General features: G+C 35.7%; 7 protein-coding genes across 7 annotated transcripts; 4 read left to right on the top strand and 3 right to left on the bottom strand.

The window, feature by feature from the left end:
• The first annotated feature begins 24,668 nt into the window (after nt 1–24,668).
• Nucleotides 24,669–26,964, top strand: LOC146741806 (uncharacterized). Its single transcript, XM_085500579.1, has 3 exons — nt 24,669–24,741; nt 25,065–25,217; nt 26,654–26,964. Exons 1-3 carry the CDS (start codon nt 24,669–24,671, stop codon nt 26,962–26,964), a joined length of 537 nt encoding a protein of 178 aa, XP_085356705.1.
• Nucleotides 26,965–27,667: 703 nt separating this feature from the next.
• Nucleotides 27,668–29,725, top strand: LOC144363080 (equilibrative nucleobase transporter 1-like). Its single transcript, XM_085500746.1, has 4 exons — nt 27,668–27,842; nt 28,641–28,714; nt 28,816–28,939; nt 29,447–29,725. The coding sequence occupies exons 1-4, from the start codon at nt 27,729–27,731 to the stop codon at nt 29,570–29,572; spliced, it is 438 nt and encodes a 145-aa protein (XP_085356872.1). The 5' UTR covers nt 27,668–27,728; the 3' UTR covers nt 29,573–29,725.
• Nucleotides 29,726–39,514: 9,789 nt separating this feature from the next.
• LOC102804799 (equilibrative nucleobase transporter 1-like) lies at nt 39,515–68,929 on the top strand. The gene is made up of 10 exons (XM_085500747.1): nt 39,515–40,119; nt 41,013–41,059; nt 46,979–47,055; nt 54,195–54,287; nt 55,042–55,246; nt 56,730–56,963; nt 59,147–59,334; nt 66,833–66,906; nt 67,008–67,131; nt 67,741–68,929. The coding sequence occupies exons 1-10, from the start codon at nt 39,755–39,757 to the stop codon at nt 67,858–67,860; spliced, it is 1,527 nt and encodes a 508-aa protein (XP_085356873.1). The 5' UTR covers nt 39,515–39,754; the 3' UTR covers nt 67,861–68,929.
• A 6,230-nt stretch (nt 68,930–75,159) lies between these two features.
• On the bottom strand, nt 75,160–86,803 carry LOC100368692 (CKLF-like MARVEL transmembrane domain-containing protein 4). The gene is made up of 4 exons (XM_002740335.4): nt 86,401–86,803; nt 81,814–81,993; nt 80,413–80,511; nt 75,160–78,784 (listed from the first exon to the last, which is right to left on the bottom strand). Exons 1-4 carry the CDS (start codon nt 86,575–86,577, stop codon nt 78,605–78,607), a joined length of 636 nt encoding a protein of 211 aa, XP_002740381.1. The 5' UTR covers nt 86,578–86,803; the 3' UTR covers nt 75,160–78,604.
• A 5,866-nt stretch (nt 86,804–92,669) lies between these two features.
• LOC146741807 (uncharacterized) lies at nt 92,670–101,263 on the top strand. The gene is made up of 3 exons (XM_085500083.1): nt 92,670–92,807; nt 93,856–93,954; nt 99,196–101,263. The coding sequence occupies exons 1-3, from the start codon at nt 92,718–92,720 to the stop codon at nt 99,397–99,399; spliced, it is 393 nt and encodes a 130-aa protein (XP_085356209.1). The 5' UTR covers nt 92,670–92,717; the 3' UTR covers nt 99,400–101,263.
• An 8,348-nt stretch (nt 101,264–109,611) lies between these two features.
• LOC100369871 (bifunctional arginine demethylase and lysyl-hydroxylase JMJD6-like) lies at nt 109,612–125,997 on the bottom strand. Its single transcript, XM_002736152.4, has 4 exons — nt 125,332–125,997; nt 116,106–116,241; nt 115,801–115,933; nt 109,612–115,125 (listed from the first exon to the last, which is right to left on the bottom strand). Exons 1-4 carry the CDS (start codon nt 125,994–125,996, stop codon nt 115,040–115,042), a joined length of 1,020 nt encoding a protein of 339 aa, XP_002736198.1. The 5' UTR covers nt 125,997; the 3' UTR covers nt 109,612–115,039.
• Nucleotides 125,998–133,170: 7,173 nt separating this feature from the next.
• Nucleotides 133,171–141,231, bottom strand: LOC100369719 (transmembrane protein with metallophosphoesterase domain-like). The gene is made up of 5 exons (XM_002736151.3): nt 140,538–141,231; nt 140,145–140,255; nt 138,356–138,521; nt 137,177–137,316; nt 133,171–134,072 (listed from the first exon to the last, which is right to left on the bottom strand). The coding sequence occupies exons 1-5, from the start codon at nt 141,229–141,231 to the stop codon at nt 133,882–133,884; spliced, it is 1,302 nt and encodes a 433-aa protein (XP_002736197.1). The 3' UTR covers nt 133,171–133,881.
• Nucleotides 141,232–144,179: the final 2,948 nt, after the last annotated feature.

Genomic DNA, 144,179 nt, shown 5'->3' on the forward strand with positions numbered 1-144,179 from the left:
AACATTCAAAAACATGAAGTAGCTGCTAATTCTACTTTATTTCAAATAATTCATGCAGCTGTCTGGTCAGGTGACCGACAAATATTTAAAGTAAAGCACAATCGGGCGTGGGAGACTCCCTGAGTAAACGAGCTGTTGAATTTAATTTTTTTGTTTCGTCACACATATGGAAAAGATATAAGGCAACGTTCCTGCATTCTTTCTTACTGTGATGTCAATCATTTATAGTGGCAAATCGTGGAATATTTGTAACTTTTTGCAATTAATGGAAAGTTTTCAAATTCCTTCTAATTTTCTAGAACATGTTGTTGATGCTGTCGGCACGTAGTGGGTTTTAAGCTGTCAACACACCGTACAAAGTTGTTTAAAGTGATTGCAAAGTTGTGCAAAGCTATTTCAAAGTTGGTAGGTGTATTTGTATATATGACTAAAGTTATTGGCATACAGAAACGCGCAGTTGTAAAGTCGAAAACGTGAATAAAAGCCAATTGAAAGCAGCCTATATATGTTGATATGAGCTGACTGTAAAATGCTAGAAAACAGCGTGCAAAGTATAAAAACGATGGAAATGTTGGCGGAGTTGCTTGTATATTTAACCTAAGTCATTGTCATGACAACCCCGCAGTTGAATTTCGAAAATATTAAGTAAATGTTCCGAGAATGCCTCATATATAAGCAGATTATCATAACAGCCAACCGAAAAATCGACAACAAACTGCTTACAAAGTAGTGAAAAGCGATTGCAAAGTTGGTAGTTTCATTCCTAATGGTTACCTGTGATAACATATTAAAAGATGCCATAGTTACAATTTCGAAAATGTGAATAAATAGTTCGTGATTTGCAGTTAAATTACCGTAGTGTTCCTAAAGGTATTTAGAGGTCATAGGTCAAATATAGAAAGCACTTGTTCAGCAATATCGATTTTAGAACATTCAAAAACATGAGGTAGCCGCTAATTCTACTTAATTTCAAATAATTCATGCAGCCGTCTGGTCAGGTGAACGACAAATATTTAAAGTAAAGCAAAATCGGGCGTGGTTAGTACTTGCATGGGAGACTCCCTGAGTAAACGAGCCGTTTAATTAAATTTTTTTGTTTCGTCACACATATGGAAAAGATATAAGACAACGTTCCTGCATTCTTTCTTACTGTTGTATCAATCATTTATAGTGGCAAATCGTGGAATATTTGTAACTTTTTGCAATTAATGGAAAGTTTTCAAATTCCTTCTAATTTTCTAGAACATGTTGTTGGTGCTGTCGGCACGTAGTGGGTTTTAAGCTGTCAACACACCGTACAAAGTTGTTCAAAGTGATTGCAAAGTTGTGGAAAGCTATTTCAAAGTTGGTAGGTGTATTTGTATATATGACTAAAGTTATTGGCATACAGAAACGCGCAGTTGTAAAGTCGAAAACGTGAATAAAAGCCAGTTGAAAGCAGCCTATATATGTTGACATGAGCTGACTGTAAAATGCTAGAAAACAGCGTGCAAAGTATAAAAACGATGGAAATGTTGGCGGAGTTGCTTGTATATTTAACCTAAGTCATTGTCATGACAACCCCGCAGTTGAATTTCGAAAATATTAAGTAAATGTTCCGAGAATGCCTCATATATAAGCAGATTATCATAACAGCCAACAGAAAAATTGACAATAAACTGCTTACAAAGTAGTGAAAAGCGATTGCAAAGTTGGTAGTTTCATTCCTAATGGTTACCTGTGATAACATATTAAAAGATGCCATAGTTACAAATTCGAAAATGTGAATAAATAGTTCGTGAGTTGCAGTTAAATTACCGTAGTGTTCCTAAAGGTATTAAGAGGTCATAGGTCAAATATAGAAAGAACTTGTTCAGCAATATCGATTTTAGAACATTCAAAAACATGAAGTAGCCGCTAATTCTACTTAATTTCAAATAATTCATGCAGCTGTCTGGTCAGGTGACCGACAAATATTTAAAGTAAAGCACAATCGTGCGTTGTTAGTACTTGCATGGGAGACTCCCTGAGTAAATGAGCCGTTGAATTCAATTTTTTTGTTTCGTCACACATATGGAAAAGATATAAGGCAACGTTCCTGCATTCTTTCTTACTGTTGTATCAATCATTTATAGTGGCAAATCGTGGAATATTTGTAACTTTTTGCAATTAATGGAATGTTGTCAAATTCCTTCTAATTTTCTAGAACATGTTGTTGATGCTGTCGGCACGTAGTGGGTTTTAAGCTGTCAACACACCGTACAAAGTTGTTCAAAGTGATTGCAAAGTTGTGCAAAGCTATTTCAAAGTTGGTAGGTGTATTTGTATATATGACTAAAGTTATTGGCATACAGAAACGCGCAGTTGTAAAGTCGAAAACTGGAATAAAAGCCAGTTGAAAGCAGCCTATATATGTTGACATGAGCTGACTGTAAAATGCTAGAAAACAGCGTGCAAAGTATAAAAACGATGGAAATGTTGGCGGAGTTGCTTGTATATTTAACCTAAGTCATTGTCATGACAACCCCGCAGTTGAATTTCGAAAATATTAAGTAAATGTTCCGAGAATGTCTCATATATAAGCAGATTATCATAACAGCCAACCGAAAAATCGACAACAAACTGCTTACAAAGTAGTGAAAAGCGATTGCAAAGTTGGTAGTTTCATTCCTAATGGTTACCTGTGATAACATATTAAAAGATGCCATAGTTACAAATTCGAAAATGTGAATAAATAGTTCGTGATTTGCAGTTAAATTACCGGAGTATTCCTAAAGGTATTTAGAGGTTATAGGTCAAATATAGAAAGCACTTGTTCAGCAATATCGATTTTAGAACATTCAAAAACATGAAGTAGCCGCTAATTCCACTTTATTTCAAATAATTCATGCAGCTGTCTGGTCAGGTGACTGACAAATATTTAAAGTAAAGCACAATCGGGCGTCGTTTGTACTTGCATGGGAGACTCCCTGAGTAAACGAACCGTTGAATTCAATTTTTTTGTTTCGTCACAAATATGGAAAAGTTATAAGGCAACGTTCCTGCATTCTTCCTTACTGTTTTATCAATCATTTACAGTGGCAAATCGTGGAATATTTGTAACTTTTTGCAATTAATGGAAAGTTTTCAAATTCCTTCTAATTTTCTAGAACATGTTGTTGATGCTGTCGGCACGTAGTGGGTTTTAAGCTGTCAACACACCGTACAAAGTTGTTCAAAGTGATTGCAAAGTTGTGCAAAGCTATTTCAAAGTTGGTAGGTGTATTTGTATATATGACTAAAGTTATTGGCATACAGAAACGCGCAGTTGTAAAGTCGTAAACTTGAATAAAAGCCAGTTGAAAGCAGCCTATATATGTTGACATGAGCTGACTGTAAAATGCTTGAAAACAGCGTGCAAAGTATAAAAAACGATGGAAATGTTGGCGGAGTTGCTTGTATATTTAACCTAAGTCATTGTCATGACAACCCCGCAGTTAAATTTCGAAAATATTAAGTAAATGTTCCGAGAATGCCTCATATATAAGCAGATTATCATAACAGCCAACAGAAAAATCGACAACAAACTGCTTACAAAGTAGTGAAAAGCGATTGCAAAGTTGGTAGTTTCATTCCTAATGGTTACCTGTGATAACATATTAAAAGATGCCATAGTTACAATTTCGAAAATGTGAATAAATAGTTCGTGATTTGCAGTTAAATTACCATAGTGTTCCTAAAGGTATTTAGAGGTCATAGGTCAAATATAGAAAGCATTTGTTCAGCAATATCGATTTTAGAACATTCAAAAACATGAAGTAGCCGCTAATTCTACTTAATTTCTAATAATTCATGCAGCTGTCTGGTCAGGTGACTGACAAAGATTTAAAGTAAAGCACAATCGTTCATGGTTAGTACTTGCATGGGCAAACGAGAAAACGAGCCGTTGAATTCAATTTTTTTGTTTCGTCACACATATGGAAAAGATATAAGGCAACGTTCCTGCATTCTTTCTTACTGTTGTATCAATCATTTATAGTGGCAAATCGTGGAATATTTGTAACTTTTTGCAATTAATGGAATGTTGTCAAATTCCTTCTAATTTTCTAGAACATGTTGTTGATGCTGTCGGCACGTAGTGGGTTTTAAGCTGTCAACACACCGTACAAAGTTGTTCAAAGTGATTGCAAAGTTGTGCAAAGCTATTTCAAAGTTGGTAGGTGTATTTGTATATATGACTAAAGTTATTGGCATACAGAAACGCGCAGTTGTAAAGTCGAAAACTGGAATAAAAGCCAGTTGAAAGCAGCCTATATATGTTGACATGAGCTGACTGTAAAATGCTAGAAAACAGCGTGCAAAGTATAAAAACGATGGAAATGTTGGCGGAGTTGCTTGTATATTTAACCTAAGTCATTGTCATGACAACCCCGCAGTTGAATTTCGAAAATATTAAGTAAATGTTCCGAGAATGTCTCATATATAAGCAGATTATCATAACAGCCAACCGAAAAATCGACAACAAACTGCTTACAAAGTAGTGAAAAGCGATTGCAAAGTTGGTAGTTTCATTCCTAATGGTTATATGTGATAACATATTAAAAGATGACATAGTTACAAATTCGAAAATGTGAATAAATAGTTCGTGATTTGCAGTTAAATTACCGGAGTATTCCTAAAGGTATTTAGAGGTTATAGGTCAAATATAGAAAGCACTTGTTCAGCAATATCGATTTTAGAACATTCAAAAACATGAAGTAGCCGCTAATTCCACTTTATTTCAAATAATTCATGCAGCTGTCTGGTCAGGTGACTGACAAATATTTAAAGTAAAGCACAATCGGGCGTCGTTTGTACTTGCATGGGAGACTCCCTGAGTAAACGAACCGTTGAATTCAATTTTTTTGTTTCGTCACAAATATGGAAAAGTTATAAGGCAACGTTCCTGCATTCTTCCTTACTGTTTTATCAATCATTTATAGTGGCAAATCGTGGAATATTTGTAACTTTTTGAAATTAATGGAAAGTTTTCAAATTCCTTCTAATTTTCTAGAACATGTTGTTGATGCTGTCGGCACGTAGTGGGTTTTAAGCTGTCAACACACCGTACAAAGTTGTTCAAAGTGATTGCAAAGTTGTGCAAAGCTATTTCAAAGTTGGTAGGTGTATTTGTATATATGACTAAAGTTATTGGCATACAGAAACGCGCAGTTGTAAAGTCGTAAACTTGAATAAAAGCCAGTTGAAAGCAGCCTATATATGTTGACATGAGCTGACTGTAAAATGCTAGAAAACAGCGTGCAAAGTATAAAAAACGATGGAAATGTTGGCGGAGTTGCTTGTATATTTAACCTAAGTCATTGTCATGACAACCCCGCAGTTAAATTTCGAAAATATTAAGTAAATGTTCCGAGAATGCCTCATATATAAGCAGATTATCATAACAGCCAACAGAAAAATCGACAACAAACTGCTTACAAAGTAGTGAAAAGCGATTGCAAAGTTGGTAGTTTCATTCCTAATGGTTACCTGTGATAACATATTAAAAGATGCCATAGTTACAATTTCGAAAATGTGAATAAATAGTTCGTGATTTGCAGTTAAATTACCATAGTGTTCCTAAAGGTATTTAGAGGTCATAGGTCAAATATAGAAAGCATTTGTTCAGCAATATCGATTTTAGAACATTCAAAAACATGAAGTAGCCGCTAATTCTACTTAATTTCTAATAATTCATGCAGCTGTCTGGTCAGGTGACTGACAAATATTTAAAGTAAAGCACAATCGTTCATGGTTAGTACTTGCATGGGCAAACGAGAAAACGAGCCGTTGAATTCATTTTTTTTGTTTCGTCACACATATGGAAAAGATATAAGGCAACGTTCCTGCATTCTTTCTTACTGTTGTATCAATCATTTATAGTGGCAAATCGTGGAATATTTGTAACTTTTTGCAATTAATGAAAAGTTTTCAATTCCTTCTAATTTTCTAGAACATGTTGTTGATGCTGTCGGCACGTAGTGGGTTTTAAGATGTCAATACACAGTACAAAGTTGTTCAAAGTGATTGCAATGTTGTGCAAAGCTATTTCAAAGTTGGTAGGTGTATTTGTATATATGACTTAAGTTATTGTCACACAGAAACGCGCAGTTGTAACGTCGAAAACTTGAATAAAAACCAGTTGAAAGCAGCCAATATATGTTGACATGAGCTGACTCTAAAATGCTAGAAAACAGCGTGCAAAGTATAAAAACGATGGAAATGTTGGCGGAGTTGCTTGTATATTTAACCTAAGTCATTGTCATGACAACCCCGCAGTTAAATTTCGAAAATATTAAGTAAATGTTCCGAGAATGCCTCATATATAAGCAGATTATCATAACAGCCAACCGAAAAATCGACAACAAACTGCTTACAAAGTAGTGAAAAGCGATTGCAAAGTTGGTAGTTTCATTCCTAATGGTTACCTGTGATAACATATTAAAAGATTCCATTGTTACAAATTCGAAAATGTGAATAAATAGTTCGTGATTTGCAGTTAAATTACCGGAGTGTTCCTAAAGGTATTTAGAGGTCATAGGTCAAATATAGAAAGCACTTGTTCAGCAATATCGATTTTAGAACATTCAAAAACATGAAGTAGCCGCTAATTCTACTTTATTTCAAATAATTCATCCAGCTGTCTGGTCAGGTGACCGACAAATATTTAAAGTAAAGCACAATCGGGCGTTGTTAGTACTTGCATGGGAGACTCCCTGAGTAAACGAGCTGTTGAATTCAATTTGTTTGTTTCGTCACACATATGGAAAAGATATAAGGCAACGTTCCTGCATTCTTTCTTACTGTTGTATCAATCATTTATAGTGGCAAATCGTGGAATATTTGTAACATTTTGCTATTAATGGAAAGTTTTCAAATTCCTTCTAATTTTCTAGAACATGTTGTTGATGCTGTCGGCACGTAGTGGGTTTTAAGATGTCAACACACCGTACAAAGTTGTTCAAAGTGATTGCAAAGTTGTGCAAAGCTATTTCAAAGTTGGTAGGTGTATTTGTATATATGACTTAAGCTATTGGCATACAGAAACGCGCAGTTGTAACGTCGAAAACTTGAATAAAAGCCAGTTGAAAGCAGCCAATATATGTTGACATGAGCTGACTCGAAAATGCTAGAAAACAGCGTGCAAAGTATAAAAAACGATGGAAATGTTGGCGGAGTTGCTTGTATATTTAACCTAAGTCATTGTCATGACAACCCCGCAGTTAAATTTCGAAAATATTAAGTAAATGTTCCGAGAATGCCTCATATATAAGCAGATTATCATAACAGCCAACCGAAAAATCGACAACAAACTGCTTACAAAGTAGTGAAAAGCGATTGCAAAGTTGGTAGTTTCATTCCTAATGGTTACCTGTGATAACATATTAAAAGATGCCATAGTTACAAATTCGAAAATGTGAATAAATAGTTCGTGATTTGCAGTTAAATTACCGGAGTGTTCCTAAAGGTATTTAGAGGTCATAGGTCAAATATAGAAAGCACTTGTTCAGCAATATCGATTTTAGAACATTCAAAAACATGAAGTAGCTGCTAATTCTACTTTATTTCAAATAATTCATGCAGCTGTCTGGTCAGGTGACCGACAAATATTTAAAGTAAAGCACAATCGGGCGTGGGAGACTCCCTGAGTAAACGAGCTGTTGAATTTAATTTTTTTGTTTCGTCACACATGTGGAAAAGATATAAGGCAATGTTCCTGCATTCTTTCTTACTGTTGTGTCAATCATTTATAGTGGCAAATCGTGGAATATTTGTAACTTTTTTCAATTAATGGAAAGTTTTCAAATTCCTTCTAATTTTCAAGAACATGTTGTTGATGCTGTCGGCACGTAGTGGGTTTTAAGCTGTCAACACACCGTACAATGTTGTTCAAAGTGATTGCAAAGTTGTGCAAAGCTATTTCAAAGTTGGTAGGTGTATTTGTATATATGACTAAAGTTATTGGCATACAGAAACGCGCAGTTGTAAAGTCAAAAACTTGAATAAAAGCCAGTTGAAAGCAGCCTATATATGTTGACATGAGCTGACTGTAAAATGCTAGAAAACAGCGTGCAAAGTATAAAAAACGATGGAAATGTTGGCGGAGTTGCTTGTATATTTAACCTAAGTCATTGTCATGACAACCCCGCAGTTAAATTTCGAAAATATTAAGTAAATGTTCCGAGAATGCCTCATATATAAGCAGATTATCATAACAGCCAACCGAAAAATCGACAACAAACTGCTTACAAAGTAGTGAAAAGCGATTGCAAAGTTGGTAGTTTCATTCCTAATGGTTACCTGTGATAACATATTAAAAGATTCCATAGTTACAAATTCGAAAATGTGAATAAATAGTTCGTCATTTGCAGTTAAATTACCGGAGTGTTCCTAAAGGTATTTAGAGGTCATAGGTCAAATATAGAAAGCACTTGTTCAGCAATATCAATTTTAGAACATTCAAAAACATGAAGTAGCCGCTAATTCTACTTTATTTCAAATAATTCATCCAGCTGTCTGGTCAGGTGACCGACAAATATTTAAAGTAAAGCACAATTGGGCGTTGTTAGTACTTGCATGGGAGACTCCCTGAGTAAACGAGCTGTTGAATTCAATTTGTTTGTTTCGTCACACATATGGAAAAGATGTAAGGCAACGTTCCTGAATTCTTTCTTACTGTTGTATCAATCATTTATAGTGGCAAATCGTGGAATATTTGTAACTTTTTGCAATTAATGGAAAGTTTTCAAATTCCTTCTAATTTTCTAGAACATGTTGTTGATGCTGTCGGCACGTAGTGGGTTTTAAGATGTCAATACACCGTACAAAGTTGTTCAAAGTGATTGCAATGTTGTGCAAAGCTATTTCAAAGTTGGTAGGTGTATTTGTATATATGACTTAAGTTATTGTCACACAGAAACGCGCAGTTGTAACGTCGAAAACTTGAATAAAAACCAGTTGAAAGCAGCCAATATATGTTGACATGAGCTGACTCTAAAATGCTAGAAAACAGCGTGCAAAGTATAAAAACGATGGAAATGTTGGCGGAGTTGCTTGTATATTTAACCTAAGTCATTGTCATGACAACCCCGCAGTTAAATTTCGAAAATATTAAGTAAATGTTCCGAGAATGCCTCATATATAAGCAGATTATCATAACAGCCAACCGAAAAATCGACAACAAACTGCTTACAAAGTAGTGAAAAGCGATTGCAAAGTTGGTAGTTTCATTCCTAATGGTTACCTGTGATAACATATTAAAAGATTCCATAGTTACAAATTCGAAAATGTGAATAAATAGTTCGTCATTTGCAGTTAAATTACCGGAGTGTTCCTAAAGGTATTTAGAGGTCATAGGTCAAATATAGAAAGCACTTGTTCAGCAATATCGATTTTAGAACATTCAAAAACATGAAGTAGCCGCTAATTCTACTTTATTTCAAATAATTCATCCAGCTGTCTGGTCAGGTGACCGACAAATATTTAAAGTAAAGCACAATCGGGCGTTGTTAGTACTTGCATGGGAGACTCCCTGAGTAAACGAGCTGTTGAATTCAATTTGTTTGTTTCGTCACACATATGGAAAAGATATAAGGCAACGTTCCTGAATTCTTTCTTACTGTTGTATCAATCATTTATAGTGGCAAATCGTGGAATATTTGTAACATTTTGCTATTAATGGAAAGTTTTCAAATTCCTTCTAATTTTCTAGAACATGTTGTTGATGCTGTCGGCACGTAGTGGGTTTTAAGATGTCAACACACCGTACAAAGTTGTTCAAAGTGATTGCAAAGTTGTGCAAAGCTATTTCAAAGTTGGTAGGTGTATTTGTATATATGACTTAAGCTATTGGCATACAGAAACGCGCAGTTGTAACGTCGAAAACTTGAATAAAAGCCAGTTGAAAGCAGCCAATATATGTTGACATGAGCTGACTCGAAAATGCTAGAAAACAGCGTGCAAAGTATAAAAAACGATGGAAATGTTGGCGGAGTTGCTTGTATATTTAACCTAAGTCATTGTCATGACAACCCCGCAGTTAAATTTCGAAAATATTAAGTAAATGTTCCGAGAATGCCTCATATATAAGCAGATTATCATAACAGCCAACCGAAAAATCGACAACAAACTGCTTACAAAGTAGTGAAAATCGATTGCAAAGTTGGTAGTTTCATTCCTAATGGTTACCTGTGATAACATATTAAAAGATGCCATAGTTACAAATTCGAAAATGTGAATAAATAGTTCGTGATTTGCAGTTAAATTACCGGAGTGTTCCTAAAGGTATTTAGAGGTCATAGGTCAAATATAGAAAGCACTTGTTCAGCAATATCGATTTTAGAACATTCAAAAACATGAAGTAGCTGCTAATTCTACTTTATTTCAAATAATTCATGCAGCTGTCTGGTCAGGTGACCGACAAATATTTAAAGTAAAGCACAATCGGGCGTGGGAGACTCCCTGAGTAAACGAGCTGTTGAATTTAATTTTTTTGTTTCGTCACACATGTGGAAAAGATATAAGGCAATGTTCCTGCATTCTTTCTTACTGTTGTGTCAATCATTTATAGTGGCAAATCGTGGAATATTTGTAAATTTTTTCAATTAATGGAAAGTTTTCAAATTCCTTCTAATTTTCAAGAACATGTTGTTGATGCTGTCGGCACGTAGTGGGTTTTAAGCTGTCAACACACCGTACAATGTTGTTCAAAGTGATTGAAAAGTTGTGCAAAGCTATTTCAAAGTTGGTAGGTGTATTTGTATATATGACTAAAGTTATTGGCATACAGAAACGCGCAGTTGTAAAGTCAAAAACTTGAATAAAAGCCAGTTGAAAGCAGCCTATATATGTTGACGTGAGCTGACTTTAAAATGCTAGAAAACAGCGTGCAGAGTATAAAAAACGATGGAAATGTTGGCGGAGTTGCTTGTATATTTAACCTAAGTCATTGTCATGACAACCCCGCAGTTAAATTTCGAAAATATTAAGTAAATGTTCCGAGAATGCCTCATATATAAGCAGATTATCATAACAGCCAACCGAAAAATTGACAATAAACTGCTTACAAAGTAGTGAAAAGCGATTGCAAAGTTGGTAGTTTCATTCCTAATGGTTACCTGTGATAACATATTAAAAGATTCCATAGTTACAAATTCGAAAATGTGAATAAATAGTTCGTGATTTGCAGTTAAATTACCGGAGTGTTCCTAAAGGTATTTATAGGTCATAGGTCAAATATAGAAAGCACTTGTTCAGCAATATCGATTTTAGAACATTCAAAAACATGAAGTAGCCGCTAATTCTACTTTATTTCAAATAATTCATCCAGCTGTCTGGTCAGGTGATCGACAAATGTTTAAAGTAAAGCAAAATCTGGCGTGGTTAGTACTTGCATGGGAGACTCCCTGAGTAAACAAGCTGTTGAATTTAATTTGTTTGTTTCGTCACACACATGGAAAAGATATAAGGTAACGTTCCTGCATTCTTTCTTACTGTGATGTCAATCATTTATAGTGGCAAATCGAGGAATTTTTGTAACTTTTTTTAATTAATGGAAAGTTTTCAAATTCCTTCTAATTTTCTAGAACATGTTGTTGATGCTGCCGGCACGTAGTGGGTTTTTAGCTGTCAACACACCATAGAAAGTTGTTCAAAGTGATTGCAAAGTCGTGCTAAGCTATTTCAAAATTGGTAGGTGTATTTGTATATATGAGCTAAATTATTGTCACACAGAAACGCGCAGTTGTAACGTCGAAAATTTGAATAAAAACCAGTTGAAAGCAGCCAATATATGTTGACATGAGCTGACTGTAAAATGCTAGAAAACAGCGTGCAAAGTATAAAAAACGAAGGAAATGTTGGCGGAGTTGCTTGTATATTTAACCTAAGTCATTGTCATGACAACCCCGCAGTTAAATTTCGAAAATATTAAGTAAATGTTCCGAGAATACCTTATATATAAGCAGATTATCATAACAGCCAACCGAAACATTGACAACGAACTGCTTACAAAGTAGTGAAAAGCGATTGCAAAGTTGGTTGTTTCATTAGTAATGGTTACCTGTGATAACATATTAAAAGATGCCACAGTTACGAATTCGAAAATGTGAATAAATAGTTCGTGATTTGCATTTAAATTACCGCAGTGATACTAAATGTATTTAGAGGTCATAGGTCAAATATAGAAGGGACTTGTTCAGTAATATCGATTTTAAAACCTTCAAAAACAAGAAATAGCCGCTAATTCTACTTAATTTTAAATAATCCATGCAGTTGTCTGGTCAGGTGGCTGACACATATTTAGAGTAAAACACAGTCAGGCGTGGTTAGTACTTGCATGGGAGACTCCCTGAGTAAACGAGCTGTGAAATTATTTTTTTTGTTTCGTCACACATATGGAAAAGATATAAGGTAACGTTCCTGCCTTGTTTCTTACTGTGATGTCAATCATTTATAGTTGCAAATCGTGGAATTTTTGTAACTTTTTTCAATTAATGGACAGTTTTCAAATTCCTTCTAATTTTCTAGAACATGTTGTTGATGCTGTCGGCACGTAATGGGTTTTAAGCTGTCAACACACCGTACAAAGTTGTTCAAAGTGATTGCAAATTTGTGCAAAGCTATTTCAAAGTTGGTAGGTGTATTTGTATATATGACTTAAGTTATTGGCATACAGAAACGCGCAGTTGTAACGTCGAAAACTTGAATATAAACCAGTTGAAAGCAGCCAATATATGTTGACATGAGCTGACTGTAAAATGCTAGAAAACAGCGTGCAAAGTATAAAAACGATGGAAATGTTGGCAGAGTTGCTTGTATATTTAACCTAAGTCATTGTCATGACAACCCCGCAGTTGAATTTCGAAAATATTAAGTAAATGTTCCGCGAATGCCTCATATATAAGCAGATTATCATAACAGCCAACCGAAAAATCGACAACAAACTGCTTACAAAGTAGTGAAAAGCGATTGCAAAGTTGGTAGTTTCATTCCTAATGGTTACCTGTGATAACATATTAAAAGATGCCATAGTTACAAATTCGAAAATGTGAATAAATAGTTCGTGATTTGCAGTTAAATTACCGGAGTGTTCCTAAAGGTATTTAGAGGTCATAGGTCAAATATAGAAGGTACTTGTACAGCAATATCGATTTTAAAACATTCAAAAACATGAAATAGCCGCTAATTCTACTTAATTTCAAATAACCCATGCAGCTGTCTGCTCAGATGATCGACAAATGTTTAAAGTAAAGCAAAATCGGGCGTGGTTAGTACTTGCATGGGAGACTCCCTGAGTAAACGAGCCGTTGAATTTAATTTGTTTGTTTCGTCACACACATGGAAAAGATATAAGGTAACGTTCCTGCATTCTTTCTTACTGTGATGTCAATCATTTATAGTGGCAAATCGGGGAATTTTTGTAACTTTTTTTAATTAATGGAAAGTTTTCAAATTCCTTCTAATTTTCTAGAACATGTTGTTGATGCTGCCGGCACGTAGTGGGTTTTTAGCTGTCAACACACCATAGAAAGTTGTTCAAAGTGATTGCAAAGTCGTGCTAAGCTATTTCAAAGTTGGTAGGTGTATTTGTATATATGACCTAAATTATTGTCACACAGAAACGCGCAGTTGTAACGTCGAAAATTTGAATAAAAACCAGTTGAAAGCAGCCAATATATGTTGACATGAGCTGACTGTAAAATGCTAGAAAACAGCGTGCAAAGTATAAAAAACGAAGGAAATGTTGGCGGAGTTGCTTGTATATTTAACCTAAGTCATTGTCATGACAACCCCGCAGTTAAATTTCGAAAACATTAAGTAAATGTTCCGAGAATACCTTATATATAAGCAGATTATCATAACAGCCAACCGAAACATTGACAACGAACTGCTTACAAAGTAGTGAAAAGCGATTGCAAAGTTGGTTGTTTCATTAGTAATGGTTACCTGTGATAACATATTAAAAGATGCCACAGTTACGAATTCAAAAATGTGAATAAATAGTTCGTGATTTGCATTTAAATTACCGCAGTGATACTAAATGTATTTAGAGGTCATAGGTCAAATATAGAAGGGACTTGTTCAGCAATATCGATTTTAAAACCTTCAAAAACATAAAATAGCCGCTAATTCTACTTAATTTTAAATAATCCATGCAGCTGTCTGGTCAGGTGACTGACACATATTTAGAGTAAAGCACAGTCAGGCGTGGTTAGTACTTGCATGGGAAACTCCCTGAGTAAACGAGCTGTTGAATTTAATTTTTTTGTTTCGTCACACATATGGAAAAGATATAAGGCAACGTTCCTGCATTCTTTCTTACTGTTGTGTCAATAATTTATAGTGGCAAATCGTGGAATATTTGTAACTTTTTGCAATTAATGGAAAGTTTTCAAATTCCTTCTAATTTTCTAGAACATGTTGTTGATGCTGTCGGCACGTAGTGGGTTTTAAGCTGTCAACACACCGTACAAAGTTGTTCAAAATGATTGCAAAGTCGTGCAAATCTGTTTCAAAGTTGGTAGATGTATTTGTATATATGACCTAAGTTATTGGCATACAGAAACGCGCAGTTGTAAAGTCGAAGACTTGACTAAAAGCCAGTTGAAAGCAGCCTATATATGTTGATATGAGCTGACTGTAAAATGCTAGAAAACAGCGTGCAAAGTATAAAAAACGTAAGAAATGTTGGCGGAGTTGCTTGTATATTTAACCTTAGTCATTGTCATGACAACCCCGCAGTTAAATTTCGAAAACATTAAGTAAATGTTCCGAGAATACCTCATATATAAGCAGATTATCACAACATCCAACCGAAAAATTGACAACAAACTGCTTACAAAGTAGTGAAAAGCGATTGCAAAGTTGGTTGTTTCATTAGTTATGGTTACCTGTGATATCATATTTACAAGTGCAATAGTTACAAATTCGAAAATGTGTATAAATAGTTCGTGATTTGCAATTAAATTACCACAGTGATACTAAATGTATTTAGAGGTCATAGGTCAAATATAGAAGGTACTTGTTCAGCAATATCGATTTTAAAACATTCAAAAACATGAACTAGCCGCTAATTCTACTTAATTTCAAATAATTCATGCAGCTGTCTGGTCAGGTGACCGACAAATATTTAAAGTAAAGCACAATCGGGCGTGGTTAGTACTTGCATGGGAGACTCCGTGAGTCAACGAGCTGTTGAATTTAATTTGTTTGTTTCGTCACACACATGGAAAAGATATAAGGTAACGTTCCTGCATTCTTTCTTACTGTGATGTCAATCATTTATAGTGGCAAATCGGGGAATTTTTGTAACTTTTTTTAATTAATGGAAAGTTTTCAAATTCCTTCTAATTTTCTAGAACATGTTGTTGATGCCGCCGGCACGTAGTGGGTTTTTAGCTGTCAACACACCATAGAAAGTTGTTCAAAGTGATTGCAAAGTCGTGCTAAGCTATTTCAAAGTTGGTAGGTGTATTTGTATATATGACCTAAATTATTGTCACACAGAAACGCGCAGTTGTAACGTCGAAAATTTGAATAAAAACCAGTTGAAAGCAGCCAATATATGTTGACATGAGCTGACTGTAAAATGCTAGAAAACAGCGTGCAATGTATGAAAACGATGGAAATGTTGGCGGAGTTGCTTGTATATTTAACCTAAGTCATTGTCATGACAACCCCGCAGTTAAATTTCGAAAACATTAAGTAAATGTTCCGTGAATTACTTATATATAAGCAGATTATCATAACACCCAACCGAAAAATCGACAACAAACTGCTAACAAAGTAGTGAAAAGCGATTGCAAAGTTGGTAGTTTCATTAGTTATGGTTACCTGTGATATCATATTTACAAGTGCAATAGTTACAAATTCGAAAATGTGTATAAATAGTTCGTGATTTGCAATTAAATTACCACAGTGATACTAAATGTATTTAGAGGTCATAGGTCAAATATAGAAGGTACTTGTTCAGCAATATCGATTTTAAAACATTCAAAAACATGAACTAGCCGCTAATTCTACTTAATTTCAAATAATTCATGCAGCTGTCTGGTCAGGTGACCGACAAATATTTAAAGTAAAGCACAATTGGGCGTGGTTAGTACTTGCATGGGAGACTCCGTGAGTCAACGAGCTGTTGAATTTAATTTGATTGTTTAGTCACTCATATGGAAAAGATATAAGGCAACGTTCCTGCATTCTTTCTTACTGTTGTGTCAATCATTTTTAGTGGCAAATCGTGGAATATTTGTAACTTTTTTCAATTAATGGAAAGTTTTCAAATTCCTTCTAATTTTCTAGAACATGTTGTTGATTCTGCCGGCACGTAGTGGGATTTTACCTGTCAACACACCGTACAAAGTTGTTCAAAGTGATTGCAAAGTCGTGCAAAGCTATTTCAAAGTTGGTAGGTGTATTTGTATATATGACCTAAGTTATTGGCATACAGAAACGCGCAGTTGTAATGTCGAAGACTTGAATAAAAGCCAGTTGAAAGCAGCCTATATATGTTGACATGAGCTGACTGTAAAATGCTAGAAAACAGCGTGCAAAGTATAAAAAACGAAGGAAATGTTGGCGGAGTTGCTTGTATATTTAACCTAAGTCATTGTCATGACAACCCCGCAGTTAAATTTTGAAAACATCAAGTAAAAGTAAAAATTGCTTACAAAGTTGTGAAAAACGATTGCAAAGTTGATAGTGTCATTCGTAATGGTTACCTGTGATATCATATTAACAAGTGCCATAGTTAAAAAATCGAAAGTCGTCGTCGCCGCGACCTGTTCGATATGGGACTCATAGCGACATATGTAACGTGTGTAAAATACTTTGTTTATTTACATGAAATTCCAATACGCGTTGCACGACGACCTCCGCGCTTTAAACCACCAGTATAATTACAACAATAAATATATAAATAGATTAGATGTTCAAGCCGAGCTACCGTATGCTTGCATTCAAATTACTTAAAAGTTTTAGCAATTCTCGATATATAGTTCAATTATTTCATACCCTTAGTGCTTGATATGTAAATGCATGGCAAAAAGCAAGTATTTTAATTGATCCTTCAAACGTTCCATTCTGTCTGAGGGCGCTGCAAATACGTCATTCGCCTGATTGGAACTGTTCAGTGATCGCGGATAATTGTGTCCTTTTTAGGTCTTTTGGGTAAGAAATCAAAATGAATTGAATGAACTGAACCGTGACGTAGCCGCTTAAAACTCGTACAAAAACTGTCCAAAATCAATGTGAATGTACCAGGACTTACTATCACATTTCGAATATTTAGGTAAAGACGAATAAATATATATGCTACTATAAAACCGTAATGTCTATTTTTAAGAGACATACGAACAAATAAATTACAAGCACTGTTATTCGTGGTACATGTTTTTCCAAAATATAATGCAGAAATACCGCAACAATATACATGTAGTATAAAACTACCTTTATCTTTCTGTCAATGTATAACTTTTTCAGTTTGTTTTTTTGGCATAATTGTCTCTAATATTTTGCGATTTGTCTATAAGGCATAAGTTGTTCATGTTTGTACAATCTATGGTTAGCAATCAGGAAAATGTCGGCCTTATTCAACAACGATACGCAATAATCATTGCATTATATGCAGAACAGGATTCGACCCAAAAAGCTTTGCACAATGTATCTTATGATATAAAACCTGTAAAACCCATGGATAAACCAACTTGCTTTCAGATATGCCACGTTTTGTTGATTTTAAAAGTTAGCCGTTGTGTGGGTTGAAGTTGCAGTGACAGCAAGTACTCTGCCTGCTGCCTAACTGCAAATATTAACATCACGTATTTGAACAATGTTTATCAGTATTGTGTATCTTTATGGGTCACTGCGCCGATGGTGTAACTTCCGGATTACTTACGTAGGAAAATGCGTTGATACAAAAGACTGGACGTGGTCTATGGTTACGTGTTCATTACGATTTGCATGGGTTCGTTATGATCTTCTGCAAGAGTTCATGATTTAATTTAACTATTTATACAGGTCGCCGTGACTGACCTAGCCGGGGAGAGTCAACTTATGCACTGGTTACTGTCAGCTTACTCTAGCATTATGAAGCCTGAACCCGTGGAATGTTGCAGGCACGTGCGTTCGTCGATCAAGGGTGTAATTACAGTATTTCTGGCCTTCATAGAATGTTGTCTTTTCAGCGGTGTGGTGTACGGATGGGCGTCGTTGGTGGTTGTATACAAGGCAGAGGGGTTCTTCGCGAATTTGTGTCACAGCGAATCTATAAACCCGCCCAGCATACAAGAAAAATTGTACAACTCCACGAATGGAACGTCAGGCGATTATACCGGTTGTGTTGAGCAAGACAAACAACTCAATTTAATATGGACAGTGACTTCGTCGATATTACTGATATGGTGCTTTCCGGCTGGAATATTGTATGATTGTATTTCTTTATGGAAACTACGTTTAGGATCAAGGTAACGATTCTTTCAAATATACTCTGTGAGATGAGGAACCTACGATTCTTAGATATAAATGGCGGGATTCCGTTAATTTGGGATTCCCATTAATGTTACCTGTGGTGTTTGGATTGCTTTTTGAGGGGTCAACCAATTGAAATCACGTCGGTGGCTGGAAAAGTGTAACCAAAGCATTTTTTATGGTGTCTTGAATGAACATTTTTATTTTCGTTGAATGTATCACTTTAACCAGCAATTCCTTGCATGCATTTTTTTTTCAACAAATCTTCCAGCCACCCTATGATTTCAAATGGTCAACCCCTAACCACATGGGGTGATATTGCATCGTCATTGCGACGAACACCAATATTCCTACGTATCATTACATACCTACCGAGGTAGCGCATATATTGACAGCTATGCTGGTGACCTGTTTCTGGTCACTCAAATTTTCACTTCCGGGATCCATGTTTTTTTTTTCTCCATGTTTTGATAACTTGCATTGATTCATTTTTGTTACACCTGTTTGTGTCTGCATTTGCCCACTGTGAAAGTCTGTTTTAAAGGGCGGTGACCGCCGCGCAGCGCGTGTTCGGATCTCATTTCAACAAACGATGTATTTACACGCGTTGTGTACGTCGCTGTGAGTCCCATATCGAACAGGACGCGACGCGGTCGGTTTTGCTGGTTCGAGCTGTAGGGCTCCAATTAAATGCTGTCGTGTGAACTGAGCAAATATTTAGTTATTTTGTTTCTCTGTAAAATAAGATGCACTGTCAAACCCGTTCATTAGTCCATAATCATTACTCGTATAGGGATTTCTACAGAGTATATAACAATACACATGGGACAAAGTACATTCACATACACACATAGGTCAATGTTTAAAGTGATATACAAATTAATGTTGTACACGAGATGAAAATGAACAGTCTCGTAGCATTCACAGATGAAAACTAATGTACAAAAGAATGATATATATGTATGTACCTCAATGTCCCGATCAAAATGTAGTATCAGGTAAATGCCAAAAGGATGGGAATATCCTGCCCTACCTTTAGCAACCGCCACATATCAACCGGGGTAGTCAATTCATAAAATGACCTTTTATATAAGGCAAATGATGTCCCTGAAAATTTAGACTTAGCATCTTGGAAGGCAGGAGTCTATGAACTTTTCCAATCCCAAATTAAAACAAATAAAAATGTCATTGTAACTCGAAGATATCATTGAACACATTTATTTATTTATTTATTTATTTATTTATTTATTTATTTATTTATTTATTTATTTATTTATTTATTTATTTATTTATTTATTTATTTATTTATTTATTTATTTATTTATTTATTTATTTATTTATTTATTTCAGTATAATCTTCATTGTGTCTGTATTGATGCTCGTATTTATCACAAAAGGTACGTATTACTTGTTCTTTATTCAAGAAAGAAAGATATCACTGTCGTGTTTTTATGAACTCACTGTTTAAAGGAAAGACATTATATAAAACTCATTGTAAATCAGTGTCTTTAAAATAGAACGTTCAGCGATACACAAACGGAACGGAACACAACATGACAGAAAATTGTTATCATCCCTATCCGATAGAAAACAGCTGAATCTACAGAGCTTGGCTGCAAAGAGCGATGATCTGTGTTGTTCAAGCTACAAGTACGGGCTAAGATATAACTAAGCGCTCGTAGCACTGGAAAACGCTAAGTACGGATTAAATCTCGCCCGATTTAAAGACCCGGTCTAAATCCGATAGAAAACAGCTGAATCTACAGAGCTTGGCTGCAAAGAGCGATGATCTGTGTTGTTCAAGCTACAAGTACGGGCTAAGATATAACTAAGCGCTCGTAGCACTGGAAAACGCTAAGTACGGATTAAATCTCGCCCGATTTAAAGACCCGGTCTAAATCCTTAGCATGATCTAACCATGGGGCCTCCATAGTCTAACAAAGTTAGACTGGCAAAGTCGGGACTTCCTTAATTGTTTAAGTCCTTTCGTGTTTGCGGACGAAATCTTGACTGGACGCATCTGCAGGCATGAGGTTAACACATTTCTTCCCTATAGTTCTAGAAGATAATCGAAGTGTTGCACACCAAATGCTCCCAACTTCATTTCTCATCCGTTCCGTACAGCATTGTTTGGAAAACATTTCTTTTGATATATTTTCTATTTTCTTCCCGCAATGCTAAATTCAATGGGCATTGGTATCGTATGTGTTAGTTCTCCAAAATAATAAGATGGAAACACCATATGGTTTGGGTGGTGAATGTGAATTTATTGGAAATAATGTGACAATAGTCTTTGAAAATCGTAGAACACAAAACTAGAACGGTAATCTATTATCATATGAAGACACTTCATAATCGTATCACCCGGCTGCTTAATATCACATTGTCACATATGCACTTCGTTTCAGACCACTTTGTGCCACACTAACACTGCCCACCTGATACCATAAAGTAATTTTGTACCACAGTCAGCTGAAGTAGAAGCGATAATACATGCCACTAATTTACCAATATTTACTAAAATAGGGTCGACACCTAATCAAATAGAAAAAGTGTTTTCAGATTCCAACAAATCAGAGAACAAATGCCAAACTTCAACAATAAAGAGATTCATTGATTTTACCTTTAACCACAACCGTTTTACACATTCAACTCTTAGGAAATGCTGATTCCAGCAAACAAACTTCCTGTTTGTGAGATCCAAGTGTCTAGAAATTTATCCAAGCTGGGGACTCACTATCAGGAACAACAACAAGATCGTAAATCTCTATAAAAGAATTACGCAAATGTTACATTGATTTAACATGTCAAATAATTGGACACAGATCATATACATGTAGGATGCGAATTGAATCAAATCAAATCACTTAATTACTCATTGTATTACCTCCGTTGTGAAGGTCATTGGGAAGTAATGTATCCGTATGTCTTTTTGTCTGTCCGTGCACGAATTCCATTCCACTGGTATATAATGCAGGCACTGACAAAACGGAACAATTAATAACAATTATACATTAGTTATACCAGTTGAGTACTAATGCATTATTTTCATTTCATTATTGTAGAAACACCGTATTTATTGATACCTGCTATCAGCCTGGCTTCTTTATCTGGAGTTGAAATGATTTTCACTATATTTGAGGTCAGTATTTTTACTTGAACTACGAATCCACTTTCTTCAAACCACTATCACACTTGCACGATTTATCCAATTCTATAGCATATTAATCCTCTGACGGGCTTTCTTATTTCAGTTGAAATGTATATAGCGAACAGTCATAAACCTAAGAACCTGTGTTCTTATCACAAATTCATGAATGGAGTTGTATATTTCTAAGTCAACCTTCAATTTATCTATCTATTGCTGAATCAATCTCCAGTCTAGCCATCTATTGCTGAGTCAACCTCCAGTTTAGCCATCTATTGCTGAGTCAACCTCCAGTCTAGCCTTCCATTGCTGAGTCAGCCTCCAGTTTAGCCATCTATTGCTGAGTCAGCCTCCAGTCTAGCCATCCATTGCTGAGTCAGCCTCCAGTCTAGCCATCCATTGCTGAGTCAGCCTCCAGTCTAGCCATCCATTGCTGAGTCAGCCTCTAGTTTAGCCATATATTGCTGAGTCAACCTCCAGTCTAGCCATCCATTGCTGAATCAACCTCCAGTCTAGCCTTCTATTTCTGAGTCAGCCTCCAGTTTAGCCATCTATTGCTGAGTCAACCTCCAGTTTAGGCATCTATTGCTGAGTCAACCTCCAGTCTAGCCATCTATTGCTGAGTCAACCTCCAGTTTAGCCATATATTGCTAAGTAAACCTGCAGTATAGCTATCCATGTCTCAGCAAATCTCCAGATTATCCATCGCTCTGTCACCCCCAGTGTAGACACCTATAGCTGAGTAACTACAAGACAATAGTCATCATTGCTCAGTAAACCCTTTGCTTTCATTTCTCAGTTAACCTTCAATTTAACCACACAGTGTTACCCCTCAGACCAATTAACCACTACCATCAGTTAACCGCCAGCACCCAGACTAGCCATCCACCACACAATCACCACCCAGACTAGTCAACCACCCGAAGAGACATAATTCAGACTAGGCAGCCACCACCCAGACTAGTCCATCACAACACAACCGCCATCTAGACTAGTCAACAACCACACAGGCTAGTCAGCCACCACACAGGCACCATCTAGACTAGTCAACCACCATACAACTGCCATCTAGACTAGTCAGCCACCACACAGCCACCATCTGGACTAGTCAACAACCACACAACCGCCATCCAGTCTAGTCAACCACCACACAGGCAAGGCAACCACAACACTGTCACCACCCAGACAAGTCAACCACCACGCAGATTACTCAACCACCCCCAGAGGCACATCCAGACTAGTCAGCCACCACCCAGACTACTCAACCACCTCTCAATCCACATTAGTCAATCACCACACTATCACCACACAGACTAGTCAACCACCACCCAGACTACTCAACCACCTCTCAATCCACATTAGTCAATCGCCACACTGTCACCACCCAGACTCGTCAACCACCTCTCAGTCAACCACATTAGTCAATCACCACACTATCACCATCCAGACTCGTCACCCACCTCTCAGTCAACCACATTAGTCAATCACCACACAACCGCCATCCAGACTAGTCAACCACCACACAATCGCCATCCAGACTAGTCAACCACCACACAACCGCCATCTAGACTAGACAACCACCACACAACCGCCATCCAGACTAGTCAACCACCACACACTCGCCATCCAGACCAGTCAAGCACCACACAACCGCCATCCAGACTAGTCAACCACCACACAACCGCCATCCAGACTAGTCAACCACCACACAACCGCCATCCAGACTAGTCAACAACCACACAGTCTAGTCAACCACCAAACAACCGCCATCCAGACTAGTCAACCACCACACAGGCTAGTCAACCACCACACAGCCACCTTCCACACTAGTCAACCACCACACAACCGCCATCCGGACTAGTCAACCATCACACAGGCTAGACAACCACCACACAGCCATCATCTAGACTAGTCAACAACACAACCCAGACTACTCAACCACCTCTAAATCCACATTAGTCAATCACCACACTGTCACCACCCAGACTACTCAACTTTCTCTCAGTCAACCACATTAGTCAATCACCATACAACCGCCTTCCAGACTAGTCAACCACCACACAGGCTAGTCAACCACCACACAGCCACCACCCAGACTACCACACAACCGCCATCCAGTCAAGTCAACCACCACACTACCACCACCCAGACTAGTCAACCACCACACAACTGCCATCCAGTCAAATCAACCACCACACAGGCTAGTCAACCACTACACAGCCACCATCCAAACTAGTCAACAACACAACCCAGACTACTCAACTACCTCTCAATCCACATTAGTCAATCACCACACTGTCACCACCCAGACTCGTCAACCAGTTCTCAGTCAACCACATTAGTCAATCACCACACTGTCACCACCCAGACTAGTCAACCACCACACAACTGCCATCCAGACTAGTCAAAAACACAACCCAGACTACTCAACCACCTCTCAGCCAACCGCATTAGTCAATCACCACACAACTGTCATCCAGACTAGTCAACCAGCACACAGGCTAGTCAACCACCACACAGCCACCATCTATACTAGTCAACAACACAACCCAGACTACTCAACCACCTCTCAATCCACATTAGTCAATCACCACACTGTCACCACCCAGACTCGTCAACCACCTCTCAGTCAACCACATTAGTCAATCACCACACTGTCACCACCCAGACTAGTCAACCACCACACAACTGCCATCCAGACTAGTCAACCACAACACAACCGCCACTAGACTATTCAACCACCACACAACCACCATCCACACGTCTAATATGCGCACATACAACAACCAACACCAATCCAACAATCAAGGTAGCCAGTCACCACAATTCAACCATTCATTCAACACTCAATTTAACCACCCACTGTTCATTCGTCATCCACCCTTAATTTAGCAAGGCATCACACTGTCAACATTTGTTATTGCCACCCACATACACATACGTACACCAATACTCATATTAAATTTAGCCAGGCTTCACACTGGCAACATCACGTTTTAACAAACAACTATATTTGTTTTAATCACTTTTCACAGCTTGCTAATGTTTATCCTAAATGGAAACATACGATTATATCACTATTTATAAGCGGATATACCATATCACAGATAGTATGTGTCATTATTCAGGTATGTCAAGTATATTACATATATATGTAGTATGTCTCACAATAAATAACCACATGGACAAGATTACAGATGACACACCAGAAGCTGTGGGAAATAATACAGGTATTACAACTATATGCAAACGATACACGTGTTAAACTTTCCAACAGATAGTATTATCAAGTGTAATTATTAATTCAGTATTATGTTGCAATGCTTGTGTAAACAATTACAACATGCCAAGTACAAGTTTTAATGAATTATAGTGTTTCCAAACATTCGAATTTTTCAGCATCTCTATGCCCTAGGAGCTCCCGTAAAAATGATTTTTGTTGGCTACCTAGGGATTACGGGAATTATGCTTTTCAACACAGCGTTTGTTATTCCAAAACATAAATGTAATAAAACGACAAGAAAAAGACTTTCCATATATCCTGATGTCACTGATGCGTCAGTTCAAAGACTAGCGACATTTACAAATTTACCAGACATTGAAGGTTAGCATTTATGTATTCAATTATATGTGTTTGGTTACACAAGACTTTGTTGTGTTGTCCACAAAATGTTAATGGAACATTATAATAAGGCTGAATAAGTGTATGTGTGTTATAAACCGATAATTGTCCCAACCACACCATTCAATAACGGTTAACGGACGGTGATCGTCGCGCCATGCATGTGCGAGTTATAGGTCTCATATATAAGATGTCGATTTAACTGTTGGCGCACACCAACGAGTACAAACTGAGAGTTTTCCAAACGTTAATTGGAATATTTTTTGGTGACTCGAAGGTATAGAAGAAGTAGAAAAACGCACTTCATTGTGAGAAAATCAATGTATCAACAAAAATGTCGCACATGCGCGGCGCCACGACTACCGCCCTTTAATCTGTCGAATATCTGTCACCATATCATTCAGTACACCAAACCAGTCACTGTATCTTTCAGTACACCCAACTAGACATTGTATCCTTCAGTACACCAAACTAGACACCATATAATTCAGTACACCCAACAATTTCACTAAATTAAGAAAACATCCCTTCAATCTACACAACTACATTTCCACACAATATTCCTTCAGTCCATCCAACTAGAATAAATACCCTCACAGTTCAGCGAAATAGACACATTTTTTTCAGACTACCCAACTAGACACCATATCCCTCAGTACACCCAACTAGACACCATATCATTCAGACCACCCAACTAGACACAATATCCTTCAGTACACCAAACGTGACACCATATTCACCAGTACAACTAACTAGACACTATGTAATTCAGACCACCCAACTAGACACCATATCATTCAGTACACCTAACGTGACACCATATCCTCCAGTACAACCAACTAGACACCATATAATTCATTACACCAACTAGACACCATATCATTCAGACCACCCAACTAGACACAATATCCTTCAGTACACCAAACGTGACACCATATCCTCCAGTGCAACCAACTAGACACCATATCATTCAGACCACCCAACTAGACACAATATCTTTCAGTACACCCAACTAGACACCATATCTTTCAGTATACCCAACTAGACACAATATCCTTCAGTACACCCAACTAGACACCACATCTTTCAGTACACCCAACTAGACACCATATCTTTCAGTATACCCAACTAGACACAATATCCTTCAGTACACCCAACTAGACACCATATCTTTCAGTACACCCAACTAGACACCATATCTTTCAGTATACCCAACTAGACACCATATAATTCAGTACACCCAACTAAACACCATATCTTTCAGTACACCCAACTAGACACCATATCCTTCAGTATAACTATCTGGAAACCTGTACAACTTCTATTTCTACTTACATTCATTGTTAATGTGGTGATCATATGAGATACCCTTAACATGATATTAAACATTTTTATAAAACCGTTTCATTTTATTTCAGAAAAACTACGGGTACCACAGAAGTACGAATGGTTACAGAGTACTGAATTGTACCCTGTAAAAAGTGATACATACTCCTCAACATCAAAAACACAATCATTTCGCAAGACCATCGCATCATGTGAATGGATGTGGCATACAATATGGCTTACAGTACTGTCTATCCGATACACATATCTCATAGGAACGCTTAATCCGTTTTTGTTTTATATTGCCGTTGATGGACAAAAACAAGGTATGCAACAAACGAATAATTTATCTGTTATTATTATTATTGAAGGTTATACTAGATCATTCGTAATGTTAAACTGATTTAGATATTTATTTATGAACCAGTAATAAAAAGGGGTTCTTACATAAAAGTAATATAAATTAAAAAAATATACGACATTGTGAAAAAGAAGAAACAACAAAAGTCAGTAGCCAAAATGTGGCACACATAGGCATGTGACAGAGACTGACATGGCCACTCATTCTACATTAGCAGAAATATTAGATAATACAAAGTTGATTTAGTGTGGTTGAAATATGGATGACTAATTGGCATACAGTATAATGATAATTAAGGCACATTGCAGTCACAGCAGGTAAATGTAATGTAAATGGCCATAAGATATCCACACAGCAACGTATATATGAGGTTATTCCCAAAATACACGGCACAACAATGCTATACTCATGCTCAAATTTAATAAGAATCGTCGCTGAATAGGGAACTAAATAATTGCTTACTGTCTCAACCAACAAGTCGCAACAAAACTGTGACATTTTTTTGAAACCCCGTCAAGGTCTGTCAAAGCTCAAACAAAATATATTGACATTTATGTAAGAGATCGATTGGATTGCAGTCAGAGCATTAGGTAATAACTACATTTTTTTATCATAACCAGTAATATATTGTACCTGCCACGTAATTTAATAACATGATTTGATTTATTTACTCTTGTTATGATAACATTTTCAGTATACATGACATGTAACATTTCTTTTTTTTCCTTATAGTTGCGATGCTGACATATTTACTGGGGTTACTACAATTGGCGATATTTGTAATAGCTCCATTACCAGGACTTATTATGGATTCAAAATCCGATTCTCAGCTTTTTCAAGCAATTATTGCAACAACAATTCCTATAGTAGCATTAGTGTGTATGTCTCTCTTTGTACTGGTGCATATCCCAGAAATCCAGGTAAATACCCAATATCTAAGATGTCCAACTACTTTTATAATGTTCTTGTGTTCTCAGTTAAATCACACAAAAGTGAGCCCTCGTTTTACACATGGTAATCAAGACGATAATTATATTACAAATGTGATTACACATTGCATCAGTATGACGTATATGTCGTATGAAAAAAGGACGACGTGTAGATTGTTATAGTAACATGCTGAGTTTGAAGTATATCTGAATCACTGATCAAATTCTTATCCTTTTTCACTGTTCATATCTTATTTGCTGCCATCTTCAATAACCAAAACAACAAATTTAATCTAAATATTGACAAGAGCTTTATAGATTCTCTGGTGGCTATTTTAAAACGCATCCTGAATATAGAATTTATTTGTATGCGTGCATTCTGTAGTGGCTATTTTGAATGGTGTTCGACATATATAATTTAGTTTTAGGCATCTGCTGGTGGTTATTTTAAAAAAGAATTCTAATAATGGATTTTAATGGTATGCAATTATATTAAAAGAATTTTCATTATAGGCGTTGAAGAATGTCAATCATAAACATAAAAGCTAATTTTGGTAATGTTCATGTTTATTGCAGAGTTGCCATATAGTATACTAATAAACAATTTTAAAAAAAGTATGTGTATCAGCACTTCTCAGCATTCATTATTAATTATTCAAAACATATGCAAAATAGTGACTGAATGAAATATATAATAGTATATTTTCACAGCATAAGAACAGAATCTCTTTTTATTTAATCAAACACCCCCCAAAAATAGTCGTAGTTATCATATCTTCTTACCAACAGATATTTTCCTTCTTATGTTTCATCATTGGTAGAGTATTTGTAAGCTGTGTTCATGGTAGCATGATTACTTTATTGTGAGTATGTGTAGATTTCTTGTTTTGTACAGTAGTTTGTTTTATTGCTCGATCGTTTGGTGTAGTAGTATAATTTTGAGTTTCTGTTGTTTTTTTATCAGATTCCCACCCGAATATTATGGTCGGTTATTTGGTCTTGGTCACCTCATTGCTGGAATATGTTCTTTGTTGAATTACCCTTTGTTCAATTTAACTCAGATGCTACCAGATAGAAACCCAATTTACGTGAGTATAGAACACTACTTGGTTACTTTCATACAGAGAAGTTATTCCTTTTGTTATGCATTATTTGTTCATGAGGAAAAAGCCATTATAACACCTTTCCCTGAATCGCACTGCTCTTAAGCGATGAAGCATTCTTCTGACATAAAAACGTTGCATATTATAAGTGATGTCATTGAAATAGACAACTCTGTTGCGTAGGGTCGTACATCAAATTCGTCGTATAGCAAATCTTATTGACGACCAACCACAGATGAACTATTTACGTCACAGTAGCTTGTTGTCACTAGAGGGCGCCTCTAGAAATGTTGTAATGGAATTTTGTTGTATGTGTTTGCTGTTCATACCAAATTTGTTGAAGGCCATTCTTGCCTAAATATGAGAAAAGAAAAGACACATGTCATTTCACAGTGCGATGTGAATGAGATAGGAGAACATGGGGCTTTAGAGTTTATCTGACATACAGAACAGCACCAATTCATTGATTCATTATTTTTTTCTGATCTGTAGGTGGACTGTATATTATTATTGTTGGTTTTGATATCGCATGGATATCCTATTCTGCTGTGGAGAAAAATGAAAATCCAATGTAAAGAAGAATTCAGTCAACGATTCAGGAAATTCGATGACACGTAATCAACTTCACTGCTTGTGTGATGAGTTATTTTGTCACTATTAAATAATGTCAATATTGCCATGAGAAACAGATTGTCACCTGGTAATCATTAAACTTTTTGTCGATGAATGTATCAAGGTAAATGCTTGTTGAAAATAAACAGAAAAAAATTATGTTGATGGTAATAGACTCGATGGCTGATCTCTACCTTGTCGGACAATGACACTGATTTATCTGTCATGCATAGATATTCGGATGTCGTGCACAAGAAAGCGTCGTTATCAGCAATACAAGAAGTTTTGAACGTTGGTACTTTTTGCAGTTGAGCCACAAATCGTGAAATAGGTTTTGAAGCTATCCTGTCGGCAATAAGTGTCCCGGGGTGAGTGGTTCGTGCTAAACCATAAACACTAGTCTTTCTATATGTATAATTATAATATTGTACGTTGTTTGTGTTGTCCAAGACTCAGCTTGTGAATTTCCATATAGTCATTGTGGGGGCGTGTTTGCCAAAGGCCATTTTTGCTGATTGGGGGAGGGGTACAGTTAGTGGGGTTGAATGGTTGGCGTGTCTGCCTGTAGTTGCAAGACGCTTTGCCATGTGTGCGTGTGTGTGGGGGGGGGGGGGTTGTTTGGTGTGTTTGCTGGGGGGTGAGTTGAAATATCGTGCTGCCTTTAATTTCTATTGCCTGTAATTATTTCAATTGCTGTAATCACACAAGTACTACTTCCAAGATCCAGTGAAAGTTTTTCTGCGGATCATAATAAAAGAGAATGTAAATGTAATATATTATAACTCAGTAGATGTACAAAATGTACACGTCTTCTGTGAGATGAAAAATATGGAGATACCAGTACTATTTTAACATTGATAAAAAGAACAATCTTAGACATAATACCAACATAATTCATTGAATGCATATAATAAATCAGTTGACAGAAATCGAATGATTTTGCTAAATCAAGTGAACCTTTTCCTTTCAGTATACACATAACTTTCAATTATAGCCATTAACATTGATCGTATATATTTAGGGGTGGAGTGGTACAAATGATATATGTGCCGTGTGCGTCCGTGTATGAGTTTATGCAATGAATTTATAGTGAAATACGTGCTGCGAGTAAAGGTTGCTTCTGTACAGGTCAAATGGACATTTTCTTTTTTTGAAATCTATGACTAAAGCCAACCAGTCATGCGAGCAATGCAGAGTACAATACAACGTCCTGTTACAGAGCCCAACAATGAGTTGCAATTAGCTTCATGTCTGGTATGTCCTCCTGTAGTCTTAGAGACTATATTATATGTCACCTGCGCATGCGGAAAGAGGCCGTGGCGTGTTATTGCTTACAAATAAACGTCTACCCATTAGCCTTTGCGTATTTAGCCTTTATTGTTATCGTCGCTTCGGATTCAATTGAATATATTTATACCCTGGTTATAATTTTATACTAGTATTCATGGAAGTTGTATGGCTAACGATAAGGGCCGCTACGCCCCGCAGAGCATAAGAACGCACATTAGCGCCTCATGTAAACCGCGAAGTGAACGCAAATAATACTGATACTTTAACTGAATAATAATTGAATAAAGTATACCAACAATTGTTACCGCCGGTGGTGAACAGTTTTGGTCATCACAAGTCAACGAGTCGAAGTTAAAGCTATCACTATTTTTATTTGATTTAACTTTTTAAGGTAAATCTCCGTTTGAACCCTATTGTTTTTGTTCAAGTTATATTGTTCCTTCTTCTTAAACAGGGCGTGTTTATTTTTAACCCTTTCTGGGGTCTAGGCATTCTGAATTTCAGTAATAGCATTATTGATATATTGGTTACCTATTTCAGAAATAAAATCGTTAACAAAAGATGTCAAAAAAACGCTAGAAAACTTTTCAGAACTATTGAAATTTGTTTTAGCATCTATGTATAATGCGCAATGCAGTTTGCGAAGTTCTTTATGATGGGTCATGTGGTTTGGCTGCCATATTTGATTTCTTCTACACAGGAAGTATGTTATCACTGATGCCGCATTTATCATTTATATGACCGTACTACTATGTGGAACTTAACGCAATATACCACGTGAAAATCGTAATCACCAATGGATTACGTTACCTGAAGACACTAACAGGTCTGACGTGTTTTCTGGTATACATTTGGAAACTCTTAGAAAATATGTTTTCTTTTTGGCATTATTTTAAGCAATAATAATATTTATTCATAGTATTTTAGTAAGTACAGATATTAAAGTGATTAAATTAATATCTCGGTGTGCATCTTAAATGCATGCTGCACAACAATTGTGAAATTGTGTAAAATAAATGGACGAGTACAGTTCAGAAGTTCACAACATTTTAGATGTTGGCGATCTTTAACATAATATTCGCGGTTGTTTTTTTTCCCTCTAAGGTTTTCGAAAGCGGGAAAATAGACAGAAGTGATATTCAATTGCCAGGTCTCTGCGACACCCAGACCTCATCGAAACCATGGCAATAATTTTGTTTGTGCAGTACTGGAAAAACCATCAATTAACAGTTTATTTCCATTTTGAACAGTATTTTTCTAATTGATTAAATATCGAATCTGATGTTTTTTCAAAATCAACATACTCATAACAAGGACGACAATGTAATGACGATTCCTGGTTGTATCAATGATAAATAAGTTATCGATAGTCGTGTATTGTTTGTTCACTTACGATAGGTGAATTATTAATGAACCATTCGAATATCTGAAATACAACACCTTGATAGACATATTCCCCATAGTTATTACATCCTCCTTGCTACTCTTTTTTATGGGACAAACACGGCTTTTGGCAGTAATGTTAAAGAATTGCATTAAATAACCCAAGTGGCACCTGTTTCATTATATCTGGTAAGTGTTTTATTATATCAAGGCAAATTCCAGTTAGTTAGCGTCTCATCGGGATTAATTTGTCACTAGTTGCATTAGTTTCTTATTTTGTAATTTCTCTATCCAGTTTATATATAACTCAATTTGTATATCCTCATCATATTTCATTGTCTCCTTCTGAATAAAATTCTTTGAATTTATCAAAATCACTATAGTCATAAGAAAACAAACCAGTACAATAATCAAACCATCTGTCGAGTGGAATAAGGGACGGAGGGACACATTTTGCCTGAGTAATGACCAAAATAATTTTGCATCTTTGTTAGTAGTAGCGTCTGATAATTTACGACTTTAAATGCTTTTTAAGCTTTTTAAGAGTGAATATATAAACTCTCAGACGTTTATACTTGTTAAGACTTGTTATTCATTCAGAATTCCTCAAATGATTAAGAGCACGAACGACATTGATTTTTGTTTGGTGACATTTATTATCACAATAATTTGGGCCTGCTTATGATTGATTTTTGATCTGCAACGCTTCATTTTATTGGATGCAGAACATAAAAATTAACACAACATAATAAATAATAGTACAGTAACTACAGTAATCTTGCCATATCGATCACTGCACTTATATTTATAACATGTGTTGTTGCTGTATTTTTCAATATAAATTGATGGTGTCATCAGGTTCATTTTGCAAAAATGTCACGCCACCAACGACGAAAGATAAACAGGGTAGGACGGTTAGATGTATATCATGGCACAATCATTCTTGTAGTTCGATCATGACTGAGAATATATTACAGCAGTTTTGTATTCTTTTATTTTGAGAAATCTTCAAAAATCGGCACCCTGCATCTGTGTTTTTGATGTTGTTGTCGTAACTAAAATTTACACCTTCCTAATTACTATGCTAAGAATTCAAAGTTATAATGACTTGGGAGTTGTAGATACTTAGTAAGCTTAATCGTCTCTTAGTCCGGACTAAATATACAACCCACCTGGACATATCCCCGGGTCATTTTATTTATTACGCAGACCAATAGACCCAAATACAAATCTAGGACAGACATACCACAGTAATCCGATGCTAGTTGTGACGAGGATGCTGTAATCTTTTACGTGCACTGATGAGAAGAACAACTCACGGAACCTACAGCTTTACCTCTCCGCGGTCTACAGACAGAATTCTGCGCGATTGGTGGGTGGGCAGTATGTACTCTCTTTTTTCACTGTTCACTGTGCAGCCGCCCACGGGAGACGAATACGGGATTAGTCTTTTTAATTTCAGACCGTAGTCTGAACACAATTGCTGCATACTAGGTATGCATACTAGTATTTCTGTCTGTATTTGCGTATTTTTACATTTATTTATGTGGTTGTCGAGGCAAGCGATCATCAATACATGTGTGTATTTATGTTAACGTGTTTGAACAGCAGGTCTCGGAGTCTAACAATGCTATGTATTTTAGTTCATGAGTCTATCAATCCCTCACGGTTGAGGGACGGTGATGAGTCAGATGAAATAGTCGGTAATATCTCGGGTGGAAGCAATGCTACCAATGATTTTTTTGAAGCATTTTCTGTCTAGACTACCATTATGTACGTTGACAAGCTCATCTTGGCAGTGTTTCATGAGAACCTTATTATATGGTAAATTACACATTTTTTTTATTTTAGGTAAATTTATTTTTGACTAGCCCCTAGTACAAATTATAAAATTCGGTAATTAGCATAAATCCAAGATGGCCGTCTATGCACTAGGTATTAGATCTTGAAGTCTTTTCCCAGTCCTTGGTGGGTCAAGGCAGCATGACATATAGGTCTGATCCGTGAGCGCTTCTTACTCACATTGCGGGGAGCAAACAACTACATATCTCTTGCGCTGTTGAAATATGCTCACAATGTCCCAAGGCTGTTTTGTTTTGTTCCCAGGGCTTCGCTGCCCCAATGTGATATATGCTGTAGTTGGCCCAACTACGTTAGCTCTTCATCGGTCAGAAATCTTATGAAAATGATCCCCTCCCGTCGATTAATTTTCGAATTGGAGTGACAATCTACATGGCAATTGTATATGTCAAATGTATAAATTTGTGAAGATAACATTTATTATATATGACTTTCCTCAACTGCTACTAAAATCAGATGAGATAAAAATGGAGGCGTATATCAAGCAGATCATGGATGTCTAAAATAACACATTCAGTTGCCTTTATAGTTAGTACAGGATCTTATTCAAGATCAAAAAGTCAAATTATGAACTATTCAACAGCTATTTCTTTTAATCTTGGAGTCACTCTTGCGTTATTAATCGCTCAGGATTCCAATACAACATCTGTCCCATGACATGTCATCATACCCTGTTGGACGTTGTCTAGTTTTATATCACCAAAGCGATAAAAGGTAATTATGGTTTCCATTGTGTGACATATTACCATGAATCAGTTTACATTTTTGCCTTTGGATGAAAATTAATTACAATTGGATTATTTGGTTCTTAATGTGCTCCTAGTTTATCTATTTTTTTTATTGGTGATACAGTTAAAATCTAACTGAGGCAAAATATTTCTATCCGGATTGTTGACCTTATTATTAATTGTATTCTAATGAGGAAGATTTAATGTTTATAAAACGTAATGCTGGAGATGCTGAACTGTTCGAGTTAAGGACACTGAGTTACGAACATCGAGTTACGAAAACATCGAATTAAAGAAATTACTGTAATTCGAAGTTTTGTTAACTGGTAAGGGAACATTGAGTTACATTTTAGTAGTGGTTTTGCAAAAGTGGGCGTGGTTTCTAAAATATGGGAGTGGTCATTTTGTAACTCGATGTTCGTAACTCGATGTCCGTAACTCTAACAATTCAACATCTCAATACACTCTTGGTCAGTAAGTCAAATTATGAAATACGCAACGGCTCTTTTAATCCTAGAGCCACTCTTTCTCATTTGTCATTTGTTAAGTAAATTATTTTGAAGGGTTGTGTGCAGTGTTGAGCTCCATTTGTACAGCTAGTTGAAAAGACAGTGAATGACTTGTTTGTTTGCTCATGGTATCACAAGGCTGAAATATTTTTCTTGTACAATATATGTACACCTGAATATCTGTATTATATGGGGATTATATTCATGGGCGTCAAGTAGTAAAGCAAAATACGCAGAAATGATTGTTTCACCCAAAAAACGGTAATATAATATGCAAGGCATGCTGGGAAATGTCGTAGTCTCTAGATCTGTTGTCATGGAGCGTTTGTTAATGGAGAACTCACTATCAATATAAATAAAACTTCGAGACAATTGAATATTAGTTAACGCTTTGTAACCTTTTTAAAATAAACGAGAATGACAGGAACTTAGACGATAGATATATGGTTTGGGATCATTTGAGTGTATTCAAGGCTGGTAAGACTTGATACAAATATCGATTCCTCATTGCCGCAATATTGATTTAATTTGGAGCTCGTCGTCCGTCGCTAAAATTACCGAGTTTATAGCATTTCTCATTATTTGGAAAGTATTACTGGTTTTAATACTTAAATTGGGCGTATTGCGGACTACTAGTAGTCTGCTTATAAATATTCCCTGTTTGAATTATAGACGAGAGATGTCATATGATTGTCGATATGATATCCATAAAAGTGACTGTTTTGTGATAAAAATGCTCATGCATTTTTACGATATGACGTCTGATGTAATGCATGTAGCAAGTTTAAACCTAATCCGTCCATGCACAACTGAGATCCAGTTATGGATTTGTGAAAATGTATGATTAGGATACTTTTTGATTGCCACATGTTCGGCCATTTTGAACCGCATCATAAAACAAATGAATTTGCATAAGTCCTATTCATGTATGATGTTTGTGTGAAGTTTTATCGGTCCAGGCACGTCAGTCATTTTTAGCTCGATCCAAAAAATGAAATGACGTGTATCAAGGTCCTATTTTGTTTATTGTATAAACTAAGGTTAAACCAAATCCATGGCGCATCGATATGTCCGGAATGGTGAACAAAATATATTTTTAGTTTTGAATTGCCATTCGGTCAGTCATTCATACATTTTTTAATGAGATGCATCAAGGCTTATTACAATACGCGTGGATAATTGTATTACAAAACACGCCAAGGCTTGTAAAAAACGCGTCGTTATTATAAAACGCGCCTGTGCAGACACCGTGCCGGGAGATCCACATACTTTAATACCACCAGTATATTTTTGAAAACATAATATGGAAATAGATCAGATGAATTACTGTGCTTTTAATGAACTCTATTTAAATTGTTTAAATTCTCAATGCATCACGTGATTATTGTATACACCTGGTGCTTGATATGTGAATGAATGTAAAACAAAGGTATTCTAGGAGTATTCTAAATTAAGGCTGACCCAATTCAAATATGGGTAGAGAACTTTAATCAATTACATATTTTTTTACGTTACTGGGGCAGGGATTTTTGTTCCTGTGAGTCTGAACATTATATAAGAGAGAGAGCAATTATGTTCTATCTATTGCGTTTGTGGATTGTTTTCAATTACATCTGCTATCATCTGGAATTAAAATGTCGAGAATTGTAACATTTCATTCAAACTTTGTATCATGATTGTGTTACAGATAAGAAACAAAAATTGTCTGAAACCATAGCTTAAAAATGAACAGGGTGATATTATTCAAACTTTGTATCATCATTGTGTTACAGATGCATATGATATTTTTTTTAGATTCGAACAAAAATATCCAACTGGCGGCCATTTTGTTTTTACCCATGCTGATTTCTCATCTCACTAATATATTGCCTATATTAATTCTGTTGATGAAAGTTTTCACACAAGTTGTATAACCGCAGATAATAATGTGATGTAGTGTAATTTGTCGAATCGATGGCCATTTTGTCTAAAATTTCAGTCTGTAACTGTGTCTGAAATTATTTCTCGCAGATCAACATGGCTTTATTTTAGGAACATACATACTAGTCAAGTTAAAATTTAAATCATTCGATTTGGCGGCAGGCGTTCAATCCGTGCCTTTCACCGTGACGCAATATGCGAAATCTCGCAGTGAACGTAAACTGACCTATTATTGGCCGTCATTCCTCACGCATTCTACTGGTTGGCTTAAACGCGTCAATACTACGAAACTATTTTTAACTATATTTGTTATTTTCAAAGAGTACAAATGAAGCGCATTCGTGTTTGCATTGATACAATCCGCAATTCTCAAATGGATTAAAAGGTGTGTTATTCGATATGTAATATTGCCTATTCTCGAGGCGTGCACTATGCCGCTATTGGTCACGGATTGTTTCCTTTCTTTGCGTACTTTTTACGTACCTTCGTTGCAATCGTTTACCAATAGTTGATAAGTCTTGGTCGTTAAATGTCATAATAGTATACAGCTATACAGGGATTTGGTGATGAACGTCACAGGCGAATTGTTTAAAAAAATTCACGCGAAGTGCGCTTTCCTCACAAAATTACAAGAGAAATATTTCTACCCTCATGCAAATTAGTGAGTCTGTGAAAGCACTGGTTCGAGTTTATTTTGGACCTTTCTGATAAGTGTTCATGTTCATTCTCAATTATCCACGCACATCGAACATTTCCATTCACCCACTGCGTTCTGTGATCTATTAGTTCGAAATGCGTTATAAAAGTTATGTAACATACCTTATAAATCTTTGATATAAGTATATTTATATAAACGTTGTTAAACCGAGCAGCGGATGTCAGTTTAACAATAATACGCGCTTCTCTTTTTTCTTTCCATTTACCTTGCGTTTATTGAAACAATCACTGCTAATGGTTGGCAGTATGTTTTTTCTGTAGATTTTAATTTATAATTAATTGCAAAATACAGATTAAAGAGGTTGTCAGTTTTATGTGATCTGATATACTACTATTTCTATATAATATATTTATCGGTCGTATCAGCTTTCTCCAATTCGTTCAACTATATAGCATATATTCATACATCTAAGACATCTATAATGAACGCAACATGTATGTCGGGAAAGAAACACAAACTTTAATACCACCAGTATATTTTGGAAAAAATAATATGAAAATGATATCACCCGTATAGGTCATAGTTCACGGGGAAACAGCAGTAATCGCGTAGGCGTACCAGCTATTATAATGTCATGAGGTCAATTGTTGTTAACAACCCGCATGCATGTTTAGTAGGACATATTTTATGCTACATTGCGTAATCGTAAACCTCAGACAACTAATAAACTATCTGAGCGTTAAACACAGATTGTTTTCTCTCTGTATATTATATCGGGTGACGTAAACCACAACAATAGATTAAATGCGCCAATACATGTATCTAAATGTAATACATTGCATCTAAATTATTTTTTAAATATATTACCAATTCCCAATGCATCGCGAGATTTCTTCATCCTAATCTTAAAGCGGGGAGTCGTCACCAGCACATGCGTCAAATGGCCATAGCGTGTTATGGTTTACAAACAAGCGTCTACCCACTAGCTTTTGCGTTTTTAGCGTGTGTTGTTATCGTCGATTGAGACTCAATTCCCGCGCGTGCGCAGGTGACGACCCTCCCGCTTTAATGCATAGAACCGCTAAAATTAATTCAACTTAATTTCCAGATGAAGTTAAGTTTCATTGAGTTTAGGTTATTTTAACCAAATAGAGTTTTATAAAATTGTAATTATATAGGATTGTAATGTAATTAGGTTTAATTCAGTTACATTTCTATATAAGGATTCTGATTTAATTGCATGTAATTAAATTATTCGTAATTATGGCAATTGTATTCCTATATAGGATTCTGATTTAATTGAGCAGAATTAAATTAAATGTAGTTAATTCAATTTCTTTCCTATATGGAATTGTAATCTATTTACGTTTTTTCCACAGACTGCGATTCCGGTTTTAGTTCCGCATTTTAAAGACAACTAATATTCATTGTTAGTTTGAGATCGACAAACTCAAAATAGCATTTCATATACCTTTGTGTTTCTTTATTTTTAAAATGGCTGACGTCTCGTACGAACGAACACCGGTACTGAGCTATGTTGATTAATGATATGCAGGCCTACTTGTGGCTCCTTCCAACGGTGAATACGTTAACAGTTTACTTGTCCACTACAAGAGTTAGTACAATACTAAGAATGGATTTCGTTTTCCAGACCAGTGATAGTTGTCGTAGTTGCTTGGCTTTATAAGATATCTCATTAGCACCACTCACAACGTCATGTGTCATTCATTGTATTACCTGCGGGTGTATATAATTCAACTATTTATACAGGTCGCCGCGACTGACCTAGCCTGGCAAAGTCAACGTATGCACGGGTTACTGTCATGTCACCTCTAGCATTATGAAGCCTGGGCCCGTGGAATATTGCAGTCACGTACGTTCGTCGGTCAAGGGTGTAGTTACAGTATTTCTGGCCTTCATGGAATGTTGTCTCTTCAGCGGTGTTGTGTACGGATGGGCGTCGTTGGTGGTTGTATACAAGGCAGAGGGGTTCTTCGCGAATTTGTGTCACAGTGAATCTAACATACAAGAACAATTGTACAACTCCACGAATGGAACGTCAGGTGATTATACCGGTTGTGTTGAGCAAGACAAACAACTCAATTTAATATGGACAGTGACTTCGTCGATGATGCTGATATGGTGCTTTCCGGCTGGAATATTGTATGATTGTATTTCTTTATGGAAACTACGTTTAGGATCAAGGTAACGATTCTTTCAAATAAATATCTTGACATTCAGTGTCCCGACGCAAAACCATTGATTCTTTGTTGACAATTTACGGGTTAACGAAGGGTCACCATTCATGTTACCTACGTAGTACGAATGCGTTTAAATGTTGGCATTGTATCAAATTACAAAACTGTAGCCTGTACACTGCGAGAAAGACTAACTCCAAGGCACATTTCCACATATCATTACACACAGACAGCTTATATTGTCACACTAACGTCAAATTCATGAGAAGACTTTATTACTCATATATTACTCTCCCCTAATTTAACGACCTATTTTTCTTACTAACTGTTTTCCCCCGCTAAAAGCAAAATATGTTCGCAACAATAGTACATATCAGCTCTCACTTAAGTACAATGCCATGTAGAGAATAAAGAACGACGCACTGCACATTATTGCCTGATAGCAAAAAGGTGTGCACAACGCAATGGTCAAGACGCACTCAATGTAATAATGGTGTAATATTCGTCCGTGCAGTGGTAGAAATATACAGAGTGGTAAACGCCGACTATTGTATTTCACAACAACAGGGACTGTGTGTTTCAGTTACCCGTGGAACGCCCACGAGCACTATTAGCTAATGAATCGTGAAAAAGAATCTTCTTTTTTTAGATGAAAACGGGAATGACTTATAAAGACAGTGTTAAAAATATGGACGAGACAAATATGATTCTGTATGTTTATACACCGGGGGGGGGGTACATTGACAGCTTCAGTTTCGGCTACACGTGGTACCCGACCGATCAATGAGAGCACGGCGTTTCAATTATGGGCAGCGGACGGTATCATAATAATATAGAATCTCAAAATTTATTTATTTATTGATTTATTGATTTATTGATTTATTTATTTATTTATTTCAGTATACTCTTCATTGCGTCTGTAGTGATGCTTGTGTTTATCACAAAAGGTACGTAGTACTCAACTTATTCATAATTTCGAAATTCCTAAGAAAGCCATCGTTCGCATTATACAAAAGTCACTGTGACTAACTGTTGAACGGCACACGGCATGACAGACGGTTGTTATCGTCCCAAATCCGATAGAAAACCAGAGTCTACAAAGCTTGCCGTGGGCGATGATCGGGGTTTCCTGACTTTTTGTTATATTGTTATTAATCAATATATTGGATACGTTCTATTTCATTCAATACCGGACGAGTTAGATTCCAACTTAATACTTTATGGGTTGTGAAACCATGTCAGTCCAGCTTCACAGTGTCATTTTTTTAGTTTGTGTGGTTAAACACTATTGGGTCTCAACTATTTGTCCCGGCAAACTATATTAAGGATGAGTTTAATACTCACTCAATAATATAACCCGGACGATGCATTTAATCTCATCTGCCGATTGCCAGAGGTATGGGACTGGCGTAGCAATAGTAGTGGTATTCACACTGCACCAAGTTCGGCCTAAGATTCAAGTTAAGCTAATATCACATGTTTGCATATCGAATAGACCCAATAGCGTTCACACCCGGGAGGAAAAGTAAAGAACGCCCAGACTTGTTAAGAATATTCAACAATCCTTAGTCAGTTTAACCATGATTACTAAGTGCAATACTAGGAAGGTATACATGTTAGTTCCACGGTAATAAAACAATACCAAAGCCACAGTCCCAATTATTCATAGAACAATTATTCTTGATGTGCCTGCGTTGATTGTCATGTCGGAAATGGCATACCGAAATAAAAAGTTATGAATATAATACAATGGCGTTCTGGGGCGCTTAGCCCGAGCTAGGCGTTCACGCACACTTAAAAACATACCAGATTTAATTTAATTCTTCACGCACTTTTTCTTAGCACTGGCTAAGGTACTTTGCGCCTTAGCCCGTGCCAAGTAGCTGTGTGTGGACACTATAAATAGAACCATAGATAAGTTTTTATCACAAGATAACCAACTTGAAGACAACTTAAGGTCGTCAGGTCATATTTATTTATATGATAGTCTGATTGTCTTATCCGACATTGATACTATATATTTGATTATCGGTCCTTGTCTGTATTTTAATTGAACCGAGAGGTCTGGCGTTGTACGCACGAACTTCTAATAGCCAAACAAGATAGCAGCTTTAAGGTATTGACGCAGGTTCGTAGGCACTCGGGGTGAATTTTTGTTGTTGCTTTTTCGCACCCAGACAGGCTTGGCTAGATAGTGTTAAAATTTCGGAGCATTGTCAATGCTGGAAGATACTCAAAATCGATTGCAAACCGAGGCACGCGTATGTGATTAAAAGTCCCGAAAGTTTGATTAAGTTGATCTTTGATTGACAAGTCACTGTTGATGTTATATGCAAATGATTTTCTGGCCTCAGTTATGGTGCGGCGATGTGTGATTTCCTATCCTGGACCCTGTTTACTTACCACAAGCGCTATCAACTAGCCTCGCAAACTACAAAAAAACACAGAAAAGATGTAGACGCTTCCAGCACGCAAGCGGAATAAAAAAAACATACAGTTGTAAATGACAAGTAAAATTATTCACCCTTATCTCGCAACATATCGGCAACTTCTAGCCTGGCAGCTTCCAGTGGTATACTGTTATTAATTATTTCTTTTTTCACGCATTTTTTTCACCAAAGGTATTTCAAAACTGAAGTATACATTTTTCGTTTCGCAGTAACGATCGCCGTGCTGCTAGCATTGTGGTGCAATGGAAAACACCATTACTGTGCTGTCATCGATAACTAACTTTTCAGTCGCAAAATACACAAACGTAAAATGCGCGGTTGATTAAAAATAAATAAAAATACTCTGGAAAATGGCAGAAAACTTGGCAACGAGATGCTGCTTTTGTCAACTCGCATGCATCTGTAGCGATGACGCAAAATACGTTAACCTATTCCCGGGAGCGGGGCTATGTCACAGAATGTTTTATGTCGCAAAGACACGCACCACCGTACCATGTATTTCTATGGACCGGTCAAAGAGCCGGTAAATACAGCTAAAATCAAGGAAACAATGCACAAACTCAACTGTGAGATTATGATGTACAACCAAATTTAGATAAGTTGCACATGTAAAGGTATTAAATCTCGTTGCCCTGGTCATGGGAGAGTCTCAACAACTAGCGCAAAGTACAGTTTTCGATCGTCGTTTTCACCGTCCTTGTTGTTGCCAAGCGATGAAAATACCCGGATGTTTGCTCCCGAGAATAGATGATTTTCCGTTGAACTGCGAGATCTCGCGAGTTGCGTCAAAGACGCGCGCTGAACGTCTGCCGCAAAAGTGGCTCAATGTGTACAGCAGATTGTTAAGCATGGGAATATCTCCCAAAATAGTTTCGCGTTTGTCGAATCCCACGCGATGTTTGTCGTCACTACGACGCAATGACCTTTGTTTGTCTTGTTTTTACGTTCGATTTCACGCATAACGCGGGATCTTGCAGTGAACAGAAAATGGCTTATTCATTCATGTCATTCACATTCGAAAAGAAAGACATCTCACAAATTGAGCAGCTCAATTAATTTGCATGGTGAGCAATTTATTAACACTCGGGAGAACATTCAGTTCATGTCTGGTTGTAGATTTGGTTATTTTCAGCATTATGTGCTATTTTAGCCACCAATACCGACATTTGAAATACTTGACCCTTGCATTTGACCCCTTAAAATTAAATAACCGGATCGTTTTGGGGCACTCCCTTGTATGTCTTTTCAATTGAATTCTACTCCGAATATTTGCTTACGTAGGATGAACTATGAATAGACCGTGGACATGACATGTTGACAGAAGTAACATTTACATTTAGTAACAATACAGCTGGCCTCTTTCACTCGAATTGACTGATATAACAAACCCCATTAAAAATAAAAATCGAACCCCTTTTATTGAAAAACCCTTGTATATTGAACATTTCAATCGAAGTGGCCCGTGTGGATTCGTTGAACCTCATACAATCAATTGGATTGGTTATCTGAGGTTGAACAAATGTAAATGAGTGAGCCTTTGTAGTATCATATTTGTTGTCTTCGTCGACAAGCTGTTGCAATCTACATGATTCTCTGCTCATTTTGTTAGCAGAATGAGTGTCTAAGAACTTACTCCAATAAAACTTACCTTAAACCACCGAAAACTGTTAATATTAATAATCTGACATCGTTTTAAGGTAGCGAGACTATTATTTGCATACTTGTTTTCATCTTCTAATTGTGACTAAATGACTACAAATAGACCCGGGAAAGTATATATTTTTAGAATCGCCAGACTTCAAGCTTTTCACAAGTGTATTTTGCATGCCCGTATCTGCATTCTACGACGCGTTACTCAATCAAAGGTGAAAAATTACTTTTTCTGTAAAAAAAATAATTACGCATTTACGCTGGCGATAAGAAGTATTTTTTTCACTTTTCCTAGTTGTTCAATAGTCTAGTAAATTGAATGTGTCTGGTCAGTTTTATTCAAGCAACGCGTTTTAAAAAATAGTGTGCTGAATTTCAATTACTGTTTTAGTCACATTGCCCCCAACTCAAACCACAACTCGTTGGTAAATAATCGATGAAATAGTTTGTCTGGACACATTCAAGTTCCTCTCATTGTCACCTTAAAGCTGTGAAAATTTGGTGTTAATCCGACGACAATAAGTATACGTTATTTTTTGTTAAAGACCTTGTATTTTGAAAAACATAAACTCCTAGAAAACGTCCATGAAGTAACAGCAAAGATTTTCAAGCTTGTTTATCGGCACAATCAATTTGTTTTCCCATCAAGGTCTGTTTTACCATGTGTAGGGGCATCCAAATGTGTAAGGCTATTAGAAACCAAAAAATAAAGGAATGGGATAGCTATAATTGGATAAATTCGGCATATGAAAACACCAAAATCAATGATTTTTTTTTCAGTGGCTGTGTGACCTTGTGTCTGACACATTCATATGCAAATGACTAATCTGTGAAACAAACAGGGGCGGAGACAAACCACTCGAATGTTTGGAAACACTCATTGTGTGTCAGATAGCTACTGATAACACATCCTAACATTGCTTTGTCTTGAGTTTATCTTTGAAATTTATAGGCACACAGATTAAACCTGTATTGTTGATTTTGGAAAACACTACTGAGGCTGCCTTGCTTCCCTTCAAAAAATATGCATTTTAACCAACTTACATGACATTCTATGTTATGTTGACTTTATCATATGAAAGTTTATAGTGCATTTCATCAATTAATAAATAAATGTGAAAATCGTAATTTTCAACACAAATAATAGTCTCGCTACCTTAAGCAAAAAGTTTGAGTATACATCACGGTAAATTATGTCACCTTTTCAATTTCATGGAATTGAAATAAATTAATTAATAATGTAATAATGTATAATCCTTATTAATCTTCTACAACATAACCTCTTCAAATCACGTGTCTCATTGTCAACTTTTATTCCAAATCTCACATTTTGAATTCGAGCCTTTGAAAATCTAAAAATGCTCAATCATTACAAGTATTAGGGTCTATTACATTGAAGAGCACCGCCAGTGTTAGAATATTGACAAATGTTCGTTTTTGTCATTTCATGAATTACTCACCGCTAATCGAAACATTACCAATGTAAATACAGTTTATGAATATTTTTCAAGAGGGTAAATGTAGAATAATAGTAAACTTGGAAAATTCATCTTGTTTATCGACAATGCATATCATTTTAAAAAGAAAAAGTGTACTTATTTCATCTTCGCTGGCCAAGGTCTAAGTTTATTTGGCCAAGCATATAGGTCGAAGACACGGGACCGTGCGATTCGGACGATGACTTATGTAAGATACAGGATTATAACTTTATTGCGAAATATACTATGGCGAATATATTTGAATGGCGGTGGTCGCCGCGTCGCGTCCTGTTCTATATGGAACTCATAGCAACGTACACAACGAATGTAAAATACATTGTCTGTTTATATGAAATCCGAACACGCTGTGCTCTTCAAAGCAGACTTCCACAGCCAGCAACGCCAGCAACTGCAGACACAAACATGTGTAACAAATGAATCAATGCAGGTTTTGTAAAGCATAAAGAAAAAAAGAAAGATGTATCAAATCAATAAAACAGTTCAATAATACTCAGTATACATAAGTAGCTATAAACGTTTCCTTTTGTGGTTGGGAGAGGTTGCGGAAATTAAAAAAAGAATGAACAGTACTCCCTCAATACGTGGGGACAAATTACCAATCTTGCTACAATGTAATCACTTTATCCTTTTGTAGTTGGGAGGGGAGGATACACTGAATATGCCTGCTAAAAAAAACAAAAAACTAACAATATTTTTTTTCAAGGAATCTAGAAAAATACACAACTCATTGTTTCATCTAAATTAGTTCTAATAGTGCAAAAAGGATTTTAACTGAAGAATTTTATCCATTTCTAATAGAAAGTATGAATGCCAACCCAGTCTCTTCATGTTTAATAATGGCAGAACTATGTAAATGTATAAGGTTGTAGATTTTAGTTTACAAACTGTACATATTCCATCGACAAGTTTCTTATTTTCTACAGGCTGGACACAATTATTAAAAAACACCACTTTTAACAGGCAAGCTGAAATATGTGGTAAAAATGAACTTGAATATTATAACTTTAATGTGTGTGAGTGTCGTCATTAGTGAAATAATAATATAGAAAAATGTAGGTTTGTACGCAATGCGTGTGAATGACCTTTCATAGTCATAATAAAGCATGATTGCATAGTGCAGAAATGTAAAAGTTCCCCAAACGCCATCTATGGCTAAATTCCCATCCCACAGTCCTTTGCAACAGACAGGCGCTAATTGCACCCGACGATTGAATTATATGTTATATCAGTTGAGTAATAATGCATCATTTTCATTTCATTATTATAGAAACACCGTATTTATTGATACCTGCTATCGGCCTGGCTTCTTTATCTGGAGTTGAGATGTCCTTTACGGTATTTGAGGTCAGTACACTTACAACAGTGCTTTCTAGAAACATGAACTTATTATGACTATGAATAATTCACTTCACGGAAGAAAAATGCAATAATAATGGAAATAGCACAATTTAAAGCGGAGAGGTCGTCACCTGTGCACGCGCGGGAATTGAGTCCCAAGCCACGATAACAACGCACGCTAAAACCGGTAAAACACAAAGGCTCATTAGTCCGGCAGAACTTGTGTTTAGTTCGCAACAGAGTCCATAGTTTTTTTTAAGGTGGTTTTAGATTGACCTCTACCTATATAACGGATTTCAACATGCTGGCCCTGTGTCAGCATTGGGCAAATTCTCCCTAGCAACAAAATGCAAAATGGCTGCCTAGCAACTGAGTAATACCTAGAAAATCCCAATTTTGGAGCAACAACCATGCAGTTTATTGCACAAATCTCCACAAATGTGTATACGAGACACATACAGCATTTTTGGTAACTCAAACTACACACCTTCATAGCAACGGGATTTAAAATGGTTGCCTAGCAACTAGGTCAATTCATGCAGACTTGTTCTTTATTGGTTTGTTCACCACATTATGAACAAACTATATACTACTATACTATACTATACTGTACCTATACATATACTTATAAACCAAGTGGTTGATTTTGGGTGGACTATAGAAATGTCGTGTGGAATTCCTTTGTGAAAGAAGATTATTCCTGAGATTCTTCTTCATCATCTGATTCCTGTGTTGGTATAGTTTGTTCATTGTTACAAATAGAACTTCCCTGGCAGTGACAAAATAGAGTACAAGCTAAATTGGCTGCCACACATCCACATACTTTGGAACGACATGGAGTCTCTGATGAACAAGAGCAACACACAAGTTTCAGAATATAATCTGTGTCACTGGTTAAAGAGATGTTGTTTCCTCGTCCTTAACCCATCCATACTCAGTGGGATCTATGTTTGGGGGATCTTGAAGGGCTCGTCTCCAAATGGCACACTGATAATGAGCTCTTTTTACATTTTCCCTAAAGACTTTTGTTGTAGGTGGTAGAGAACATAGTTTTGGAATCTTTGATGTGATTTTCTCCCAGCTCTTATTGCCCAGACTTTTATCCTTGCATCAGTCATTGTTGTTGCATTCACCACATTATAACATCTACACATGAAAGTTCTCGCTTGCATGATAACATCTTCTATACCTGCAGTTACATCACCGAGCAAGCTGAGGCTACACTGGCCAGTTTTGACAGCTTTCAACATCTTGCCTTTCCCAATTCCATGGCACATTGACACAGTGTCACATCCGCTTAAAGCATGCGATGGTAAGAGTTCCGGAATTATGTCTCTTAGCTTCTTGACTGTAGCGTGTACATCAATAAAAGCTCTTGTTATCTGTGTAGACTGTAGTTACATGGGAATATTTAGTGATTCATTGTAATAATGATATAACAGCAGGATATAAATATCTGTGTCATCTGCCACTATAACCACATGTTTTCCTTTCTCCTTGGCTGCATATATAGCCTGTGCTACTGTAATAGTATCGGCTTCCTCATGAGTTGTCTTGAGATCCTGTCATCTAATGTTCACCCCACCTGATAAGGAAGTGAAGAGTTGGATGACAGCTGAAATGTCCTGCAGCCATCAGGACCCCTTGCCTTGCGAGTTGAATATTTGGTACTAAAGTCAATATACCTATCAAATACAAGATAAACGTCACCACATCTGAGTCGCTGTTGTAAATACTGTTTGAAGGATTCCACATAGTCCCGGACTAGAGCTTGGTTTGTTGGGCTAGATGCTGGCCATGGAATACACCAGAGGATTGCACAACCATCCAGAACAGTGCAGTTCATTATATCTGCATTTCTCCTTGGAACCTCTACTCTGGTGCTGTTCTTCAAGTGTGCTTTGGACTTACAGATCCGCATTTCTCCTAAAATAGAATTGGTAAAATGAATCTGTGCCAAAACCATACAATTGTAATAACATAACGGTAATAAAGCCATTTACATATGTTCTTATGTAATTATTGATTGATAGGAATTGTATAGTGTGAGTCTCACCTGATTCATCAAATAAGGCAGTTGGAATTAGTGCAAGCTCATATGACAGGACTTCCTTGAAGTCTACCTCTCTTGAACTGGCCTGAAGTCCAATCACTCGTGAGAATATCAATTGAGTGTCATAGAGAACCTTGGGTCCAATGGCAATTCCCTTCTTTGTCACTGCCATAGTTTTAACCTTCTTTTGTATACTTTCCCCAAAACCAGTTGCAAAGCCTTTTCAAACTCAATCATTTGGTTAAGGCCAATGCTGATTGCCTGGTCTACATTTACCTGAGAAGGTGCAAGAGAACTACTTGCTACATTGACTAACTGTTCGGGATGTGTCTCTGGTTTAAATGAATATATACACATCTGCAGCTTTCTCTTAAGGCCTTCCCTGTCTTTCTTGTCACTGTCCATTCAAGCAGTTGCTTCCTCTTTGTGTCTGTCCTGGAACCTGTCATCATCTGAGACACCTCTCAATTCTGCAAGATCGTCCATTAATTGAGAACAGATGTGACGGCTGAGTGCCCAAGTTTTGAGAGTTTCTGGTTTTAGTGTGATTCCAACAATTCCTGCTCGTCCATGCCCATGCCTCATAAACGTTGATTCTATAAAAAGATCGCTCCATAAGCCATTCCAAAGACCTTCCGTGCGTCGCATTACATGTTTTCCATTGAGAAAGTATGGCAGGATGTGCTCTGGCAAATTCTCAATTGTTCTCAGGTACACCAGACCTAACCTGGCATAGTTTTGATGTCCACCAGCAAAAAAGTATGGAATCATGGCCTTAATGCAGTAGACATGTAGTAACCAATCTCCCTCCCGTTCAGCTCTGACATAAGCCATCATTATTAGGACAGGTTTGATCAGACAATCAAGCCAAAGTCTACACATCCTGCTTTTCTCTGCTCTCTCTCTCTTCTAAATTATCCATGAAGGTACCATAGCATTGTTCAGTAAGATTGTTGATGATTGGTTCAAGAATCACTTCTGCCACCATTCTGAGTGCCCTCATGCACATGGGAAATTTCTTGCCTACTAGCATTTTTGGAACCCCGGCAAACACAGAAGACATGATATCTGTTAATCCAGTTTCGGTCATTAGGTTCCCAATGGCACCAATGTAGCTCATGAGCACATGCATTCCACCAAGCCTTAAGATGAGGAGGATGGAAAAAGCTCTGGAATTGCCCATTGAATTTCTACAGCATATCTGTAGAACTGCTGGTCTAAAGAGAATAATGTGAATGGCTGTCCTGTTGCCTCAGAGAGTCTCTTTATTTGAAGCATTGATGTCAGTATTGTATCATATTCTGCATGAGGCATATCAATCAGAGGAAGGTAAACTGCCCTAGTCCTTGGCTGCAAGGCATGTCCCTATTCCCTTGTTCGTTTTGTGTTGTACCTATTATATTCTGGACCGCCATTGTACATGTCTTTGAAGAATTCAAGATCCCTTTCCCTGGCCCTGGTCAAGGCAAGTGCTGTACGTGCTAGAGTGGTTAGAGGTGGAACTTTTATTTTCATAGTGTTTTCAGGTGGTGTTGCCTTCTTTGGACCTGCGTAAAGACCAACCTCGAAATCATATGGAATCTCTTGCGCCATTTGTAACTTTGTAAGTCGCGGTATTAATTCTTCAGTATCATCGTGGTTTTCTTTATTGTCTATCTGGGTCATAAGTAAAGCCATTGAATGTGTTTGGACTTTTCCATTTTGTGAATGGATTTGTTGATCAAAATTGTCACCCACTCCTTGTGTCAGGCCATCTACTTGTCCCTTCAATCTAGTGAAGTCAATGTTAGCATTTGCCACAGAGGCAACAGATTTCTTGAATCACAGTAATTCATCATAAGAGCATGTTATTCCAAAATCATAGAAGGCCTTTACTTGTTCTTTGGAACCTCTCAGCAACACAGCTAAAGCTATCTGTAGAGGAGTGGCTAGGTTCTTCACTACTGAGGTGATAATATTTCCTATCAGAAGAGCAGGCAGTGACATATTTAATTTCTGGCTAACCTTCGACAATATATCACTGAGGGTGACACTTTGAAGCATGGAGCATATATCTTTGTTAATGTGGCTGTAATAACTGTTCCTATCAATTTCAATGTTGCTTATCTCAGCTTTGATCTGTTTGGCCACCTTGTCAATTGCTCTGTCAGTGTCATCTGTATCATCAGGTATCACATGGAGGATTTTGGCTTCATTTGATTTGAATGCTAGTATAGATGCAATTCCTGGTGATGACAGGGTAATTAGATCTCCTCCAAACTGCTCTACTATTTTTGGTATTAGCTGTCTCTTTGAAAGGATATTTCCACCTTCTTCCACATATCTAGTAAATATGTCGATAGAGTTAAATATGTCAGTTTTATTTTCTGCCAAATATTTGACAACATATTCAAAAGCAGTATCTGTATCAGAGCTGGTAGGGTTGGTAATCTTTTGCGCTGCTGCCTGTATTGACTTTGGAGACATGAATGTTGCTTTACAGTCTACGTGATATCTCACATCTGCTGCATGTAAATCAGAGAAAACTCCTCCCATTCTCACCATTACCTCTTCAAATTGACTATCCTTCTTTTTCCACAAACTTCAATGATTGTCTCTTTTAGTCCTGTGTTGCCAAAGGTTTCTCCTTGCCTGCAGACATATGCAGGACGTCATCTGTCTGGGTGTTTGGAATCTTTTACAACAGTGCATGTTTCACCACAGAAGAGACAATGTTGTAGAAATACAAATTCCGCATGCTCTGATCGTCTTGCTATTTTGGGTTTTCTTGTAAGATCTTCAACACCTGAACTTGGTGACAATTTATTTTTGTTGCGCACAGCCTTTTGAATTGTCTTTATGTGGCAGTACCTATCAACACACTTGCGATGAACAGCAACAATTTGAATATCATTGTTCTCCTGCTGCTGCTTCAGCTCAATGTGAAGTCCATCTCCATATTGTTGGCTTGCTCTGATTATCCTTTCCACAGAAGCTTGTGACAACGGATCTTTCTCAAAGCAGGAGTACAGTTTCTCAAATAGACATCTGTTTCCCATACTGTGTGGTTTCAAATATCGGCTACTACCTAGAAATGGAAATATACTGGTGGGGTGATTTTCCACATTGTGATTCTGTTTCAATCTGACAAGAATTGCTCGAAATGAATGCCTTTTAGGCAGTATATAACTATATTATACTTTTATTTAGGGAATACAATGCTCGGCACTGACAATTATTGCGTGATAACATGCAAGAATGAGGGGATGTGGGTGAATAATTATTATTTGCGTTCGAACATCCCCTATAATAAAGGTCAGTGCCGAGCACTTAATTCCCATTATAATACCGCTATTCCACGAACAACTCACCGTTTCTTGTCTATACAAGGACGAGTTCTAACTAAATTCACCCGAATCAGCATGGAAAACTAGCACGCCTGGTCATAGACAATGTTTCAATGCAGAGAAGCGCGCGCAAATTCACAACCAAAAACATGTTGCGTTGAGAGAACGCACATAATCCATCATATCTTCGCGAGTGCTGTCTCGTACTGGTTGTCTGAAAGTGATCGAAAAATTGTTTTGTGAGCTCATATATGTGACTAGGTGATTGTGTGATTCAATGCTAGTTCTGGGGCTCGTCTGGTTACTAGTACCTTATCTCGTCTGATAATATGGAATCACGTGATGCCAAATAACTAATGAGAAAGTTGCATTAAGATTACGGAATGAGTATGTATTATAATAACAATTTTAAAACATGACAAGATAACAGAGATAGTTTCTGCATCTGTTTATTCTATGAGGTTTCATATATACAGAACCAACATGTTTTTGGACAGTGATTTCACGCTATTCAGGGCCGATTCTATCCACATATTGAAGGATATACCCAAATAGAACTCAAACACTGCTCTGAATTATACACGCTCTTCATATCGGATAAAATAAAGGTCATGAAAGGGTAACAGAAAAAATATAAAAGGACCTATTAGATAGTAAACCATTAATAACACAAATCGCCTGTACTAAAAATAATTGTATTCATATACACATACATATGCCCTTGTACTGCAAGTTGCCCAATGCAGACAGAAAGCCAGCAGGTGGTTTGGTGAAGCTAACAACATGGACAATAGTTTTGGACAATAAAAAAAACTATGGACCCTATTACAAAGTTTTGCCAAAAAAGCCCTTCCTTCTGCCGGACTACATGGGTAGACGCTTGTTTTTAAACAGCGACACGCTATGGTCGTCTGCCGCATGTGCAGATGACGACCCCCCCCCCCCCGCTTTAAGTAATACTTGGATTGAAAGATTGCTGTCTTCAGTGGCACACTTACATGGTTTATCCAATCATCTCCCCTGTAACATAGGGTATGATGTATGAGAACCTAAATTCCGGTATTTTGTTAATAACCTTGTTGTTGTACATGTTCACATACAAAATGCGCGAAAGAAAAGGTCAGCTTTTGCTTTCATAGCTACTTTGCCAGCACAGGGGCGGACCTAGGATTCTGGAATAGGGGGGCGATAAGTTGGCCGAAGGCCAAGTTCTTGAGCGCCGATGGCACAAAGCACTGTTGGTTGTTAATAGGGGGCACGGCCCCCTCGGCCTTCTCTAAATCCGCTCATGGCACCATGCGCTGTTCAAAATTTACATAATCAAACGCACCACAGGCTCGCATTCTACTGACTTATGTATTCTTTGCTGGAGTTGTTTTCAGGCTAGTTTCTGTAAATTGTAGGTAGCCATCCATTGCTCATCGACCTTCAGTTTAGCCATCCATTGCTCATCTACATTCCAATTCTCATTCACCATTCGGTTTAGCCAACCATCAAACACTGACCATGCAGACAATCCAATTAACAAACATATAATATACATATATTCAACAACCACCACCAAACATTCAATAATCAAGAAAGCCTCACCACACAAATTTAGCCAGGCATTTAACTATCAACATTATGTTTTGCCAATCACATAGTCAATACACATAATAGCCAAATATATAATACATAACACTTCCATTAATCAATCACCAACAGCAATCAAACTGGCAACATTGTTAACAAACCACCATATTTGTTTTAATTACTTCTCACAGCTTGCTAATGTCTATCCAAAATGGAGACATACGATTATATCACTATTTATTAGCGGTTATATCATATCACCAATAGTATGTGTCATAATACAGGTATGTTAAGTATATTACATATAGTTGTCTCACAATAAAATTATATGACATATATATCGCATATACATGTTTCACAATACAAGTATGGCAGATATATACCATATATAGTATGCCTCACAATACAAGTATGGCAGATATATACCATATATAGTATGCCTCACAATACAAGTATGACATACATATACCACATATAGTATGCTTCATAATACAAGTATGACATATATATACCACATATAGTATGCATCATAATACAAGTATGACATATATATACCATATATAGTATGCCTCACAATACAAGTATGGCATATATATACCATATATAGTATGCCTCACAATACAAGTATGATATATATATACCATATATAGTATGCCTCATAATACAAGTATGACATATATATATATACCATATATAGTATGCCTCATAATAATACAAGTATGGCAGATATATACCATATATAGTATGCCTCACAATACAAGTATGACATATATATACCATATATAGTATGCTTCATAATACAAGTATGACATATATATATACCATATATAGTGTCCCACAATACACGTATGGCATATGTATATCATATATAGTATGCCTCACAATATAAGTATGGCAAATGTATATATATATTGCATGTTGTATATCTCTTAATATAGGTATGATATATATAGTATTCTTATTTACAAGTATGCATTTTGCACATTTTAATTTATTGATAGATTTTAGTGTTTCTTTATATATCAACATTTCTTTCAGCAACTCTATGGCCTAGGAGTTCCAGTGAAAATGATTTTTGTTGGCTACCTAGGGTGTACAGCAATTATGCTTTTCAACACAGCGTTTGTTATGCCAAAACATAAATGCAATAAAATGACAACTACAAGTGTTTCCATATATCCTGATATCACAGATGCGTCAGTTCTAAAACTAGTATCATTTACAACTTTAACAGAATTTGAAGGTAAGCATTCAGACAATTATATGTTATATGAATATTAAATATACAAATTATTGTGTTTACATCCACGCCATGTCGCCTCCAGCTTCATGTATCAAACACACTCAATGTCACGTGCTTAAAAATGTACAAAGCGTGTTTAGACAGAAAAAAAATTTGGACATGATTTCCATTAAATATAACAGCAGTGCTGAACACATCTTCACCACAGGAACGCGACTTACTGCCAACTACCAGTCAACTGTACTACAATACACTCCAAGCCAAATTATTCAAACAATAGAATTCAGCTGAGACACCCAGGGCAACAACTAGATCCACCAGTACCTGATAGAAATGCAACTTGCCCATACAAATTCAATAAGCTACACAATATTACTTCATTCTACCCTATATACCCTATATAGGCACAATATACTTTAGTCCGACAAACTAGTCACAATAACTCTACAGTATACTTAGCAAGACACACAATTCAACACAACTATAGACACAATATTCATTCAGTTCACCCACATCGTCACATATATTATCATACCCACCCAACTAGACATAATAACTCGTCAACTAGATCTTATTTTATGTCTCTATTTATTTGTGCTGGTTTGTCTGCGAGTAAAATAATATAAAAGTCGATCACATAACATTACAAAATCACCTTGAAACCCTGTAAGCAGACTGGTAACACCATTTGTACTTAAAGGGGTACCAACCCTCCTGCCACATTCAAATGAAAATTAAAACATTCAAAGCAAAGAAAAAGTAACATGAGACAAATACGTGCGGTGAGTGTGTGCAAGGACAACGTGCTGAGTTCATGCGCATGTGCACTTAGTTGTGCACTTTTGTACGTGATTGTCATAAAAAACATCTTTTTAAAGAACCAACTGTTTCTACAAATCCCTCAAGCTTCGTGCACGAGACCAGAACATTTCAGAATTCAGTATTCATGGCCGAATGCAAAAACATTATCCCGGATTAGACACATCACATTATCCACCGTCCACATATTCTTAAACACAAGCAATGTGTTCATAATCCTTAAATTTTCATAATCAGATTGAAGCCTTGACTTCTATTGCAAATTTCCAGTAGGTCACTAGAACCTTTTCATGCATGTTTATGCTGAAGTGAATCGCAAATTCAGCAATGAATGCTAAATAGTCTTTGTGCCTAGGTAAACTCTCTGTAGAAGATGGGGATGATAAAATCATTAACCACAGGATAAAAATCCAGACGAGACGTGATATTCGTAAAATGTAAAGTAAGTTGCTATTTGATGAGCATTCAAATAATGTGGACAGAAAAAGGACAGAAATGCAGTTGCAAAAGCACCATGGGAAAATTCGCCACAGTGACTGCAAGTCCTCACCTTTTTCATTTTCTTGCAAACAAAGTATGCCAGTGTCAGTGTTCATTTTTGTGGATAGCCCATGAAGAGAACACAAATTGTGACATTGTATTAAAACATTTCATTTCATTGCAGAAAAACCCTCGGTACCACAGAGGTATGAATGGTTTCAGAGTACTGAATTGTACCCTGTAAAAAGTGATATATACTCCTCAACATCAACAACTCAATCATTTCGCAAGACCATCGCATCCTGTGAATGGGCGTGGCATACAATATGGTTTACAATACTGTATGTTCGATACTCCTATTTCATAGGAACACTTAATCCATTCTTATTTTATATTGTTGCCGATGGACAAAAACAAGGTAGGCAACAACCAGTTATAGAACTGACAACAGCTCTATAATTGTTATTATTATTGAGGATCATCTCATCTGTTTGTTAGGAACACGTATGTCACAGATAAGCTTTAATTTTGAAAATGACAGTGAAACATCAGCAGCCAACATATGATTCAGAGAATGAAAAGGACATTCATTTCAATCAGCACTAGCAAAGTATACACACGTGGGAACGTGTATTGAACATCGGAAACAAACTCGCACCGAGTTATGAATACTTTTGCGATGGATTCGCATTGTTGTATTCCTCCTGTTGTCCACCTGCACTTGGAGATATTTGCATAGTTGTCAACTTGCAGAATGGAATAGTTCCATTACTGTCCACTTGGCCTATAGAATATTTCCGTTACTGTCTTCCTGCGTCATGGAAGATTTCCATTACTGTCCACCTGTACTATGGAAGGTTTTGAGTATTGTCCACCTGCACTATCGAATAATTTGATTACTGTCCACCTGCTGTGCGGAAGATTTTTATTATTGTCCATGTGTACTATGGAAGGTTTTTATTACTGTTACCCGCTCTATAATGTTTGCACCATCACAGTTCACTTTTTCCATGGAAGGTTTTGATAATTGTTCACCTGCACTATTGAATAATTTGAGTACTGTCCACCTACTCCATGGAAGATTTCCATTACTGTTCAACTGCTCTGTGGAAGAATTCCATTATACTGTCCACCTGCTCTATGGGAGATTTCCATTACTGTACAATAGCTCTGTGGAGGAATTCCATTACTGTCCACTGCTCTATGGGAGATTTCCATTGTTTTCCACCTGCTCTGTGGAAGATTTCCATTATTGACCACCTGTTCTATTGGAGATTTCCATTAATGTCCACCTGCTCTACAGGAAATTTCCATTACTGTCCAACTGCTTTGTGGAGAATTTCGTTACTGTCCACCTGCTCTGTGAAGGATTTCATTACTGTCCATCGCTCTATGGGAGAATTTCGTCACTGTCCACCTGTCTGTGGAAGATTTCCATTGATGTACAACTGTCCTATGGAAGGTTTTGATTATACTCCACCTGCACTATCAAATAATTTGATTACTGTACAGCCGCTATGCATAAGATTTTCATTATTGTCAACCAAATCTATGGGAGTTTGTCAATACTGTCCACCTGCTCTGTGTGGGATTCCATTACTGCCCACCTGCTCCATGGAGAATCTCGTTACTGTCCACCTGCCCTGTTGAATATTTCTATTATTGTAAGCCTAATCTATGGGAGATTTTCATTACTTCTACCTAATCTATGGGAGATTTTCATTACTTCTACCTAATCTATGTCCACCTGTTCTGTGAAGGATTTCATTACTGTCCATCGCTCTATGGGAGAATTTCGTTACTGTCCACCTGTCTGTGGAAGATTTCCATTGATGTACAACTGTACTGTACTGTACTGTGCTCTTAGAAAAACAAACATTATTGCCCGCCTGCATTATCGAATAATTTGTGTACTATCTATAGGAGATTTCCATTACTATCCACCTGCTCTATGGAAGATTTTCATTACTGTCCACCTGCTCTATGGAAGATTTTCATTACTGTCCACCTGCTCTATGGAAGATTTTCATTACTGTCCACCTGCTCTATGGGAAATGTTCACTACTGTCCACGTGCTCTGTTGAAGATATCCATTACTGTTCACCTGCTCTATGGAAGATTTTAATTACTGTTCACTTGCTCTATGTGAGATTTCCATTACTGTTCTCCTGCTCAACGGGAGATTTTCATTACCGTCCACTTGCTCAGTGGAAGATATCCATTTCTGTCCATCTGCTCTATAGAAGATATGTGTATTATTGATGGTCACACGAGCAGCTAGTGTTTTATGTAAATGTACTCAATATCCAGTCAGTGCTAAATGTGTATCTGTAATAGAAGGCTCAACAATTGGACAAAAACCTATCAGCACAGTCACTAAAAATGGCAAAACATCAGTTGTAGGCTTGCTGGCCAGCGCATGTTCAAAGTGAGAACACTGGCACTGCCTGTAAGCCCAATAACACTTTGGATCAAATGGATCGACGTTACAGCATTAGCTGTACCATTATAACATTATTTTCCAGTAATATATTTTATCTGAGGATAACATGAGAGCGTGTAGAGATGCCATATACATTACATGTATGTTTTTTCTTGTAGTTGCTATGATGACATCCTTATTCGGGTTAATGCAATTGGCGATATTTGTAATAGCTCCATTATCAGGACTTATTATGGATTCAAAATCCGATTCCCAGCTGTTTCAAGCAATTATTGCAACTACAATTCCTATAGTAGCATTAGTGTGTATGTCTCTCTTTGTACTGGTGCATATCCCAGAAATCCAGGTAAATACCCAATATCTAAGATGTCTAACAACTTTTATAATGTTCTTATGTTCCCAGTAAATATATATCTTCATTTCCTCCGCAATTGTTCAATGATCATTTCTCGTTTTCAGTTTTCTCAAGACGAAATATCTACAATTTATCTAGAATCTACGAGTTAATGTGGTCAATAGATTGTAAAACATTTTGAGTTTTTACCTACCAGACAAAGTGTATTTTGAGAGAGATGACAACATTTACTTTGACGGGCACGGATCTAGAAGCCGTACCTACACACGAATTGGTGACGTCACAAAATACATGACCTTCAATCGACGGCGTTTCCTCGGTATATACGAATTGGTATATACAAATTACAATAAAGATACTTAAGACATTACACATAAGGAAAAACAAATCACGTGACAATATAATGATAATAACGGTAATAAATCCTAGCTTAACAGTTGAACAGAACGCTCATATAGTCAGTCGGGTCACGCCGAGGGTCACGCACTCTGTTCCAAAATGGCCGTGTCGTTGAAACTGGGTCATGGCGTGACGGGTGAGGAAGACATCATTAAACACTCTCAAAATCACAATAAAACGGGGAAGTGGTTGCATATTACGGCGTAGCCAACATGGGAAATAAAAAAACGCCCAATACAAACGACATGGGTTCGAATCACACGAGATACACACTCACTAGAACCGAAGCAATCAGAAACCAGCAATCGTTTTGGCTTTTCCGTTCAACTCATTGGAACACTGGAGTAGTTAGAAAAATGAACACCACTTAACGACCAACGTCGTGGCGTGGTACACAAGCGTGCCATCAAAATAAAAAAAAAAAAGCTTGAAAAGACAGTGGGTTCGAGTCCCGCTCAGAGCTACCGTAAAAACGTAAATCAAATGAACTGATATCTCTCAAACAGTAAACAAGTAAACAAAGAACGTCGCGAAAAAAATAATAAACCTTACAAAACTCCACCATACAAAACTGAATAAATAATAAAATAACTTACGTCTTAAACTGGACGATTTGTTCAACAGTTTCCAGATTGTGACAAGAGATAAACAAGACCCAAGGTAAGTTTTGTTAAAGTGTCGATGGCCGCGTTCCCGATATTACGAAAACAATTCAGGCAACAGACGAATATCTTCTGTGGTGTTGTTGAATTTATACTGTGTCTGCGGAATTGTTGATTGAGGGTTCGAAGCCAGCAGTTAACATTTTGTTAGCAAGTTTCACAATTAAATCAAATATCCAATGATACCAGTATATTTATTTCATTATTTTAACAACTTGCAATAGTGGAAGTTGGTCAAACACAAGTTCTTACACCTAAATAAGTATCAAATATTTATCCACACATTTATTCTCTCAATTTAACAACCTTGTAGAGGTGGAAATTAATGAAACAACAGGTATTTACTCACAAATTTATTGGTCAATATTTGTCCAATTTAAGAACTTGTTTAAGTAATTGTTGGAATTAATCAAATGAGAGTTGTCTACACCAAAATAAGTTTCAAATACTTGTCCACACATTTATTCTCTCACTTTAACAATTTGTAATTTGTGGAAGTAAATTAAATGCGACTTTTCTAAACCAAAATAAGTCTAAAATATTTTTCCACACATTTAGTCTCTCAAATTAACAACTTGTAATTGTGGGAATTAATTAAATGCGACTTTTCTAAACCAAAATAAGTTTAAAATATTTGTCCACACATTTAGTCTCTCAATTTAACAACTTGTAATTGTGGGAATTAATTAAATGCGACTTTTCTACACCAAAATAAGTCTAAAATATTTGTCCACACATTTAGTCTCTCAATTTAACAACTTGTAATTGTGGGAATTAATCAAACGCGAGTTGTTTACACCAAAATAAGTCTAAAATATTTGTCCGCACATTTTATTCTCTCAATTTAACAACTTGTAATGGTATAAACTAATTAAACGAGAGCTGTCTACACCAAAATAAGTCTAAAATATTTGTCTGCACATTTATTCTCTCAATTTAACAACTTGTAATGGTATAAAATAATTAAAGGAGAGCTGTCTACACCAAAATAAATCTAATATATTTGTCTGCACATTTATTCTCTCAATTTAACAACTTGTAATTGTGGGAATTAATTAAACGAGAGTTGTCTACACCAAAATTAATCTCAAATATTTGTCCACACATTTATTCTCTCAATTTAACAACTTGTAATGGTGTAAAATAATTAAACGAGAGCTGTCTACACCAAAATAAGTCTAAAATATTTGTCCGCACATTTATTCTCTCAAATTAACAACTTGTAATGGTGTAAAAAAATTAAACGAGAGCTGTCTACACCAAAATAAGTCTAAAATATTTGTCCGCACATTTATTCTCTCAATTTAAAAACTTGTAATTGTGGGAATTAATTAAACGAGAGTTGTCTACACCAAAATTTATCTCAAATATTTGTCCACACATTTATTCTCTCAATTTAACAGCTTGTAATGGTGTAAAATAATTAAACGAGAGCTGTCTACACCAAAATAAGTCTAAAATATTTGTCCGCACATTTATTCTCTCAATTTAACAACTTGTAATTGTGGGAATTAATTAAACGAGAGTTGTCTACACCAAAATTAATCTCAAATATTTGTCCGCACATTTATTGTCACAATTTAATCACTTGTTAATAGTGGAAATTACTTAAACGCGACTTGTTTAATCAGTTGACATCAATGCAACTTACCCGCAGACAGTGCACAACAGAGTATCGTTATTGAGCAATTATAAACAGGAACGTGTCTTGGCATTAGGGTTAGGGTCGGGTCAGGTATGGGCAACGGAATTATTAACAGGAACGTGTCTTGGCATTAGGGTTAGGGTCGGGTCAGGTATGGGCAACGCATGCGCAAATGGCAAACACCCAATTGGCAAGATGTACACTAACGGGTTATGGCATGCATATTGTTTACACAAGTAAAAACACAAAATTGGCAATTTTTTGGACAATTGTAACTCAATAATAGAAATATGTTGTATTTATATATATATAAACACACACTATATAGTCTTATCAAATGCAAACACATCCAGTCAATCCATTGTGGTCTTGTGGGTCAGTTCTCTACATAGTGATCAGGAGGACCGTGGTTCAATTCCCATGCCTGCCCATAATTTTTCTCGCAAACACTATTTGGCAATAAAGCTAAATATGACAACAAATTACTCACTTTGCATGACTACCCACATAGCTCAGTTGATTTGTACTATGTCAGCAATGTGAGCGATTGCTGGTTCGAATCCAGTTTGTTTAGTTAGATTTGTGAATGCTAGTGAAGACAGTGCTTCTATGAATAGGACTTAAATCCTATCTTTTGTGTGAAGACACTCGTGGTACAGTGGACAAGACAGTGTGCTGGGAACTCAAAGATCGCACATCCGAATCACGGATTGGACACTCCTACAAAAGACATGAAAGACGTTAAAAACATAAACAATTCAAGTCAGAAAAACAGAACACAAGAATACTACTCCACATGGAAGCCAGTCAAAGTCGTCGAAGAACGAACACAGTTGACAGCTGTAGGTCACGAGCAACAACAGACACGAGGAGCATGGCTGCTCTCCAAATGGGTCCCTTCTTTTTGTATTGACCCCCTAAGGATGACTAATCCCCCTTTCTAACTCTTCCTCCAAAAATAATATATCGCCCCTTTTAAAATGTATTGACCCACAAATTAATGAATATTCATGAGCACAGAAACTGCTACGTCATGAATAAATTAGCATAATTTTTAAAAAAAATTGCATAAAGTGTAGGTACTCCTTCTGGAGCCCCTGATCACTATGTAGAGAACTGACCCACAAGACCACAATGGATTGACTGGATGTGTTTGCATTTGATAAGACTATATAGTGTGTATATATATAGAAATACAACATATTTCTATTATTGAGTTACAATTGTCCAAAAAATTGCCAATTTTGTGTTTTTACTTGTGTAAACTATATGCATGCCATAACCCGTTAGTGTACATCTTGCCAATTGGGTGTTTGCCATTTGCGTTGCCCATACCTGACCCGACCCTAACCCTAATGTCAAGACACGTTCCTGTTAATAATTCCGTTGCCCATACCTGACCCGACCCTAACCCTAATGCCAAGACACGTTCCTGTTTATAATTGCTCAATAATGATACTCTGTTGTGCACTGTCTGCAGGTAAGTTGCATTGACGTCAACGGATTAAACAAGTCGCGTTTAAGTAATTTCCACTATTAACAAGTGGTTAAATTGTGACAATAAATGTGTGGACAAATATTTGAGATTAATTTTGGTGTAGACAACTCTCGTTTAATTATTTTACACCATTACAAGTTGTTAAATTGAGAGAATAAATGTCTCAACAAGTATTAAATACTTAGTTTGATGTAAACAACTCACGTTTGATTAATTCCCACTATTACAGGTTGTTAAATTGAAAGAATAAATGTGCGGACAAATATTTTAGACTTATTTTTGTGTAGACATCTCTCGTTTGATTAATTCCCACAATTACATGTTGTTAAATTGAGAGAATAAATGTGCGGACAAATATTTTAGACTTATTTTGGTGTAGACAAATCTCGTTTAATTATTTTACACCATTCCAAGTTGTTAAATTGAGAGAATAAATGTATGGACAAATATTTTAGACTTATTTTGGTGTAGACAGCTCTCGTTTAATTATTTTACACCATTACAAGTTGTTAAATTGAGAGAATAAGTGTGCGGACAAATATTTTAGACTTATTTTGGTGTAGACAGCTCTCGTTTAATTATTTTACACCATTACAAGTTGTTAAATTGAGAGAATAAATGTGCGGACAAATATTTTAGACTTATTTTGGTGTAGACAGCTCTCGTTTAATTATTTTACACCATTACAAGTTGTTAAATTGAGAGAATAAGTGTGCGGACAAATATTTGAAACTTATTTTGGTGTAGACAACTCTCATTTGATTAATTCCCACAATTACAAGTTGTTAAATTGACAGAATGAATGTATGGACAAATATTGACCATTATATTTGTGAGTAAATACCTGTTGTTTAATTAATTTCCACCTCTACAAGGTTGAGAGAATAAATATGTCGACAAATATTTGATACTTATTTAGGTGTAAGAACTTGTGTTTGACCAACTTCCACCATTGCAAGTTGTTAAAATAATGAAATAAATATACTGGTATCATTGGATATTTGATTTAATTGTGAAACTTTCTAACAAAATGTTAACTGCTGGCTTCGAACCCTCAATCAACAATTCCGCAGACACAGTATAAATTCAATAACACCACAGAAGATATTCGTCTGTTGCCTGAATTGTTTTCGTAATATAGGGAACGCCATCGACTCTTTAACAAAACTTACCTTGGGTCTTGTTTATCTCTTGTCACAATCTGGAAACTGTTGAACAAATTGCACGTCGTCCAGTTTAAGACGTTAGTTATTTTATTATTTATTCATTCAGTTTTGTATGGTGGAGTTTTGTGAGGTTTATTATTTTTTTTTGCGACGTTCTTTGTTTACTTGTTTACGGTTTGAGAGATTTCAGTTTATTTGATTTACGTTTTTACGCTAGCTCTGAGCGGGACTCGAACCCACTGTCTTTTCAAGCTAATTTTGTTTTATTTTGATGGCACGCTTGTGTACCACGCCACGACGTTGGTCGTTAAGTGGTGTTCATTTTTCTAACTACTCCAGTGTTCCGATGAGTTGAACGGAAAAGCCAAAACGATTGCTGGTTTCTGATTGCTTCGGTTCTGGTGAGTGTGTATCTAGTGTGATTCGAACCCATGTCGTTTGTATTGGGCGTTTTTTTATTTCCCATGTTGGCTACGCCGTAATATGCAACCACTTCCCCGTTTTATTGTGATTTTGAGTGTTTAATGATGTCTTCCTCACCCGTCACGCCATGACCCAGTTTCAACCACACGGCCATTTTGCAACACAGTTCGTGACCCTCGGCGTCACCCTACTGACTATATGAGCGTTCTGTTCAACTGTTAAGCTAGGATTTATTACCGTTATTATCATTATATTGTCACGTGATTTGTTTTACCTTATGTGTAATGTCTTAAGTATCTTTATTGTAATTTGTATATACCAATTCGTATATACCGAGGAAACGACCCCGATTGAAGGTCATGTATTTTATGACGTCACCAATTCGTGTGTAGGTACTGCTTCTAGATCTGTGCCAATCTTGCTAAGCATTCAAAAGAGATACTGTTTGCACCTGTTATCTATATTTTAAAATCGTTTTTTGAGTATGTTTCAACAGTCTATAGCCAAGACTTTTTGGATAATAAAAAGCAAAAAAAAAAAAATCACTCCCAAGTGCCCACGAACCTGCATTTACACATATAACTACCAACCTTAAGCTATTTAACTTTTTACAAAACAATAATACATTTAAATTTGAAACTGTAACAGCCATTTTAATTATGAGCATCAGCAAACTTCTTGCTGGGTGAATTGTTATGCAAATTAGCAATTATCTCGGTTTCTTTTAGTGCACATTCCAGAACTTTAAAAAAAAATAGCTCCTGAACGCTTTGACCTTTTGTTTTGAAATTTTCACAAATGATTGACAATGTGTTTATCCTCAAAACGCCATCGGGGTATTGTTTTTAGTTGAATAGCGTTACAGCAATCGTACAGACAACTAGCCTGGGTGTTAATTTATGCATAAACTTGAAGTAGTGAAATAAGGGCTGCTGTCCTACAAAATTGACAACTGGTAGACAGTTTTCAAGACGGCACTTTCTTCATAGTAAACAGATGTACTCATAAACCAATTTTGTCAGGAAACAGAAGCATGGTTTAGAAGCTAATTTTGTTTAATCACTTTTGACCAAAAAAGCACATTTCTGTGCATATTTCAAACTACAGTGTCCATAAAAATAAAATAGTAACAACACTTTAAAATTCATACAATAAGCTTTCCGAAAATATATAGTTTTGTGGACAAGGGGGTCAGGTCATCTTGGTTTCCTAATTAACTAATTAAAAAACCTGTCAGGTAAATTGCATCTCTACCTTAAAGGGTTACACTCTATTTGTGTTATAAAGTCATGAGTATCACATGATATTTCGTAAAAATGTGATTTATTCGTTTATTAAAAATTCATTATTTTGAGTTCTTTGACAGAGAAAGGTTTTTTCACAATGTACTTGAAACATTTAGGAGTGTACGTATTTTATTGGTACACAATTTATTTATTCGGTTTACCAACGCGAATAAATTCCCAAATTACAGATTCCGCAACAAACAAACAAACAACTACTAATAAAACATAAAATAAAACAAAAAATAATTAAAGACTATCTATAAAAATAATTCAGCAATGAAGATTTAAATTTACTACAACTACTAAATATATCTATATTAATTCTATTTTTATGTGAGTAAATATTAGTGCATACAAAGTTTCCTAGAAAGGTGTAAGATGTTGTTTCAAACATATTTTTTTCTCAACAGATTATTTCCTTCTTATGTTTCATCATTGGTAGAGTATTTGTAGGCTGTGCCCATGGTAACATGATTGCTTTATTGTGAGTATGTGTAGATTTCTTGTTTTATACAGTAGTATGTTTTATTGCTCGTTGATTTGGTGTAGTATAATTTTGAATTATTGTTTGTTCGTTTTTATCAGATTTCCACCGGAGTATTATGGTCGGTTATTTGGTCTCGGTTATCTCATTGCTGGAATAGGTTCATTGTTAAATTATCCGTTGTTCAATTTAACTCAGGTGCTACCAGACAGAAACCCAATTTACGTGAGTATAGAAATCTCTCTGTTTAGTAACTTTTATTTCTTACTGAAAAAAGGCCATTATAACACCATTATAACAAGTCATGTTGCTCTCTGTCGACGAAACGATTCTATTAAGTCAAAATACGCCATGTGTATGTAAGCAGTATCATTGAAATAGAAAATTGTGTTTATTGTATATAGTTGTGCGTCATTTAGAGTATAGCAATTTTTTGACGGGCAACCACATATCGAAACGATACCAATGAAGTAACGAATGAATGCGACTAGAAATGATGTATTGGCGTTTTATCTTGATGTGTTCACAGACTATATATATTCATATGTAAATATGCCACGATTACAACATACTACTTCTGCCCCTGACACGTGATCCACAATATCTCTTTATCCATCAAATGTAAATACTCCTTCACATAATGAATGATAAATGAGAAACAAATTTACTGGTTTTGCTGACCATTTTGTTCAAATATAAACAACTGGTAATAAGAAAAAAAAAACATATCTTGGGTAAAGTGTGTTAAATGATGTAAATTAACATGGAATTTTTGACTTCATCTGACACAACAACACAAAATCATTTATATCAAACATTTATTCTGATTTGTAGGTGGACTGTATATTATTAGTTGTGGTGTTAATATCGCATGGATATCCTATCCTGCTATGGAGGAAAATGAACATAAAAAATAAAGAAGAATTCAATTTCAAGATCTTAGAAGAGACGTGATCAATTTCAAGACTAATTACTTTTGACAATAATGAATAATGTAAATAATTCCGTGAGTGGCTGTATCGAGCTGGTAATCATTATATATTTAAAAAAATCATTGAAGGTTTATGTGAGTAACTTCAGGTATTAAGTTATACAAATATATACAAATGTCTGTATTAAAAGAGTGGGTGATCCACCGAAAACGGCTGTATAACATATACATACTCCCAAATCTGCTCAAAGTGTCAAAACACATGTATATTAGATCGAAGATTTCATAAATTTAAAATTCAGATTGAATAACGAAATGGGATATGCGCCGTGACTACAGGCGCTTTCTGTACAAGTTTGGGACTGTCAAATGAGGAAGCTTCTTTTTCATTTATAAGTTTTTATTGGTAATCATTCTTATAATACATACAGTAAGCAGAATACAGACTAATATACAAGTGTGTTCAGACATAACAATTTGGTGGATTTTAATCCACTTATTACAGTGCGTTTCAATTTTGTCTTTGTTCACATAAATGTTGTATTCAAGATGATAGTTATACTTGACTTGGTTCAGAAAAGTTGGAAAGTGGGGTTTTAGGTTTCTCATTTTCGGATTAGATAAATGTGTCTTTTAGCCAGAAGGTGGTTGTGCAACCTAGACAAAGTCACTTCCCCAAATAAAATTTCACTACAGGTTGGCACTTCCCTCGTTACTAATGCATCTCTGAAACACTGGAGGAACTTTAACCAGAATAATTTTTTTGCATCACATGAAAAGAAAAGATGTTCAAGTGTCTCACTCTCACTTCCGCAGAATGTACATAATTCAGATATTTGTACCCCCCTTCTCTTTAGGTCATAATTAGTATATAAAATATGGTGGAGTAATCTGAACCGAAATTCTCTGGTCTTAACATCTATTGCCACTCTAAATGACAAGTTATATGTGGCTTTCCAATCTCTAGTTGGTTCAAACTTTCTTTCATAGTAGCCCTCACTGATAGGAACAGAATCATTTTGACTTTGTAGAAATTTCTTAATTTTCAGTTTTGTAATTTTGGAAATTTTAATATATTCGTAATCAAAATAATACTGGTCTGCATTTAATTCTTCAAAACTATTTTCACATTCTAAAGTCTTCCACTCGGGTGCTAGACTCCATTAATAATTAATTAATGAATAATTCCATATAGCTTCAGTATATCAATTTGACTCAATCCCCTATCCTGAAGGCTTTGTCACTGCATTAGATGGGTATAACGGTACAAGTTATGAACATATCTAAATCCCTTAACACTTAACTCCTTATAATAAATACACAGATGTGCCTCCAATTAGTATGTGCCTATTATTCAAAATAATTTGTTCAGGGACATAATTATGTTCAACAGTTTTATCATTAATTGTATTACATGACGACCAAGCTTCTAATGCTTCCATGTAAAACTGTAGCAAAGACAGGTTAAGTAGTTTTGTCTCAAAATTACACTTGAATAGAAATGTACCACCCACTTGTCTAAGAAGTTTGTTTAGAAATCTTTTCCAAAGATGTTGGATGTTCTCATCCAAAAATCTCTTTAAGAAATCAATTCTAAACATCTTGTGCATAACTCTTACATCAGAAGCATTCAGTCCTTCTTTCCTAATATCTGTCACCATGACCCGCTTTGCCACCCTGTCCGGACCATTTCATAGAAACTTAAAGGCAGCCCTTTCAACTTTGTCAAGAATATCTGAAGGCACATATGTCATTCTCATAATATAACTCATTTGCAATATGGCAAGAGTCTTAAGAATTTGAATTTTGCCAATTAGAGTGAGAGACCGATTTCTCCAATTGCCTTTTTCATTTGTTTCAGAGGTGATGCAAAGTTCATCTTGACATTGTTCTTCACATTGTACGAGATATATACTTCGAGAACTTTGATTTGGATTTTCTGGCCATTTAATTTTAAAAGACTTTTTTCTTCTCAGCTTCCAAAGACCTAGTCACATGCCTTCAGTTTTCTCCATATTGATACAAAGTCCAGAGAAAGTCCATGAAAGTTATCCAGCATTTCAAAAAATACAGTACATGATACTTTATTGCTTAAAAAACATGTCAAGTCGTCTGCAAATGCAGAATACTTGACTTCCAGTGAGTGCAGAGAAATGCCTGTTATATTGGCGTCGGTTCTGAGATTGATTAGTAAAATTACAAAAGCTATAATAAAGAGATAGGGCGACAAGGGATCGCCCTGCCTCGCTCCTCTCTTCAATAAAAAGTAACTCGTATTGAAACCATTAATCATTACACTCGCTTGTGTGCCAGAGTACAGTGGAGGTCGTTAATAATATGAGGTAATACTTTTTCCAATCTCTTTGAGCGACACTTAGACCCAATCTTTGTATCAACATTTATAAGCGATATGGGCCGCCAATTTTTAATAAATTGTGAATCTCTGCCTTTCTTTTCAATCAATGAAATGACACTTTGTTTTGAGAGTTTGATAATTCACCTGTTTTATAACCAAAATTTAAGGATGCAGTGAGCAATTTCCCAACCAAAATTTAAGGTAAAACTCAACTGAGATTCCGTCATTACCGGGTGTTTTGTTCCGCGCCATACAATATACTTTATTGAATGCTTTGTTTTGAGTTATTTCCTTATCACAATTATTCCTCATAATGTCTGTTAAGGGTGTAATACTTGGATTATACAGGAGAGGGTGTGCTTTAATATTTCTATTAGGGTCAGCTTTTGTACAATACAAGTCAGAATAAAATGCTTTCAATTATTTTAAAATCTCATTTGGGTTGGTAACTGTTCCTTTTGAAGATCTAACTTTAGTAATATTCGATTTTTTTCCTCTCCATTTCTCCAGTCCTAAAAAGTATTTATTATTCTTCTCAACCATTCCATGCCATGCAACCCTTGATCGAATAATGGCTCCCTCTGTTATGTATTCGTGTTTAATATCAAGTTTACTTTTGACCTTTTCCAATTCTTCATAATTCCCTTTAGTTGGTTCTATATTTAGCTTGATATCTAGCTCTGACATTTGGTTCTTGAATATATTCTCGTTTTTGCTTGGCTTTTTTCTTACTAAAGACCATGGATAATTTTTTTATTTCATATATAATTAAATCCCACTATATTTTCTATATTCTGAATCCACATTGGAATATTTTCTGTAAGCTGAGCGATGTATTTAACATATTTTACTAAACTACTGTTTAGTTTCTAGTAGGACGGCCCGTATGGTGTATGATCATACTCGAGTACTAAAGGCAATCAATGATATTATTTCAGTTGTTTTAATGTCTTACTGAAGTGTATCACTCACCAAGAAATACTCAATCCTAATTTGAATAATATTTGGTTTTCTCCTTCTCCACGTATAACCCTTTCTAGAGGATTGTTAATTTTCCATATATGAATTAGTTTTTGTCTCTCCATCAATTCCCTCATTGATTGCTCTGCTTGTTTACTTGCTGCACTATGAGAGCCAAATCTGTCCTGTGCTTTCAAGGTAAAGTTAAAGTCACCCCAAAAATTATTTCTACATCTGGGGCAGCATCACATATGGTGATTAATTCAGAAATTTCGTCAATAAATTGGCCTTGCATTTTAGTATCATTTGGGCCGTATATATTTATCAATAAAATATGTTTTTCATCAAATCATCTAGTATAATGGACCGTCCCACATCGCTTACAGAATTTATCACATACCTAAGATATCTTAGAATTATCATTACTCCTCTACTGTTAGATTTGCCATGAGAGTAGACACAGTGACCACCTTGTACTTGATTAGACCAATATTTTTCATCTGCCTGAATACTATGAGTCTCCTGTAAAAACACTATGTTGGGCTTTTTAGATTTCATCCACCCCAAGAGCTTTCTCCTTTGTTTTGTATTCTCTGAACCCACGAACATTAATTGAAAGTATTGTTTAACCTGAATACCTCTTATACACATGTACAACATTGTTTCATACAGCACTTTTGTTTTCAAATAAATGTTATCTATTTTGTTATAAAGAATGAGGATTGAAAAAATTAAAAGGACAAACGCAAGATAAAAAAAAAGCAGTGAAAAACTAAGCCAGCTTCAACTGGCACGCAGTACTACATATCACTGCTGGTTGAAAAGCTAAGAGAGGCACAAAACACCAGTTGGGATGTAGAGTGTGCAGTGCTAACCCTCAGCTAAGAGAGGCACAAAACACCAGTTGGGATGTAGAGTGTGCAGTGCTAACCCTCAGCTCCGCCAATATACATAAACATACCTTAACAATAATTCTTTCAGGGGCTTCACTACTCATTAACAATCAATTAATCCCTTGGTACCAACACTCCCTCTTATCATTATTAAACATTCTTAGAAAAAGTTGTTTTACAATTTTATCACCATTAATCCCAGCCAATAAACAAATGTTTCCACCATAATCATTGAACTATGAATATTAACTTCTTCTGAGGCATTATTACTTACAAAATCAGTCACATGGTCAGTCTCAAGTTAAAAGTCTCACATCGCCCTCAGTCCGTAGAATTCTCTAAACGACCGTTATTTCACAAATCTCTTGTTGTTATCGCCTGTAGATTCAATCATCAGAGTAATTGGTACCTTCCACGCAACAAAAGATCTTTTACTGGGATTATTCTCTTGAAACTTCTTCTTGTATTCAATAAGCTTTTTCCTGTCTGCCTGCACCGGAAGGCTAACATCGTCCGTAATAAATACATCTTTACCTTGATATGTGTGGCACCTCAGTCACTTCAGTGCAGACATCAGGATAGGTCGAGCATCCTGTGAACGATTAAATGTGGTGTTAATTAACCTTCACTTCAGAGGTACCAAGTTCGGGGAATTCTCCACCCTTCTATCGAACAAAGACACACAGATAATCGAATCGTGTCTCATTTGATCTCAGCCACATTGTATTTCCCCCACGGCTGCCTCAAGACTCTCTCAAGACTGCGCCTTGTCGAGAGCTTGCCACAACTAACTGAGATCAGCTTTATTCACATTCCGACTGTTAACCAATTACAGAGAAGTGAAAAAACTCTAAGGCGTGGCCTTCACACATATAGCCAATCACGCAAAGTACTCACCTCGCCATAAAGTCAGATTAATTGCCTCCGATGCCGGACATAACTCTCATACTTATTGGTGCCTCGTTGTTTTAACCAACTTCCATAGTCCACCATTATATCAGCCAGTTGTTCCAATCATTAATTTTCTAACATACGAATGAACCTGATCATAACAAGTCACGAGCAGGTGTGGATCATCCAGGGGTCACCATTGGAAGTCGCTATTACTGCAAAAAGCGGCCTCACCGAAATACATGAAAATATAAATCATGATATTCCTGTGCATTGACGAACTATACCTTTATTGGTCTTTGACGTTTTCTTTCTGTGGTTACAATGACATTGCGCAGGTGTATTGACTCAGGAGGACATCTCTGAGCTCGTTGAATCCCCATCTGAACGACCTCTTTGATCCCCATGTGCTCGACTAAACATTCCTGAATAAAATCAATACAATTTTTCGATCTGCACCTTCTGAAATGTTCAGAAAATTTATATTCGATCGCTGACCTCTGTTTTCTAAATCATCTTTTTTCATTTCCATACGGTGTAATTTCTGTTCTGCGCCTTTCAATTTTTGGTGCAATTCTACCATATCCGCGTAGTTCACCATATCTTTCACTACATCGTCAATTCTATTGTGCGCATTCTGGACAGATTTTTCTATTTTGGTTATAGCCTTCATCATTCCTTCCAACTTCTCAGTCATTGGATCAATCTTTGCGACTTCCGTTTTAATTTCGAGAATATTTTTCAAAATCTGAGTGATCTTCTGGTCATTTGGAAGTGCCGCAAATGTGTCTTCCCCGTGGACGCCGCCATCTTGAAGTTTTTTTTCTTAGTTTCCACGATTCCTTGTTCTACCAGTCCCGGCCATCATCTGATTCACCTTTCTGTCATTTGACATTTTTGTAGATTTAGTTGTCACCACTTTCAAGTAAAATACTCTAATTCCTCTTGCATAATACGTAACAAGTCATTGAAAATGACACAGTCCTCGTCAAGTTCTCTTTGTGCGCGTCATATTAAAGCGGAGGCATTGTCGCGAGTGTGTCCTTGAAACTTGAGTTCCAAGTGGCGTATACAACAGATTATTTATTTACATCAAAACACATGTTTCGTGTCATAGTAATATGGCCAAAATAAAAACAGCCGTTATTCGGCCATCTTTGATCTGATTATGAAACACACTGACATGTATGATGTATGTGCCAAATACGATTGAAAATGGTACATAAATTGTGGAAATATTGTAGTAAGGCCAAAAAGTCAGATGGCTGTCAATCGGCCATCCTTGACCAGATTTTGAAACAAATTGTCATGGACATGCATCCTAACATGTATAAAGTACATGTATGTGCCAAATTTGAATGAAAACTGACAGAGCACGTCCAAGATATCGCATAAAAAAACAAAAACAAGATGCCTGCCAGTCGACCATCTTTGATCCAATTGCAAAATAAATCGTCATGGACATGTATCCTAACATGTATAATCTATGTACCAAGTTTGAATGAAGACTGACAAAGCATGTCCAAAATACAACATTTTCAAAATACAAGATGGCTGCCAGTCGGCCATTTTGAATCGAATCGCTAAACCACTGAATGTGCATATGTCCCACATAAAGTACTAGGCACATGCAAAGAATGAACGGAATCGGTCCAAGGGATTCTGAAATATGACTCCGGACGGACGCACGGACACACGGACGGACGGAGACCGAATTATAAGTCCCCGTTTTCGAACTTCGTCCGAAAGGGGACTAATAAATTGACTTTTTTGGTGGAGTCGAAGTTTGGGTGACGTTACTCTAGGTCGCGCATGTGCACTCTCAATGAGGAAGCTTCTGTTATAGATGTATTTGCTATGACCAGAAGCAGTTTTTGCTGGATAGTCAGATAAGCCAGTTTGTTGTCACAGTGTAGTACGGTATATGCTGTAAGCAAAGACTGTTTCTGTACGGGTTCTTGATATTCGAACAGTTTATTATTGATATATTTGTTAGTAAGTTAATATTTGTATGGGTCTTTGATAGTTTGACAAGACATATTTCATGTGAATTTGTTGCCATGCCATGCGCAGAGATTTCCTGATAGTCAGATGAGGCAGTTCATTTATGTTAATCCTGTGTTCAGAGGTAGTCTCTTTATGGGATCTTGATACCCAAAACACAGTAATACCAAGCATTGCTTCAATTGGCATTATCTCACATAAACTAAATCTCAGAGTGATGCCACTAGAATATTTCGATTTTTTATTTATTAACTCAACGCAAATACAGGCAAATAAATAATATTTCTAATGGAATCGCAATGTATGTATCAAAACTATATGCCTCCACTGTACCTACATTTTTTACAAGTAGTCGTTCTGGACGTTTGTTCTAGAATAATATTATAGTTATTGCAGCTATATAATAACTACATAGAATACATACATACAGAAAACTACTTAGACTTAGAACTAGAATTCCTTTGGCAATGCTTGGGAAACATAAAGAAAAGAAAATTACTTTATATGATTCTATATTATCAGGGCAGTTTATTTAAAATTTTATGAACCTGAGATACACCAAAACAGAATAAGAGTATAATATTGTAATTTGTTGGTGTCATATGTGCATATTAACATGGCAGACTACAATAAGTTATGGCACATCCTAATTTGCATATTAACATGGCAGTCTACAATGGGGTTATAACACATCCTAATTTGCATATTAACATGACAGACTACAATGAGGTTATGGCACATCCTAATTTGCATATTAACATGGCAGACTACAATGAGGTTAGCACATTCTAATTTGCATATTAACATGGCAGACTACAATGAGGTTATGGCACATCCTAATTTGCATATTAACATGGCAGACTACAATGAGGTTAGCACATTCTAATTTGCATATTAACATGGCAGACTACAATGAGGTTATGGCACATTCTAATTTGCATGTAAACCTGGCAGACTACAATGAGATTATGGCACATCCTAATTTGCATATTAACATGGCAGACTACAATAAGGTTGTGGCACATCCTAATTTGCATATTAACATAGCAGACTACAAAGTGCTTAGTAAACATCCTAATTTGCATATTGACATAGCAGACTATAAAAATCTTATTAATTATCCCAATTTCCATATTAGTATAGCAAACAAAGATTAAAAGAGGACTATTATGATGTACGACTTAACACAATTTGCATATTAAAATGGCCAACTACAAATAGCAGACTAATTGACATGAATAGTATCAAGAATACACAAAATACAGGCATGCAATTCAGATATCCATGCACTGCTACTTATGATGAAGATCCCATTTTATACATCAAATATACTTTCAACCAATAGAAACACAGTGGACACTTCAAAAGTTTGATTGGTTGAACAGAAATGAATAAAGATTTAATATTATTGAGCTTGAAAAAAAACATACACTTTTTACGAATAAGCAAAGGCGAACACTAATCAGTTCTTTCACAGAGTCACTTATTTGCATTACTATTTTTTTAGAAATGTTTTTTCTTGCAAATTTGAGATCATTTCACAACTCGCATGATTTTAAACGGGATTCTTCATTACATATCACATCAGTTGCATACCCTTATTTTATACACGCTTGATATTATACATATTATTCTATAAATATATATATGAATTTATGCTCATCTCGGCACTCTAAGAGTGATTATTATTAATATATAGAAATACCTATCTTTACATATATGTATAATCACAATTTAGTGAAAGACCAGTTTTAATTTTAATTTTAACTTGGAACAAAACTACACCAGCTGTAATATGAAATTTAGAAAAGAATTGTTATTGACAGAATACCGTTAAAAACAATGTAAACTTATCCCTATAAAAACAAATACAAACTCAGTACAATTAATTGCAAGTTAACTACAAACATAGATTATAACATGCGATAAAATATGTATTGATTAAAAAATTAAAAATTAAATAAGTGAAAAATCAAAAAAAATAATCATAAATTGTGTGTACTATAAATACCATGAAATCTGGCACCGATATTTATGTTTTATAATATGTAATCGATGGTTGACAACTATTTGACCAATAAGAGTGATTGTACACATCCACGGCAGTTTTAAGGTATACATACATTTTGTATAGTACAGGGAAGTACCAATAGGCATTCTTATAGCCATTAACGTCTTCTTGTTTTGATTTGAACGAAACCTATTTATAAAACTGTTCTATAACTTTACAGAAAGCATATTACAAAAAATAAAATATTTAAATAAATAAACGTTATACTAATATATTTACTGGCTGGAATTTCACCATTCTAGTCATGTGGAGAAAGTGCAGAAAACGATTTTTATCGATATTTATGTTTATACACGAGTCAATACGTTGATTAACTTTGGTCTGTTTATATTCGCTGGATAAATATCCACAGAATTTTAAAAACAAGAGGAGCTATAATTTACAATCTAATCACTAGAGGGCATTATATTCACTGATGATTGCAAGATGTGCAGAACAATAAAGCATCACAACTTTAGTTCAGTCTGTTAAAAATCAGAAGTGTTGCCCCTTATAGCGAGAGCAATATACTATATTGTTCTTTATGGACTGAATACAGCTTTTGCTGCCCTCGGTCATACAGCTTACATTTCTAATTAAATACTTGAAACAGCCTGGCATGTTTTACAGAATGCTTGGGAATGGTGTAAATGAGCAATACTAGTAGTTCAAGTGTGACTTCTAAGGCAATATAACACACTACTAATGGTTAGTGCGCCCTCTAAGGCAATATAACACACTACTAATGGCTAGTGCGTCCTCTAAGGCAATACAACACACTACTAATGGTTAGAGCGCCCTCTATGGCAAAATAACACACTACTAATGGCTAGTGCGCCCTCTAAGGCAATATAGTACACTATATAAATAGTAAACGACTAATGGTTAATGCACCCTCTAAAGCAATATAACACACTACTGATGGTCAGTGCAACCTCCAAGCCAATATAGCATGCCACTGAGACACACAGTTTTGATTTGATGTAAGCAGTTGTGCCAATTCACTTGCACATCATTAACATGACAGAAAATCATACAATGAAATAGTGATTTTGAAAAAACTTCTCACTATAGTTATTGATTTTGTAATTCAGTGATCTAATTACTGACATATCGTATGACCTTATTTTCAGTGACGTCACACATTGTGATTATTCAGTCACTAATCTCCAACACTGGTTTACAATTACACAAAATATTTGAATACTGTAAAACCATTTAGTTTCACCGACATTTAATTTCACTATTTCACTATGCTTTAAACTATTTCACTGGAGTCTATTTCCACTGTTATTTTACATGTTCATGTATATTTACTTTAGCGGATTTTTCTTTTACTAGCGAAATTAAAAACCTATGAATAATTAATACATTTACAGTGGTCAACTCGGGAGTGTTTACAGTTTTGTTGCACCCACTTTGCCATATATCAACTTCAAGGACATTTTCCGATACTACACATTATTTACTTTACTATTTAAAGAGAAGACAGTACATGCATGTTTTATCGATTATATAACTCAAACAAAGAACGGTAAATAATTTTTCATTGAAAGAGAAATAACATAATAGAAAATAAACTCAAATCGGTTAACGATTCAAACTCATGGACCCTAAGGGGAATATGCTGGAGGAGCCTCTTGCTTGGTCTCAGCAACTGTTGTTGTTGTGACGCCACCACCACCACCACCACCGCCACCACGTTCAACTGCATGTGTTCTACCGGTACGCCATTCTCTGAAGAGAAAATATCCTTCCACTCCATAAGCTACCATGGCAAAGAAACCGAACGCCTAAAAGACAAACAAAATCGAGAATTCCATCAATTACTTAAATTACAGTCAATATAGAATATACAATCCAGACAACAACAAAGTTTAAGAACACTGAGTACATTTCTAAATACACACAAAAATACACGCAAAGCCTCCTGATCACTGTGCATGTTATGTCATTAGAATTACTGCATTTTTTTCTATTAATAGCGCATGTGTTTATGTAAATAGCAAAGGTCATAATGTAAGGTCATAATAAATTATATTGCAGTAATCCAGTATTCAATAAGAGTGCCACTAGAATATGTCATATTTATCTGTTTAATTTTTGAAGTGCTATCATTTTTTTCCACCCAGATTTCAGTGATGACATTTGTCCTGTTTTTATAGTTTGTTTTACAATTTTGAGCTAAATATTTTGTGAATACATGTAGTAAGAAAAGTTGACTTTGGGGTCAAGTAAGGCAACTTCTATTTTATTACAGACAAAGCAGTCAAACAAATACATGAATGGATGATAACAACCTTTTCTAATATCCAACAATTCAAATTAAAATGAGTTAATGGATTTAAAAGCAGGCATTATACCATATGGAATGGTATAACATAAACTTTAGATGGATTCTCTAAACTGAGACGTAATAAATCAGAATGAAATGGAATGCATGACCTACCACAGGATTGTATATTTTCATCATGATTTGTGAGGTAATTATTAACCTTTCTACCCCCAGTTCCCTCTTTTCATCACAAATTCACAAAATATTCCCGTTTATAGTTCGCATTTTGAGTAAAAACTGAAAGTTGACTCAAATTGTGTCTGTTGGCTCAAAAATTAGGGTTCATTTCTGGAAATATTGAAGAATTTAAGAAACAAGCAGCCTCTCGGCTGAGATAGCTCCGCTGTTAGCAATGCACATTTCAATTAAAGAACAGACGATATCATTAGAAATGAATAATATGTATAGTATCAAAGCAATGGGACTTGCTGTTTTCAACAAGAATTCAAAAATATCATTTTTCACCATAAATGATTGTGGTTTTTAACAAGAAGTAGAAAATATCACTTTTTACCAAAAAATGACAAAATATTCAGTAAAATTAGAAAATTAAAGATATCATTACAAAATGAAGAAATCTGAGAGAGGTACATATGTAGTACCTATATATGTAATATCAAAGCAATTGGACATGCGGTTTTAACAGGAAGTCGAAAATATCATTTTTTACCAAGAATGACAAAAATATTCACCAAAATTAGAGAAATGAAGATATCATTACAAAATGAACAAATCTGAGAGAGGTCCACATGTAGTACCTATATATGTAATATCAAAGCAATTGGACTTGCGGTTTTTAACAAAAAGTCGAAAATATCACTTTTTACTAAAAATGACAAAAATATTCACCAAAATTAGAGAATTGAAGATATCATCATGAAATGAATAAATCTGAGAGAGGTCTACCCAAGGTACATATACACCAAGTATCAAAGCATTCAGGCTTATAGTTTTCAAGAAGAAGTCAAAAAAGTAAAACATTGACACGGACAACGACGGACAATCACTCATATGATAAGCTCCGCTCGACAAAGTCGACAGCGGAGCTAAAAAAAGCTATGAAAACAAGCACAGTAAATCACTTACCGCAGCAGCCCCTAAACCGCCATTTCCGTAGGTAGCTGCAGCAACACAAGAAGAACCAATCAGATAAAATATGAATGCAATCGTAGTATAGCATAACTCCTGTAGATAATAGAACACAACAATTTTAAATAGATTTGATTCACAAAAAGGATAATCTATCATTAACATAGTTAAACCATACTTAACTTTTACCCATTGGGCATGGAATAAACTTTGACTTGTCAACTTGGTATCAAAGAAAGCTTACAAAGAACTCCCATGTGCTGAGAGTATTGGGGACACATTAAAATTAATTCAAAATTACTTGTACTTGAGATATTGATGGAAAAGCTGAAAACTAATTATGCAAATCAGAAAATTAATATGAACAAATTTGAGTGTAAAACTAATGAGATCTGCACAATGTAACAGACCATCTATGTAGGAAGTTTTATTGAAATGTGATTAGAACCAAAAAATTATGAATTATTATGCTAATTAGGGAATTAATATGATTTTAACCTCAAACTAATCAGGTTTGTACTTTGTCCTAGAGCATCTTTGTACTACGTTTCATTGAAAAGGAATAATTAGTACTTTAGATATCAGTGTGATAGCTTAAAATTGGTTAATTATGCAAATTAGGTAATTAATATGTACAGATTTTAACCCACAATTAATCAGGTCTGTCTATTATCCTACAGCACCTATGTACAAAGTTTCATTGAAATGTAATGATTAGTACTTGAGATGCCAGTGTGAAAGTTGAAATTGGTTAATTATGCAAATTAGGTGACTAATATGCATAAATATTTACCGAAAACTAATTGGTCTTCTGCATAATTCTAGATTCTTTGAAATGTGATGATTAGTACTTAAGATATCAGTGGAAAAGCTGGAAATTAATTAATATGCACATCTATTTACCCTAAAACTAATCAGGTCTCTACATAGTCCTAGAGGATCTATGTACCAAGTTTCATTGAAATGTGATGATTAGTACTTGAAATATCAAAAGCTGAAAACTAATTATGCAAATTAATATGGTAATGAATATGTACTCATATTACCCTAAAAACTATCACGTCTGTGCAGTGTCCTATGACATATATGTACAAAGTTTCATTGAAATGTGATATCAGTGGAAAAACCGAAACTTAACTAATCATTATGAAAATTAGGTGATTAATATGCACAGATTTTTACCAAAAACTCATCAAAACCTAGCATTAGTTCAGAGCATCTATGTACCAAGTTTCATCAAAATCCAATGAGTGGTTGTTTAGATATCAGTGGAACAGTCATGGAACAGCTAAAAATTGGCTAATTATCATGTAAATTAGGTAATTAATATGCACAGATTCTTACCAAAAACTAATCAAATTGATTGAATTACATATGTATGAAAGAGGTGTTACTTACGATAAATAACCATGGTAACGGTACTCTGTAAAGACACTTGGTCATATAGTTAAGTATAAGAGTACCCGTACATGACAAACAGAAGCATGTGACAAATTGCAGAAATCTGTATGATGACCAGTTTTTGCCCCAATACCATGGTGACGCAGATATACAGATAAGACATAACAGTGACAGAATCTGTAAAAAGAACAAAACAAAAATATGTCAAATCAAAATTAAAAGAGCCAAGAATACAAACAAGTTATCGTCTATTTGAATGCCAAAGTCAGTTGCTGTTACCTTAACCAAATAAATATTGAATAAATAATTTTCATTGATCAAAACATTTTGAATAAACTGAAATGAGATGAAAGAGTCTAGAGAACAGACGTATGTATGAAAGCCTATTCACTATGGTGAGTTTATTTATTCATATTTCTAATTTTTCCTGGTTACACCAGATGAAAAAGTTGTATATTATTGATATGAAATCTAAAATTGTGAAACCATTTCAACAAATTGACATATAATTTAGTGAGATTCCGGGGTGATACTAGTTTTCCATTACCGTAGTTATCCAGGTGCCCGGTTACCCATGCCCGGGTAAACGCACCCCCCCCCCTCCAATTTTGATACAATAAAGAAATTGAGGTCATGTTTTGGCATACGCCTAGGGTGGTGTTTACGTAATTTAAAAGTGTCGCACTCATTCAGATTTAACGTCATCGACAAAGAAACCAGGGTTGCACTATTGTAGCAACCCATATCTGAGAGAGTGGTTGAAAGCACATTGTTTTGGCTTTATAAAATATTTGGTAGCACCTTGGGAATCCATAACTGGGGTCAGCAATTTTGTAATGTCACGCCAAAAACTGCCAACTGGGAATGTGTAATGGTAAAAACTGCTTTTTCATTACAGCTATTGCTTTTTTTTTTTATTTTATTATATTATTTGTCTGTTGCTGGAAAAAAAATTCTACCTATTTCCATAAAGTAAGACATTCCAACCGCCGGAATTTGCTGAGTGATAACTTTGACCATGATTGATGAGCGTCTAGTCTGATAGGAAAGCAATGTTGACTTGACCTCTATGATGAAACACTAGTAATGATGTCATTCTTAGCCAATCTGTAAAGCAGATGCTTAAAGGTCAAAGATGATTGACACACTGTAAACAAAAACATCGTCTGCCATTGTTGCACACGAACGCATTTTTCTTGTCTCTTTATTATGAAAAAAGACAATTTGAACAAGACAACGCGTTATAGACTGGGTTAATCGGGCGTTGGAAACTGTGTCCACTGATGTAGTCAGAAAGTCATTCCTCATGACAGCCATTGCAAATGATTTAGATGGTTCTCAAGATGATTTCAGAGAAAATTGTGTGTGTCGATATCAACGAACTTCAGGACGAAGCTGTAGGGATTTTGTTTGACAATGACGGTGACACTGACGCCGACTTTGAGGGTTTTAATTTCGTTGAAGATGGCATTGCACGTACAAATAAAGATCTGGGAAGTTTTTTCAAACAACTATGAACTTTCGTAATTTTTACTGTGTAAATTATTATTGATCTTGTACATGTATGACTGTTTATTCGGTATTTGTCAAAACCGGAAATAATTTTACGCAGTTAGACCCCTGACATTTAAGTTCATTTTGAGTTCACATGTATTGGGCGTGTTTGCGGTGGAGAAATCCTAATTCAAATGATCTTTCACTGTCGATTTTTATTAATTCTGGTTTATTTGCCACATTATAAGCAATAAATTATTTTTGTTTATACTTCTAATGTTGTATATTGTTCAATTATTTATGTTGCGTGTTTTCATTTGCCATTTTATTCCATGCCGCAGTTTGATCTGCAGGATGTCCATTTTCACGAATTTTCCTTTTTTATTGCAGGAGATATTATTTGTTAATTTCCCATGTTCAGGACTCTGGGCCCTTAAATGGATAACTATGGTATAAACAATAGGAGGTTATCTCCCATGATGCATTGCAGATATGTGCAGTAACATGCTCAGCAGTGCAAAATTTGGGTTCCAAATGGTCCCTTGCAAAATGAAGTGGAAGAAATATAATTTTTTCAAGTGCATTGAATTAACCCATCTATAAAAAAGATTGTTAATTCATCTGACTATAAGACTGGAAAGTTTGAGTGATATAGGACCTTTTTATATAAAAACGTTGCAGTTTTTGTGACCTTACTGCAGATAGTAAGTGCAGAGTTGACCTAGTTAAATATACATGAATAAAAGTGTGACCAGTCACATTTCAACACCAACATTTTAAAACCATGAAAGTCAATGACATAGTCCCAGTCTGTTTTTTAGTTACTGTGTCAATTAAGAACAATGACAGATGTAGATTATAATCAAATGTTGTAGGAGTATTCAGCATGTTAATGTGTTATCCATCCAGTGCAGAAAAATCTAAGTATGATGAAAGAAAGCTTAGAAAGAACTCCTGTGTGCTGAGAGTATTGGAGACACATTAAAATTAATTTCAAAATTAATTAAGATTAGCCTTTCAAACGAGAAACTAATATTTGTCTGCTATTTGAGATGCACAACATAAACACTATGTGATTCATATTATCGAAATTTATAATACATACAGAAAATACATTTGATTTTATGTCTGTGGTTTTCAGTCTAATTAATTCCAGGGTACCTCAATTAACATCTGATTTTTTGAGATAATCAATAGGCATGTATGTCACCATTCAGCCATCTTGAATCAGATTGTGAAACAAATTGAAGAGCATGTGTATAATATCATGAATGATGGATGTGTTAAGATGCTAAATAATCATCATGATGGTGATGATGATGTAGTGTTCATTTGGTACATGTTCACACTGTAAAACTTTACAGCGCTCCCGAAAAATTGCAGGGTAAAAAACTATTTGCAATGTTTGTTTGTTCATTTAGACTTTTTGCAATTCCAAGTGTAAAAAATATAGCATTTTTTGAAAAAAGGGTAGTTGTCCCAAATGATATTTTTTTCCATCTTCTATTTTGCAACCAAATTCAGATATTGTAGGTGGGATACCAAACAAGAATCTTGCCAATGATATTTTGAGACCTACTCGCTTTACTCTCAGTCCTGTCTCATATTTGAAATTTACATACTGTAAAATGACTAATTTTCACTGTGTTTAAATTTCGCTGGTTTACCATTTCAGGCATATTCAGTGGGTTTTAAATTCACGGTTTTATCATTTAGATAATGTGTTCTATGCTAAATTTTACATATTGACTGGGTTTTAATTTAGCGCATTTTCCAGTCAGCGAAATAAGCAAAATTAAAACCCAGTGAATAATTAATCCTTTTACAGTATTATCAAGCCATATGATGCAACTCAAGCAATGACAACACTCTTTGTGGAAAAGCTGAGGAATGTTTGTGGAAACATCAACAGCCTAAAATGGCGAACTGGGGATTTTTTGTAGATTTTTCCAATGTTAAAATAATATGTTTCTATATTAATTTGCGTCACTTCTAAAAATCCAGGAAATAATTTTTTTTTTTTTACATTTTTACTCTTGTGATCATCAATTTTATTCCCGACTGCTGTAAACTTGGAATTATTACATAAAAACTGTTCTGTTTAATTGGACATAATACTACAATGAATCTTGTAACATTCAGAATTTTATTGTAAAAAAATGATTTCTCAGACACACTACTTCCACGTTGAGGGCGTGGTAAAGCATATAAATCATAGTGATCATTATCCCCTTTCATTTCCTCTGACTATAGTGCAGTGACCCCAAACGACCAGGCTGACACATAGTCACGTGACGTACATGTGACCAGCTCAGGGGGCTATTAATGGTCTCATGCCACTAATTAACCAATGGCTGCTCGTAGCCAATTTAAATGCCTAGCAAGAACCAATGAAATTTTTTAAATATTATTTTTCTCAGGTGCTCCCTGTTTGAGGGCATAATCACCTGGGTAAGAGGTGTGACCCACATGTGGTCTTTTGTTTACTACTTAGCGGCTGTGTACCTGTGGGTTTATTCTGTGTGTTAATGGATGTTCTAATCTTGGTGTTTTTCCAGTGATTTCTCTTGGTGCAATCCAAATACAGTAGGTGTGTCTTGTTTACCTGAGATTTGCAAGAGTTTGAGCTGGCCAACATGTTAGTTTATTTCATATGGTTGATTACTGGCATGTTGATTTCCCATTTTTGATCCATATTTTCAACTTTCTTCGTCATTTTCATATAGCAATCTCGTCATATGTTAACATTGTCGTCTATGGAAATTCAATTAGTGGTATGAGCCCTAATGGACTCATGTGACATCGTTGTTGTCATAATAATAATAAATAATAATAATGGTTTTTAAATTGCCCCTCTCCCAAATCAATTTGTTTATAGCCCATGAATATGAAAGCATATAAAATGGGAGGCAAATCGTTGTCGTTACAAAACCAAGCCCATGTAGTTAGCAGCACACCCAAGTCTGGTCACGGTGCACTGTATTAGTAAGACATTGTAATATGATATATACCGATAATTTATATCACCCATTTGCCGTCACTGAGCGATGCAACTATGCTTCTAGCAATGACCTCGAATTAAATACTCACGATCTGTACGAGTTTCATGATTCCGTGCATGGTTTTAATGGGATAACCCCAATCACATGTGATAAATCCATAATCACGAACAAGACCTGTACTTGTTGTTGTAGTCGTTGTGGTCACCGTGGTCTGCTGGCTTGCCGCTGGTGGAGGAACACCTTCTGGATCGTATTTATCGGCCATTTTGAGTGTTGATATTATCCCGACGGCGACACTTTCAAATATGCGTCAGCTTCCCGTTTGCTGTCACAAATTGCGATTACACGGCAATCTAGCCCTGTATTGTTACAAAGCTTGTTGCAACAGTTGACAATATGTTGGGACAGTATCGCGGCAACCAAGAGATCAAGCAAAATCACCACACATCAGATGCCAAGACGTTCTTAGCAGAGAAACTGGAGCTACTATAATCGGTCACATGACCGGGGTCAAAGTTCGCTTTTGTGAAAGTGCAATACCCTGAGTGGCTCTTGTGTTCCATATGTAGTCGTCGTTCGCTTTGTCGGTGTGAAAACAGAATGTGATATTAAATATATTAGAGCAATCAAAGTTATAATATCAAATTGTGTTCATAGATTTACACGTTACTTTAATTATGATTTATTTGGTGGGCGTTTTCTGTTTATTTACTTTACCAGTCTGAAGAGTGGCTGAAATTTCTGATTTGCTTTGCAATCTCTAAAACCGGTTACCCGCATATTTCACGTTGACAAAATCACCAATTTTATGCATCGTCATATGGTAGAACAGAATAATGTATTTGACTCAATGCATTGGTGCTACATCATTTATAATGAAAGAACACGACAAAGACACAACAATGATACAAGACCTCTCGGATGAATCAACGCATTTATGACTGCCGTTCTATTGGGAGGGTCGTCACCTGCGCACGCACGGGAATTCAGTCTCAAGCGACGGTTACAACACACGCTATTAACGCAAAGGCTTCGTGAGTAGACGCTTGTTTGCAAACAATGATGCGCTATGGCCATTTGACGCATGCGCAGATGACGACTCTACAATACTCTACATCTTCTATTTTGCACCCAAATACAGATACTGTAGGTGGGATACTAACACTTTGCCAAATAATAATATTAATGGTAATACTACTAGAAATACAATTCGAATTAATTAGAAAAAGTTATAGGGGCAATGAATTTCAATTGTTTGCAATTGTTTCTATTGTTGTTTGTGCTCAGAATACTAATTCCTTTAGTGGACTGACGGTTCAAAAACGATATCCTGACTGGTGTGGTTACATTTGCTCGCGTAATGGTCATTTTGCTCAAGGTGTGTGCAATGATTTTCACCCTGACCTTTGAGATACAGCTGACTGGTGATATATCAATTTCCTTGCTTACATCAAGGTTCTAGAAATATATTTTTTGTTTGTTTGTTGGTTGGTTCGATAGGCAATAGTTTGTAATTTGAAGTAGGTATGATAGTGGCATGTTAAATTTATTCGATGACATATATGTTCTATAACATATTTATTTTTACTAGCTCTATGAAGAGTGCTACTACGGAGTGTCACTCATTTTAGAGATTAGATTGCTTTAATAATTTATTTGTGTATTTTTTTTTTTTTTTTTTTTTATACATATTTATTTATTTGTGAATTTTAAGTACATTCATTCAAGTTATTTTCAAAATATTGTCTTGTTAACAAAAATTCTTTATTGTTGCAAACACCCTATGTAACCTACTCTTTTTTACACGGGAACAATAAAGTTCATTCATTCATTCTCATCTCAGAACCCCAGACATCAACGTAGTGGTACTCGTTTACGCCTAAAACGCTGAGGGCGCTGTACATAAAACACATTTATTTACCTGCCTTTTTGTGTTGTTATTTCCAATATTTATTGTGAACGTCAGGGCGCACTCAGAATGCCCTTTTTCGATCGTGTAACAAAGTATACACACAATGTGATAATTAACAAATACACTACATTTTTCAAGTTTGTAACGGTTTTTATAGCATAACGGCATCACGAATCTATCATTATTCTGCTTACGCTTAGTCATTAAAATTATTTCTAAATTAGAAAGAACATGGACTAATTTAAATTGTAGAACGAAACTTCAAAATAAGCCCACAAGTCAATTTTAGCGAGTTTAAATGAGTGTGGATTATACTTTTCCTATATAATTTTATTCCTGCAAATGTTTCTCAGAATAGATTTATTTTCCTTCATTGACCCCCCCCCCTTCTTAGTGCCAGGAATGGTCCTGGATTACTAATTTACAAATCAACGCCCATATTCATGATTTAAAGATCGAATCAGGACGGCACACAAGTCCAAACACATTAGTAGAAAATATAATTTGCATCCTTTAGGGAAAGTTATATTATTAATGAGCAACGGAGATATTACCGTGAACATTTCACTTTTATACGGCATTTCACTCATTAAATGAGAAGTTAGGGAGTAGTTCGTCAGAAGCACGAGTAGAAACGTAAGAGTCATTCAATGGTCTGTCTGTGACTGCGGTCATTCCGGAGATAGTAAAGGCGCCACCTGGCGGTGAGAACTTGTACGTAAATACAATTTGGGGCGGAGACGACTTGCCACCATTGAATTTGTTGCAAAACTGCTCGGTGAACTTCGGTATTTTGCATTTCTCACAGGGTTTGTTTGATATTTCACTTAAAAGAGCTTGATTAGTGATTTATTATGGATGACTCCATGTACGACCCAGCGTACACGCCGGAAGTGCAGAGAGAACAAGCAACTGTAGTGGAAACGACAACGACGACGACAACCCAACGAACTCACACGGAGACGAGTGAGATTGCCTACATTACTCTTCCAGTTGATAAAACATTCATCAAATCGCCGGCTGGAATTTTAAAAGTTGTCGAAATCGTAAGTTGGGTATTTACATGTCAACTGAATTGTCGGTTTCAACTGAAATCCTCCTAATTGACCACCCGCCACCGTTGCGCCAATTGTCCACTCACAAGGACACGTTGAATGCCAGTGATACATTTTAACTGAAGGATGATAGTCGTCAACATATTTGTTAGCGGCCTTCTCATTGTCATTGTTTATGTCGTGTTATCAAATCGACATAACCCCTGTCATCACTACTGCGTCTGGCTATATGGTGACAGCCTGTTAATTTTGTAAACAAACGCTAAACCATTGACTAATTGTTTGCGCTTATTTCGGTGCCCAATGCCCCCAGCGTACAGTCTAATTATAGAGGGACTGTGCCCAGTCATTTGCACGCCAACCTCCGACATGCGACTTTGCAGGGATAGTACACAAGATCGCCACACAATCCCCCATACAATCCCCGATCCCCAGGGATTAGAACACATGCATATAGGATGATACGATTGGGTTTGCCCCCAACCTCATTTCTTACTGTATGAAGGGCTGTACAAAAATATGTATCGTCTCACCACCTGTTAACATTTCCAATTACATCTATGACCCCCCCCCCTTACATACACAATACACAACTGCAACCACCATCAGACGACTGTATTGTGATCTCAACATACTGTCATACACACACTGCTTATATTATAGGAGTTAGTCACTTCTTGCTGTGTGAATGATGAGGATGTCGTCTTAGTTCTGGTAAAACAAGTCCCTTGTGGAGGGACAGTGGTTAGGGTACACTAAATATCAATTTCACAAGGAAAATTATAGGAGTATCAGTTAAATACTGTATATATAGCCTAACACTATTGGCTATCATACCGGTAATTGCTATTTCAAGTGTCCATGGGGGATATGTATGCAAACAATTATATCTCATCCAACATTTGTGCAAACTGAATCCAATTTAGCCCTGTACAGGTAAAATGGGAAATGTTTTATTCGTTGTGTTAAAATTAGAAATCAATTTATTGGAAAAGTTTTATTTATTTATTTGATTTTATAAATACCCTGAAATAGGAAAAAACGGAAACTTGTTATAAGTGTTTTGTAAAGGTTTCAGAAAACATTCTGTGCAATTGTTTGGTTAGGTCAGTTCTATTTTTAGAAAGATGACCTAATCTTGTAATGGAATATTTTCTAAGGTCAGTCAAAATTGCTCTTTCTATTAAATTCTGTTGAAAACAAAATGTAATTATGTATATAAAGCATTGCCACCTTCACAGAGTATATTTAGTTACTGTACAGTGACTTGTGTGTTGGAATGATAAAAACTGACGTAATTGGGTTAAAGGCAGTTTTTAATAAGAAATTTCTGCAGTTTGTCTCTATTCACATAGTTCCAATGTAGCCAATTTTAAAACTGTATGTGTATTGTACTTACCGCTTTTCCTATAAAAAAAATGAGGATAATTAAGTCTACAGATTGACGAACAATTTGTTTATTAGCGCTGAACCGATATCTGTAATTATATCTATCAAAGGCTTTAAATCACAGTGTACATTTACGTTGCCATGGACCTATTATATTTGAAAACATTACGTTTTCTCAGCCCCGAGAACTAGTGGGGTTTTGTGGTGAGCTAGAGAAACAATACTCCATTTGGCTAAAATTATTTACTAATCGTTTACTAACCTACAATTAACTGGAATTTCTTTAAAATCACATTCAAAGCCTGCCACTATTTTTTTTCAAACATGGCCAAAAAATACTTTAGGTTCAACAGTAAAAAATATGGTAGGTATGGTTATAGAAACCACACAATTCTTTTTTTGGGCCTAATTTTGAGCCAATAGGCTAAAATGGATACAACTATGCTATAAAAAATATTGTATGCGACAAAATAAACAGTTCAATTTCCCGTGCAATATTGCAGTATTTCTTGGAATATTTTTAGTGGTGTTCATTTTGATTTCAGCGCTTTCCAATCCAAGCAATTTTTTTTTATTTTACCCACATGTTATATGTTAAGAAGGAAATTTCAATTATATGTCTATTAGATATCATTTTCAAATATAATATATGGATTTAGATTCAAAATAAAGTCAAGTTTTGAGTGAAGGAATAGCAAGAAATAAGAAAATGGTGAACTGAACTGAACATTCAACATAGTAAATTGTTGTTTGATCATATGCATACAATTTTATTTCTAATTTGGTCACCCCCATCAAATAAAGTGGGACTTTTGATATGCAAATGAATGTTTTACTTTCCATTAGTTGAAGGCAAAGTCATAATAAACCCCATACATATAGAATATAAAAAAAAATTGCAATTTTTCAAAGTAGGGAGATCGAGTTTTTATCAACAATTTATTTTGACGCCTGATGTAACAATGAATGGAGTTGAGGAATTAATCCCAATGTACCACACAATGATTATTGGAACATTAAAAACAAATATCTAGGTGTGAGTCACACAATATCACTGTTCAAAATAATTCCCAGATGATTACATACCAAATAAGCCTAAAATCAAATCTGAACTCTAGAGGGCAATATGCTTACTCCAGATAAACACCAGTACCCCTACTGCATGAGTGACATCACCAGGGCTATGGTCGTCACGCTGCATCGTGTTTCGGTATGGGACTCATAGCAGCGTATACAATGCATGTAAAATACATTGTTTTGTTTACATGAAATTCAAACACGCGATTTCCACCAGCCTTTAAATTCATGTCCACATGGTCATTGGCAACCAAGTTCAATGTTGGTGGCATACTGAATAATTTAGTGGCCAAATTGTTGGTCACCAGAATATATTCTGTTTTACAAACACCATTTATTCAAGTTAGAAAATAAAACTGGTGTGCAATGCTACAAGGCTGATTAATTGCCATGTCAGCTTTATTAGAATGGTATGCTGCAGTACTTACAAAACATACAATACAAAAATGTCTTTGGCCATTGTACTTTAGATTTTCTCTCATTGCTGTCTTGATCATCATGTAGTGATTTGGCATCAGGTATTTCATTTTCAACTTACAGAAACACATGTTGTATATAAATTAACCTTTTCACCACCAGTTCCCTCTTTTCATCACAAATTCACAAAATAGACCCGTTTATAGTCTGCACTTTCTATAAGAAAATTTTTGGATTGAAAACTGAAAATTGACTCAAATTTTGTCTGTTGGCTCCAAAATTAGTGTTCATTTCCAGAAATATTGAAAAATATAAGAAAAAAGTGAAGAAAAGTTTGGGCAAGAACATCTTGTGGTAATATTGTAGAATATAAGGAAAAGGGCAGGACAATTTGGGTGAGAATTGTCTGGTGGTGAAAAGACTAAAAATTCTACAGAAAAATTTTGTTTGTGTAACAGAGTTTGTGTTTTTTTCCAGTTATTTGGTTTAATAGTGTGGGCATGCGTTGTAGCATATCTATTTAAACCAGCAAATGGATGGGTGCTATTTGTATCAATGACATTTTTTTTGCTGACCATTGTCAACTACGTTCTCTTCACTTTTACACTGACGAGGAAAATCACTTTTGTCAATTGGCTATGGGAGGTAAGATACGTTTTTGTTTTATTGTTCTAGCAGGGTATGTGTTATAAACAAAGATGAGATGTGAGATGGCATTGAGGGTTGTAATGGGTTGAAGTAGGTTGTAAATAGAGGCTTATATTGGGTTGAAAAAGGTTGTAAGTAGAGGGTAATGATGGGCTTAATTAGGTTATAGTGATGAAGAATTGAAAGTGGATTGGTTGAAGTAGTTGCAATTAGTGGGATATGATTGGTTGAAGTGATTGTAAGTGGAGTATTATGATTAGTTAGTGAAGTGGAAGGTCATATGTGATGAAGCTTATGATTGGTTGAAGTAGATTGTAGGGTTATGATGGGTTGAAGTAGATTGTAGGGTTATGATGGGTTGAAGTAGATTGTAGGTTTATGATGGGTTGGAGTAGATTGTAGGGTTATGATGGGTTGTAGTAGATTGTATGGTTATGAGGGGTTAAAGTAGATTGTAGGGTTATGATGGGTTGAAGTAGATTGGAGGGTTATGATGGGTTGTAGTAGATTGTATGGTTATGATGGGTTAAAGTAGATTGTAGGGTTATGATGGGTTGAAGTAGATTGGAGGGTTATGATGGGTTGTAGTAGATTGTAGGGTTATGATTGGTTGAAGTAGATTGGAGGGTTATGATGGGTTGAAGTAGATTGCAGGGTTATGATGGGTTGGAGTAGAGTGTAGGGTTATGATGGGTTGAAGTAGATTGCAGGGTTATGATGGGTTGGAGTAGATTGTAGGGTTATGATGGGTTGAAGTAGATTGTAGTGTTATGATGGGTTGAAGTAGATTGCAGGGTTATGATGGGTTGAAGTAGATTGCAGGGTTATGATGGGTTGAAGTAGATTGTAGGGTTATGATGGGTTGAAGTAGATTGTAGGGTTATGATGGGTTGAAGTAGATTGCAGGGTTATGATGGGTTGAAGTAGATTGTTGGGTTATGATGGGTTGAAGTAGATTGTAGGGTTATGATGGGTTGAAGTAGATTGTACGGTTATGATGGGTTGAAGTACTAATAGTAATTCTTTATGTGCACTTCTGCTTCAGGAAATAATATTCAATGGAGTAGCTGCTGTTTTATATTTGACTGCTGCAATTACAGAGTGTTTTGTGGCTGATGACTGGGCTGCCTTAATTACAGCATGTGTGAGTGCAGATTTTATATATTTTGTTTCTTGTTAAAGTTTCACAAGTTATGAAATCTGTGAAAAGTCACAATGAACATGAAGTGTTGTTGCTGAAGGACAGCGCCATGTGCTATATTGCCAACATTGTGGTCCATATTGCTGATGTCATGGGCTGTATTGCTGTTGTCATGGGCTGTATTGCTGATGTCATGGGCTGTATTGCTGTTGTCATGGGCTGTATTGCTGTTGTCATGGGCTGTATTGCTGTTGTCATGGGCTGTATTGCTGATGTCGTGGGCTGTATCGCTGATGTCATGGGCTGTATCGCTGATGCCATGGGCTGTATTGTTGATGCCATGGGCTGTATTGCTGATGTCATGGGCTGTATTGCTTTTGTCATGGGCTGTATTGCTGATTTCATGGGCTGTATTGCTGATGTCATGGGCTGTATCGCTGTTGCCATGGGCTGTATTGCTGATGTCATGGGCTGTATTGCTGATGTCATGGGCTGTATTGCTGATGTCATTAGCTGTATTGCTGATGTCATGGGCTGTATTGCTGATGTCATTGGCTGTATTGCTGATGTCATGGGCTGTATTGCTGATGTCATGGGCTGTATTGCTGATGTCATGGGCTGTATTGCTGATGTCATGGGCTGTATTTCTGATGTCATGGGCTATATTGCTGATGTCATGGGCTGTATTACTGATGCAATTGGCTGTATTGCTGATGCCATTGGCCGTATTGCTTATGTCATGGGCTGTATTGCTGATGCCATTGGCTGTATTGCTTATGTCATGGGCTGTATTGCTGATGCCATTGGCTGTATTGCTGATGCCATTGGCTGTATTGCTTATGTCATGGGCTGTATTGCTGATGCCATTGGCTGTATTGCTTATGTCATGGGCTGTATTGCTGATGCCATTGGCTGTATTGCTGATGCCATTGGCTGTATTGCTGATGCCATTGGCTGTATTGCTTATGTCATGGGATGTATTGCTGATGTCATTGGCTGTATTGCTGATGCCATTGGCTGTATTGCTGATGCCATTGGCCGTATTGCTTATGTCATGGGCTGTATTGCTGATGCCATTGGCTGTATTGCTTATGTCATGGGCTGTACTGCTGATGCCATTGGCTGTATTGCTGATGCAATTGGCTGTATTGCTGATGCAATTGGCTGTATTGCTGATGTCATGGGCTGTATTGCTGATGTCATGGGCTGTATTGCTGATGCCATTGGCTGTATTGCTGATGTCATGGGCTGTATCGCTATTGTCATGGGCTGTATTGCTGATGTCATGGGCTGTATTGCTGATGTCATGGGCTGTATTGCTGATGTCATGGGCTGTATTGCTGATGTCATGGGCTGTATCGCTGATGTCATGGGCTTGTATTGCTGATTTCATGGGCTGTATTGCTGATGCCATGGGCTGTATCGCTGTTGCCATGGGCTGTATTGCTGTTGTTATGGGCTGTATTGCTGATGTCATGGTCTGTATTGCTGATGTCATGGGCTGTATTGCTGAAGTCATGGGCTGTATTGCTGATTTCATGGGCTGTATTGCTGTTGTCATGAGCTGTATTGCTGATCCCATGGGCTGTATTGCTGATGTCATGGGCTGTATTGCTGATGCCATGGGCTGTATCGCTGTCGCCATGGGCTGTATTGCTGATGCCATGGGCTGTATTGCTGATGTCATGGGCTGTATTGCTGTTGTCATGGGCTGTATTGCTGTTGTCATGGGCTGTATTGCTGTTGTCATGGGCTGTATTGCTGTTGTCATGGGCTGTATTACTGATGTCATGGGCTGTATTGCTGATGTCATGGGCTGTATCGCTGATGTCATGGGCTGTATCGCTGATGCCATGGGCTGTATTGTTGATACCATGGGCTGTATTGCTGATGTCATGGGCTGTATTGCTTTTGTCATGGGCTGTATTGCTTTTGTCATGGGCTGTATTGCTGATTTCATGGGCTGTATTGCTGATGTCATGGGCTGTATCGCTGTTGCCATTGGCTGTATTGCTGATGCCATCGGCTGTATTGCTGATGTCATGGGCTGTATTGCTGATGTCATGGGCTGTATTGCTGATGTCATGGGCTGTATTGCTGATGTCATGGGCTGTATTGCTGATGTCATGGGCTGTATTGCTGGTGCCACAGGCTGTATTGCTGATGTCATGGGCTGTATTGCTGATGTCATGGGCTATATTGCTGATGTCATGGGCTGTATTACTGATGCAATTGGCCGTATTGCTGATGCCATGGGCTGTATTGCTGGTGCCACAGGCTGTATTGCTGATGTCATGGGCTGTATTGCTGATGTCATGGGCTGTTTTGCTGATGTCATGGTCTATATTGCTTGTGTCATTGGCTGTATTGCTGATGCCATGTGCTGTATTGCTTATGTCATGGGCTGTATTGCTGATGCCATTGGCTGTATTGCTGATGTCATTGGCTGTATTACTGATGCAATTGGCTGTATTGCTGATGTCATGGGATGTATTGCTGATGTCATGGGCTGTATTGCTGATGCCATTGGCTGTATTGCTGATGCCATTGGCCGTATTGCTTATGTTATGGGCTGTATTGCTGATGCCATTGGCTGTATTGCTTATGTTATGGGCTGTATTGCTGATGCCATTGGCTGTATTGCTGATGTCATGGGCTATATTGCTGATGTCATGGGCTATATTGCTTATGTCATGGGCTGTATTGCTGATGCCATTGGCCGTATTGCTTATGTCATGGGCTGTATTGCTGATGCCATTGGCTGTATTGCTTATGCCATTGGCTGTATTGCTTATGTCATGGGCTGTATTGCTAATGCCATGGGCTGTATTGCTGATGTCATTGGCTGTATTGCTGATGTCATGGGCTGTATTGCTGATGCCATCGGCTGTATTGCTGATGTCATTGGCTGTATTGCTGATGTCATCGGCTGTATTGCTGATGTCATTGGCTGTATTGCTGATGCCATTGGCTGTATTGCTGATGCCATTGGCTGTATTGCTGATGTCATGGGCTGTATTGCTGATGTCATGGGCTGTATTGCTGATGTCATGGACTGTATTGCTGATGCCATTGGCTGTATTGCTGATGTCATGTGCTGTATTGCTGATGCCATTGGCTGTATTGCTGATGTCATGGGCTGTATTGCTGATGTCATTGGCTGTATTGCTGATGCCATTGGCTGTATTGCTGATGCCATTGGCTGTATTGCTGATGCCATTGGCTGTATTGCTGATGTCATGGGCTGTATTGCTGATGTCATGGGCTGTATTGCTGATGTCATGGGCTGTATTGCTGATGCCATTGGCTGTATTGCTGATGCCATTGGCTGTATTGCTGATGTCATGGGCTGTATTGCTGATGTCATGGGCTGTATTGCTGATGTCATGGGCTGTATTGCTGATGCCATTGGCTGTATTGCTGATGCCATTGGCTGTATTGCTGATGTCATTGGCTGTATTGCTTATGTCATGGGCTGTATTGCTGATGCCATTGGCTGTATTGCTGATGCCATTGGCTGTATTGCTGATGCCATCGGCTGTATTGCTGATGTCATGGGCTGTATTGCTGATGTCATGGGCTGTATTGCTGATGTCATGGGCTGTATTGCTGATGCCATTGGCTGTATTGCTGATGCCATTGGCTGTATTGCTGATGTCATTGGCTGTATTGCTGATGCCATTGGCTGTATTGCTGATGTCATGGGCTGTATTGCTGATGTCATTGGCTGTATTGCTGATGCCATGGGCTGTATTGCTGATGCCATGGGCTGTATTGCTGATGCCATTGGCTGTATTGCTGATGCCATTGGCTGTATTGCTGATGCCATCGGCTGTATTGCTGATGTCATGGGCTGTATTGCTGATGTCATGGGCTGTATTGCTGATGTCATGGGCTGTATTGCTGATGTCATGGGCTGTATTGCTGATGTCATGGGCTGTATTGCTGATGTCATGGGCTGTATTGCTGATGCCATTGGCTGTATTGCTGATGTCATGGGCTGTATTGCTGATGTCATGGGATGTATTGCTGATGCCATTGGCTGTATTGCTGATGCCATGGGCTGTATTGCTGATGCCATGGGCTGTATTGCTGATGCCATTGGCTGTATTGCTGATGCCATTGGCTGTATTGCTGATGCCATTGGCTGTATTGCTGATGCCATTGGCTGTATTGCTGATGTCATGGGCTGTATTGCTTATGTCATGGGCTGTGTTGCTGATGCCATTGGCTGTATTGCTTATGTCATGGGCTGTGTTGCTGATGCCATTGGCTGTATTGCTGTTGTCATGAGCTGTATTGCTTATGTCATGGGCTGTATTGCTGATGTCATTGGCTGTATTGCTGATGCCACAGGCTGTATTGTTTATGTCATGGGCTGTATTGCTGATATCATGGGCTGTATTGCTGATGTCATGGGCTGTATTGCTGATGTCATTGGCTGTATTGCTGATGTCATTGGCTGTATTGCTGATGTCATTGGCTGTATTGCTGATGTCATTGGCTGTATTGCTGATGCCATTGGCTGTATTGCTGATGTCATCGGCTGTATTGCTGATGTCATGGGCTGTATTGCTGATGTCATAGGCTGTATTGCTGATGCCACGGGTATTGTGACAAACTGTAAGATGAACAAGTCATAACGCATGATGTCACCAAAGCTCTATGGCAACTGTAATATCAAAGATAATAATTTTAACAATGACCATGTGATATGCAAAGGAAGAAAAATGCAAAAGTTATCAGAACATTGATTTCACATCATATACAGGATTATAATTTATCAGTATTACTGAAGACTATCACAGATTGATCTTTCTCAGGGAAAGATATTTGAGGGGAAAATTGTTCTGGTTCTCCAAAAGTCCAAAAAGGAGGACTTGTATGTTTTGATCTTCATGTTTTCATGCATCTGTGTGTGCTTGAACATGCCTGGACTTATCACATTCAAACTTCACACATGTATCATGTATTTTGGAATAAGTATGCACGTCCATTTATTTTTGTGATCTGATTATAATTGCCGAATAGAGGCTATTTCAAAATCAAGCATTTCCACCACTCTGGAAATAGATATTGACTGTGTATAGGAGGATTTCAAACTCTGATGCACGTCTTTTTGTTTTTCTTTGACTCCAGGATAAAGTTTATTCTTGTGGTTACAGTAACTGAAACAGTTTTTAGCTGATATTGGTAAAACTATAACTAAAAATTATCTTCTTTTTTGTTTTGTCTTTTTGCTAGGTATTTCTTTGGTTTAACACAGTGTTATATACTCTGGGATGGGCATTTTCATTCCGGAAATTGAAAGGAAAGTGGCCATGGCAGAAGGGAGAGGTTACTAGAAGTGCTGGAGGTAGTGGGGGCGCTGATACCTGGGAAGCTCAACACCAACCCCCAGCAACAATAGAATCACCTGCATATGAATATGATACGCCAAAATATTAGGATTATGTTATAGTATTTATGTACTGTTTAGTTTAAATGTTTGCTTTATGTGATTATAGACACCACGTAACAATACAGGGACACGCAACTGCATTTCTTTAGTTGAGTCGAAACAAGGCAAACATGCTGCTCTCTGATTAGTCTGACTGTTGGGTTTGGAGAGCCAATCAGACGCAATCTTATAAAGTAGCTTTACATTGACTCATGGGACTTGAAAGTGATATCAAACATGTTATGAGCTGCATGTATGTAAATGTATTCGGTGCATCATGTTTTTAAAAATCATCTACTTAAATGGTTCAGAGTTGACAGTTGTAAGGTACTTTCTTTGCAGTTTGGCTGTTGCATGATTCAAGAATAAAGGTAATTACGAAATATTTATTTTCAATCAAGAACCTGTGTGTACAACAGAATATGAACAGTAGTTGCTGAACCATCTTACTGTAAACAGATTTGATACAGAATTTTTCCAGGAATGGGTTTTTGAATATTGGGATATACATGATTAGTGATGGAAGAAACCCTTATGCAATAGAATTCAGTGCACAGATCAACTTTCTTATCGATTTTTGTTGCAGTTGCACATCCCTGTATTCTGTAACGTATTTGATGTAATATGTGAACTATTTATATGTAGGTATAGTATAGACGATAGTTTTTGCATTAAATACCAAAATTCTTCAGCATTGCTAAAAACAAAACAAAAATTATTGACATATTCATGAGAGTTCTCCTCTTATTACTTGATCTAGTGATTTCTGCGAATGATTCATTTAAAAATTTCATTTTAGTTTTAATTTTATTCTTTTATAAATATGGTGGTATGGTCATTGTTGATTGCAACATAAGTCGTGCCTAGCCCTCTTTCTACTGTATCGCACACTTAAAGATTTTGTAAAATATCATAATTCATTTTAATTTTTCATAAGGTAAATTTCTGTGAATATCCTGATTCTGGGAAAATATCAAAGCATTGTAGCAGTTACAATGACTTTCAGGAATTTTTTTCCCTGCAACTGCTCTTGAATGATAAAATGGAGAATATTTTTAGCAGTAAAAATTGTCATTTAATATATTAACATATCATTTATAGGGTCAGATATGCTTCTAATAGAACTAATACTGTAGCCCCTGTAGCTTTAAAAAAAAGCATATTTATTGAGTTAGATTAATACCATGGTAACCGTATTTGTTCTATTTGTAGATATGGTCAAAATAAATTTCAATAATCCAACATACAATCAATTTTTGGTTCAGTGCTCGTCTAATAGAGCACATACAGTATTTATTTTTATTTTTGGCTTTTAATATGCGTGCATGTATTTGGAATATGACCTTTATTATTTTTAGAAAATTACAGTGTTTTACTATATTGTTGGATTGGAATGCCAAAATAGGTGCTTGTGAGCCAAAAGTAGTAGTATTTTGGTGCTATTTTGAGCCCATCAAATTGCTCTGAACCATTTAAGAATTTTTTTTTGAAATGAAATCATTTATGTCAAGTATATATGCTTACTGATAGAGCAAACACAGTATATGTAGAGTGTGTCTTCTTTGATTATGTGTTTTCGCTGTGATCAACAAGATAAGTACTGGGTATCTGTATTTTTCCTGGAGCTTCCATGTTTTAACTCAGGTCGAGTGTTGTAAAGTTTTGTTTGTATTGTATAAAACAGCAGTCCAACAATATGGCATATCTTCAATGACAGCATTACTTGACTGAAAATTTGATGTCCATCGTTCCTGTTACTTATTAAGTCACGTATGCAACGCCTAACAACTGAACTATGAATGACGCTATGTGTGTGAGATGAAGAGGACATTGTCAAATAAAAAATTATAAATTGTATTAATCTTTTCACCACCAGTTCCTTCTTTTCATCATAAATTCACAAAATAATCTCGTTTCTGCACTTTCCTTCAAAAGATTGGGACTAAAAGAGCCAAAGTTTTTTATTAAAAATAGAAAATTTACCTAAATTTTGTCTGTTGGTTATAAAATTAGGGTTTTTTTCCAGAAATATTGAAGAATATTAGAAAAAAGTGCAGACAAATTTGGGTGAGATAGGTTTACCCTAATCTTGTAAGCCACATAGATAACAAGTAGGAAAAGACAAAGACAGTGGTTTTTTTTGCTGACATCAGAGGCCCTGAACAGTGCTGTAACTAAATTACAGACCATTCAATGTAAAGAGGCCTCCTATATGATTTCAAATCCTCAGCACTTTTTATCAGCTGTGTTCAACCGGTTTGGTATACAAACCTGTGAATGATAGGTTTTCACAATAAGAGTTTGACTGCAAAATTGTTAATTTTTTCTGCATTTTTTCATGAATTTTGATCAAGGAAGTTCGCAAATCATGTTTATTTGGTCCTAAATCAAGGAAACAAATTTGGAAAAATATGTAAAAAAGTACAAAATTTGGCAGAAAAAAGGTTGGGCAGAGTGTCTGTCTACATTTCATTCTTGTTATGGGATATTTCTGTGTAATCTAGTTTACTGTTGAATACCTCATTATTTTTATTTGGAATTTATTTTTTCTGAAAAATAAAATGTAGTGAAAATACATTTTTTTCGGTGAAAATATTACATCAACACTAGTCATGGTTTTCAACAATGTTAAAATAAAAGTATTTCAACCTGCTTTAAAAACATACAATGCAAATGCAGTTTTTGAGCGATGTAAATTGTGTACAACAATAATTCTTACAACCAAGTCTGTTCTTTGCATGAAAATGTTTACATCATTTTTCGTCTGACTAAACATTTTTGTGCAACCTTTTTTTTTTTTAATACTTTAATGTATTTTTTCTGTAAAAATCTGTGATAAATTTGAGGCAAATGGAAATAATTGGACTTGATCAAAATTTTTGAAAAAATTAATAAAGCAAAAATTATGCAAATATATTTTATAAAGTTGAGCTTGGGGTTCGATGGAAATGCCAAAATCAACTTTTTTTATTTTTTACAAAATAAAACTTTGGTAATTTGGTCCATATTTTGTCCAAAATCTTATCAAGACCTTTTAGCCAATTAGCAATTACATCCAAAATTATCAAAAAGAAAATTATTGAAAAATATATAAAAAGCAAAATTTTGGCGGGAAAAATTATGATGCCCAATTTATTAACAACTATGACTACATAGTTGTTTTGCGTGTAACTTGCTGTATATATTTTCCAACTATTCTAAGTGCCTGTATTCAATACATTTTGTGGAATTTATAGAAATTCTACTCATTTTGGTGTGAAATGAGTGTGCACACTTCTACTTTTCATGTCTTGATAAGTTTAGATTATTTTTATTTATAAATAAATGCTTAACAGTATACTTGCCATTATAAATTATAACTATATAGTATTTGTTTTATATTAAAAATTTTTTTTTTTTAGTTGAGCTATTCTCGTCTGTTTTGGAGTGAGTATTTTAATTTGTTATGGGGATTTAAAATTATAGTTAATATTTACTTTTCTTGAAATGTCATTTTTAATTTTATTAAACATTTAAAATTATCTTTCACTTATGATACTGATAATTGTACCACTTAATTTTTAGTTAGTGAAATGAAAAATTATTGTAGAGCAGCGAGTATATCATTTCAACAGGATTGCAATTAATTTAATTTAATTAGTATTCATTTTAGAATTAGTCAAATATTAATTAAGATTTGAATAACTGATGAGACATTTTTTTCATAAATAATATTCTGTAATACAGAGATTGATGAGATAGACAAGTCTGTTTGAAATTGTACAAGAGTAGCTTGCTGTGATATAATCCAGTCAGTCACGCATGACGAGTTACTGATACATGTCGTTTGGTTTCATCATTTGATTAAGAATGGCAGACTGACAATCATTATTTCTTGGACACTTTCACTCATTCAATAAAACAATTAAGCAATTGTAGAAATTCAATTTACAGAATTCTGTAATTTAAAAAAACCCATCAGTATTATATTTATGGCTGTTTATTGTGTTAACTTTAAATGGTGGTGGTCGTCGCATTTTCCCACAATCCAGTGCGGTTTTCTAATGTAAAAGTTTAGACCTGGACACGATGCTGACTAATTACTGTTGGTGACTCCTTATACCTTCTAATCACCAAAGAAGTTTATACCTGATTAAAGTTTGGTAATGTCACAGTTTGTACTTGTTAGTTTGCCCAATAATCAAAGTCACCGTCTTTGCTTATATGACACCCATATCTCATAAATGTGTGGTGCGACGATTACCGCCCTTTATGGCTGAGGTAACCGATGAACTAAACATTTTTCACAGCATTCATATTTCGTCAATTAACCCGTTGATTGTTATAATTTTGCACATTTCTCGATAATTTCATCGTTAGTTAATTTTGAATCAAATAGATGTAATTTCTATTATTAATATTGATAAAAATTGTTGCATGGATTTATGAAAGTCGGCCTACGTTGACTGGTAATTAAAGAGTAAAACAAACAATGCATGTTTTTTATACTTGCACAAATTTCAACTAATTCAGCTGTTATCTGTGTTTCAAATTGAGACCCAGTTTATTTCTTGATTAAAAGTTCTTATTTATGTCAAACAAAAGTATTTTCAGTTAGCCACTAGAGGGTGCTGTGCAACATGTCTTACTGCAGGTATCACCTTGGTATCAAAACTTTTTTTGGTAATGGTATACTAGCTATTTCATTTATCAATCTTTAATATAAAAAAAAATCAATATATTTATACGTTAGTTTCTTTTGCCTTATTGACATGAAACAAGTAGCATAAATTTTGGTTACCAAATTGTTATGAATTAATAATTTGGACTACAATGGTCTATTCTCGGGGCAGACATCCGGGCATTGTCACTGCATGGCAACCATCACGGTGAAAACGAGGGCCGAAAACTTTCAGAAAACGTGTTTTTTTTTGGGATGGTTGTTGAGACTCAAAAGACTTAACAGTGTAACGCATATAAATTTGATTGTTCAGGATTACTTCAAAGTTGAGTTCCTGTTGTTTTCACTGGCTCTTCACTTGGCGTTCCTCGTTCTTCAGCAGCACGCACAGAGCCCATAGAAATATGTGGTACAATGGTGTGTGTCTTAGCAATGTGGAACGTCTTGTGACGTAGCTCCTCCCCCGAGGATATACCATATGAAGTCCCAGCATTGAGGTGGATATGCTGATGTTTCGTTGATTGTGTTGTAATTTGTATTTATCAAGAAGATGCTGTAACTGACAAATTTGTGTGAGACAGAAAACATGTGGAATTTTATTAGTGAACATTTCATTTGGATTATTTATTTAAAATATGAGTCACTGCGACTGTCACAAAGTCATATAGATTGACCGTGAAATCTTTTTACTGTTTGACATTTTCGAAATTCACTTCATGTCTTTGGACAATCCAGTAATATAGAACATATTCAGCTTTTATGATTAATGTAATCAGGAATAATTATTTCTTTTTAATTATAATCTTACAATTTTTGTTAATATTTAAAATGATAACTAATAATTGTGACTTCAATTTCAAATTAAAGGTAACTGTGTTTCAGTTTCATAAACGATGTTTTGTACCAAATTGAGTCTTGTGTTTGTATTCCACCTTCCGTTATATTTTGGGGCAATCAAAATAAAATATAATTGTCTTTGCAATTTCAGTACTGTAAAATACTTTATTTTAGCTGGAATTCATTTTTTGCTGAAGACTTTTTGGGTGTTTTGTATGGAATTTATTTAACCGATTTTTGGCTAGTTGAATTTAAATACTGGAAAAAAGGTATATTCGCTAGATTTTATTTTCAATGAATCACTCCTTTAGTTCCAAAATCAAAAATTTGTTCCAAGCAAAAATAAAGTATTTTACAGTAGCATAGTGGTTGCTGCATCAGACTCGTGATCGGTAGACCCAAGTTCAAATCCTACCTTAGGCTGAACATCAAAAGGATCAGCCGGTTCGAGTCACGCACGCAGTACGTATTTACTATAATTAGACATAGTCTTTACCTTGCCGTTTATTCGGTGTTATTTGCTTACTTTACTTCCTATGTCGACAGCAACTATGAGTTTAGAAATTATTTCTCAGTACTTATTCACTGTTAAAATGCTGTACCATTACTTTCACCATCCTACTACAGCCAGATCTGAAGGCCTTTGCCGCATTCTGGCCATGCTGTGTGGCGCGTATCGCGTGGACGGGTTTCACGTTCTCTGCACGTAATAAGCTCGGTTATTAAGCATCCTTTTTTGGGGATGCCCGGTGGCCGAGGGGAAGACGTGTAGTGGCGTGAAGTTAGGCGATTAGGTGCCGTACGCGAGCGCCGGTTCGAGTCACGCACGCAGTACGTATTTACTATAATTAGACATAGTCTTTACCTTGCCGTTTATTCGGTGTTATTTGCTTACTTTACTTCCTATGTCGACAGCAACTATGAGTTTAGAAATTATTTCTCAGTACTTTAACCCCTACCCTGGGTGAGTGTGCCATGGACTCAATGGGAAGGCCAATTCCACTGGCTGAGATTCATTCACTAACGAATACGACTTTGGTGCTTGTGTTCAACTGAGTCTGGTTGACGCCAGGAAAGCGCATTAAATTGTCATTTGATAGGTAGATGGCCGCACAGCCCTGTCATGTAGTCCCAAACATGAATATGACTTCTGTGGCAAAAATGACTGTACGTCAGCACTAGCACTTGCAATTTGCACATACAAAAAAAAGTCAGGAGAGACAACAGTGACATTCAAAGTCCAGAACTGTCGCTTGGCACAAAAAAAAATATTAAAAAAGTAAGTATTTTACATTAATTTAATTCTTATATTTCAGAAAGTCTTGGCAGCACACTAAATGTATTAGAGCATTACCACAAGTGAAACATCCTAAAAAACCAAATCTTCCAAAAATAATGCAATTTTGTTTTTCTGCATTGCATAGTTGGAAGTTATGTATATAAATACTCATTTGAAAACCAAGCCAATCACTACATACAAGTTCATGAAATTCTTATGAAATTTTCCCTCAAGTCTTGCATGCCTCTCTCGAAATTTAAAATAGTCCACCCTTAACCTTTTCACCACAAGTTCCCTCTTTTCATTGCAAATTCACAAAATAGTCCTGTTTATAGCCAGCACTTTCTTTCAGAAAATTGGGACAATTTTGTTCCTGTTGGCTCTAAAATTAGTGTTCATTTCCAGAAGTGTTGAAGAGTGTTAGAAAAAAGTGCTGGAAAATTGGGGTGAGAAGGTCTGATGGAGAAAAGGTTAATGTATTTTGACAGCATTCTATCAAAGGACGAGTTGAGATATATAGATATGCAATTGTATGAGGGCGCTGTCTGTCAGTGAAATTGTTCAGTCACCATCGAACCAGCATGAAGCCTTGTAGAATTGACATGAATCTATAAATAGCATGTCAGTTACACATGGCCTGGTCATCTGTATAGCTTACAATAGGGATGTGCTGGAGCTCTACCCCTTCCAAAACAGCGAAAATTAAAACTCTTGTCGCATAATTTTTAGAAAAATTTGTATGAACCACCACTGAAATAGCTTTTTGTTGATTTCACCTCCGAAATAATAAATGTATTTTAACATTCAACTACTGTGTGCACATGTATAAGCCAATCATATCAAAGGAATCAGGTTTGTTGTATTGCCCACCCTGGCTTATGCTAATTCCCTAGCTACTTGACAGGGTAACAGCGCCCTCTCAGGCAACTAGTTGACCAGCTGTGGTTTTTGACAGCAGGCTTTGCATAAATACCCATTTCACTTTATTATAATAGTGGATGAGACAGATGTGGCATTTTTATAAAGCCTACAGTTATTATCTTGTCACTTGTCCTTGATGATCACATTGACATGATATTGCAACAAGTTGTGACTTTAACTGACCTGGAATTAACATAAAACAATTGACAAGAATTCTGCTTTTATTGTTATCCCTATCATCATACAGTTGCTTGTACCATTTAACTCACATATATACATGCAATCCAACTCTTCATCATATAGTACAGCAAAGAAACATGATTGCAAAATTGATTGATAATTTTAATATTTCTAGAGTGCTCAACCATCCATCTGTTAATGAAAAAATATGCAAAAAACAGGGCAGAGAATTGCAGGTATTTATTATTAACTTTTCCACGACCAGACTTTCTTACCCAAATTTGTTGTCACTTTTTTCATTATATTCTTCAATTTTTTTGGAAATGAACCCTATTTTTGGAGCCAACAGACAAAATTTGGGTAAATTTTCAGTTATAACTAAAAAAAATTTTACAGACTATAAACGGGAATATTTTGTGAATTTGTGAATAAAAGAGGGAACTGATGGTAAAAAGGTTAAACTGGTTGAAAATAGGGGGTACATAAGTAACTACCTGAATAGTGTAATTGCTATTATAATAATATTTAACTGTCACTCACTCACAATGGTATCTAAGCACAAAGAATTCACTCATTTTAGAAATAAAATTAAATTATCATCACTTTTACTATGAAAGCTGAAACATTCATTTTATTACTGACTCACAGTAATACATTACACTTTTCAAAAAAAATATATATACACATCTAAAAATAAGAAAACTGGAATTAGTCTTAATATAATAGGTGCAGAACAAAATATAAACTGAACAAACAATGTGAATGTCACAGCACAGTTATTTTAACAAAATTTTTTAAGGTAAAATCAGCTTGTAAGAATTTTATGACATTTTTAAAATTTTGCATTTTAGTACATGTATATCTAGTCATATATATGTATATTTTTTAACTATGGAAAATAATATTTAAGATATGAATTTTGGTCGTTTAAATTTTGCAGCTTTCGATGATAAAATAACGGTATCTGTGGGTATGAAATGTTTGCGTTAACAATGAAACAGACGGATTTAGCAGTTTTCTCAATTCAATTCAAATTAAAACTGATTATAAAATGTTACAACGTTGACATGTCTATACAGTGCAGTCGTGGGCAGAATTAATACCAAATAATGTACATAATTATTTAAAGGTGTATTCTTGACAAAATTTAGTTTGAAGCCCTTGAGTTGTTGAGTTTTATGTGAACTGTAAATGTACCAGTTAGTCGAACATCAACAAGCCGTTATGGAGATTCAGCAAATTGGGGTGTCATTGAGTTGTCGAATTACACACTGTATTCTTGTTTCGATGATTGAATATTAACTATATTATAAAATCAATATTTGATGTGAAGCATTTTTTATTAGGAATAGTCCAAGATGTACAGCAGACTTTTTGTCAAACTATTTTGCTCATGTTACTACAGCAACCCAGCAAACATCGAACACCGCGTACTTCCTATGATAGTTGTGTTTAGTGGACAGTTATTGTTGCAAAGACAATAAATATTGCATATAACTTTTGCAACTAAGTGTGTATGGTTTTCAAGGTCTCAGTTGATTTGTTAATTAGCGTGTTTTCTGATTGGTTGAAACATATTAGACTTGTCAATCATTAATGTGAGGGCGCTTACACTGATGGCAAGTCATCTGTTGGGATTTCGCGTTCGATCACCCCTCGTTTACGCAATTTATATTTATTTTTCAAAAATTTTTCATCGCAATCGCTACAGACTGCAAGCAAGTCTACTTCAACTTGTCAAAAATTAGTGAAAACGAAATTCATTCAGCGAAAATTAATTCTAGCTAAAATAAAGTATTTTACAGTACGAGTTAAAGCGAGGAAGTCAGATGGCCATAGCGTGTCATTGTTTACAAGCAGGCTTCTACCCATGATCCTTTGCATTTTAGCGCATGTTATCAATGCTTGGGACTCTATTCTCACACGTGCGCAGGTGGCGACCCTCCCGCTTTAATACAAAAAAAACAATTTTAATATACAAGTCTCCATTTTATTAGCTCTAGCAATTGTACTGTTTATATTGGGTCACAAGCAATTGATAAACGCAATAAATACTGTACATTTCTAAATTTAGCAACAAGCTTAAGTCAGATAATCTTTATACCTTTCTCTGCAGTAAAATTGTTGCTGGATGCTGACGTTGAATATTATATAGTTTTGTTTTGATAAAATTACATCGATTATGAGAATGTACATGTAATTACTGTGAAATCTCCTGAATAATTCACTGTGACAAAATCCCACATTTTTTTCCTCCAAATTCCAAAGTTTGCTGCGAGAATAAATCGGATTACAGTGCAGTGGTGTTACGGAGATATAAATGAAACAATAGACAAAGAAGAGTGGCAGGAAATTAATTTTAATGGGAAAATGATAAGAGTGTACCATAATATTCAAGACATTTTTACAGAAAGAGAAATATCAGGTTGGTTTATAATAAAACATGAGGATGGAAATTATTAATGACAATGTAGAAAAATTGAATGACACAATTCTAAGAATTAAAAAAAACATCTCATTCCTATCAGCTTGAACAAGGCATCCAACTTAAAACTATGATCAGTAATATGGTTGAACATTAGGTCATTTCCAGAAAAAATCTCAGAGAAAGGGAAATATAATTCAAATTATAATCACTATAATACAAGTTGTCTAATATTTATTTAATATATCACTATTTCTAAGCCTTGTATATATCATTGTTTTCTGCAAAAAGATATTTTTCTTGCATGATATTTTTGACAGATTACTCAATTCCAATTTTTGCATGCTAATTAAAATGTTAAAGGCAACATTGCTTTAAATGAATTTTATACACATTCAATGTTATATGGAATCCATATCGAACATGACAGGATGACGATTGTGGTTTAACAATCACTTCCTAAATATAGAACTTCCTAAACCTAAATTTAGACACAGGTCTACAAAGAGAAAATCTGTTCAACATTGCAGAAAAATGATTCTTGAATATTGAAACAATTCATGGTTAGGGAGAACGTCAAAAGATCGATGTCGGATAAAAAACTTATTTGCTTTAGTTTGGGGGTGGGGGGTTTTGACTTTAAAAAGTTTCCATCCTACAAAAACGATTTTATTTTTTAATGAAGTCAAAAAAATCATGGAGTATTTGTAGTTAGTTTTTTTTCTATCCAATCATGGACAAAAATAACAGAAAATGAAAAAAAAAACATCCAAGACGAGAAAATGGTTTTGTCCGAGTGTAAATATGTGCGTCCAATGAGGTCAATTTCAGGGCATGTACCTAGAACCAACTGCTATGCCATACTACCGGTACTGTCCGATTGTCAATTTGTATTTAATGGTGAATGTAGTCTGGCGACGTGATCAATATTTATCAATTAAGTTTCAGTGGGGGGTAGGGGGGTTGGGGAAAAAAACTAAAGGAATTAAGTTTTTTATCCTACATTGAACTTTTGATGTTGTCCATTAGACCAAAGAACAATTTAATTGTTCCTCAGACCAGAGTTGTCAGAGCATCTTCCCATATTCAGAACAATATTGTCAAATGGTCATCTGCTTCAATGTTTGTGATATTTACTTTCAAGTTTTTGTGTTTATACATTGTTTAAAAAAATTCAAGGTGAATATAACCATTCAAACTTTTTGGCAAAAATTCCTTTCTTTCAATTTTTAAGAAAAAAAGAAAACATCTGATGAACAAGAATTCTTTTGTCTGGCAATGTACAATGTCTAACTACTAAAACTGTATCTGAATATTTAAGATAAAATTGCATGCCAATCAATCAAATGAATATACCACAGACTCCTATTTATTTTTTCACTATCATGTTAGTTTTGTACAAGTTTTATTATTTCTGAGATGTATTTAGAATGGTAAAATAATTACCACAAAGGGTTTTAAATTTATAGAAAAATACAGATGCTATGAAAAATGTATACAAAGTGTGAGATGTATTATATTTATTTAATTTATTTAATCATACTGATACAGCAAAAGTGTTAGATCGAAATGAACACTACAAACAATTTGTTATGAAACTTTGTGAAATCTTACGTGAAAGACTTGTTCAAAGTCTGAAGTAGAACTTTGTTGTTGTATGTTGAATGATTTTGAATTCCAAATGACAGCCAGAATAGAAGTTACCAATACTAGGGCTAATAAGTGTCACGGTTTCCATGGAAACCCTTTATTTTATTTGATAGAATATTCCACACAGAATAATATCAAAAAATATTACCGGGTAAGTTCTTTTAAACTTTCCACATTTTACGTGTTCATCCCTAATTACGCTGGATACTTTATTGCTTCTCATTTCATATCTCAGTTGGAAGACAATGATTATAAATTATTAAAGGAAAGTAAAATACAATAATTGTGCCTACTACTGATCACGTTGTACAACTGACATGTCACCAAATTACGCCTAGAATATAAACACTTCAGAGATAAATTGTATTTATACAAGGTATTTACGATAAAAGCAAAATGCTTTGAGGAAGTACTGGGATATATATTCCATGGAAAGGTAAAAAGATTGAGTACTGACTACATGGCAAAAAAACTACAGGTTTATGGTCAACAGTTAAAAATGTACGAGAAAATAAAATAAACTATATTCTGAATATATACTGAACTTAAACACCTGTAATAAAATATGAACTAAAGAAGGTTTCTATTAATGATACAATGGTTTCAATGACACAAAACATAAGTTACAGAGTGTCGTAATTTTGTGGTATTTTACGGGATATTTTCATTCTACCTTATTAGGAAATGCGAATTCCAAATATGGAATGATTACGCACGTAAGCATCCTCCAATAATAAACCGTATTCCACACACTTTTATTGATTTCGGCATTCCCAAGATGTATCCTTGGAAGAAAAAGATGTATAATAATAAGGTTATTGCGAGGATACCTCAAAGTATGCACTCAGACAGTACACTGCGCATTGACCTCCGCTGCACGTCGGTCGATACTCCAGCTGTACTGTCTTTGTGCACACTTTGAGGTATTCTCGTAATAGCCTTATATTACTGTAAAATCTGTATTAAAAGACGCAACTTCTATTAAAATAGTACAATGAACAGAGGGGATATCAGGTGAATTTTTGGTTCTTCTATTAGGGATGCAGCTTCTAATAGAGATAACATGAACATGAAACGCTAGATTCAATGACATAAAACACAAGTTTTGCTAACAATAGCGTTATATTAGCACAAAACGCATGTTGCAGTGTTAGAATAAGCTCTACCAGAAGCTATCGAATATTATCTAGCAAATATTGAATAAATAATAGTAATTCAGTGTAGGAAAGTAAGTACACTGTTAGAAGCCTGCAGCCACTGCCTGCACACTGGTACGAATCCTTATCAAGTTATTGAAACTTTGTGGACAATGTATGGATGCATGATTGAACATTTGACATGCCTGCATGCTTATCGCTTGTAGAAATGACAAATAATTAATCTCAAAATCTGTCAAAAATTTATTATTTTAGTATTAGTTAACAGTAAGTGGACTTTTTCTGTTCACTGACCATCTTTTTTTTTTTTGAAGAGAAAACTTAGACGGGCCTCGTCGCCGCATTTTGTTGCTTTATATGATAATTCCTACAGAACAAGTTTGTAGAACCTCTCGTGTTGACGCAAAATTACCACGACTGGTCTGTTCTGCCACGCCCTTTATAGTTGTCACCATATTTTTGAGGTGATAAATATGCTAATTGTAGCATGAATTGTAAGCTGCCAACCAATAAGAAAGACAGCTTTTGGTTCTGACGCATAAAATATTTTGTGCAAACACGCACCTACTTTCCTCTTTCCACTCCCAGGTTCTATAACGTCATTGCATATCATGAATATCAATGGATATGCTGCACAATCGACCAGGTGTGGTAATTTCATGTTAGCCACAATTTAAAAAAAAAAATTCATAAACTGTCAAATAACAGTTTATGGCAGCAAATTACAAAAGCCATAATGAAAAATATATTTCATTACAAATAATTAATCTCAGAATTTGTCAATAATTTATTATTTTAGTACTACTAATAATTAACAGTATGTGGACCTTTTCTGTTCACTGACAATCTGTATTTTTAGAAAAAACTGTCAAATGATTTATAGCAGCAAATTACATAAGCCATAATGACAAACATATTTCCTCATAAACCCTTATTCAAAGTGACATCAATTTGACAATACTTCTCGACATCAACAAGTATCTTGTGAGCTACTATATCACTTTTTTCATCTTATGTCACAGAGCAAACACTTGATGTACCGGGGTAGATGAATTTTTAGTACTAAAAAAACTGACTTTAATATTGTCATCCTGAATATAATATACAGCAATGTGTAAAGTTTGAACATGGTCGATTCTGGGCAGCATTCATTGAAATAAAACGGCCACCAGTCAGCCACTTTGGATCCAATTGATCTGACAAAGTACATCAGGTTTAACACTGTCCATGTTACTGAGGACCAAATTTGAATGAATACTAAAATGGCTAATATTCAACATAATTTAATTTTAAAGAACATTCTACATTAAAACTGAAATAAATGCATTAGATGTAAATGAAGGGAAAACAATGATTGAATCAGCAGAAACTTAAGGGGCCTTGGTTTACATACTGATCAACATATTTTAAAACAAGTTTTACGAATTATAGTTTATTATGTCTTCTGAAACCCACCAAAACAAAAGTCTAATCTAAGTAAATAAATATTTCAATTGTTGGTTAAAATGTATAATCAAATTTATTTGTAATGACTTAATTAATTTGTTTTTCAAATTAAATTTTTGTTGAAAGTCGAAGAATAATTTATCGCGAAGTTTATCATCTGCAAACCATTTAAAACAATTAAAGTTTTTTAAAAAAAATCGAAAGTTATTTTTATTTGAAGATGGGTTTTTAACTCAAAAATAGAACAGAAAAGGTTAATTTACATAATTATGATAACAAGATTGGTAATAAAACAGGGTAAATCTTCAATTTAAATCTTTGTTCTCTAAAAAAAAATAACGAGCAGCCTCTCGGCTGAGATAGCTTCGCTGTTAGCAATGTACATTTCAATTAGAGAATTGAAGATATCATTAGAAAATGAACCAATCTGAGAAAGGTATACATGTAGTACCTATATATATAGTACCGTATCAAAGCAATCTGACATGCTGTTTCAACAAGAAGTTGAAAATATCACTTTTTATCGAAAATTTAAGATATCACAAAATGAGTGAATCTGAGAGGTCTACACCCAAGATGCATATAGTATCAAAGCAATCAAGCTTGTACTGGTAATTTTCAAGAAGAAGTTAATGCAGACATATGATAAGCTCCACCCGACAAAGTTGACAGTGGAGCTAAAAAGGGGAGCATTTAATGCATGATATGAAGATGTCAACAAAACAACAATCCTTATGTGACAACGAAACTTTTCACTAACTTGCACAATTTGTGAAAATTGTTTATTATGAAATAAAAGTGGTTACTGTCGCATGGGACCCATCTCAAATGCTCTGTAGTACAATAATGATGATAGGACCCAAGATATCAACATGGATATTGTAAACAATGGTGATCAAATGCCGGCTAAAATAAAAAGCTAACTGAAAACTAGCATAGATAAGCAATAAACACAGCAATTCAATGAACTGCACGGATCTGAAATTCACACAAACCAGATTTAAATTTAATATAAATCTCAGTGAACAGGAATAATCACATAATTATTGGAGATTGCCTTCATTTGTGGCTGTGATGTTGTCATGGTAACAGGTTAGTCATATTCTGAACCAATTGCAATACTCATTTCATCCCCTACAATCAGAGTAGAATGATACCATCTGTCGGTATCCAAGACAACTGAAAAATAAAAATAAATGAGATGAAATAATAACAATTTGTGGCATTTGGACAAACTCGCATCAAAGACAAATTATTGGTAGAACATGCTTGCTAAATATAACAAGATCTATTCAATTCTTTGTTATTAAGTCATTGGGACACCATATCACATACTTGGTGTAAACTACAGATACTCAGAAATTTACAAAAAATGTAAAACCAATCTTATGTACCCTTCCACCATCTCTCCAAATAATAACAAAAGATAAACAAAACTAATAATGTATATGCATGTTTGAAACACTAATTATGCATTGGTTAATTAAATTTGTTTTGATTCAGTGAAAATAAAATCTAGTGAAAATACTTTTATTTTACATTCAAACTCATGACAAATCTGTAAAAATAAACTTCATACAAAACAGCCAAAATGTCATTTCAGAAAAATTAATTCCAGCTAAAATAAAGTATTTTACAATATTGTGCCCATAGTCATACCATATCTCATTTTTATTCAATATTTGGCCTCCATGAATGAATGGTATCACATTGTGACAGAACAAATTTAACAATTTACAGTAATCTGCCAAATTATCAGACAAATCGATAGAGAAAAAAAAAAATCTCCCAAGACTACAAAGATTTAGGTCTATATAATACATAGATGTATCCATGGTAACTAGATATACTTACTAATCTCACCAGGTTCTACAATAATCTGAATGGAATCAATGCATTCAAAGTAGCACTCAGGTGGAGGCTGGATGGTCCACAGTTTGCGACCTTTGACCTGTGCCTGCCATGATGGGAAACCGACAGCATCAACCTGAAATACACATTAGCTAGTTGTATTAAAAATGCGTTTTCTTTAAACTTGTTAAGATCCCGAGACTGTGTTATATTTACAAAAGCAAATGTGCAAAATATTTCCATACACAGATAAAATTCTATAAGTCTTGTTGAATAATTATAAAACAGGTCACATGTGATATACTCACGTGCATGTGAGCTCCATAGCCAGGACTCCCCATAAAAATCCAATCTGTTTTACTTGACTCAGAATCACTCGGTATAAAATAAGGTTTGTCGTAATGTTTTCTCAAGGCATTGGCAGCAGACGATTCACAATTACTCCTGCATGAACAAAATTAATAAACACTCAATAAATTAAGATTAAACAAATAATCGATAAATAATTCAATATTGCCCTGGGTCCTGTGTTGGTTAAGTGCAGGTGGGGGGGGGGGGGGGCCTACCTTGGCAATATGTCAGAGGTATGCCCTCAGTTTATATTTGCCCCTTAAACATTAAAAGTGCAAAAAAGGATATACCTCCAGTCATACATGTTTTGTAGTCACAGATATAGGTTGGCAAAACTGATAAACATTCTTAGTTGCAATACAGTTATTCATCACAGTTTTTAAAAATGTTAATTTTTTTCATCTTCCACTTGCTAAATACTTTTGATGTTTTGTTAGAATAACAGCAACTGTTAACTATATTAAGCAATTTTTTAGACAACTAAGGAGCATTCTTGACAATTTTTTAGACAACTAAGGAGCATTCTTGACAATTTTTTAGACAACTAAGGAGCATTCTTGACAATTTTTTAGACAACTAAGGAGCATTCTCGACAATTTTTTAGACAACTAAGGAGCATTCTCGACAATTTTTTAGACAACTAAGGAGCATTCTTGACAATTTAGATGTCTGCACCACTTTCAGATGATGAGAGTGAATATTTATGTTGGTGATTAAAATGCCCCAAAGATTTACAGCATATTTATCCTTTCTATAAATTGCTGTTCATCAGACTTCAAACTGAATTTGACAAAGTATTGCAAACGATACTTTTAAAAAAACAAATACAACAGAGTCTTGAGGTATTCATCATAGTAATATTATACTCAAGGTGTGTAATGGGTAATTTTTCGTGATAGTTTGTGAAAAATGTATGCCTTTGGATACATGATTATATAGTTACTTTTAATCTTGAAGAACATGTTCAATGATTTTTCTATAACTATTTTATATATGCATGTTGATTTTCAAGGATTATTTTCAGCTGAAGGTACACAAGACTGAATCAAAAAAAGCTTATACAATAAGAAATTCTGCACGCTGAAGGTTTACGCATGAAATGGATATAGGGAATATTTAAAAAATAATAAAAAATTTAAGATTAGCTTATTAAACAAGAATCCTGTTGGCTGTTATAGCTCTACTCTGCAAGATGCACAATGTGAAAGTAACCTAATCCGAGGTGTTTAAGTTGTTAATACTTAAAGAAGGATCTAAGGATATATTACAACAAAGAAATGAATTTATAAGCATTTAATAATTCATATTTCTGGAATCATTTTCACTCCTGCATGTTTCATTTGACATATTGCATTCTAACTATGTAGCATCATGCAGCTTTGCATGTCTCAACTTTTCAATTACTTTACGATACACCAAAGAGGTTTCTGCCTCAAAATATATAGGCATCACCACAAGATCAGCATCAAAGCATTATGGTATCAGTGTGGTACGTCTTATTGCAACCACACAAGTCCAGCTTTGTTTTTTGTCATTGAAACAAGTCTCGCACCTGTACATCTGCACATTAAGGAAGCTTTGAAATGCTTTCTTATTGCAATATCTGGCACGGAGAAATCATAAAGGTAAAACTATACATCAGTGTTGAAATTTGAATTATTATTTAGATTAGATAATTAATATGCGCAGACTTCAATCCTTAAATAAGTAGGTCACTGAAATTTGTTGAGTGGTTTTGGGTTTTTGAGATATCAGTGGACAAGCTTAACCTTATCATGCAAATTAGATATTTAATATTTTCAGTTTGAACCAAGAGCTATCCTCACATGTGGATTATACCAGAGCACTTATGTATCAGATTAGTTGAGAATATTCGTGGAACAGACATAGGTAAACAAAACAAACCTCACTTAGTCACAGTACTTATACATGTTTCTGTAACTTTTCAATGGATGTAAAATCCCTTGCACTTCAAAACATTCAACTGTAAGTAGCTGCCACTAATGATTTTTATTAAGATTAAATATGAAAATAAGCATAAACAGACCAATATGAGGTATATATCAGAGTAGATCTAGAAATTATAAGTTTTCAAAGTACTATAAAATTAATGAGTGGTGTATTTTGTATTATACAGAGTACATGTACCATAAATACATTATTGCGATTGGATGATACCCTATTTTTATGCAAGCATGCATGGTGTATGGTTAAACAGAGCATAAAGCACTGTTATTCATGAATCATTGTTCTCAGAATATTACCAAATATTTATACTAAATCTGTATCTTTCAAAAATTAGATTTAACTCTGTTTTGAAAATTAATTGAAATTGCATGATTGACATTATGATATAGACAGAAGAGTCACTTCACCATAATAGTCTGTCGTCTGCACTGGTTCGCTCACTGACGTCAACAAATTTGAAATGCTAATGCGTTGTAGTGGTGCATACAGTGCTGTTCAGCAAAGTTTCAACAAGGATTTATGATTTAAAACCGAACAAAACCAGCACTGGTTGGAGACAAGATAGCACACATTCAATTGCAGTAATGTCATTACCTAAATAAAACTTAAATTTTAATTTATTTTTCATGGTACAAATCCTATATGATATTTGCTTAAAGGTATTTAAGGTTTTATCGTTAAATTACCGACTGCATAGATTATAGAGATTTAGCAAAAGTAGAAATTAATAATTCATAAATATTATAGATCTACAAATCTTAACTTAGCCTGGAGTCAATTATATTTACAATGTGTATGTTCAGATAGCAACAGAAGAAAAACAGGATATACAACTACAAAAAAATTAAAATAAATGTGTGAACAGAAAAAATGTTGTCATTCAATTCATGCAATGTACATGTACCAAAGACCACCCTCCCAATATTTATACAGAGTAAAAATTAAGGTCTGTCCACCTGTCACTATTTCAGCTAGGACACGTAAATGTACAAACTATGTCCAAGGGAGAGCAAGGGGGGTAGCTGGTACAGTTTTACAGGAAATAAAATGGGCTTTTTACAATTTACAAGGAAAAAAAGACGTTTTTACAGTTTACGGTGAAAATTGATTTTTGCAGTGAGTTGTGTCATCTAGTCGTTTTACAGTTTCGAAAATGTAATTTCCCTGGATTATTCTTTACGATTTTTTTTATTTGGATGTAAATTCTCGTACGTACCGAGAAAAATTACACATTTTTACAGTGTACAAAAAAAATATTTCATTGATTACGTTGTACGTCTAGCCTGTGATTACAGAATTACGGAATTTATTTTTTAAATTTACGTTCTACGAACAAAAAAATATTGCAATTACGTTGAATGAAAATAACCATTGCTCCCCCCAAGTCAAGATTTTACTAACTGTCCAAAGCATGTCCAGAAAATTGCCCACAGATTTTTTTTTTTTAGATGAAAGCCAGTTATCAAATTTTAATTTCAAATAACATGCCATGATACATCTTGCTAGGGACAGGTACCTCATCAATTAGGACAAGCACTTTTATTCACCAACCTGTTCAATGGACAGGCAATTTTAATTTCAACCCCTGATAAATGTATGGCATATTAGGTTTTAGTCAGCTACTGCATACCATATTTGCTTTATTAGTAGCACATGAAATTATGAAAACTACAGAGGTGTTTCCAAGGTAAAACTATGTAGTGTTTTCACAAACACGAAGTGGGGGTGTATATGCACTTTTATTAGAGATGGGCTTCTAATAGATCAAATACTGTTAAATACTTTATTTTAGCTGGAATTAATTTTCGCTGAATAGACTTTTAGGGTGTTTTGTATGGATTTTATTTTCACTGATTTTTGACGAGTTGAATAAAAAATATAGGGAAAAGGGTATATTCGCTGGATTTCATTTTCACTGAATCACTCCTTCAGCGAAAATAGCGAAAATTAATAATCACTGAATTATTTGTCAAGGTTTATACCTTATTCTACCAGCCCTGTGTACTTTAACATTGACTTGACTAGATAAGGGTTCATTATCATAGTTTAATGCTTTTTGGAATAAGGTACTGAGTTCTGGTTTTTTTGCTACCATATTGCACAATGTCAGGAAAATAAAATAAACAAAAACAATAATTGAATATGGAAACAGAAGGATATCTCTGAAAACAGTGTCAGTACAAATAGTTAGGTGAACTTCATGAAGGCATGAATAACTTTTTTGAGAATTTATAAAATATTTATAAAATATTTACCCAATTAAGACCCTTTAAATCTAAAGAATACATGTATGCTTTCATTGGCTATAAAATTACCCATGAGTCTTTGCATGTTTCCTTCAATCATTTATTGCCATGCGTCCATTAAACATGTTGTAATTGGTTAACTGTCATTTGAAATTTTAAAAACATTTGTAAAATATTGTTCTTGCTACATGTATTAGATGCAATATCTCAGAAATTAATAAAATGATCAACACACACTAATACACTCTTAGCATGGCAGATACAAAAAAGTTGGACCTTAAAAATGTACTTGTTTGAGCAGAGGTGATTATAAATTAATATCAGGCATCATTTTCCTTATTTATTTAAAAAAATAGCTCTGAGGTTATATCATTCATAAGGGTTGCAGAAATGCTCAATGCAACAAAACTGAATTAGGTACTGCATAAAGCTCAGAAAACTTAATCTGCTGCCAGGCAACGATTATATTTTAATATCGAGAAATAAAGCGATGTGCATATAAAATACATTTATTGCGAGTCAGCCACACGAACAAACAACCAAACAAAAGCAAAAATATGTAAATGTATAGCTCCAGTTACCATGGTGACTACACTCTGGTGAACTTAAGTCTCACTACTAAAGGAATACTGATAATTATAATCTGAATCAAAAAATTGTTCAATACAGCTATACATAATAATTATGGGTTGTATCATACAGGGGTTTCGTTAAGAGCCGGCCGCCGGCCATATGGCCTGCTACAAGCCCAAACTGGCCATCTACTCTCTGCCCTGACCGCCTACGCCGGCCTCGCTGCAGCACTTCGCACAGACGAGAGCCTTTTTATTTTATTTTTGGCCTGTTGTTACAGGATGATGGCCTGCTATTAAATGCATTTGTGAAACCCCTGTATATATACAATGTATGGATAAAACTACAAGTGTTTAGCACCAGACATATTTTATTGTGAACTGGAAACAATAATATTCAGAATTAATAATTCCTATCGTTCGATGGTTTTGCAACTACGATTCTTTCGAGAGTATGATGTTTAATACATCGATCTCTGATTTGACATTCCTGTAAACATGCACAATAGACAATACAACAATGACAACCATGACAACAGCTGCGGCTGGTGGAGATGTAGTATGGTATGCAATAACCATTAAACGTTTTAAATATAAATATCTAGAGGAGTTTATTGTCTATATATATCCGGATATTAATATATATATGTAGATACACTCAATTTATTAAAATTATGACATTATTTCAATCATAGTAAGCTGTATCAATGGAATAAGAATGTATGAATATTTAAATTACCGTCAAATATTATCACTGATGAGAGTGGCATCCCCCTGGAAACAATCCTATCTAAATCCATACTGGAATAATGTAGATGTTATTTTACTATCTGTTAACAACATCACAAGATTCAGTGAAAGACAAATGACAGAATGTATACAGGTCTCAATTAACTCATCCTATTTCAGATATTTGGGGATTTTTTAAGAACAATTTTGTGAAGACCTGTTTTAGGAACAAAAACATTGTAAAATGAAATTATACATTTTGAATATGCAATTATGACATACATTTCAAAAACCACTTGACTTCCCCAATTAAAATTGCATATGGTCTGAACTGAAAAATTAAATGTAAAAAATTGAGAACAATTAGTTTAAAAATTGCAGAGTTCGAGGAGGATATCATTCTCAAAACCTCATCAAATAATTTCACATATTCTAGAGCATTTTCAAAGCATAAAAAGGGACAAATTTGGGTTAAGACCTTTTTATACTGTAACTCCGATTATTTAAATCACCGTTTACTGTCTAGTCTTATGAGGTAATTACTAGAATACTGCAATGCATGTACGGTGTTTGTATCAAATGATGAGTATTTCCATCACACGTATATAACGCTTTTGTGTATGAAGTAAAACAAAGAAAAGTGTTAACAATTTCCAAATAAGGAAGTCATTTAAATGCATCCATGACAATTTCAAACACTTCATTATGGCATTTTACCCATGGGTTAAAACTATTGTTTTCAGTGTCAGATGTATAATAATGAAACCTATAGGAAATAATTACCATACAATATTTAATTATTGTCTACTACAAATATTAACATAAAAATGATAGTGCCATATTTTTATGCATTTATTGATTATGACTGAAAAAAAATCAATGCTTCTATGTAAATAAAAATTCTGAAGTTAATTAATAGTTTCATATGTCACCTTCTGAAAAAAGTCTATTACATGCTTGTCACTATTAACCTTTACACCACCAGTTTCCTCTTTTCATCACAAAATAGTCCCATTTGTAGTCAGAAAATTGGGACAAAAATAGACAAATTTTCTGAGTAAAACTGAAAAGTGACTTAAATTTTTTCTGTTGGCTCCAAAATTACAATTCATTTCCAGAAATATTGAAGAATATAAGAAAAAAATGCAGAAAAATTTGGGTGAGAAAGTCTGGTGGTGAAAAGGTTAATTGATATTTGTTTCATCCTTACAGCTTTCATAAAGGTATCCCATTGTATATTCAATGTAAAATGCCGAGTTTCAGAGAGAAATATGTTTTTGAGATACCCCGATTCCCGCCCTCCTCAAAAAAATTGCCTTATAAAAACTTGCGAAACAAGGAATAAAAAAAGTCTGGCCTTATCATTAAAAATATAAAATTTTAAACCTACTGTAAAATACTTTATTTTCGCTTAAAAAATAATTTTCGCTATTTTCGCTGAAGGAATTATTCAGTGAAAATAAAATCCAGCGAATATACCTTTTTTCGTATATTCACATTCCACTCGCCAAAAATCAGTGAAAATAAATTCCATACAAAACACCCAAAAAGACTTTTCAGCGAAAATTAATTCCAGCTAAAATAAAGTATTTTACAGTAGTTACTATGGCACCTACCATATTCATCTCAATTATTAAAATTATTTTTTCTGAAAATAGGTAAATATCACTTGGCAATATTTAATTTTTAAATTAGCAATACACTCCAGCAGTACACATTTCACAAAAAAATGAATGATTTTATTAAGAAAAAAAAATATTTTATAAATTTTCAATGATGGTTGGTGACAAACCAGAATATCCTTACGTATATATCAGTAAACCAGTTAATGATTGAAAAACCGGCAAAGAAATGTAGTGGGTATTACTAAAGATTTATAAAATACTGTTATGCAATTTTCATGACCATGCACCGTGTAATGCGGTGAAGATCTCACCAGAATTCAACTCTAGGGCTCTGCAAACATTTGAAAGCGATCCCGTTACATGTTTATCAAATGAACATACTGCTAGCCAATAGCATCACAAAAAACAGTGGGTGTTTGGAAATGTTTGATTACATAAGCAGAAATAAACAAGATTATCATCACATTTAAAACACACACAATAATTGAGTTCACGCACAGCTCCCTAGCACAGCTAAGAGGCCAAATTCCTTAGCCGTGCTAAGAAAACGTGCGTGAATGCTTAGCACGGGCTAAGGAAGGCTAAGTACGGGTTAAATCTGATCCGAATTTAAGACGCGGTCTAGACCCTTAGCACGGGCTAACGAAGTGTGCGCGAACGCTTAGCCCAGGACTAAGCGCCCTCTCCCCTGCATTGTGCCATGTTCGTATAACGACTCTATTCCACCAGTCATTACTTTGCACTTGCTTCCATACTGATCGGGTCACTGGAGTAGAGCGTACAGCAGCTCCAATTATAGATAAAATAAATTTGGTTCGCTTCGTTCGTAAATAGCGCCTCTTAGCCCGTGCTAACGATTGGCCCTCCCTGTGCGTGGACGCAATTGGGTCTAGCCAAAATGCAAATATGCTAGATAAGCCTAAATCAGCTTAAATCTTAGCCCGTACTTCGTGTAACGTGAACACAACTAATATATGCGTTGTGAATACGCACAGAAAATACCTAAACAGTATGATATGAAAATTAGCGTTTTTTTTCACAGACTCGCTAATTTGTATTAGGAATTCTGGAAATACAAGTTTCGCTTGAAATGACTTATTCGTAAGGGTTCCTCAGGTCCCCTTACCCATAACTCATTTTACGCTGCCCTTCCAGTGGCCATCCCCCATTTTATTAGTATATGCCCCATCTTCAAGACGCATTTTTAAGGGCGAACAGTGAAGCATTTTCACTGCCTGACAACCATCACTGGTGAAAACAACAGTCAAAATCCTCAAAAATTCCATATTGGATTACCCCTAATAGAAGTACCGGTACATGGTACTGTGGAACACATTTAAGAAACAAAGAACATTGTATGATGTAGCTCCACGTCCAAGAATAGTTATCTGAAAGGCATATGCAAATACATATGAGTGTTAAGGGTTCAGCCAGGTGGGATGGGGTGAGGGGGTCTTTAAGGAACTATTTCCCTAAATGGTTTCTATAGACAATGAAAGGCTTATTTGGAGTTGAATGAAGTGAGGTTTTTCCAGGGTTAATATAAATTTACATTAAAAACATATAGACCATCATAAAACACAGCATACATAACTAACATTGGTGTAGCAGCAGTGAGCAACCTAAGATCTTTTAAAAGTGTTGTGTGAATTTATGTTTTTAAATTTAAAAATGGGTAAAATATGTTGCAAAAATTTTAATTTTGAAAGTTACTGTAAAAGGGTTAATTATTTGTTGGGTTTTAATTTTGCTTATTTCGCTGACTGGAAATGCGCTAAATTAAAACCCAGTGAATATGTAAAATTGAGCATAGAACATTACCTAAATGATAAAACAGTGAATTTTAAACCCAGTAAGAATAAGAAATTTTGCAGTACTATAGAGTAGGCTGTTTTTAATCTAAACCCCGATTTTAAAATAATCCTGCTTTTATATTATTATTCTTGCGGACACTGAACAAAGTATGTTTGAGAAGGTAATTAAATAGTCAGACGCGTACGTACTAACGTAGATTGCCAGCGTGAAATGCTAAATGGTACCTACCATCCAATGTACCACGGTGAAGAGCCGTCCGATAAATTCGCCCGTTCACTGCTCATGTTAAAAACTTCACTTAAAAGCGAAAACTCTGTTTGGTAAGGAAAGAACTGGCAGTCCTTTTCCACTCTATGCAGTGCCTCACTGTCAGGTGAATATATTGTCTGGAAGAACTCAAAACTGAACACCTGGGGAGCTGTCCAACCTTTGGTTCCATCTTGAACAACAACTGGCCGTGACGTGTAAGCATACAACTTTTTGAACTCTTCTTCGGAAAGGTTGCGTACTTTCCCCACTTCCGTGACGTTCTTACACAAATCGCAATTGATCGGTGGTCTAAATATGTCCTGTATATATTCTGGGTTATCTACTATGCACGGTTCCTCTTCCATCGTCAAGTCACGCAAATCAAACCAAAGTTCAACAAAACCCTCATATTCTAAAACACCCAGCTTCAAGGCTGCAGCCAGTGAAAACGCCGAGAAAGTGATAACAGCAACCACAGCTACGACAAACACCAGTAATATTGACACAATTTTAGACCTTTCGGGTTTCAATTCCTTCAACGACTTTAAGCGTGCAATTTCTCGGGGTGTCAATCCCAAAGAAATAGCCTTTTGCTTGATTTGTGCGAAGCGACGTTTTACTTCCTGCTTCTGCTCCATCGCCATGTTTTTAAATGATTACCTATGCCTCGCCTTCAAAACACAATGCCTCGTTTTGAATGCAAAGTTGTAACCTACCACAACTTTTGTTTGTCAACGTAAGTACGTTTGACTACTGGTGGCGCTGCACTGACTTGCGTACATGTTGTCGGAGTAATTTCTGAATCATTTATCTGTGAAGCATTGTAATTGAAACATGCAATATTTGTTAATCGCTTTATTCATTTCGTTTTATACAAGTTCAATAATACTGTATTCTGACTTATACATTGTTGCAAAATACGGATTCTGAAGTGAGACGACGACATGAATGCGAACGTGGTAGAAACCACCGCAGTGTGTTCTTTTGTTTCAATTTTTATATTCATCCAATTAGAAGTTTTCCCACTAATTTTCTTACACGGTCAAGAGTTTATCGATGTATATCAAGGGCATACTGCCAATTCTGTATCATTCTTACAATTTGTGTTATATCGTTGATATCGAGTTGTAAGTCTCCGGATTTCCAGCGGGTTTTCCGTTAGTGAATAAATTCTGAGTTTTCATTAAGTCGTTCTTCTGTGGTGATTGGTGCTGATTGTGTAGCAGATAATTTTGCATACTATATTTCGTTACATTTCCATAACCGCAACGTATCGCGCCCCACATTTTGGTACCGAGAAGACCAGGATATATTGCGGATTTTGTGACAGCTATCGCGTACTATAAGGGGTGTACCACCCCTTATAGTATTGCAAAATGATGTCTGTTTCAAACACTTCAGCCCAATCACAATCTACAACCAAAACCGAAAATGTAGCTTCGCTTCGCTCGGCAAGGAAGGTACAACGTGGTTTGGTTACAAGGAACACTAATCGATTGGAAATCCTACTCTCTGATTTTGACAACAATCACGACAAGGTGTTAGCTTTCAACGAGATCGCCGATCTGAATGAACTTATCAACGAACGACGCGCCAAACTGCAAACCGTCGACGAGGACTTACGTCTCGCTATGCATCACGAGGGTGAAGAAGAGTCAACTATCGAAAAGGAAATGGAGGAAAGCTACGATTATACTGATGAACTATCCATGAAATCACGTAGAAGGCAGCGACGCATCGACGCCATTGACCCACGCAGACAAGCACCGAACACAGGCTCCAGCGCCGGTTCAACTCCACGCAGCAACCCATCAGCTAGTACGCACAGAACTGTGAATTTGCCGAAAATTGAATTACCAACATTTTCGGGCAATGTATTGGAATGGATCACATTCTATGACACGTACAGGTCTACAATTCACGATGATAAAACACTCGGAGACATTCAACGATTCGCATATCTCAAGGGGGTATTACGAGGAGAAGCCCTACTCTTGATTTCAAGTTTACCGCTCACAGAAGTGAATTACGCCCAAGCGCTCGCACTTCTCAACGAACGTTACGGACAGAAACATATGATTATTTCCGCTCACATGGAAGCTCTTTGGCAGCTGCAGTCGCCCATTGACGATGTTACGAGTTTACTACGCTTCAATGACACGCTCGAGTCCCATATTCGCGGACTGCAAGCCCTGGGAAAAGATGAATCCACGTACGGCGAGCTACTAGTTCCCATGATACTACCATGGAACTATATAGTTCCATGATACTACGTAAGTTGCCTAATAACATTTGCACACAAATTGCTAGAATCCATGGCAACAAAGCCTGGAATATTGTCGACCTGAGAAAAGCTATTACTGTCGAAATACATGCTTTACAGGCGGGCCTGACAGATGTCAACAATGAAGGTCAGACTCTTGGGGGTCAAATGTCACGACTCTCAATAACCGCTTTTCACGCGCCTACTTCTGGGTATCGTAAACAACGACATGCAGTGAGACAATGCTTATTTTGCAAAGGTTTACATAACCCCAGTGATTGCACAACAATCACCGATCCAAAAAAGAGACTTGACATAGTGAAGAGGGACAAATTATGCTACAACTGCCTTGCAAATCACTTGGTAAGCAACTGCACTTCGAAATTTAGTTGTAAACATTGCGGACGGAAACACCATTCTTCGCTTCATTTCAATGATCGCCCAGCACGGCAAACCAGCTCAAATATGTGTGTGAGCACTCCAGCCAGCGACAGAAACACAACGCAAGCACAGAGCAATGAACATTCGGCAAATGGATTAACCACTACACGCGCAAATGACACACGCGTTCATCTTTCAACTTCACAATTTCGCCAACCTACCGGACCTGTCCTATTAAAGACAGCCGTGGTTTCTGTTACTGCCAAAGATGGGAACATTATTCATGCCAATGTATTATTTGATGAAGGGGCTACAAGGTCATTCGCTACTACCAGATTTGCAGAGAAAATCAGCATGAAGCCCACCCATCGAGAGACTGTCAACCTATCAACATTGGGTCATCAGGACAAGTACTCAAGAACACTATTTAAAGGTGAGATCCATATGCATACCCTGACTGGTGACATTGTATCTATAGAACCTCTTGTTATACCTGACATATCTAACAATCTGACTCACCATGTGACACCTGACTTACTTGATTTGCCATATTTACGTCATCTAAACTTGGCTCACCCTGTATCAATCGATCAGTCATTAACGACTGCCTGGATAAAGGCCCTCCCATGTTGAATGACTTGACATCCATATTGATTAAATTTCGTTCGAACCCTGTTGCTATCACTAGCGACATAGAAAAAGCTTTCCTACAGGTGAAACTAGAACCTGAGGAGAGGAAATTCACCAAGTTTTTGTGGCTCTCAGATTCAGGCGATACAGAGAGTGAGTTCGATACATATCAGTTTAAATCTGTTCTTTTTGGGGCGACACCCTCCCCCTTTATTCTTAATGCTGTTGTAAGAGCTCATTTGGATACTTACAACACTTCGGCCATTGCCAGGGATTTACAAAACAATATTTATGTTGACGATGTCATTTCTGGTGTTAACAACACCAATGAGGCTATTGATTACTATACACATGCAAATGAAATGATGACGTCAGGTGGTTTCAATTTGAGAAGTTGGTCAACCAATGACAACACACTAAGAGAGATTGCCACGAGCGACAACAAACATTCTGAAGATGTAGAAGTGGGAATACTTGGTATGAGATGGAATACTGAGACTGATGTACTTTCATATAAACACGTAGATATGCCACCTTTGAATCAATTACTTACGAAGAGAGATGTTGTAAGTGCCACAGCCAGCATTTATGACCCCATTGGTTTGCTGTCACCAGTTCACATTCAGGCAAAATTGTTTATTCAATCTATTTGGCGATCCAAAATTGAATGGGATACACCTCTTGATGATACTTACCTTACTAAGTGGAAAGGTATTGCTAGTGAACTGCATCACCTGACTGACATTACTATAAATAGAAGTTATTTTGGTGGAAACTCCATGGATGTAAACAAGCAAACCTATCAACTACACTCATTTGCTGATGCCAGTACATCTGCATATGGAGCTGTGATATATATTCGATGTATGGAAACTGGAGAAACTGGTATAGTTGCTTCTAAGAACCGTGTATCACCCACCACAGAGATCACCTTGCCTCGACTTGAACTTTTAGCATGCTTGATTGGTACAAGACTATGCAAATTTGTTTACAATCATTTGAAGCCAAAACTGAACATTGATTCGTGTACATTATGGAGTGACAGTCAGATAGCTCTGTCATGGATCGCAAGTGACAAACCACAACCTGTTTTCATCCGAAACAGAACCAAGGAGATAAATGAGTTTAACCAAAGTTACAGATACGTGCCTACAAAGCAGAACCCGGCTGACCTACTGACTAGAGGAATATCAACGAAAGAGCTGAAGTCCAGCAGAAAGTGGTGGAATGGTCCTGATTTCCTGGCAAATACTGCAGATTGGCCACAAATCACATACAACATGCATTCTAATGTTACAAATACTGAAAACACACTTCTACCTATTTCTGACATTGATGGAGCAGTTAACAACAACATACCTGACTTTGATACAAATACCACTACATCCATTAACAATGTAAACAAACCATTAACTAGATCAGACAAGCAGACACTGTGTGACCATAGCATTCCCTACCCACATACTGATGACGCTCCAACACAACAACAGAGTCCATTGACCTCTGACTATGACACAACTTGTATGCATATGGGTCTGGGAAAATTGATGCATCCAACCTGAGGAAGGCTGTCGTAGCAGCACGTGACAAGATCAAGGATTTTGCCAAAAGTCTGTTGTAATCACATTCTGAGCCAGACTGTGTATTTTGTATATGTGTTATGAACATTACAACTTTTGATAACTTTTATACGAGACAATAATTTCTAATCATAGATGATGTATCAATTTGACCCATTACATCGTGGGCGGCCAGTATGTCGGAGTAATTTCTGAATCATTTATCTGTGAAGCATTGTAATTGAAACATGCAATATTTGTTAATCGCTTTATTCATTTCGTTTTATACAAGTTCAATAATACTGTATTCTGACTTATACATTATTGCAAAATACGGATTCTGAAGTGAGACGACGACATGAATGTGAACGTGGTAGAAACCACCGCAGTGTGTTCTTTTGTTTAAATTTGTATATTCATCCAATTAGAAGTTTTCCCACTAATTTTCTTACACGGTCAAGAGTTTATCGATGTATATCAAGGGCATACTGCCAATTCTGTATCATTCTTACAATTTGTGTTATATCGTTGATATCGAGTTGAAAGTCTCCGGATTTCCAGCGGATTTTCCGTTAGTGAATAAATTCTGAGTTTTCATTAAGTCGTTCTTCTGTGGTGATTGGTGCTGATTGTGTAGCAGATAATTTTGCATACTATATTTCGTTACATTTCCATAACCGCAACGTATCGCGCCCCACACATGTACCGGCATGTACTACCGGTATATGAATATATATAAATTTAGCATTGGAATTCCAGTTGTTACTATTTGACACCACATTTGAATTGAAATACTGACATTTTAAATACTGTATTATCTAACAAACTCACCTATCTGTTGTCACAGTTGAATGATAGTCTGCATCACATAACCTATGGTACATATAGTGCATGTTTTAATATCCGAAAAAAATGCGGATCAGTACCCCCTGGAATGGCAAGTGCAAGTTTTATATACAATTTTTCAATTTACCATAAATACGGATGATGGAAAGATCGTAGTTGTGTGTTTTTTTTGAAAAAAAAAATAAATGATATTTTCGACAATTCTCAAATAAGCGAAACCATTTTTTTATTTAAACTGTTGGGAAAATAAAACATACCAAATGCACATTATTTTAATAAAAACAATTAACAGTAAGTCATGAATGACATAGTCCTCGTCCATCTATCAACCTCGCCAGGTATGTCCTTGCTTTGAAGATTACATTCATAAACTCAAAATTACCCGTGACGTTGTTTTCTTAATAATTTCTTTGACTTGCCAACATAATTCATGTATTTTTCCATTCATTAGCAGGACCAAGTTTTGTTTTGCTAACACCGCCAAGTAAAAGGATCATTCTTATATTTTACAAAGGACATTTCTTTAAAACAGTAGGGTATATTATTTAAAGAGTTTTGACTATATACAGTTGTAAATAAACTGTTGTAAATACAAAGCAATATTTTCCGAAAAAGTTGTAATTCCAGATTCTTCAAAGTAGTAATAATCTTCAGTGTAATAGTAACAATAATTGTGGAGTAACAATTATCAGAGATTTTATTGTAATAAACAAACAATATTTTATATCTTTGATAGTACGATGCTTGAATTATACATATCTTCACAGGGCAAAGGGATTAACATAAACATGCATAAAGGGCTGTTGCCTGCTAAAAAAGTTGAAAACGAAATGCAGTATTGACTTTTCAATAAACACAGAACCAATGGCTGGCAATACATAATATCGTATTTGCTCTATTGGAAGCGCCCGCTGTAAATGCATTAATTGTTCACTGGGTTTTAATTTCGCTATTTTCGCTGATAAATAAAATACGCTAAATTAAATCTACATGAACATGTAAAATAACAATAAAACTCACCGTTTCCTTGACAAATTTGTGAAATTAAAACGCAGTGAATATGCTCAAAACATCAAAATAGTTAAATTAAATGTCAATGAAAATAAATGGTTTTACAGTATAAACTGTAAAAATATGATTATGATCGTAAAACACTTATGTAATTTGCACATGCGCTACTAATAGAGCAAATACAGTATACTGATATATACTTACTCCAACAGTCTAAACAACATTATTTTATTTATATACTAGTACAAATTTGAACCAGTACTTTTCGATCGCTTTACCGTGACATCTTTGCACGCCTTTTCAACACTTTCATCAAAATTAGTTTACTATAGTTATATTTAAACACAAAATGTTCAAAATCACAGCTATTACCGCTTTAAATGCAGAAATAATTTTAGTTGTAAATGTTGACCATATTAACTCTCCCTTTAGAGCATTATGTTCTATTCAGCTATCGGTCATATTGTACTTATAGGAGGTTTTTTGTATTGTCTAAATTGTTATTGTCATTAACGTGTAATGCACGTAATGCTACATGCAAAGTCGAGAATGTTACTTGAAAAGTACTTAAAACTACGTAAGTAAAGTTACGTTACACGCCTGGGATTACGTGCAGAATTGGTAAATTTACGTGCAGCGTGCGCATTACTGCATGCAAAGTCGAGAACGTTGCCTGAATACTTATCGTAGTTCGTGTAAAGTAAGAACGTATACGTATGAGATATATCCACACTTACGTGCTTGTTACCACAACGAATGAATACTGTTATGTTCGCTATCAAAATTAAAGTAAAACATACCAAATTACATATGCAAATTGTTTATTTAAATCCACAGACAATTAGAATGTTGTTTTCTCATCAAAATTATGCAATTTTCAGTCAAAATAATATATTTTTCGCTCATTCTTAACCATATATTGCAACAAGCATTAATGTTATTCAAATTAAAACTGGGAAAAAGGTAGATACATAATAGATAGACTGTGTGACAAGTCTCAACAGGAACGTCACCGGATAATTTCCACGTAATGCCGCATGAGGGCGTTTACATGCTATAACAGTCTCTCTGGCTTTACGGCCCTCGCTTGAAATATGCCTTCGGCATTTCGTTATAACGCCTACGCCGTTTGAAAATAAGTGACTCTTTATTAGATCCGAGAACTGTCGACAATCTACATAATAGATTACATACGCACAAATAGTTTGATAACAGTACATACACATTGAATGCGTGATATTTTTAAATAATCAATGCCCCCCTTATACACTGAAGTTAACAAAGACATGTACATTATAATTTCAAGACTTAAACGGCTCTTTTAGTGACGTGATTGTTCTAACGCGTTCCAATTTACATGTGGGCACTATATGCGGAGTCGCCGAGCCAGTCCAATCGTCTCATTTGGATTTAAATTTGAATGATTTCGAAAGAAAACAATTGGGTTTATACATTTCAACATGCCTTTGCTAACGTATGTTATTTATTATGTGTAATGTATATAATATTTCATTTCTAATTTCTCAGAATAATACGTAATATTGTCACAATACAAACTATGGGCTAACAATGATTCCCTTTTTACTGTTTTGTAGATAAAAAAAATGATATCTATGTTACAAGTGAGTTGGATTTGTTCACTAAAATGCGTTCTCAGTAAGTATGCTTCTTCTTTCTTCTTCCGTCGTATTTTCTGAGTACACCTTTATTTTGGATATCACGTGTTATCCATAAAAATAATAATATCCGTATTTAATTCAAACTATAAATATCTATAGGTGGTAATAGATTATATGATAATCTTTTCGCCAGATGAATCGTCTTTTCATATTCTCGCAGTTACGCAGCTTTCAATGTTATATACGTCACTTCCGGTGTTGACGCCAATCTCATCGGCATTCCCCAGTAGTATGTCCCTGATGAAACGTATACGTAGCTATTATCACTGTGTTGGTACAAACCAGCAAAGTATGGATTCATTAGATACACTCCTAACATAAAAGGTAAAATATGACCAGCATGGGTATGACCTGTGAATAATGAAAAACTAATGCTGGTTATAAATAAACACATTGCATTGTGATGAAGTCAGGTTTGACTGAGTGAAACGTATTTTAGTGTGCTGAGTTCAAATCAGAGAGAAAACACAATCCCGTGTGACGAATACAACATGTATAAAACACAATCCCGTGTGACGAACACAACATGTATAAAACACAATCCCGTGTGACGAATACAACATGTATAAAACACAATCCCGTGTGACGAACACAACATGTATAAAACACAATCCCGTGTGACGAATACAACATGTATAAAACACAATCCCGTGTGACGAATACAACATGTATAAAACAATCCCGTGTGACGAATACAACATGTATAAAACACAATCCCGTGTGACGAATACAACATGTATAAAACACAATCCCGTGACGAATACAACATGTATAAAACAATCCCGTGTGACGAACACAACATGTATAAAACACAATCCCGTGTGACGAATACAACATGTATAAAACACAATCCCGTGTGACGAATACAACATGTATAAAACACAATCCCGTGACGAATACAACATGTATAAAACACAATCCCGTGTGACGAATACAACATGTATAAAACACAATCCCGTGTGACGAATACAACATGTATAAAACAATCCCGTGTGACGAATACAACATGTATAAAACACAATCCCGTGTGACGAATACAACATGTATAAAACACAATCCCGTGTGACGAATACAACATGTATAAAACACAATCCCGTGTGACGAATACAACATGTATAAAACACAATCCCGTGTGACGAATACAACATGTATAAAACACAATCCCGTGTGACGAATACAACATGTATAAAACAATCCCGTGTGACGAACACAACATGTATAAAACACAATCCCGTGTGACGAATACACCATGTATAAAACAATCCCGTGTGACGAACACAACATGTATAAAACACAATCCCGTGTGACGAATACAACATGTATAAAACACAATCCCGTGTGACGAATACAACATGTATAAAACAATCCCGTGTGACGAATACAACATGTATAAAACACAATCCCGTGTGACGAATACAACATGTATAAAACACAATCCCGTGTGACGAATACAACATGTATAAAACAATCCCGTGTGACGAATACAACATGTATAAAACACAATCCCGTGTGACGAATACAACATGTATAAAACACAATCCCGTGTGACGAATACAACATGTATAAAACAATCCCGTGTGACGAATACAACATGTATAAAACACAATCCCGTGTGACGAACACAACATGTATAAAACACAATCCCGTGTGACGAACACAACATGTATAAAACAATCCCGTGTGACGAATACAACATGTATAAAACACAATCCCGTGTGACGAATACAACATGTATAAAACACAATCCCGTGTGACGAATACAACATGTATAAAACACAATCCCGTGTGACGAATACAACATGTATAAAACAATCCCGTGTGACGAATACAACATGTATAAAACACAATCCCGTGTGACGAATACAACATGTATAAAACACAATCCCGTGTGACGAATACAACATGTATAAAACACAATCCCGTGTGACGAATACAACATGTATAAAACACAATCCCGTGTGACGAATACACCATGTATAAAACACAATCCCGTGTGACGAATACAACATGTATAAAACACAATCCCGTGTGACGAATACAACATGTATAAAACACAATCCCGTGTGACGAATACAACATGTATAAAACACAATCCCGTGTGACGAATACACCATGTATAAAACACAATCCCGTGACGAATACAACATGTATAAAACACAATCCCGTGTGACGAATACAACATGTATAAAACACAATCCCGTGTGACGAATACAACATGTATAAAACACAATCCCGTGTGACGAATACAACATGTATAAAACACAATCCCGTGTGACGAATACAACATGTATAAAACACAATCCCGTGACGAATACAACATGTATAAAACACAATCCCGTGTGACGAATACAACATGTATAAAACACAATCCCGTGTGACGAATACAACATGTATAAAACACAATCCCGTGTGACGAATACAACATGTATAAAACAATCCCGTGTGACGAATACAACATGTATAAAACACATTGTTTACATAACAAATTTGCTCTGCACGGCGACTAAATCAGTGAATCTCCAAACGTGTTGCCATAGAAACAAATTTCTTGACTTTGTCGTTTGAAACTACTATTAAATAATTTTGTTCTAAAAATTTAGAACATTTTGGGAAATGAGAACATTTTGTCAAGAATCGATGATCAAACATTTTTTATACTCACACCCACCCACTGACGAAAGTCGTGTGATAGGTATATTTGATGGTTAAAACCTTTCACTTAGGTAACCGGGATTCGGTCGTTTCCACGCTAGGCTGACAAAAGACACACACAAGCTTCGTTCATGTTCCCAAAACGATTCCCTGCCAAGTCCCTGGTTTTCACCCGAGACAGCATTAAATCCATCTTTTTTTCTTGTCACCCCTTAACCAATTACAATCAGTATAAGAGACTCCAAGGCCTTGCCTTCCAACAAACAACCAATCACATGAAAGTTTTACACATCATAATCAATTAATTACTCGTCAAGCTGTCTAGAGAAAACATTTCTATACATTGTCAACACTAACTAATATTGATGGGGTAATAATCTCGCACTAACATTCCACCAAGATACTACCTTTTTTAAACTCGCAAACAACATTGGTTTAGAATTACAGCTACTGTCTTGTATCTTAAAAACTGCAGAGTCATAAGATGTTTTTGGTTGATTTCGACCAGCTCGCCATCTGGTCTTGTCATTAACCTTTATCAGTATATGTCATGACAACCACTGTCAAACTGACTGAAATATAAATCATGATAGTCGTGTGACTATTTATAAACAGTGACTAATTTAGTTTCTGATTGATATTTAATATATTCGAGACGACGAATTCATATATTTAATGACACAATTTCTTATATAAATTCATTGGCATATTCATCAAATATTATTATATGTGTATGCACTCACATAAACCATCATTCTTCACATCAACCAAACAGTTATTTGATTACCTATTTTAAATTATACCTGATAGAACTAGACTGACATCATACTGCGATTCTAGTGCTGTATACGCTGCTTTTGGTTGGTGAGCCAGTAGAATGATAGCATGGTTATAATCTGTATTTTCCAACGTTTTATCTAAATCCATGCCATGACCAGTGTACCTTGAATAAATGATCGTTGACATAAATAATGCAAGTTTGTATGGGGCAATTGTTTATTTATTGTTTATTTTATGCAAATAATCACAATATAGGGACTTTTATCTTAGAACTTTTAGTGAATATTTAAGAGTTTGCCGTTAAAAACAATAGGAGGGGACGGTAGATTCGAACAAAAATCTGCGCGGAGAAAAGCCTTCCGCCAAATATGCTATTTTTACCTAGGGAGGACTTATATCCGCTTATCGTCCCGGTTATACCCTCCAAATCGATGATAACATTTGTGCTGGGTAAATGTTTGTATCGAACATAATCAGTTAAACAGTCAATGTTCAAATAATTATATCATCGTCTTTTTTGAGGTATTCAAGTTAACCTACTACTATTAGTGTACTGTAGTGTTAAGAAATGGAGAAAAAATTGTAATAAACAGTACTGAAATAATAATTTAAATTTTCACCTCCAAATGACCATTTTTGCGACACGGAAAAATCAAACATGGCGACAGTGAGAACGAGAAATGACGTCAGACGCATGAGGTTCATGAAATGATTTGTACTTGATCTAATCATGTTGACTGACAATAACATTTGTTACAATGTCAAATTGTAGAACAGTGTGGTAAATATATTGCGTTTTCGACATTGTGAAATTTTTTCGTTTTTATGCAGAAAAATAAAGTATTTTTACCAAGTAAAATCATATTTATTAGTTATTGTTGCAGTTCAAACATGAGTCGTTGAACACACTACATAGTTTGTAATTTGATTCAGCTGCTTTCAGTCACAATTCAAGACAAATATAAGGCAAAATATAGAGAATATAGCAATTTTTATAATTTCTGTATTATTCTTGTGTAATCGATAATCATGAAAACTATTTATGGGTGCATAGGGAATACATTTTGGTATTATTTTTTCCAAATATAAATTTCGGTCAAAATTAGTTTTTTGGTTTTTTTTTGTTCTCCCAAAAAACGAAAGAATTTCACAATGTCGAAAACGGAAAGTCGTTATCGTAGTGTTTGTAGTAGTATTCTTACTTTATATCATTTGCAAATTTATCATCAATGCCAGCCAGGTAGAACCAGTCGTCTGGATTGTCTTGGTTGTGTATTTCCACCCTGTCATTATGAAGCGGACTGATACCCAGTGATTTTAAGTGAACAAACCAATTATCCACATCACCAGTATGGTATTCATGGTTACCTGAAATACATCATGTTTATGGAAATACAAGCAATTCTCGGCTGAGTATAAAGCACATTTCCATTAAAGAATTGAAGATATCACTAGAAAATGAACAATTCAGAGAGAAGTCCACATGCACTACTACCTATATGTATAAAATAAAATCAATCGCATGGACTTGCAATTTTCAACAAGAAGTCGAAAATATCACTGTTTACCAAAAATGACAAAAATATTCATCAAAATTAGCGAATTGAGGATATCATCACGAAATCTGAGAGAGGTCCACCTGAAGTACCTATATGTATAATACTAAAGCAAACAGACTTGCGATTTTCAACAAAAAGTCGAAAATATAACTTTTTGAAAAAAAATGACAAATATATTCATCAAATTAGAGAATTGAAGATATCATCGCGAAATGAACAAATCTGAGAGAGGTTCACCTCTAGTACCTATATAAATATAATATTAAGGCAATCGGACTTTTTCACAAGAAGTCAAAAATATAACTTTTTACCAAAATGACAAAAATATTTATCAAAATTAGAGAACAAATCTAAGAGAGGTCTGCCAAAGTTACAAAGATGGACGACGACGGACAATAACTCATATGATAAGCTCCGCTTGACAAAGTCGACAGCGGAGCTAAAAAGTGGTTTACTTATAAATCACTGATATTGCGAAATATAGTAAAGCTCCACAGTCGACGATACGAGCAGTGGTGTCTTTAGCATTGGTCCTATGCAGCGTATACAACACGTGTGAAACTGTCAAATTATTTGTTTACACGAAGTTCACAAAATTATGGCAATATGAACAAAATAATAATTATTGATAAATGAGATATTGATCAGTAAATATCACGACAAAAATGGGTCACTGAAATCATTGCCACTGAAACAAATCCCATGACGGGGCGACAATGAGACCCTTTGAGTATTTCGAATCTCGAAATACTATATTTGAGTCTTATTGTCAAAATTATGTTTCCTATTAAAATCGAAATTACATGCACATAATCAAACATATAGACATGAAACTTGAGATTCAAACTCAGTAAATGCGCCTCGTCACTGTAAGCAGAAGCACTCATGTCGGAATGCTCCAAAAAGAGAGCTTGAAATAGAGTTTGGTGAGTGTACTCTTATAATGACAGTAGTTGGGAATGCGTAATTCGAATCTCCAACGTCACAAACATAAGTGTAAAATATGAATCTGTACACAAATAAAGACTATTTGTGGTCAAAACAATCTGCCTAGTTACAAACTTCCTCGGGGACAATAATGTTCACCATGATTGTAAGTGACCGAAATTACAGGCGATACGAGATTCGACAAATAAGTTTGGAACCAAGTTTTATAACTAACTCTAAAATATTTTTATGTTGCGTTGATGCTGTGTTAGACATTGTATTTTTATCATAGATAATACATTCTATAAATAATTCAGTGCCAAATGAAATGTTATCTTTCTGTTTGTATGTTCGCCATGTTTAGATTATAGGGACTTATCAGTCACAAAATATACGCCATGTTTAGATTGTGGGGTCTTACGAATCACAAAATGGACGTCATGTTTATATTGTAGTTACTTACCAGTCACAAAATATACACCATGTTTAGACTATATGTGCTTACCAGTAACAAAGTAGATCCCATGTTTAGATTTCAGGTATTTGATAGGTTCGATGACGGTTTTGAGGCTGTCTACGTTCGAATCAACAAGATCACCAGTGATTACCACCAAATCTACCAGAGAGGCAGTAAAATTCAAATAAAGTTGATTTTATTATGTATAAATTCATTCATTTAGTTTTTTTATGTATTCATACTTGTGAAATCTTCTCTCAATCCACCTCATAAACTTGGAGTGTTGTCTTAAAGTGGGATTCCCGCTTTGTAAATTATTAAATTTTTGTATTGATTCAGTTGATATTTAAAGTTACGAAAACGGTCGGACGTTGAGAAATAATTTATTTGCAGATTTAATAATATTTTATAAAAATCATGTAATTTATTTTTCACTGTCACCTGGGTTAAAATCATTCGCTATATCTACTGCTTTTCTCAACTGTGATTGGCCCACTGTAGGGCCGAGATGGATATCTGATAACTGGGCCACCTTGAAACCATCCATTGACTGAGGTAGTTTGTTAACATGGATGTCTACTTCTTTCTGCCAAGGGCCTTCAGCTGCTGTTTCTACACCACTGTATGTCAGCAATATAGTTATTAATATCACTCCCGTGACTTTCATGAATTGATTAACTTGACGTAGCGGGCGCCCTGATCCAAGTACTCCATTTATGCAGAATTCGATTGTTAACACAGGCATCAACACACTTATCAGAATTACAAATGTTCCTAAACAGACGTAACTCAAGAAGACTAGCCAATACGGCTCGTTTCCAATAATAAATTCACCTAATATTATACTGCATTGAGCTAATACGAGAAACAGAAAGACAACTGCACGCCACAACAAGAATATAAAATCACAGATCGATCCATTAGATTTCGATTTTGTTGGATCAAGTACATCCACTAACTGTTTCCAGACAAAGTTAGCTCCTAGAAATAAGAGGCTTTCAGCGATGATGACCAACTGTAGTTTCACAATTGTTGCCCTCCTCTGCGCTGACGAATATGCCGCTATAATGAGTAAAATCGCCACAATGATCGCCACAAATGCTGTGAAAATAAACCATCGGTTACACATAGGCATCATGAATTATAATAAATTTGACCTTCTGATTTCGTAGGAGCATGGCCTTTGCAAGAGGCCCTCTACGGCAGAACTTTGTAGTTCTCTGAGCATAAATGTACCGGATTTGCTGAAAGAATCGAACCCCTGATAAAACGTACATGAGAGGGACAAGGGGGTAGCTGGTACAGTTTTACGGGAAATAACAAGGGCTTTGTCAATTTACAAGAGAAAAAAATGGTTTTACAGTTTACAGTGAAAATTGAATTTTACATTGAATTGTGTCATCTAGTCGTTTTACAGTTTCGAAAATGTAATTTTCCTGGATTATTCTTTACAAGAGTTTTTTTTTTATTTGGATGTAAATTCTTGTACGTACCGAGACAAATTACACATTTTTACAGTGTACAAAAAAAAAATATTTGATTGATTACGTTGTACGTCTAGCCTGTGATTACAGAATTACGGAATTTATTTTTTTCAATTTACGTTCTACGAAAAAAAAAATATTGCAATTACGTTGAACGAAAATAACCCTCCCCCTCTCTACATGATTTCGTCTGAGATTGTAAGTCCAGGGTCTTAAAGGGCGGTGATCGTCGCGCAGCGCGTGTTTGAATTTCATGTAAATAAACAGCGTATTTTACACGCATTGCGTGCGTCGCTTTGAGTCCCGCATATCAAACGGGACGCGGCGCGACGACCACCACGTTTAAAGTGCCCGTGAAATGCCTGCTACTTTCTCGCCTAAAATCATTTATTGGTACATCAGTATTATTCTTTTTTATGTTCATATACCCTATCTATAAAATATGTTTTTGAAATTCAGTCCCTCGCCCTCTTGGCTATTATCGCCCGTTTTTCGTCGCCGGAGTGATTTACATCGTAAATTTTGGTTCCCGGGTCTCATAAATAACCTATCTAACAGCTAGACTGAATGAATGATATATATCAAAATATCATAGAAGATTGAGCGAAAATCGGTCGTTTTTGGCATCGACGGTTTTTCGTTCGGAAACACAAGGGCGATAAGATTCGATTTTCAAGGACGCAGGTCGTTTAGATCCAAGTAGACCCCGAAGATAGATATTTTTAGAAAATCAGACAGTAACCATGGGCAAGTTGACAACCCCTAATATTGCAAAACCGCTAATCATTTATTAGGATTTCCACATGAAGTTACGCAGATCGGAAAATTTATCATTATACCAGGAAAAAATAAAGGTTATATAATAAATTTAATTAATAATATTTTTGTGAGTGTGTGAGTATATACACCTATTAAAATTATCAAAATTTCAATTGCAAAATAAACAAAATTAATTTTTAAGAGTGATTTTGGATTTGTTAAACAAATCTAATTGGTGGTGGGAATCGACAAGCCAGTTTATAAAATTGTGAACAAATATTTTCGTAATTATTACTGACCGCAAAAGGCGCCCATCACGAAGTGTCTTGTTCTAAGTATAGAATATATTTTAAAGTAAGAAAATGGAATCTTGTTTTTTAAAAAGTGTTGGTATTGCGTCAGGTTTAGGTTTTTGACGCTTCTTTTTGTTCTTTCATAATGAGGACAGTTGTTCGTCAAAACATCTGAGAATCGGAGGTAAAATGAAGCTGAGGTCTATCCCAAACGTTTTCTCGTTGCTTTCACGGCGTTCGTCTACTGATGTCGCAGTTACAATATGGCCATGCGTATTACTGCACCCGCCCACAACACAACGTTTTACCATCATAAACTAATTTTAAACTACGTTCAACGTTTTACCATCATAAATGTTTGTTGTGAAAACAACTTCTACAAAACTCTCTCTCTCAAAAAAAAAACACATATATATAGATAGATAAAAAATGCCGACCGAAAAATGTATATCGTTAAAAGTACGTTGAATGACGCAGTGCTATAAAAAGTATGGCTTCCTCACATATTTTGGCATTTGGGGCGCACATTAAATTCGGCGAGAGTCGGAAATCCGGAAACAGTCGACCGTTTCAGAATAGGTAGGCGTGTCTACAGCACGAGAAATATCCAAAATTTACTTTCATACGAGTGATCATTTTCAATAAAAAAAAATCAAGTCATTGAAAATGACACAGTCCCCATTAAATTTTTGAAAGTTCTCTTTGTGCTCGTCATATTAAAGCGGAGGGGTTGTCGCGAGCGTGGCCTTGAAACTTGAGTTCCAAGTGGCGTATACAACAGATTGTTTATTTACTTCAAAACACGTGTTTCGTGTAGTAGTAATACGGCCACAAATAAAAACAGCTGTTATTCGGCCATCTTTGATTATTTGATTATGAAACACACTGATATGTATGGTGTATGTGCCAAATACGAAATCAATGAAAATGGTACATAAATTGTGGAAATATAGTAGTAAGACCAAAATGTCAGATTCAGATGGCTGTCAATCGGCCATCCTTGACCAGATTTTGAAACAAATTGTCATGGACATGCATCCTAACATGTATAAAGTACATGTATGTGCCAAATTTGAATGAAAACTGCCAGAGCACGTCCAAGATACCGCATAAAAAACAAGATGCCTGCCAGTCGACCATCCTTGATCCAATTGCGAAATAAATCGTCATGGACATGTATACTAACATGTATAATCTATGTACCAAGTTTGAATGACAACTGACAAAGCATGTCCAAAATACAACATTTTCAAAAAACAAGATGGCTGCCAGTCGGCCATTTTGAATCGAATCGCTAAACCACTGCATGTGCATATGTCCCAAATAAGGTACTAGGCACATGCAAAGAATGAACGGAATCGGTCCAAAGGATTCTGAAATATGACTCTGGACAGACTGACGGACACACGGACGGACGGACGGACGAACGGACAGACTCAGGAACTCACGGACGGTCGGGGACATGTATGATCTATGTACTAAATTTAAATAACAACGCTGACAAAGCATGTCCAATTTGAATCGAATCGCTAAACCACTGCATGTGC

Source organism: Saccoglossus kowalevskii, chromosome 6 (assembly GCF_978046115.1).
Source record: "Saccoglossus kowalevskii chromosome 6, keSacKowa6.1, whole genome shotgun sequence".
Classification (NCBI taxonomy): Eukaryota; Metazoa; Hemichordata; class Enteropneusta; family Harrimaniidae; genus Saccoglossus; species Saccoglossus kowalevskii.

What these genes read in the sequence shown, in the direction of transcription:
- LOC146741806 (XM_085500579.1), top strand. Translation starts at nt 24,669, where the DNA reads ATGGAAACATACGATTATATCACTATTTATAAGCGGATATACCATATC. An exon ending in TAGTATGTGTCATTATTCAG is followed by an intron (nt 24,742 to 25,064) that starts GTATGTCAAGTA and finishes TTGGCTACCTAG; the next exon opens with GGATTACGGGAATTATGCTT. An exon ending in AAATTTACCAGACATTGAAG is followed by an intron (nt 25,218 to 26,653) that starts GTTAGCATTTAT and finishes ATTTTATTTCAG; the next exon opens with AAAAACTACGGGTACCACAG.
- LOC144363080 (XM_085500746.1), top strand. Translation starts at nt 27,729, where the DNA reads ATGGATTCAAAATCCGATTCTCAGCTTTTTCAAGCAATTATTGCAACA. An exon ending in TGCATATCCCAGAAATCCAG is followed by an intron (nt 27,843 to 28,640) that starts GTAAATACCCAA and finishes TCTTACCAACAG; the next exon opens with ATATTTTCCTTCTTATGTTT. An exon ending in CAGATAGAAACCCAATTTAC is followed by an intron (nt 28,940 to 29,446) that starts GTGAGTATAGAA and finishes TCTGATCTGTAG; the next exon opens with GTGGACTGTATATTATTATT.
- LOC102804799 (XM_085500747.1), top strand. Translation starts at nt 39,755, where the DNA reads ATGAAGCCTGGGCCCGTGGAATATTGCAGTCACGTACGTTCGTCGGTC. An exon ending in GCTTGTGTTTATCACAAAAG is followed by an intron (nt 41,060 to 46,978) that starts GTACGTAGTACT and finishes TCATTATTATAG; the next exon opens with AAACACCGTATTTATTGATA. An exon ending in GGTAACATGATTGCTTTATT is followed by an intron (nt 66,907 to 67,007) that starts GTGAGTATGTGT and finishes CGTTTTTATCAG; the next exon opens with ATTTCCACCGGAGTATTATG.
- LOC100368692 (XM_002740335.4), bottom strand. Translation starts at nt 86,577, where the DNA reads ATGGCCGATAAATACGATCCAGAAGGTGTTCCTCCACCAGCGGCAAGC. An exon ending in TCATGAAACTCGTACAGATC is followed by an intron (nt 81,994 to 86,400) that starts GTGAGTATTTAA and finishes TTCTTTTTACAG; the next exon opens with ATTCTGTCACTGTTATGTCT. An exon ending in GCGGTTTAGGGGCTGCTGCG is followed by an intron (nt 78,785 to 80,412) that starts GTAAGTGATTTA and finishes TTTGTCTTTTAG; the next exon opens with GCGTTCGGTTTCTTTGCCAT.
- LOC146741807 (XM_085500083.1), top strand. Translation starts at nt 92,718, where the DNA reads ATGACATTTTTTTTGCTGACCATTGTCAACTACGTTCTCTTCACTTTT. An exon ending in TTGTCAATTGGCTATGGGAG is followed by an intron (nt 92,808 to 93,855) that starts GTAAGATACGTT and finishes CTTCTGCTTCAG; the next exon opens with GAAATAATATTCAATGGAGT. An exon ending in CTGCCTTAATTACAGCATGT is followed by an intron (nt 93,955 to 99,195) that starts GTGAGTGCAGAT and finishes TCTTTTTGCTAG; the next exon opens with GTATTTCTTTGGTTTAACAC.
- LOC100369871 (XM_002736152.4), bottom strand. Translation starts at nt 125,996, where the DNA reads ATGGCGATGGAGCAGAAGCAGGAAGTAAAACGTCGCTTCGCACAAATC. An exon ending in TCACCGTGGTACATTGGATG is followed by an intron (nt 116,242 to 125,331) that starts GTAGGTACCATT and finishes TTGTTCATGCAG; the next exon opens with GAGTAATTGTGAATCGTCTG. An exon ending in TGTAGAACCTGGTGAGATTA is followed by an intron (nt 115,126 to 115,800) that starts GTAAGTATATCT and finishes TTTATTTTTCAG; the next exon opens with TTGTCTTGGATACCGACAGA.
- LOC100369719 (XM_002736151.3), bottom strand. Translation starts at nt 141,231, where the DNA reads ATGCCTATGTGTAACCGATGGTTTATTTTCACAGCATTTGTGGCGATC. An exon ending in AGCGAATGATTTTAACCCAG is followed by an intron (nt 140,256 to 140,537) that starts GTGACAGTGAAA and finishes CCTCTCTGGTAG; the next exon opens with ATTTGGTGGTAATCACTGGT. An exon ending in AAATTTGCAAATGATATAAA is followed by an intron (nt 137,317 to 138,355) that starts GTAAGAATACTA and finishes CATTTATTCAAG; the next exon opens with GTACACTGGTCATGGCATGG.